The 144,179-nt window shown below is 44.7% G+C and overlaps 1 protein-coding gene across 4 annotated transcripts; it reads right to left on the reverse strand.

Moving 5' to 3' along the window:
* Positions 1 to 31,487: 31,487 nt before the first annotated feature.
* On the reverse strand, positions 31,488 to 95,978 carry ST6GAL2 (ST6 beta-galactoside alpha-2,6-sialyltransferase 2). Of its 4 annotated transcripts, none has more exons than XM_057743271.1 (6): positions 95,641 to 95,978; positions 58,159 to 59,112; positions 50,125 to 50,222; positions 48,228 to 48,329; positions 45,710 to 45,884; positions 31,488 to 35,726 (listed from the first exon to the last, which is right to left on the reverse strand). In XM_057743271.1, exons 2-6 carry the CDS (start codon positions 59,054 to 59,056, stop codon positions 35,590 to 35,592), a joined length of 1,410 nt encoding a protein of 469 aa, XP_057599254.1. In that variant the 5' UTR covers positions 59,057 to 59,112; positions 95,641 to 95,978; the 3' UTR covers positions 31,488 to 35,589. The 4 variants fall into 4 exon arrangements, with proteins under 4 accessions (XP_057599254.1, XP_057599251.1, XP_057599252.1 ...); XM_057743268.1 differs by having other exon boundaries at positions 35,589 to 36,254; XM_057743269.1 differs by lacking the exon at positions 95,641 to 95,978 and adding an exon at positions 95,126 to 95,482 and having other exon boundaries at positions 35,589 to 36,254.
* Positions 95,979 to 144,179: the final 48,201 nt, after the last annotated feature.

A 144,179-nucleotide genomic window follows, 5' to 3' on the forward strand; every position in this document is an offset into this window, starting at 1 on the left:
CAAGGAAGGGAGGGAATATGGGGATATGTGTATAAAAACAGATGTTTGAACCTGGTGTACCCCCCCAAAAAAAATTAAAAAAAAAAATTAGCAGAGAGAGCTAATGACAATCTAGAATGCACTAGGGAAAGGAGTTGTCATTCCTGTAATTGACGCCCATTTCAAAACTTCTTGGAGAAACGACAGATTAGTGGGGACCACGGCATCCGCTCAAAACTGAAAACTGTCCATCTCCCTTCCTCCACCTCCATCCACTGATTCCATCACAGCTGGAAAGGTCCTGAGAAACAGGTAACAAAGACCATGGCCTAGACGTTCTTCAAGTCCACCTGGAAATTTTCCTTCTGGGTAAAAAAGCCCACAGGAAGGACAATAACCTTCTGGTATCCTCTTCCCTCTGCATCTCCACAGGGTTCCAATTGTGTGAAGGTAACTTTTTAGTGGGTTTTTAGATACCTCAGATTTTATTTCGTAACATATAGAAATGTGGTTTCTAAAAATTCATTATCCCTAAGGGATGAAGTTGACGATGTCAGCTGACTTTGATTTTAGGCAACAGTGAGTAGTTCTGCTACCTCAGCTTTTGGGAAAAATCCCTCATACCTGTAAATTCTCTTCTAAAGCGACTATCCTCCACACAAGAATAATTTTTTTATTTTTCATTTTAGGAATAGCATTTCTCACTTAAACTTTCCTTTGCACACTCATTCCTTTTTTTCCCCTCAAAAATCAGAGGGAATAGGACCCTTCCCTTGAAAGAACTTCTAGTCTGTGTGGCTCAAGAACGATGGTGCTCCTGCAGGAGGTCTTATCGGGCTGAGGAATCAAAGGTCAGAATTCGAATATTGGAAAAAGTTCAGCTTATGTTTGCAAAATTGAGTTTGAGATTCTTAAAGCTATTAAATAATATGACAGAAATAACTTTGTATATGTTATGGTTAAAAAGGTCCAGAGTTGTGTGTGGGTGTGTTTTTTGTTTTGTCCTTTGGCTTTTTTTTTTGTTTTTTTTGGTCAAACTGATCTGGTTTTGAATTCCAGTCATTTTGCCAACATCTCAAACATCACATATTTGCTTTCCACACTCATTCTGTTAAATTACTCTGGGATGTAGAGCCAGGTGTCTGTAGGAATTTGAATCTCGGGGAGCAGCTTGGAGGAGCCTTGGTCACTTTGTTAGTAAAAGTCTTTCTCTCCTCTGTTCTTTTTTTCCACTGACTGGACATTAAAATATTGACCTATATTATCAGGTATTTTGAAATAATACCTAAGTGCAGGACTGTGAAACTTGGAGGAAAAAGAAAGGAAGGAAGAAAAGAACACATAACTTCCTATGGTCTATAAATAAGCAAATATGTATCAAGTGAATAATTTTTATTTCCTTCTTGACTGAGGACTCCAACTGGTTCTCTCTGTCATTTAGCGACTTCATTGTCTTCATGACCCCAGGGTTTCTCATGCAGCTCTGCATCATATTAACTCATGGGATCCAAGTTTCTGGCTGTGCTTTTATTAGAAGAACTGGCTCTCTTTTTGAATAGATGTTAGATTGATCCGTCTTTTATGTTGTTGCTTTATGAAGGTGTTAAAGATGCCACTTGAAAAGAATGAACTGGCAAATTGTTTAGTTAAACTGTGCGTGGCAGACTCCTCTTCTTCATGCCCGTTCCAGTTCCCCTGTAAATGCCATCATCCTAAAGAGATTACACTTTAGAGCTGGCAGTGTTTATCCAAAATGACGCAGCAACACGCTGTGGTCCACCTGGAAACATCCCCGCCTCTCCCCCAGCAACGCTCATGGAGAATGCTCAAATGCTTCCATGCACATCCTGGTTTGTCATCTCTTGATGTCCATGTACTAGACGGGAATTTAAGATGCATCTCAACAATGAGGGATACAATCTCTATTCAGGGATCTTAAATATTGTTGCGGGGAAATACAGTATTTAAGAGGCAAACCCCTAAAACTTGACAATTAAGGAATTTTTCAGAATACATAATGACACCTTGGTCTTTTCCTATGGGCATATGGAGACACAGAGATTTTTAATAATGTTGCAACTTTACTGTAAGGATGTGGGTTGAGGAACGTCTTCATTATGTAAGCAAATCTGATAGTTAATCTTAACTGTAGAGAAAAGACCAACATTATGGTCATTAGGGCCTGGGACATTGGAACCAGAAGGCCTTTTCAAGATCTTACAGTCCTGGAGGAGGGTTTTGTCCTTTTTAACCACATACAGGACAGCTGACAAACTCCCGTGTGACACCTTCCCTGAGGAAACCCCAAACTCGTAGCTGTCAATTCACTGTGTAATCAAAACCCTTTACAAAATAAAAGTGATTAGGGGGAATACAATTGTGGGATATTCTTAAAATGCTTCTTACTGATTTTCTTTTTTAGATTTTAAAAAATTGAGCTAAAATTCATGTAAAATCAACCATTTAAAATGTACAATTCTCTGGTATTTGGTAGAGTCGCAATATTTTGAAAGCACCACCTATACCAAGTTTCCAAACATTTTCAACACCCGCCAAAAAACCCCATCAGGCAGTTACTCCCCCTTCCCCCATCCCCGCCCCCTGAGCCTTGACAACCAACAATGTGCTTTCTGTCCCAATGGATTTACCCATTTTGGATATTTTTTCAAAAATGCAATCCTACAATATGTGACATTTTGTGCCTGGTTTCTTCTACTCAGAATAATGTTTTTGAAGTTTTTTTATGAAGTAGCATGTGTCAGCACGTCATTGTTTTAATGGCTGAATAATTTTCCATTTCTGTATATATCATGTTTTCTTTAACCATTTAAATGTTCATGGATTTTGGGTTGTTTTCACCTTTCGACTAGTGTGAATAGTACTTCTGTGAACATTAGCGTACAAGGATTTATCTGAGTATCTTTTTTCATTTCCTTTTGGTGTTTGCCTGAAAGTGGAATTGCTGGGCCTTAGGGTAATTCTGAGATTAACATTTTGAAGAATCATCAAACTCTTGCCACAGCAACTTCACCATTTTACATTCTCACCAGCAATGTATGAGGGTTCTAATCTGATTTCTCCATGTCCTTGCCAACACTTAGTACTTTCTTCTTTCCCTCCCTCCCTTCCTTCTTTCCTTCCTCTTTCTCTCCCTTTGTTTTCATAGCCATTTTAGTATGTGTGAAGTGGTACCTCCCTGTGGTTTTGATTTGCATTTCCCTAGTGACTAGTGATACTGAGCATCCTTTCATGTGCTTGTTGGGCATTTGTGTATCCTTGGAAAGATATTTATTCCAATTCCTTTGCCATTTTCTAATTGGGCTCTTTGTTTTTCCATTGTTGAGCTGTGAGTGTTCTTTATATATTCTGAATACTAAACCCTTATCAGATATTTGCAGATATTTCCCCTCATTCTGTATATTGTCTTTTTCATTTCTTTGCTAATGTCCTTTGATGCACAAAGTTTTTAATTTTGATGAAGTCCAGTTTATCTACTTTTTTCTTGTGTTGTTCACACTTTTGGATTCATATCTAAGAATCCACTGTCAAATCCAACGTCATGAGATTTTACTCCTATGTTTTCTTCTAAGAGTTTTATACTTTTAGCTCTTATATTGAGGTTCTTGACCCATTTCGAGTTAATTTTTGTATACAATGTGAGGTAGCTGTCCAGTTCTATTCTTCTGCTTGTGGATGTCCAGTCCAGTTCCATGGCTGCATTTGTGGGAGAGACTCTTCTCTCTGCACTGGATTGTCTTGGCAGCCTTGTTGAAAATCAGTTGTCAGAGAGGTGAAGGTTTATTTCTGCCTTTTCAATTCTATTCCATTGGTCTTCCTGTCTATCCTTGGCCAGAACCACACTATTCTGATCACTCTAGCTTTATAATAAGCCTTTGAATCAGGAGAGTATGAGACCTCCAGATTTGTTCGTCTTTTTCACAATTGTTTTGGCTTTTCCAGTTTCCTAGTAATTCTGTGTGAGGTTGAGCATTGGCTGTTCCGTTTCTACAAAAAAGGGCTGTGATATTTTAGTAGGCGGCACTGAATCCGTAGATTGCTTTGGGTAGTGTCACCATCTTGGACTTTTTCTTCTGGAACACATTTTTTTCAAGGTGTGAATTATTGAGTTAGTTGAGTTTTTAATTTAGTATTTCTATAAATACAGCCTCGCACTGATGACAAATCTTTATTCTACCAAACAGCCTGTTCAATAACATTGTCAATATGTCAAGTGCATGTAATAAGCTTCATAAAATTACTGCCAACATAAGTTATAGGGAAAAATCAACTTTCTCAAAACCTTCCAATAGAAGCAGAAAATATTAAGTCTTATAAAGTATAATAAAGGCTTAAGTCTTATAAGTATAAGTATAATTTCTGAGCAAATGTTCAGAAATTTTCAAAAGGAGAGAAGAAACAAATCATTTATAAAGATGTCATGGATGTTAATCAAATGTCATTTAAAATCAGCAGGATGATAAATCTGATTCTGAAGCTCTAGAAAAAGTACAAGGAAATCTGTATTTGGGAGGAAAGTACACAACCACACACACTCATATTTGTACATGTACATATGTATAAGTAGTTGTATCTTATTTCCTATTTTACAACAGCCAAAAAATTTCAGCTTTCCATCAGCCTACTCTGAAATTTTGAAGAAAATTGTAATTTATATTTACAATACTAGCTTTAATAAAGTTTCCAACTATTCCATTTAATTTCTCACTTATAAGAACTTTTCTAATGAACATGAAGTCAAATGATGTTATCAAACTATTTCAAATAGTTGTGATTAAAAAAATTGTTGCTAGAAAATTATTTCATCTTTGAAGAGTGCTCTCAGTTACTTGGGGCGCTAGTCAATTCTTGGTTGCAAGAGATAGATACTGGGAATTCCCTGGTGGTCCAGTGGTTAGGACTTGGCACTTCCACTATGGGGGGCATGGGTTTGATCCCTGGTGGGGGGAACTAAGCCTCGTGGCTCAGCCAAAAAAATGAAAAAGAAAAAAAGAAAAAGATAGAAACTGACTTAAGTTCATCAGGAAAGAAAGGATGTTGAGTAGTTAATGGCAACAGTGAGAAGCTGAAGAACCTGTCTTGAGAAGAGTAGGAGGCTGGGCAGCAGACGGAGCCCAGCTCACGGCCACCTGAGCTGTCAGGTCTCCTGTTTCAATGATCTTGCAGACTTTGTGCCACAAAAGCAGGGCTCAGAGTCCAGTGTGAGGACATGCAGTTGGTCAATCCTTGGCTGTGTGCCCATGCTCCCAGTTGCAGGTGGGCTGGTGAGAGGAAGCACCCAGTGTTCCCAGCTTCTGTCTTGGACAGAGGGCTCTGCTTCCCATGAAGACTCATATGGAGGCATTCCTCCCGATGTGGAAGAGTGTGTGAATCAGGGGGAGCACCGCCTTCAAAAAAGTGAGCTCTGTACTGCATCCCACAGTTTTGATGACTCAGCATCCCCGTAAACCTTCCTTCTATCCTCACATGTTTGAAGTAAGAGCCCCCATCTGAAATAATACAGCCTTTCCTGATGTAACTAAGAGCACGGCCCTTCCCGATGGGATCCAATCCAAATCACCATCACTTATTCAACCAACTCCAAGCATCTTGGGAGACACAGTCTTCTGAATCAGTTGTAATGCCCTCGGAATATTCTGCAACTTATGGTCACAGTTTCAACATTAATATCACCAGAATACCCTATATGCAATGCGTGGAAGAAAGAAAGGAAAGAAAAAGGAGACCATTAAAAAATATGAACATATGCATGTCCTGTCAGGGCAGGAAATATGTGCAGAGGTTACACCTCCATCACTCATTATATTTTCTCCAGGGATAACTCAGCTTCTCATTAGCAAAGCATCCCAGCCTCCGTGAACTGGCCTGTGTGCAGGTGTAGCATGGAGTACACGTGGTAACCTAAGAATCGGCATCTTCTGAGTTCCATTCCCCACCCCCACTCCTGCTCCCATGGTGTAAAAGCTGCCTAATGTCTCCTTCACAGCAGGACCAGTGCCCCAGAAAACTCTGCAGCTTCTCCACCCTGTTCATTGTTTTGGTCAAATGACCTGAGAAGCACAAATGGCCAAGTAGTTGGCGACATTGCCATGTCCCCTCTGAAAGCCTTCCTTTCTTGGTTAGGGAAGCCTCCAAACAAGAAAAGCACTGAAGTACACCACCAGAAATAAAAATGTTTCACTGAGTCTGCAGGGGAGGCCAAGTTTTACCTTGACCGTCTTAGGGGCTCCAGCTGGGCCTGAGAATTAAGTTGACAAGAGATGAATAGGAGAAGGGCATGCAGATGCCTACATTCACATGGGAGCCTTCAGAGGCCTCAGTGCTCATATACCAGGTGGAACAAGAGTCCCCGTTGTGGGAAAGTGACTAAAATACATGGAAGCTAAAGGAAAGTAGAAGTGTTTCATCAGAGTTTGTATAGATTTCTCTCGACCTTGACTCCCCTTCTCTGGTGATGGGAATGCTTCTTTCTTCTGGTACTGGGCAGGCATCTTTCACAATGGAGTTTCATCTCTCACCTCCAGGAAAACAGGTGTTGTAAGCACCCTTCTGCACCTGCTGTTTTTCAGGTGCCATTAGCTCAAAATAATCCTCATGTCAAAGTTGTCTATTTTTGAATGGACTATTCTGCCAGCCTTCAGACATTAGCTGTAATCAGGAGATGTGCGCCCTTAGATCTATGTATTTTGGCCAATGGTGAGAAAGCACCACACACTGATGGCTGGTTTAGCACATAAATCACACCCATGGGACAGCATCCCAACCTCGGGTGATGGAGTCAAGACTGAGTCTTTAACATATATCTTACCAATCTTTGTACTGCCTCTATCTGGATGGTAATCACCTGATAAGACCAGCAAATCCCACAGACACAAATGCCTACTGTCTTTTCTTTATAAGATTAATTTATTTGTCAGACTTAATGTAAGATGAAGCAACAGGACAATATATAAGATATTTGTATAACCCTAGGGTAGAGATGCCGAAAGAATCCTGAAAGCAAACTGAAATGCAAAATAAGTAACAATTTCAGTGAAGGAAAATGTCTATGTTTCTGTGGTGGGAGGTGCTCCGAGCCTTGGGAAGCCAGGTGTCCCCAGGGTGTGATAACTGTTGGAATCTCCATTTGGTTAGTGGTCAACTACTATTTCACCTTCCCATGGGGACAGCAAAGAAGGTCCTGTGAAATGGTTTTCGAGTCTGGACGTGGCCTCCCTTCCTGACACTTTGGCCACTCTCTGGGGTCACATTGAGCAAGTGATACCGAGCAGGACCCTCTGGGGCTCCTGGGTACAAAAGCCTTTCTGTGTCCCCCATTTCTTGATGACAGGAAATTAGGCTTCATTCAGCCTCCAGGATCTTCCCTGAGTTCCAACCAGCAGGTTCAAATAGTTACTAATCAGGGAAGGGAGGGGATGTGGACACAAGGGAGGAGCAGTCAGGAAACAGTAGTGCAGCCTTGGGGCAGGGTCCTGGTTCCCCCTCAAGGGATACACATAAGATATCTTTGAGCTGTTTTGCAGAAACAGAAACCCTCACCAGGTGGGAGAAGTTAACTGTATGCTGCCCACAAGCATGTAGACCGCAGACCAGTTGGAACCAGGAGGTTGATGGTGCTGACTCCCACTTACCTCACCACCAACCAATCAGAAGAATGTCCATGAGCTGACCACGCCCTCTTGGAACCATTTCTATAAAACTCCTCACCACCCCCTCCAGGTCGGAACACAGTTTTGAAGGCATTAGCTTGCTGCGGCCCCCTTTAGCCAGCAAAGCAATAAAGCTATTCTTTCCTACTTCACCCAAAACTCTGTCTCTGAGATTTCATTCTGTGTCAGGGTCCAGAGACCCGATTCAGTTTCACAAGCATGGGAGAGGGGGGTGGCTGGAAAAGGGTGCTGACAAACAGCCATCAAGTAGGGTATTACCCCCTGCTGTTTAGCAACGCACAGATGTTCTGACACATGTTCTGTCCCCAGCTCTCCTGCTGGGCTGCTTCTAAAGCTCTGGCTGAGGCACTAGCCAGTGATGAGTCAGTACAGACCTCCTCTCATTCCAGGAAATGTGGGCATGAAACACACAGTGTGAAGTTCTGCTCACTGAGTGAAGTCCCTCTTCACTGTCTGTCAGAGCCGCTGCTGACCAGGCTGCGGTGATGCCCCCAGAGCCATCTAATGGTTGTCCATCATGACTCCCCTTGAGGACATAGTGATGGGGAGAGAATAGGTAGGAGGTGGTGGGACCAGGCACTCAGAGCGGTTCCTCTGGGTTTGCAGACACACCCCATAATTCCCAGGTGGTTACAGGAGGCTCAGGCCACACAGTCCCCTGTTGCATCAGGTAGAAATGCTTCCAAAGGTGAAGAACAGAGTCCATTGGACGGTGACATGAGCACACGGGGCTTTGTTTCTCTCCTAGAGGAAGAAGTTTAAGGCAGGCAGGGCTTAGTCTGGCAGCTCAGTGAGTCAGGGCCAGCGCCCCTGCAATTCTCCTGGCTGTGTCCTTTTGGTTTGTAAATGGCTCCTGGATGGGGATGGGGATGGGGTGTAGGGTGCCTTCCCCCGTGACCTCCACATGTGGAGGAGGGTGTGGAGCCAGAGCAGTGCTGGCTCAGCGTCCTCTTCTCTCCAGGAAGGATGATCTCCACCAGGAGGTTCCCCCCAGAGGCTTCTGCTTGGGTCTCATTGGCTAGAACCGTGACACAGGCCACTGCCCCCCACCTGCAGGTGCAGATGTGGCCAGGAGTTTAGTGACTTTTCCAGCCCCCGTCGTGGCACAGGTGTGGCCTGCTGGTGACAGTGTTCTCGCCGCAGGGGATGACAGGCGCTCAGTCTCCTTAAGGCCCTAGTAACAAACTAGGCTGTGTCTCAGATGGAAAGTCAGGACTAGTGAGAGGACTGGGGCCTCTGTCCTGTCTCCCTGAGGGCTTCTGATGGCCACCCCATCTGCGCCCCTGCTGGCCCTGCCAGTTTGAAGAGGCTGGGTGACCCAGTGCCTGTGCTACAGCCCATCACTTGAAAGCCTATCTCCTCCTCTGGATACCGCTCAGAACTGCAGGTCACTTGGGAAGACCTAAATGAATCAGAGTGGGCTGCTCTGGAACCCTGGAATGTGCTGACCCCCTAGTCCAAATGGGCCGTGTTCTCAGTGCAGCAGCCCTGGGTGTAGCCTCTGCCCTCATGTGGGAGGGTCCCCACACATGGTCCAGAGCACTAGCCTCTCCTGCTGCCGGGGCAGCTCGGGGTGTGCTCACAGCCTTCCTCACATCCCCCCCACCCCCCCGCCCCTCACCGGGCATCCTGTGCTTTTCCAGGTCATTTGGAGAGCCTGCTGCTCCCTGTTCGGCAGGTCTGGACCATAATTTCATTCCTATAATGGGTTCTTGGGTTTCTAAGTTTCCCTCCCTATTCAGTGGGTCCAGGAGCCAACATGGGAATCGCCCCAGGTACTGAGGAGAACTAGTGCAAGTGGACACATCCTCCCGTGGAGCCAGGAGAACAATGACAGGAGGGGCCGGGGCCTATGTCAACAGCCGCAAAGGGAACTCGGGTCCACGGTCCCACAGACCCTTTACCCATGAGCTCATGATGCCCAGCTCTGACCAGAGGACGAGAGTTGCGCTCTAGGGTCCCAGGGATTGGCCATTTTTTCACAACTTTATTCAGACATATTTTACACATCGTATAACTTACCATTTCAAGTTGACAATTTAGTGATTTAGTAAATTTACTAAGCTCTCCAGCCATCGCCATTAATCAGTTTTAGAGCATGTTCATCACTCTAATAAGGCCTTTTTTTTTTTTTAAGCTCTTTATTGGAATATAATTGCTTTGCACTCTTGTGCCAGTTTTTGAGGTACACCAAAGTCAATCAGCTGTATTTATACTTATATCCCCATATCCCCTCCCTCCCACGACTCCCTCCTGCTCTCCTGTCCTGGCCCTCTAAGGCATCACCCATCATCGAGTTGATCTCCCTTTGTTATACAGCAACTTCCCACTAGCTAGCTATCTTACAGTTGGTAGTGTATCTATGTCTATGCTACTCTCTCACTTCATCCCAGCTTCCCCTTCGCACCCCCCCAGCCCCCATAATAAGGCCTCTTGCACACAGGTAAGAGAGAGCTTGCTGTAGTCATGAAAATATCATTAAATAGACGTTGAAAGCATTAAAAATAATTGCATTATATTTCATCTTATAGATGAACGAGATTTATTTATTTGTAATTTATGTAACCATAATTAACATTTAGATTGTTAACATTTTATGATAATATACATAATGATATCATGAATATCACAGTTTGTAAACATTTGTGTGCATTTCTTAGTATATACCTAGGAGACATTTCTAAAAGCAGAATTAGTGAGCGTTGATATTTTAAAGCAGAAAATGATAAAAACTGTTGTAAGTCTGAACGAAGAATGAATGTCGTGGGAGGTCCTTTCTTACTTTGCTGTTGGCAACAGTGTCAGGAGAACAGCTATTTTTGGTGACAGCCAGCATCTGCTGATGGAGGAGGGGCTGTCTTGCCCTCTAGGCCCTAGTGGGAACTCCAGGTGGTTCCAGGAGCTTCTCTCTGTGCAGAAGCCTCTATTGCCAGGAAGTCAATCCCTGAGGGACTGCCTGATAAACTGCACAACCTGACTGTCCCTTAAGTGTTGGAACAAAAAGCCACACAGACGGGCCAAGGTCTGCGCCAGAATGGGCAACCATGACTTCTTTCCCTCACTTTTTTGTGTCTGGCATTCCATTTTTAGAAGACACGGTTTATTCCCTGGGCCCCACTCTCACCTGGGGTGGCATCTTGGGAGAAGTGGGGCTCTGGGGTCAGGAAACGCAGGGTCACTCCTTAGACCTGCCGCCGGCCCAGCACACAGACTCCTCCAGGCTCTTCAGAAACTTGGCTGCTTCCCTCCCTGGAAACCGAGGAGGTGACAGCTGACCCTCGGCACTGACCTGGGAATCAGGGAGCGTTTGGCAGAGGAGGGAACCGAGACGGCCGGCGCCACACGTCCTGTGGCTGGGGCAGGTGGAGCCGCCCTGGGACTTGGTGGGGCTGAGGGGCGTGGGGGGCCATGACCTTAAGATGAAGCTTGAAATCATTCCTTCCCTCCCTCCATCTTAGCCGTCAGGGCCTCCGTTTTCATTTTTTGATTTTTTTTGTTTTCAATTTTTTTACATTGAAGTATAGTTGATTTACAGTGTTGTGTTGATTTCTGCTGTACAGGAAAGTGACTCAGTCATACATATATATTTTTTTTCATATTCTTTTCCATTGTGGTTTATCTCAGGATATTGAGTATAATTCTCTGTGATATGTAGTAGGACATTGTTGTTTACCCATTTTCTATACAATAGTTTTCATCTATTGTATAGAAACTCCCAATCCATCCCTCCCCCACCCCCTCTCCCATGGAAACTACAAGTCTATTTGCTATGTCTGTGAGTCTGTTTCTGTTTCGTAGCTAAGTTCATTTGTGTCATATTTTAGATTCCACATGTAAGCGTTATCATATGATATTTGTCTTTGTCTGGCATACTTCACTTAGTATGATCATCTCTAGGTCCATCCATGTTGCTGCAAATGGCATTATTTTTTTCTTTTCTATGGCTGAATAATACTCATATATATATACTACATCTTCTTTATCCATTCCTCTGTTTTTTTTTTTTTTAAGAACTTTTATTGAGATACAGTTAACATAGTAAACTGCATATATTTAGAGTGTACAATTTGGTATCCCAATCTCCCAATTCATTCCTCCCCAACTCTCTCCATTTTCCCACTTGGTGTCCATATGTTTGTTCTCTACATCTGTGTCTCTATTTCTGCCTTGCAAACCAGTTGATTTGTACCATTTTTCTATATTCCACATCTATGTGTTAATATACGATATTTGTCTTTCTCTGTCTGACTTACTTCACTTAATATGATAATCTCTAGGTCCATCCATGTTGCTGTAAATGGCATTATTTTGTTCTTTTTTATGGCTGAGTAGTATTCCATTGTATATATGTACCACATCTTTTTTATCCATTCATTTGTTGATGGACATTTAGGTTGCTTCCATGTCCTGGCTATTGTAAATAGTGCTGCAATGAACATTGGAGTGCATGTGTCTTTTTTTTTTTTTTTTTTTGGCACACGGGCTTAGCTGCTCCGTGGCATGTGGGATCTTCCTGGAGCAGGGACCGAACCTGTGTCCCCTGCATTGGCAGGCGGATTCTTAACCACTGCACCACCTAGGAAGCCCCATGTGTCTTTTTGAATTATGGTGTTCTCTGGGTATATGCCCAGCAGTGGGATTGCTGGGTCATATGGTAACTCTACTTTTAGTTTTGCAAGGAACCTCCATACTGTTCTCCATAGTGGCTGTATCCATTTACATTCCCACCAACAGTGAAAGAGCATTCCCTTTTCTCCACACCCTCTCCAGCATTTACTGTTTGTCGATTTTCTGATGATGCCCATTCTAAGCAGTGTGAGGTGATACCATTGTAGTTTTGATTTGCATTTCTCTAATAATTAGTGATGCTGAGCAGCTTTTCAAGTGCCTCTTGGCCATCTGTATGTCTTCTTTGGAGAAATGCCTATTTAGGTCTTCTGCCCATTTTTTGAATGGGTTGTTTGTTTTTTTGATATTGAGCTGGATGAACTGTTTATATATTTTGGAGATTAATCCTTTGTTGATTCATTTGCAAATATTTTCTTCCATTCTGAGGGTTGTCTTTTCGTCTTGCTTATAGTTTCTTTTGCTGTGCAGAAGCTTTGAAGTTTCATTAGGTCCCACTTATTTATTTTTGTTTTTATTTCCATTACTCTAGGGGGTGGATCAAAAAAGATCTTGCTGTGATTTATGTCAAAGAGTGTTCTTCCTATGTTTTCCTCTAGGAGTTTTATAGTGTCTGGCCTTACATTTAGGTCTTTAATCCATTTTGAGTTTATTTTTGTGTATGGTGTTAAGGCGTGTTCTAATTTCATTCTTTTACATGTTGCTGTCCAATTTTGCCAGCACCACTTATAGAAGAGGCTGCCTTTTCTCCATTGTATATCCTTGCCTCCTTTGTCATAGATTAGTTGACCATAGTTTATCTCTGGGCTTTCTGTCCTGTTCCATTCATCTATATTTCTGTTTTTGTGCCGGACCGTACTGTCTTGATCACTGTAGCCTTGTGGTATAGCCTGAAGTCAGGAAGCCTGATTCCACCAACTCCGTCTTTGCTTCTCAAGATTGCTTTGGCTATTCGGGGTCTTTTGCGTTTCCATACAAATCGTAAAATTTCTTGTTCTAGTTCTGTGAAAAATGCCATTGGTAATTTGATAGGGATTGCATTGAATCTGTAAATTGCTTTGGGGAGTATAGTCATTTTCACTATGTTGATTCTTCCAATCCAAGAACATGGTATGTCCCTCCATCTGTTTGTGCCTTCTTTGATTTCTTTCATTACTGTCTTATAGTTTGCTGAGTACAGGTCTTTTATATCTATTCCTCAGTTGATGGACATTTAGGTGGTTTCCATGTCTTGGCTATTGTAAATAGTGCTGCTATGAACATAGGGGTGCGTGTATCTCTTAGAATTATGGTTTTCTCTGGGTATATGCCCAGGAGTGGGGTTGCTGGATCATATGGTAGTTCTATTTTTAGTTTTTAAGGAACCTCCATACTGTTCTCCATAGTGGCTGTACCAATTTACATTCCCACCAACAGTGTAGGAGGGCTTGGAGAGAAATGTTCTAAAACATGAGTAGCCAAATTTATCTGAGCTTCTGGTTGTATACTCAGGGATTTGGGTTAAACGTTTGCTGGTGAAGAATTGTAAGACTGTGTTCACCAGCATTGGCTCTGCCCTGACTTAACTGGATGAACTGGGTAACACGACTTGCGTCCGTAGGGAAGCCAGGGTTGGTCCTAAACTGTTGACCCCAAGCGTATGTTTAACCATACAGCAAATTTTGGTGGCAAATTTTGCTCCCTTACAGTAATAATTTATGCCTATATTGAAAATTACAGAATATGAATATAAATTCTTCCAGAAAGTAAATCACATCTGTTTATTAACTTTCCTGAATTCTCAGCATCATCTGTTAATCCCTTAAAAACAGTTCCTGCTTGATAGGAAGGTAATGGCAGCGATAAAAACACACATTACAGCTTCATTAGCAATTGTGTGTTTTGTCTCAAGCCTCTCCTGAAATTCCTCCACTGAATTAGGTGGTAATGACAACCTGAAAAGCATACAGTGTGGAGGCAGGGACCAAAGATTCCCAGGCAAGACATCCGAGCAGATATTCAGTAGGGATTTAAAATGAAATGGGAGAATCAGTGAGACAGAAAACAGCCAGGGAGGCTGTTGCCAGCCTGTAGTTTGTGGCAGCAGCAGCAGGAGTGGGGGCTCAAGGCGTGAGGTCAGAGCTAGGGGGTCTGGGCCAGAGTAATGAGTGGCAGGCGGGGACAGGACACACCAGCCTTCCCAGACCGGGAGTGGGTGTTGGCTGCAGCATGGCGCTGTCTCCTTTCGAGGAGTTGAACCCACTCATCCTTCAGTGCAGCACTATTTACAATAACCAGGACATGGAAGCAATGTAAATGTCCATCAACAGATGTGGCACATATATACAATGGAATATTACTCAGTCGTAAAAAGGAATGAAATTGAGTTATTTGTAGTGAGGTGGATGCACTTAGAGTCTGTCATACAGAGTGAAGTAAGCCAGAAAGAGAAAAACAAATACCACATGCTAATACATATATATGGAATCTAAAAATATGGTACTGATGAACCTAGTGTCAGGGCAAGAATAAAGATGCAGATGTAGAGAGTAGACTTGAGGACACAGTGGGGGAAGGGGAAACTGGGAACAATTGAGAGAGTAGCATTGACATATATACACTACCAAATGTAAAATAGATGGCTAGTGGGAAGCTGCTGCATAGCACAAGGAAATCAGCTCAATGCTTTGTAATGACCTAGAGGGATGGGAGAGGGAGGGTGGGAGGAAGGCTCAAGAGGGAGGGGATATGGGGATTATATATACATATAGTGAGTCATTTTGTTGTATAGCAGGAACTAGTACAACATTGTAAAGCAATTATACTCCAATAAAGATCTGAAGAAAAAAAAAGAAAGGACTACAGGAGGTAGAGTTAACACAGCAGTGACAGTGCTCTTCAGAATTTAAGAACAAAGCATCATATGGTTTTCCTTGTTGCATTATCGTATCTTAAAGTTCAGAAAAGAAACCATCCAGGGTTGGGGTGGGATGAATTGGGAGACTGGGATTGCTGTATATACATTACTGATAAGAAAGAAAATATCAAATTATACACTTTAAATATAAGCAGTTTATTGTATGTCAATTATATCTTGATAAAAGTACTTAAAAATTAAAAAAAAAAAAGAGACTTGCCTAAGGTCAAAAAAAAAAAAAAAAGAAAGAAAAGAAAAGAAACCATCCAGTTGATGTGGCCCCAGTGCACTAAACCCACAGGACATGCATGTTGGCTGCTCAATTATGAGAGAGTTCCAACATCCTTTATTCAACAGCAAACAGTGATTGAATGCTTATCCTGTACCAAGTTTAGAACAATTTTGTTTTTCAAGTTGTTACCCAGAAGGGAGGCAAGAAAGAAAGCAAGGAGAGCAGTTAGAAGGCTCCTGGAATAGTCCTCAGGAGAGAGGACGGTGGCTTAGATCAGTGGGGATAGTCGGGACCTGACAAAGTCGGGAACCTGACAACATTTGCTGATGGGTTTGCACATGCGAGTGGGAGAAAGAGGGCTTTGTTGTCTTAACACTGGACAAACAGAAGAAAGGAGATTGTATTCATTGAGATGGGGAAAAGACTTGAGATCAGTTTCAGATATGTTAACTCTGAGGTCCATTCAGGAAGACGTGTAAGGGGAATTCCCTGGTGGCCCAGTGGTTACAACTCCACACTTTTACTGCCTAGGGCGGGCACGGGTTCAATCCTGGGGTGGGGAACTAAGATCCCACAAGCCAAAGTGTGGACAAAAAAACCCAAAAAACTGGCAGGAGACATGAGCCCAGAATCCAAGTGCTGAAGAATCGGTTTGGGAGTTGCTGGTATTTGGAGAGCATTTCAAACTCTGAGCCTGGCTATGACCCCCTAAAAAGTTACTCAAGTTAGTATCTGAAATATCTGTTGAGTAGATCCAAGAAAAATAAGAGGACATATTAACTTAAGAAAAATCATTATCCGAGGAACAATAAAGACTGAACTTATAACTGGCCTCCTGAGAGAGGTGGGTAGATTTGTAGGAGATTGGAGCTGGCCCATCTCAGTCGGTGATTGTCTAAGTCATGTCTGTGACCTCCAAAGTGTGGCAGAATGCTTCAGCGTCCATTCAGTACCCCACGAATAAGTGAGTGAGTGAATGAATGAATGAGAGCCTGGTGGAAAGGCATCAGGCTTCCTAGAGACAGTAGTGGGCTTCCTGGGGTCCATGACTGTAGCCACTGGCTGTCCCGAGGTCTTCCCCGCTGTCTTCACTGGTTGTTTTCTTGACTGTTCGTGAGCATTTCTTAGCATGTGGACTCCTTGCTTTTCTTACTCATGGAATGAAATCTCCCCCTCCTGTCTGTCTCCTTTGTCTCTGTTAATAGGAATCCATGGATGGGTGCTCCCGAATCACCAGGCTGAGAGAGAGGAGGTGAGAAAGCAGACAAGCCCTAGAGAGCTCAGGGAAAGGCAGTGCTGTCTGGTCTGACTTCTGTCACCTGCTGTTTTGCAGCAGAAGCTCTCGCTGGCAGCAGAGGGCGGGGACACTGAATGAGCTGGGCCAGGTCCACACAACCTCCCGGGAGAAAGGCAAAGAAGCATCCTATTAACTTCAGCACTGGGATCATCTGAATCTCTTTTCTAAGACGTCTTGTCTGCCTCTTGGTTAATTGCTGGAACAAACCATATTTTCTCTGTAAATGAAGCCCCGAGATGCCTTTAATTCAACTGGGCTGCTGCTGCAGAACACTTTTCAGGGGAAGGAGTTTGGGAGTCTTTTATTTGAGAAAACATAAGCTGTCCTGGGGTGTAGCTTTGTCGCTGGTCTCAGAGGACGGCCAAGGCGGCAGCTGCACCCGGGGAGGAGCAACACCACCCCTACAGCCCTGCTCCGAGGGAGAGGTCAGGATGCCATCTCTGCGCAGGTGCGGACCCAGCCACCACTGCCCCTCTTGAAACCCCCTCTTCCCTCTGCATCAGCACCGGGAAATGAGGGCTGTTTGGGGGACTGTTGCCTGGAGTGCTGGTGGGCAGGGCCTCAGCAGCCTGGCTTCACTTACTGGGACACACCTGGCTGGAGCATCTTCTGGGCTCCCCACCAGGCTGGCTCACTGAGTATCACCACCCCAAAGGTCGGTGCTGCTGGTGTAGCCTGACTGTACAGAGAAAGAGACCCAGGGAGCTTGTATGTTTTACCCACTGACATGCTGCTGGTGTTGGAGCAGGTGTGGACCATGCTGCAGGGTCCACACATTAGACCCAGAGTCTGCAGTTTGCATGCAGAATCACTCACATGCTCTCTAATTGGACATTTTGTTGTTCTGTTATTTCCCTGGACTGTAAGCTTCTAGAGGTCAAGGACCCTTGCAGGACACTCACCCTAGGGCTGGGGGAGCCACCTGTGCTAACATGAGCCCCACAGCGGTCACCTGGGCACCCACCCGACCAGGTGCTCCATCCTGTGCTGCGATAGCATCCAACCACACATGGACCATGCTTCCCCATGGAAAGTCCTTAGGTACTGCAATCTCACTCCTCTAGGGAGGGTGTTCCCAAGAGCAGGGACCCCCACTTTCCACCTGCCAGCCTGTGTCTCCTCCTGACCGACTGTAGGGGATAACAGAGCACATCACTCTCCATCACTGCATCCTCTTGCTTTTCCTGGGTTCACGGTATTGACCAGTGTGGGGGTCATGGGAGCGAGAGAACAAGGAAGAGTGTTCTCTTTGTTGACACATTTATTTCTCTCCTGTGAGATCTCTCCTCCGAATGCCCTGGTGCACAGGGCATGCCCAATACTTATTTTGTTTTGTATGAATACTTCACACAAGCACCCATGTACAATCTCTGGTCTCTTCAATGCTGATGGCTATTTTCATCTTCTTTTCTGATATGTTCCCTCTCCATTGTGAGAGAGGAAAACCAGTATTTTATTCACGAATATTTTTGAGTATAGTTTAGAGTAAAATGATCAAAAATGAATTCAAGACTAATGGTCTTAATTGGGACACTTTCATAAACAGCAGTAAATAAAGCCTTCCAGCAAATTTGATAGTCTATCACCTATTGTTATAAACTGTGGCATTTTTTATTGAAGTATAGTCGATTTAGAATGTTGTGTTAACTTCTGCTGTACAGTGAAGTGACTCAGTTTACATATATATATAAATATATATATATTCTTTTTCATATTCTTTTCTATTATGGTTTATTACAGGATATTGAATACAGTTCCCTGTGCAGTACAGTAGGACCTTGCTGTTTATCCATCCTATATGTAATAGTTTGCGTCTGCTAACTCCAAACTCCCACTGCATCCCTCCCCCACTCCCCCTCTCCCTTGGCAACCACCAGTCTGTTCTCTGTGCCTATGAGTCTGTTTCTGTTTCGTAGATCATTTCATTTGTATCATATTTTAGATTTAAACTGACTTTTAATAGACATGCATATATGCAGTTAGTGCCCTTATGAATGTAAAACTTGGTTTTGTGATTTTTATATTACTGAGTCATGGTGATTAATAAAAAGTATGGAAAGCGCACCAAGGACAAATCTATTTTATAACAGAGAGCAAAGCTGCTGGACTTTTCCTCTAGAACTTCTCATGACTGATATGAACAGAATTTTACCGATAAACTAAGCTGAGATCCTAGTTTGTCTTATCTGAAAACTCAGTGCACTGCAATAAGCACTCACCTGCACCTTTCTTGTGCTGGGCACTGGAATGCAGAGTGAACACAACACACACACACACACACACACACACACACACACACACACACACGAATGAAACCTCAGGATGCTTAGACCTTAGACTTTCCAAGATGACTAACAGATTGGGGTTCCATAAAAGAAAAGAGATAACTGTTTGAACATAGCTCTGTTGGAAACACAACCAGGGTAGAAGTATTTATATGCAAATGAAGGAATCAATTTTAATTTCTCTCTCCTCTGCAGCTTTGTAGGAGTTGGGAGATAATTCTGCAGCTGCAAGGATCTTTTCAAGCTTCCTTTAGAAGCATGAAGAAAGAACATCGACACTTTGGGAACATTGATGCTTTGGGAGCATCGACCATTGGACAGACAAGCAGCTCACAGATGCTGGAGGTGGGGACCACAGGTGACTTCAACGACAAGGATTCCCAGGCTCCAGCTCCAGGGGTTGTGATTCTGGAGGTCTAGGAAGGTGGCCCAGGCACCTGTATTATGATATGTATGGCCTGAGACCTGCATTGTGAAAAACACTTTGATTCCAGACCGCTCAATTGACCTTGCCTTGTCTTTGCTCCGTGTCTGGCTCCTGACTCCCCAGGTTCCCTCAGCTTAGTTCTGACTTTCCAAACTGGCTTTCCCTCCCCTGCTCCTTTGAGACTCCTTTTATTTCAACACCTAGATTCCTGAGTCCCTGGGCCGCCAGGGGTTTGCTTTATGTGAAGATGAGCTGTCAGGGGTCCAGTCCAGCTGGCCGGGTCTGGAGGGGATCCTGACACAGTGCTCTTCCCTGAGGGCCCCCCCGGGAGTCACAGGTTCAACTCCTACCCACTCCTTTGCCCAAACCTCTCCCCACCCACCCAGCCTCTGAGCTGGGGGTAAGTCACCCCGCTCGGGTGGGGGGATTCCACCCTCACTTCACTGTTTCATCAACAGAAAAAAAGTGCATACCGTGAGAGTTGGCGAGTTAAATTTTATTTGGGTCCAAATGAGGACTATAGCCTGGGAGACAGCATCTCAGCTCTGAGGAGCTGCTCCAAAGAGGCAGGGGGAAGAGCAGTGTGTGTGTGATTCTGGTGAAGGAGGAATACGTGCAATCCAGCATATAATTTTGCAGGAGGTTCTGCTAGTCTCATGAAGGTTACTGCTAGTTACAAGGAGCAGATGTCACCATGAAGGATTTTAGTGCTTTTCCAGCTACAAGGAGATGCAAGAACTGGGCTCAAAAAATCTTCTCCTGAAAATATCTAACTATCTGAAGGCCTTTCCTGCCAGTTTTTTTTTCCAGAGCACAGAGCACCTATTTCTGATCTCCACCCTGAACTCCTTTCAAGGGGTGTTGCAGGTCTGCGGTCACAGCAGCTCATGATTTAATCCTTGAGGAGGTAGACAGCAAGTGACAACCTTAAGCTGGCAGTGTGAAGGTGTTCACCGCTCAGGATTCAGACCAAGGGGACTTTCACGTGGACACAAGTCCCTTTAGATCATCATAGTAACAGCAGCATTGACCTGATCTGATGGTCTTGCCTGTCAGCCTGGGCTGAGTGTGGGCTGGACGTGACCCCCTTCATCCCCCTTGGGGCCAGGCGAGGAGGCCCGGTTACTGCCCCCGCCTCACAACCCACGGCTTTGAGGCTTTGAGACTCAGGCTTTCACTGCTTTGCCCAGTGTCAGGGAGAAGCTCACTGAAGAAGTGCTTCCAACAGGGCAGTTTTTGGACTGGAGCACAAGGGGGCCATGCAGAGGCAAAGGAGGCCTTCCCGGTATCAGGGGAATTTTAATTATAGTCTCAGAAGTTCAACGGTGGTCAGTGCCCCAGGGAGTCCGAAAAGCATAAGGAGACAGTATGTTATTTAAGGTAATGTTAGTTAGGGTAAGAAAATCAACCCCTCAATGGATAATGGCTGAAAACAACCCAAGTTTATTTCACCCTCATGTTCTGAGTTCTGGGTCCATCCAGGTATTCAGGGACCAGGTGGGGTGAGGCTCTGACACCTTCAACGCTGGTTGTCTCCACCTGGCAGGGAAGAGGAAGGCGTCTGGAGCATCCCCCAGGGAAGGGCTGGGCCAGGCCAGGATGCGGGACCCACCACTCCTGGTCACACTCCATTGGCTGGACCTCAGTGGTGTCGCCCTGCTGAATTGTGAAGGAAACTGGCATGTGTCACCCGGCTGAGCATCCAAAGGCAGGCTGAATGAGTTAATGGGACACTGGCGGTCTCTGTCCCGTCCACCTTTCCACTCCCCAAATACCCACCCATCCCTGTCTCCCTTTCCAGAACAACCTACTCTCCTCTCTAAGGTAGACAATTTAAGTCGATCCCAATCCCGGCTACTGCAGAAGCTTCAAGTTCAAGTTCTCCAGGTATGTGCAGCCATCTTTCAAGGCCTGAATGTAGGTGTAAACATAAAGACAAGCTATTCCCTTCCCTTCTCTCCCGCCTCCACTACACTCACCGCAGCGCTCAAGATAACCAACTGCACACAAATGTCCTGTTTGAAAAGAGGAGGAAGCTGACACGTGCATGGGCCCCTTCGGTGGTGAACCCTTTAGGCCGTGACGCGAGGCCGCTGGGCCCCGCCTGGGCAGAGTTCCCCACTCAGCCCTTCTTTTCTCCTCCCGCCCAGAGCAGCTACCCCGTCCACTGACTCTGGGGTTCTTACTTGGGAGCGTTTTTCTTTTTCTTTTTTCCAGATTCTTCCCTGATTTCGTTATTCATTTTTTAAAAAAACTTTTATTGAGATACAATTGACATACAATAAACTGCATATATTTAAAGTGTATAATTGGATATTTGTTTTCTTATTAGTAATGTATATATGGCAGTCCCACGCTGGGAGGGTTTTTCTTGTTCATTATTTCACATGTTCACAGTGGAGGGAACATTAGGATATGAGACCGAGCAGGGGAGAAAAAGACCCTTTTCCCTCTATTTTCTTATTAACAGTGGCTGGGGGCTGCAAGTGAAACCGACAAAAGCCAGGTGAATGGGAAAATGTTCATTAAGTGTACATACGGAGGCCTTTGCAAAAAAGGTGTGCAGCTGGACTTAGGGTCTTATTTACCATTTTAATGAAGCATGCTAAATTCTGGAGAAGTGACAAGACAAAGGAAAAAGGGTTTGGGCTTTTAGAGGTGGTGAATTGTGGGAAGGTGAATATACAGGGAAAACTAATGGCCAATGAAGATCGTTTTCCATTTTTATTTTATTTTATTTTTTATTTTTTTGGCTGTGAGGCTCTCAGGATCCTAGTTCCCTGACCAGGGATCAAACCGGTGCCCTCCTGCGGTGGAAGCTCGGAGTCCTAAGCCACTGGAGCACCAGAGAAGTCCCAAGGGTCGTTTTAGTAAAGTGTGTTATGCAGACCCAGCTTGGTGCTGACTCTGTCTCCAGAGATGAGGGTAATTCTCCTCCTGGAGGGAACAGGGGAGGGGAAACACCTTCGCAAGTGGAAATTTGTGCCCTGCTTTTAGGAAGGCGGGGTGGGGGCGGGGAAGGTGGGGAGGGCGAGGAGCTTTTCCTGCATTTGCTGCTTCCCAATCGCCTGCAGCCCAAACTATGCTTCTGCCCAAGTGGTGTCCTGGGCTGCTGTGTTCTGATGCTTTTCAATAGGACAGTGAACGTCTATGGCCCACTTCCTGCTTGTGCCTGTTGAGAGGCTGAGGTTGCAGTAGGTCAAAAGTTTTGTGTTCTGTTTTTTGTCTCGCCTCTTCGGCAGGGAAATTCCCCCAAACCTTGGCGGGGTTCCCTCCCATCCCTGTGAGCCCAGGCCATTCCCAGGAGCGCAGGAACATCTAGACTCACCCTTGGGGCTGCATTTCCTTTTCTCCCTGGAGGCTGTGCCTCATTCAGTGTGATGGGAGCCGCCCTGAGGCTCTTTGAACCACTGCCTGTGGGGGCGGCCGCCTCCTTGATCTGATGCTCGCAGAAGGGATGAGCCACTTTATTTACCAAAAAAATGAATCATTACTGTTCAAAGCCTTTTTCAGTCTTTTTTTTTTTTTTTTCTGAAAATTTGGAGCCCACAGGTTATCCACTCTTGTTAACCCTGTGAGACCCTGTGTTTGTGCACATTTTCTGCTCCCTCTTATTTATGCTCGCAAATTGGCCCAACTTTCCTAAATTCCCCTTTCTTGCACCGCAGTGGTAAGCACAGGGAGGGGTGAGCAGACGCACGGTGTCCCAGCTCTGAGCCAGCATGGTCCTCAGGTCTCCGGGCTCTGTAGGGGCTCAGCCTGATTCCCAAGTCACGTCAGGGAGCAAGTTTACCGAATGTTTGTCTTTGCCTCACAGGACCCGTATCCCTGTGGACGCTCTGCTCTTCTCAACTTGATCTTGGCCCTCTCCATCCAGTGGCCAAGGGGGCAGAAGGTGCAGAAGTGTTCATGGGGGCTGTGATGGCCCAGCCGGGATGTGGGCATCACTAGCCACTGCCCCTCACGTTCCCTGGGCCACACTCAGTCCTCACACCACGCACAAGGAAGCTGGGATGTGAAGTCCAGCGGTGCATCAGGGCCCCTGGAAAATTACTCACACCCAGAAGTGTCCACGCACTCCGCTGAAATCTGAGATGTGTTTTGCTCCTTCCAGAATTCTCCCCAGCCCAGCCCCTCCCCAATCCTGTGCATGACCCAGTCCCACTTGCTGGCCTGGGATGTGAGAATGCACCTCAGCTCTGACTCTCAAAGCCCCCAAGGAATCCCCTCTACACACAGCAGAGGGCGGGGCAGCCCCTTCCCTGAGGATACAGCTCCCGACAAGTGAAGATGGCAACTCCAGTTTTAATGTCATGTACAGTAGGCTCCATAAACTACAGTAGGCTCTCGTCAGTTATCTCTTCCATACATAGTATCAACAGTGTATCTATGTCAATCCCAATCTCCCAATTCATCCCACCCCTCTTCCTGCTTGGTTATTCTTATATCCAAAGGAAGCTGGGAGGATTTAACCAAACCTGCATCTGGCTCTGATGTCCCCTCCTTGCATGGGGGTGGTGACAGTGGTCTTGACACATCACTGAGAAATGACTGCAGCACCTCCAGGCTCGCCACCACAACCTGTATTTGACCCATGTTCCTTCCCTCCCCAGATACCCAGCAGGAGCCCCCAGGTGTATAATCTGCTATGATTCGGTGCTGAAACATTTATTGTGCTCAATTAAATGCTTATCAAGAGCAATGGAGGTGCTGGTGGGATGTGCAGGCAGGATCCAACCTTGACATTTTGATTTCTCTCCTTCTGGCCTGGGCTGGGGGAGGGGAGCTTACAGGACGGGGACGGTGACAAAAGGTAGCACTGGGGATTTAAAGAATTCGTGCACCCAAACGTCAAGTTTATCATTCCTTTCCCAGAGAAATTGGGTAGTGGTTTACTCAGCACCCCAGCTTTATTACTGTGTCTCTGTAACATGCAGAAGCGTCTCAGTTAGCTGGTCCCTGGGCCCCCCTCCTGGACCATGGGTGTGGGATGAAGGGGTCAGTGCAGCACGAGCTGCACAGGAATTTGGTTGCTTGTTTAAGCAGCCTTCCTTGTGCCTTTGGGACCTGATGGAGCCCAGGGCCCCAGGTAGCAGTCCCATTTGATGGACAGCAGCCGACTGCCCTGCTTCCTGGCTCAGTGACTTAGGTCAGGGAACACCCAGCTTATCTTGGGTCACGTAGCAGCTCCCAGGCCCAGTACTGAGCTGGGAGCTATGTTTTATAAGGAGAGGAGATGTTAGAAAAAACAGTGTCTATGGATGATAAAGGTCTTAAAAAGGCAAGGTTAAAGATCTGATTACAATTCTTCTTGGCAAAGAAAAAAAAAGGAAATAAAAAGAAAAACAACATGATCTTTTTGCCACATCCTAAGGGATCAGGCACCTGTGATCTCCTATCAGGGCTGCTGAAGACCCCTGGATCTGGTGCTGAGTCTTCACTGACGAGGGTGCCCGTTCACATCTGGCAGCCCCAAGGATAACGAGAGACCGTTTGGAACACCCTGATCAAGTATGCTACCCCCAATCTATTTCCATCCATATTCCTCTGGTTTCACTCAATATAAACCAGCAAAATTCTGCAGGTATTTTAATTTGTATGGCACCTCCTTTGCTATCAGACTTTGTACTTAGAATCGCACAAAATAACCTGCTGGGATTTTGACTGGCATTGCACTGAATCTGTAAGATCAAGTTTAGAAGGATGGACATTTTGACAATATTGAGTCTTCCTATCAAGAAACACACAGCATCTCTCTATTTACGTAGTTCTTTAGTTTCATTCATCAGGGCTTTGTAGTTTTCCCCATATGGATCTTATACATATGTTATTAGATTTATGCCTAAGTATTTTATTTTGGAGAGTGCTAATATAAATAAATGGTAGTGTGCTTTTAATTTCATGTGCCACTTGTTCAGTGCTGGTATATATAGAAAGGTGATAGACTTTTTTTTAATAAATTTATTTCTTTATTATTGGCTGTGATGGGTCTTCATTGTTGCACATGGGCTTTCTCTAGCTGCAGTGAGCAGGGGCTACTCTTCACTGTGGTGCGCTGGCTCCTCATTTTAGTGGCTTCTCTTGTTGTGGAGCACGGGCTTTAGGTGTGAGGGCTTCAGTAGTTGCGGCTGACTGAGTTGTGGCTCACAGGCTCTAGAGAGCAGGTTCAATAGTTGAGGCACACAGGCTTAGTTGCCCCTCGGCGTGTGGGATCTTCCTGGAGCAGGGATTGAACCCATGTCCCCTGCATCGGCAGGCGGATTCTTAACCACTGTGTCACCTAGGAAGTCCTGTAAGGTGATAGACTTTTGTGTATTGACCTTGTACCCTGCAACCTTGCTATCTCCACTTGTTTGCTCCAGGAGTTTTCTGTCTACCCTTTTCGATTTTTTACATGTCACCTATGGACAAGGACAGCTGTATCTCTTCCTTTGCAGTCTGCATACTTTGCATTTCTTTTTCTTGTCTTACTGCACTAACTAAAACTTTCAGTAGGATGTTGAGAAGGAGTGGCAAGAGGGGATATCCTTGCCTTGTTCCTGATCTTCGTGGGAAAACTTGTAGTTTCTCACCATTAAGCATCATGTTAGCTATTGGCTTTATATATATATATATTTTGGCCATGCCATGTGGGATGTGGGATCTTAGCTCTTTGACCAGGAATCCAACCCACATCTCCTACATTGGAAGCACAGATTCTTAACCACTGGACTACCAGGAAAGTCCTTATAGGTATTCTTTAGAGTTGAGAAAGTTCCCCTCTGCTCCCAGTTGCCTGATGCTCTCTTGTTTTGACAAATGGAACGTGGCAGATACTGTGCTGGCTGTGAGCCTTCTTCTCAAGGTCCTGACTCCATCCACAGTTAACCTCCTTGATCTCTGCCTGTTGGTCACCTGTAAGGAAGCCTCTTGTCTCACTGGAGCCCTAGCATCTCCGTAAGACTCAGTCCAGCACCATTGGTCAGACGTGGGAATGAGACGAACCGTCTAGCCTGGGTGATTCCACGGCTGCACATAGCCCGGGAGGCTGCCCGGGAGAAACCAGCAGAAGAACTCCTAAGTGTGAGGATCACCACACGACTCCTGGTTTGAGCCATTACAGCTTGCTCAGCAGTGTCAGATAACTGATACACCAACAGTGCAAACATTCAAAGAGAGCAAAAAGCTGTGAAGAAGAGAAAACAAATAGGAACTGAGCTATCTACAACACTCCCCCGCTTTGCTGCTTTATTCTGTTCAGAGTTTGTGCAGATTCTGACAAGAATCATTGAGAGATGATTAACCTCTTTCTTGGGGCAATAAATTGCAGACCTCCTGATAAAGGTGCAGATCCTCTTCGTGGGAAAAAAGGGAGAGAAACAAGAAAAAAAGTTCCAAAACACACTCACCAGGGCTTTCTTATTTTATGAAAGAGGATTCCTGCCGAGTTTTGTTTAGAGAGCCTTGAAAACAAATCATCACCACAAAGACATAGTTTTATTTTACTTTAAGAATTTAAACAGATGAAACTTCCCTGAAAAAGCAACCATCTTCAATGTGTAGCCTCTGTGAATGCTCTCGTGTATTAATTATTTAGATATATTAGACTGAGGAGATCAAAATATAAAAATAATAACACCGGCAACAATTCATTTCACTAGGTGTCAGGCTCTGTGCTAAATAATTTACACGCACTGTCTAAATTAATCATTGCAATAATTCAGTGAGTAGCTACTGTTGTTACCTCTATTTTGTACACGAGGAAACAGAACTTCAGAGAGACTAAGTAATGTATACAAGGTCATATAGCTAGTGCAGGAGGCAGGCACTGACCTTGCCTTTCTAATCAATAATGTGATCCAGGGTGCCTGCCACAGGTTTGATGGCAGTTGGTGGTGACATTGCTGGGTGCTGGGTGCTGGGTCCTGGATGCTGAGCTAGCCTGTATTGGTACGAATATTTGGGAGGCTCTGATCCCTGTCATACTCAATCACATAAATGAGTAAACACAAAGCAGGACATGGATTTTCTTCTCTGACCAGCTGCACTGTCAAAGCCCATCTCTTTCCACTAGACCACAAGAACTCCTAAATATTTTTAATATTTGCTTTTTGTAATTATATTCATCGATCTTTTAAAAATATGTAAAATGAAGTACAATTAGGATAAGATAATTAAGGTAAGATATAAACCACCCATTTTCCCACCATGCAGAGATAATCACTTGTCCTAATTCTGGCATATTAAAATATTTTAAGTCATATATGTATTTACGTATGACTCATATATGTGCATATATATAAATGTGTAAGTAATATATGTATGTGTGTGTGTACATACATGAGAAAGAGATTATAATTTAGATACAGCTTCCTATCTTATTTGTTTACCTTAACATTATGCCATGAACTTTCTTGTGTCTCATTACTTGTCTTTTTAGCTGTGGTTTTCATGGCTGCGTGGAATTCCCTGAGGCTTTGTACTTGATGGTGTGTCAACAAAGTTGGGTTGTAGCAGAGCCTGGGACATTTCCTTGGAGATACTATGAATTCACGGTGGATGTCCCCATGTTTTCTGCATAGGGCAAGCCCTGGTGTTTATCCTTGAATTCATTTTGTTCCTTAGACAGAAAGGTTGGGTGAAACAATTACAGACTTTGGGTTGAGAGGACCTGAACTCAAACCCTGCTCTGTCGTGATGAGCTTCGTCAAGTCAGAGCCTCCTGGAGCCTCAATTCCCTTGTGTATCAAATGGGGGGTGACGATTCCTCCCAAGGATGTTGTGAGGATTCTTGGGATAACGTTGGCTCAGAATCTGCTACACCCTGAGTGTTTAGTGCAAGCTTCAGCGCTAATTCCTTTTTCTGGATTTCTTTTCCTTGGGGACGGGTGAGGGTGGCTGGTTTTCAGATTCTGATTATTTGTCTTGTAACCACCATTGAGTACAGTGGTCTAGTGGGCCTGGCAGCTCAATGGTGTGTAGCGGCCTCCTTCAAACAGCCAGTAACACAGAAGCATCAGAGCAAAGAGAATAAGGGCTGTGGACCAACTGCCTGGATTAATCTTGCTCCTGCCATGGACCAGCTTTCTAATTTTTAAGTTATTCGGCCTTCCAGTCTCTAGGGACCACAAATGCCCCGTCTATCTAAAATTTCATTTCAACATGTCATCAATATAACAAAATTATTGAGATATTTTACATTCATCTTTTCACGCTACGTCTTAGAAATCCAGGGTGCATTTTACACTTCATGTCTCAGTTCTGATGAGACTCAGCTGTTCAGTATCCTCCTGTGCCCTGGGGCTACTGTGTTCACAGCACGCACTTAAGGTCCCACTAGTTTAATGACAGCATTTTTTGTTTGTAGTGGTTCACAAAAGACAGGTGCAGCTTATGGTGAATGATGTCTCAGATTAGACGAAACATGGTAGTTTTTACCTTGTGTTGGGAAGAGGATTCAAGATAGAAATTTAGTTGTGGAGAAAATGAAGTTACATTTATTTGTTTTTAAACCATTTTAAAAATTGAAGTATAGTTAACTTGCAATGTTGTGTTAGTTTCAGGTGTAGAGCAAAGTGATTCATTTTGTGTGTGTGTGTATATATATATATATATATATATATAATATATATATTCTTTTTCAGATTCTTTGCCATTATAGGGGCATTGAGTATAGTTCCCTGTGCTATACAGTGGGTCCTTGTTGTTTATCTGTTTTATATATAGCAGTGTGTATCTGTTAATCCCAAACTCCTAATTGATCTCTCCCCTCCCCAGGTCACATTTCTTCTACCTACCTGTGATGCAGTCAGTTGACAGCTGTCCAGATTCCCCTGCTTGCCCAATATTCGGGATAAGCTCTGACTCAGCCTCTCTGGTCCCTACAGGGAGGCAGCCTCTGTACCATCTCTGCTGAGCCTTCATCTTCTGGGGCCAAATGTGGCCACCAGGGCCTCTGAATGTCTCCTCCAGGTTTGCCAGTACCCTGCTGGGCTCCTTCAAACAGGCTTAATAGATGAGAATGATCCCCGAGCCCTTCGTGCCAGCACCGTGTTAAAGCAGAGGATGGTCATGCTGCTGTTCTAATCCTCTTCCTCCTCCACCCTTGTGAGTGCCAGCAAGGCAGCCATGACAGGAGAAGATGTATTTTCAAAGTCATTGATTTTTCTATTCCTTTGACTCTTGTGATCATGTCACACTTAGTGTCTCATTTTTCAAGTCTGCTTCTCCAGCACTACACCAGGTAGTTAGGATGGGAGCTGGGAGTGGAGTTTATGGGATGCCAATCCCCTGTGTTGGCTCTCTCTATGCACATCGGACCTAGTCCTTCCACTGGGTTGTGGCAAACACAGAGACTGGCTTCTAATAATAAAATAGAAATTGCACTTGACACATGCAGTTCAGTTAGTGTTCTGGGGATTTAGAGAACTCTGTTAACTCCATAAATTTCAAAGCACAATTTCTCAAAATACTCAAAGTATAATGAATCTCCAGAGCTGAGCCCTTGGAGCATGTAAGGGTTCAGGGTATTTGAGCATCAGAGCAGTACCTCCAGGTGAGAGGCTGCGTTAAAAATCCTGTCACCGAGGACCTACTGTGTAGCACAGGGAACTCTACTCAATACTCTGTAATGACCTACATGGGAAAAGAATCTGGAAAAGAATGTATATACATGTATTTATAACTGATTCACTTTGCTGTATACCTGAAACTAACACAACATTGTAAATCCACTATAATATAAAATCAAAATTAAAAAAAAAAAAAAAAAAGCCTGACATAAGGGATCCAAGCAGGGGCTATGAGTCAGACGGTGACTGCACACCAGGCTCTGTCATTTCCTGGCTGTGGGATTGCAGGCTGATGAATCAACCTCTCTGACCCCAACTTTCCTGCGGCTAATATTATACCTGCCTTACAAGGTGGTTTGTGAGGACCACCTGCCCGCCATCTACCACAAGCCTTGCCTAACTAGTTCTCATATACTGTATTTACAATCAGGGCTCCTCAGACCCTTTCTGTAAAGGACCAGATAATAAATATTAGGCTTGGTGGCTATACAGTCTCTGTTGCACCTATCTGACTTTGAGCAGCTGTGGCCAAGATGTCAACACATGAGCATGACTGCGGCCCAATAAAACTTTATTGACAAAAGCAGGCTGTGGGCCACAGTTTGCAAACCTCTGCTCGGATTGAGGGGTCAGCCGAGGTTTGGATTTTGTGCACCTGGGGTTTGTGAGCACGGTATAGAGAGCCTGGGGCTGTCAGCCTGATGCACCTCCAGCCTGAGGCACGTGTAATCAGTCCCCTTGCTCCTCTGTTTGCTGCCACATCTCCTGTACCCGCACTTCAGTCCCAGGCTGCTGAATCCTGGTATCCTTCCAGGGCCCTACCTCTGGTCTTTCTGAGTCTGGTTTGCATTTTAATTACCTGGAAGCAGGCATCTTTCAGGGAAAGAAAACTGATGGCAAGGCCGAGACGTGGGCTTCGCCTCTGATGCAGCACATCCCTCAGAGAGGGTTCAGGGCCCCTTGCTCCCCAGCTGCTCACATCTGTCTTCACACAGAACCCTGGACGCTTCCCAGAATGGATTCCTTCACATCCTAACCAGAAACAACAAACCTCTGGGAATTTCCTTCTAGGGGCCTAATTAACTGATTTCTTTCCATGTGGCAAGTGTGAAAACACCAAGGCTAATGTGACTTGGTGGTGGGTAAGGCTTCCCTCTAATAACTTATTTATATTCTCTAAGACTAAAAGCCTTGTCACGCTGGCTGAGTCTCCCAAGGCAATAAATTAAAGTGCTGGACCACTAAGTCAACTTTAGTACCTGTTACCCTAAATGTGCCTTTTCTGCTGGATTTGGCCAGGGCCTTTCTCCTGGGCTGGCAGTGAACCCTCTGTTTCTGGCCCAAATGTGTCCATGTTCAGTGTTTGAAGGCCTGCTGGTCTTACTCTTTTTATAATCTTCCAATTAGATCTAGGCTTCGTGCTATTCTTTTTTTCTAGGGGTGGCTTGTTATTTTGTGCAACTTCTACAAATTAAAACAGAGAAACTTCTAGACAAATGAAAACATGTTTTATTTACAAGAAAAAAGTCTGTACACTGTGTACACATAAAAATATACAAAACCAAACTAGAAAATATTCAAGGGTTAAAATGTGTACAAACACTTTGAAAAGGTGACTCCTGGAAAACCTCAAGCCTTAATTCATTTGAAGAGTACACATTTCAATTTTAAAAATTATTATACAAAAAATTCCCAAAGCTGTTAAAAAAGTTCACTGGTTTCCACTGGAAAAACTTCATATGGATTTCATCTAGAGTAAAACAGGATGTGTGGTATCATGAATGTTAGGTTTTAACAGTTCTAGTGCAGTTAATTTGTGTGAAACCTACCAAGGAAGAAGATTATCTTCCATAGAATCAAATAAATGTTTCTTCCCCTAATCTTGCAAAATCCATGAGTTCTAGATCAACTACCCATCAAAGGTCAGAGTTCATTTAGGCTTCTGACAAGGATACAACCTTCAGGTCCTAATTCTACCCTCAGAGCACCTTTTAAATATTTCTGCCCGACTTTTTAATGTAGCCAGAATGTGTGAAATACGAGTACATGGGAAGACTGGATTTTTTTTCTTTGTTTGACAGAAGGACACATAACATTTGGTTACTTCTCTTAAAAAACTGGTGTTTGCATAATTAAAACAAAATTTATTGTAAAGGTTTCAGAAATAAAGTTTGATGAAAGAAGACAATATAAAAGCAACCATGTGTGTAGATACGTATATATACAATTATATAACTATATCTACATGCACACTTTTTATAACAAGAGTAAGAATTATATCAATATCTTTAATTCTTTAAATTCCATTAGCTCAAGTTTGCAGAGAAATTTGCTGGGCTGCTTCTTACTAAAAAGGCTTCATTCACTTAATAAAGCAAGAATCAGAACTTACAATTTATTTCCTTGACAGATAAATACCTTTCATTTACCAATTGTGTAAACAATGCCCGAGAGACAGAAACATGCACAATAATTTCACAATGGACATATCTGGAGTATAAAACACGAGTTTGAACTCAGGTACACTTTTCCCTAAGTGCTGAATTTCTACACATGCAGCTGCCCTCATCAGCTGTGGAACCACTGGTCAAGAGTCCTAAGTGATCAGAAAATGAGAGGTTGACACAGACAATCTGACTGAATATATTCAGACACTATCTGGCCCGTGCATTCAGCCATGTGTTTCTCGATAATCACCCCACCTCTTGGCTCCGTCTCTTCCCACAGCTAAACAGCAATGGGACCAGGTCACTTTGGCCACCAGCCTCAACCACGCACGGTGCCTCACTCTCTAAGAAAAAGGCTGGAGACAGAGCTTTCATCATGTCATTTGTGCACACAAAATTCCTCCATCACCTACCATTACTCACGTGAGCCTGATCCCACTTCACACAGCCGGACAGGACCTAATTTAATTCAGTGGCTGTAAGTGTTCCTGCCCTGAAGGGTCAGCCCACAACATCAGGTATTAATCTGTTCCACCAGCAGGAACCGGCTCATGGTCATGTAACAGAGTGACCTGGGGCAGATTTAAACACTGAATTTCTTTTCCCAATTTGGAAAAGGCTAATGATAATTTCAGCATGGTTTTGTCCAGATGCTATGGCTCCCATGACAGAGGATTACTGGGGAGCCCAGGGTTGATTAAAGGTCTGGCTGCCGGGCCGAGGATTCGAGACATACAGCGAGGGTGGGGCCGAGGTTCCTTAAGCCCTGCATCCGGCAGACGAGGACAGACCCCGGGACTGAAAGATGAACCAAAGCCCCTCGCTGGCCCCGGGGGAGAGGATGCTTACGTGCAACTCCTATCTGCCCACCCGCTGGCCCTGTGCCCAGGTGACACACAGGGCCAGCACTGGCTACCCCGGGGACAGTGAGGATGCTACACCTGTTGGACCTTCTCCTCGTACCTGGGGAAGGGCTGGATACAGGTGAGTGGTCATTCCTGATCAATGTTTGTTTCATTATGACAACAACAAAAGATCAAGTGGTCACCTCGAGACGTAAAGCAATGTGACCTTCCTCAGTCCTGAGAGTGAAGAAAGGGCCACCTAATGGCTTCCGTTTATCAAACGTCCCTTCACAGCAGAGGATGGAGGGTCTGGAAGGGGTGAAGCCTGGAAGAAATGCAGCGTGGCACCATTTCCTGTAATTCCTCCAGGGAAGGGCTGGGTGTTTACTGCAATCCATGGCATTTGAGGGCTTAATCAATGTCTGGGAAAACACTGCCACTTAGGGCCAATTTCACTAATACTAGTAGCAGTCACCACATCAACTAAAACTGCCTAATACTTTTGAGGAGCTAAACAAATTAAACTGTTAAATAGAAAAGTGCCCAGCCCACATTGTGTTAATATGTATATCCCATTTTCTCAATGTTTAGCAGACCTTGGTTCCCAAGGGTCTTTAAGGTCATATTAAATCCAAAACCTTTAATTAAATTTCTTTACGCTCTTCAGTCTTTCTTACAACCTTGGTGAGACTGAAAGTATGTTTTAAAAATACATGTGTCACAATAAAACGTATCAATAGTTATAGATCGTTCCACTGTTTTCTGGGGCTTTTGAACTTGAATATTTACATTGACCTCCCGTAAATTTTCTTCTCCCCATGATCTCATCCCACCAGAGGGAGTTGTACTGGACATAAGGAGGCCGGCAGGGAAATACGGTAGGAAGATTATTACAGAAGCTTCAGTGTTGTGGATCTCTGAAGGCAGAGCCTGCAGGGTCCAGGGATGGACAAGGGTGGCTGGACTGCTCATCCCACATCAGCCACCTCCCAGAGTCCAGAGTCACTGAAATCATTACTCACTAGACACTGGATCGGACCACACTCTTTCAGGAAACCAGGAAGAAAAGTGGCCCGGCCACGTCTGCTCAGACGTAAGCCAATGTGCTGAACAGAATTATCCATCCCCTCAGACAGATCCGGAAGCAAAGCTCTCAAAGTGTACTCTCAGTGGATATTGTCATGATTGAAGCGTTTCAGTGACCCCTACTTCCCTATAACAATGAGCCGTAGGAGATGCTGGGACCCAACCCGATTCTTATGAGTACATCAACCAAACAGAGTAGCTGATTTCTGTCAACTACTCTTGCTCGGGAAAAAAGCAATCCTGGAACAAAAAACCTTCAGCACTAAACTCTCCTGACGTTCACACACTTGCAGAGGAGAATGTATTTAATTAATCTGCTACTGTCGTTGCCAAGAAGTCTTAACTGTACCACTGAGATAGGTTTTGGTTATAGATTGAAACTGCATGTTTAACTAAGGTATTCCAAAATGTTTGTTTCACTACACTTACAGCAAAAAGAAATTTTTTTTTTTCAATGTATCAGTGACAAAAGTTGAGATTACAACAAAACCAACACACTGGGATGATAATCTTCCTTCTTCCTGCCTTTCCCTCCGAAGTATACGTTAATACTTATTTGCCTATTTGTTAAAGAGTGATGCTTTCACACAACTGTATTTAATTATATGGCTTTGTTAGGTGGCTGACGTAGAACAGATCTGTGGAAACAGGGTGGGATTCCTAAACATCTGCCTGTAGGAAGAATTAGTGAAAATCAGTACATCACCGTCAGGATCCCAATAGCTGATATTAACCTGCAAGTAAAACACATGAGAGAGACAGGTGTTCAGCCCCAGAAGCACAGGGCGACAGCCTGAGGCTGGAAGGACTCCTTCCAACCCCATGAGGATGTCCTCATCATCAGTGCCTGTGGTTACAAAGGCTGTGGGGAGAGCTGGAGGGTGCAGAGGCCAGAAAAGCTAGGGCCTGGGACCGTCCTGTCCAGGGCTACCCTGCAGCCCCCAATTCTGTATTACCTGCCCTGGATGTTCCTAGCCAAGCAAGGAAATATTGCAGGAAAACAAAGTGCCTCCTCTGTGCTGCTGTTCTGGGTTGGCTTTTTCTTGGACTGTTCTGGAGGGATGCTTTATGGTTTTAGAAATGTGTCCTGATACACAAAGAACAAAGCCTTCGGGGGTAGCTGGGAGCAGAGATGGGGATGCCATGGCTGGAAACACCTCAAAGGATACACCGGGGATCTGCTGTCACCACGAACACGTCGAGGTGCTAACCCGGATGTTTGTCATCAACTCTAGGCTCTTTCATAACGAGTGCACGTGCAAGTGACACAGTTGATGGGACACGTACTCTCCCTCAGCGTGGGTGCTTCCAGGCACAAACCGTGCCATCGCTCAGGTGTATCCCTGACACCTGCAGCTACAACCAGCTCTAGTAAAGAGAAGACTCACATTTTACAGCTATTTACCCATTTGTTATACCTTTGCTTTTTTTTCCCCTAGGTATCCTTTACAAAAAAAATTTTTTGGCATCTTTCTTGAATTTATTTCTTTGAATTTCATTTCTATATTCAAAGCAGTTGTAAACACTCAATGGCTTAGAAAGGATCCCCTTGGCCACCACGAAGTCATTGCTAGAGACTGAAGGCCACGCCGCATCCAGGGCGCCTTCCAACATCTCTGGGATGCAGAGCCCAGGCGGCCCCTCAGGCGCCCGGTGGGCAGCGCACGGCCCGCAGCCCGGGCAGCACGACCTTGCCCTTGCGGTGCAGGTCGCCCTGGGCGCCCGTGTTGAGCCGCTGTACCAGCAGCTTCTCATAGAGCAGCGGGTGGTAGGCGCCCAGCGTGCAGGCCGCATCGTAGTAGGGTTCGTGGTAGTGGCACAGGTCCGTCTGCCGCACGGACGGGATGTACTCGTACACGTGCACCTCGCCGCACAGACTCATCATCAACAGGATGCCTGGGGAGGAAACCAGAGCCGTGAGCAACTCAGGGAGGGGGTACGTCAGCCCTTGAGGTGGGGCCGGATCCCGTGGTCATGTCTTCCCTGTCTGTCTACGCATCTCTCTGTCCTTCTAACCGTGACATTGGAATTGTCTGTGTGTAGTCTGCCTTTCCCACTAGACAGCAGAGGATTTGAGGGTTAGGGCTGGGCCTCAACCATCTTTCTGTTACTAGTGGTGAGCACAGTATCTGGCAGAGAGCTGGGGACCCTTACTTGTTGAATGACCATGTGACCGGCTTTTCTGCTTTTCTAATGTAAGGTAATTGGGGGGAGGTGTCTTTGAAAGGCTGGGTGGAGGGGCACAATGGTGGCAGGAGATGCCTGTCCTGTGGTCCCTCACTTGATGGCTTCCCTTTGCGGTTCTAACCAGTGAGTGGTGTGTGTGCGTTTGGGGCTGGGGCCATGCTAAGACGTGATGCTATTTAACATTCATTCATCCAGTGGACCACCGGGGGCCCAGGAATCAGACAAGAAAAGACGAAGTGATCACACTTAAGGAGAGGACAGGCGGGACCGGGTCTGCATTCCCCAAGTCAGAATATCGTGTACCACGTTCGACATGCAGGGCCACCTGATTTGCAACAGGAGGATGTGATGTAACAAAGAAATGTATGTTATATTAAAAAAAAAAACTTCTTATAAGATAGTTAAAAGGAAAGAGATGGAGACACAGCGTTCAGATTCATATTAGAATTATTTTTCTCACTGGAACTATCAATATTAAAGTTGCTTTGATTTCCTTATTTTTTTTTTAAACTTTCCAAATAGCTATAAAACTGCATCATCATTGGGCAAACCTAGTTCTGGATCTACACTAAAGAGCCTTCTTTCCCCAGCTCCACCACTGCTTTTGCTAACATTCTTTAAACTTGAAAAATATATATGTGTAGTGTTTTTTATGAAAGGATATCCCTTGTTATGAAAAACCATAAATTCACACAGTTAGCTCCTGTTACGGACAAGGTTTGTCCCCAGAGGACAATCACATTTCTAATTAGTCAACCGTCTTGCATCATGAGAATAAAATCCCAACAACTGGAGAAAGTCCGGCACGAGGGGCCCAGGGAAGCAGCAGGAAGGGTCTGGTTTCGCCTGGGGATCCAGAAAGTTCCCGGGGAGGGGAGGCCTGAACCTGCAGGCACCACCCGGGCTGGGGGAGAAGGGGGGGAGGGGAGGCCGAAATGATGACAGAGAGGACCCTGGGTCCTGTTTAGAAGACATTAGGATGTGCCTTGAGGGCCACGAGGCTGCTGTGGCTGGAAGTAAAGGGTGCTCCTAACAAGAGATGGATTCTTTAGATCAAATTCTCGGAAGTAAAGCTGTTCCCAAGAGCTGCATGGAAACTTCAAGTCCCTGCTCAGTCCCTCTCCTTCCTTCCAGTTCTGCCACTCCCTCCCTCCTCCCCTCCCCCTTCCAGGCGGAGCCAAGAAAGAACTGAGGACCAGCGCCTTCTTCCTTAAATCACCAAATCACCAAGCAGGTGGGCACCAGCCCCAGCATTGCACAGGTGATAAGATCTCTGCCTCCTTTTTTCTTTTCTTAATTATTTTTCAAATTCTTTTCCCATTTAGGTTATTACAGGATATTGAGCAGAGTTCCCTGTACTACATAGTAGGTCCTTGTTGGTTATCCATTTTAAATATAGCAGTGTGTACACATCAATCCCAAACTCCCAATCTATCCCTCCCCCCCACCATTCCCCCCTGGTATCCCTGCTCTTTGAACATTTCTCCTCATCCTCACAAAAATCACCTATGAAGAATTGACATAGTGGATGAGACAGCCATGTGCCTGGAGAATTACTTTCTTTTATTCCCATGACTTTAAACCTCTGATGAGCAAGGACACCTCTGCTGCATGTGTGTCTGGGTGAGAGTCACAGGTCTGCGTCTGTAGAGCCAAGGACGCTTCAGCATTTGCCAATTAGGGCTCACACTGGCCCAAGAGTTGGCTGCCCTCCCTCCCCTGGGCGTGGCGTGTGGCCAGCTGTGTCCAAGGAGCCACATCAAAGCATCCCAGAATCCTTCACGCCTTGGACATCCTCCATCTGTATATTTATTACAACAGTTTTCTTGCAGTGCAGTGAAGAGGCTTCAAGGGTGTCTTTTGTACAAAAGCATCTGATAACCAAGTGTAGAACTGTGTCTAGAAACCACAATCTCATTACTGTCAGCCAGGAACACAGCCTCATCCGCGGGGACTGCAGCCAGTGTGTACCAGCTGCCACCTTTGCAACTCTGGTCTCCAAGTGGATGCCTTTCAGAAGCCAACGTTATACCTGAGAGATGCCATTGTCCCTCCTCAAAAGCAGTTCTCAGCCTTCAGTGTGAAAGAGTGACCTGGTAGCTTATTAAAATTCAGATTCCTGGGCTTGTCCCTGTCCCCAGAGATCTGAGTTCCACTGGTGTATGTTGGGGTCCAGGAAATGGATTTTTTTTTTGGCCTTGCCACGGGGCATGTGGGATCTTAGTTCCCTGACCAGATCAGGGATCAAACCTATGCTGCCTGCATTGGAAGGGTGGAGTTTTAACCACTGGAACACCAGGGAAATCCCAAGGAAACGGAATTTTTAATAAGCATTCCTAAACTACCTGTAGTGAAGGGCCATTCCTATCTATCATGGACCAACACTTTTGTAAAATACCAAGAACAATGAACTACTACTAAAATGATCACATAGTAGGATGCCATGCTATGTTAAATTGCTATAAAACCTTCCAAATGCTTTCAATTTCTACACTGACCTAGTTGCATACTAACAACAAATGCTCCTAGACCAATGCTGGTCTGCTTACCGTGGGGGGACTAGGCTGGTCTCACACACATATTCTTTGAAAAACTCTGCTGTAAGGATCCCCCAGCTGCCTCCTAAGTAGCTGGACATTCTGCATGTCGGACAACTAACCTAAAGTTCAACTGCTACCTACACCCAAGTAAGAAGAAGCTTGGGTGGTTTCTCTAGATGTCCTTGCTATCAACTTGGCCTCAAAGATCTACTAGATACTTGAATCTGGTTATTGTTTCCTAGAGAGTTTTCCAGAGACAATGTTTCCTTTTACTGCTAGTGAACTACTACATTTTAAATCATGTATTTATTAAATAGACAATATAGAATTTGCCATAAGGCTAGGCAAAAAGTTATGGTTTTGCTGTAAGCAAATAAGTACATTTTAGCATTTTCATATATAAATACTTTCTATTTTAAAATGACTTCTAGAGCTTCAGAAATACTGAAACTTGCCGGGTAGTTCATGGCTGTCCAAACTGAAGGCTGACAGAGGTTCAGGAAGTGGGGTCCTTATCCTGAGTTATCTGCATACTTCGTCCTGGTTTTTGCATCTCGTTTTGTGCTCCCACATGAACCTGTGGGTTCCTATAACCATGACCTTGGTCCAGAGCATCCTAAAATTTGTTAGAGCCAAATCTGCTCTAAGCGTTTAAATGACAGCCAGCTGTAGTACTGATATCTGAATTGGTAAGACAGTACCTTCAAAGGGAAGGGAAAATTCATTTACAACTCATTGAATACCTGTAAAAGGTAAACAAGATTTATGAAACCAAAGATGGAGAATATTTTTTATTACTTCAAATTTTTTCAGACAGCATGGTCATTTCATTTGGCATATGTGTACTCTGCTTATTAATTTATTAAGGCCAACATTACACATAAATTTGAGTATAGATTCAGACGCTATCATATAATAAATACTGAAAATCATCATTATTAAATGTGGTTGTATCTGCACGTCATTTTTCCTAAGAGTACTTAGCTGCACATAAATTCCTGCAGATGAAACTTCTTCATGTGTTGCAAAGAGGGCCTAGATGGACCTCAACATCAGGAGGGGTTTAACAGTCCTGGCACAGCTCGAGGTGTATGTATTGGGGGTCAGGGGTGTGGGGAGTAGAGACTGTGGGAGGTAGGTTTGGGACAAGACCAGGAGAGACCAGAACCATCAAGCATGGTTGGAAGCTTCTTCAATTAAGCGCACACATATATTAAACTGGGCACAGTGCTGAAGACTGGGGATTTAGAAAAGGTTTCTTTAAGAAAAAAATAAGTTAAACTAAAGAATGAACCTTTAAATTTAAAAAGAGGTGGCAAGCTCATAACCTACAGTTCTGAGGATGACTTGATGAAAGTGTCTTAACTACTGTATTGAGAACAATGTCTGAGCACTGCCACCAGCACCTCTTCTGACATGCTGTGATGCTGGGCCCCCGCTAGCCTCTCTTTTGACGTGCTGTGGTGCTGGAGCCCTGTCATCTACAAGTGACATCAACACCAACGACAGGTGGTCCTGGGATGTTCCCTGAATTACACTGGCAAGGTACCGGGTCGGGAGTCCCCAGCCGACCCCCGGGTTTGATGATTTGCTAGGAGGACCCACTAGACCCAGCACACAGTCGATGATCTATTACAGGCGTGCTGAGCCTGGCACACACCGACATTCCAGACTCCAGAAGGAAGCACGTGCTGGGCGTGGACCCCACTGCTGCATACGTGTCTGGGCATGTGACCCATGCTATCAGTTAAGAGGGGCCTCCCCAAACCCAGGCTCCCAGATGCCAGCCAAGGGTCAACCCTGCAGGCAGGGGTCCCTCGCCATCAGCAGTCAGGCCTGCCGTGCTGACTCCCTGCTGCACAGATACCATACACGTGTAAACTCACAGTATCACGTTACCTCCTAATCATTTCCCCATGCCAGGCCCACATGGGCAATTCGCATCTGGTTATGCTAAAAATGTTTTTTCTTTCATTTCCTTTCTTAGGACTGCTCAGGATTACCCAAAAAGCAAAGAGAACACAAATCTTCTAATGCTATCTTATTCAGTAAAGAATTTTTTTAAAAACCACTTAAGGAATTTTTATGTTACATAATTTTGTTTATGAACTACCAAAAAGTAACTGCTTTTATCACCAATAAAATTTTACTGCTTTCAGTGTGGGGCCAGGCTTTTTGATAGGAGGATCAATATTCAGACACTTTTTAATGTATTTTTCCAAGCCAATCAAATGGGCGTGCAGCCAGTTCTTAAAAATCCTTGAACATAATTCAATTAATGTTAAGTTTTTTTGACTAGTTTTTACAGATGAGTAGGGATTCATTTGAAGAAAAAAAAGTGCAAAATTTTCTGGGCAATTATGACTCAAGAGGCATTCATTTGCCAAATTACAGGTTTTAAAATATTTTATAATCCAATATAATTATCAAACCAATTAAAAAGCATTTCCACTGGTCTTAAGAAAATGTCACATTATATGATTCAGCATAGCAAGCAGTATGTACATTTATTTATTTGTCCAAAACCTGGATAAAAAGCAAACTTCCACCCATGTTCAGATGATCATTAATTCCAAATAAATGAGCGTCCCTTATAAAGCTCTACTTTGCACATATATAGATGTGTCTGATGTGTGTCAAAGTTTTGCAGAATTTAATCATTTAGCCTTTACCTTAATTGTGATCACACACTAAAATTGTCTTACTTTGCACCCGGCAAAATATTTAAAATAACATCCCAAATTGTTAACAGTGATAGAATTTTCTCCTTGATGTACGTATCCTTTTAACATGGGACAAAATAAGCTATGGACGTAAACAGAACCTAATGCAAGTGACGGGGAAAACACTGACTTTCATCAATTCCAGGTAACACTGAACATAATTCACGTGAGGTAAATTAGAACTTTCTGAGAATATCCAATAAAACACAGCAAAACATGTTCTGAATGAGGGGTGAGGGTAAAAGGCTAAGCGTGTTGAATATACTGCTCTAATGGACATGTAGTAGCTGTTTTGTGGTTTCCCTGTAAATTCATCAAAGATGGAAAACTATGAGAACTGTACTTAAGATTACTGAAGGAGCAAAAATGATATTTTAAGTGGTATTTCTAGAAAACATTTGTAATTAAAAGGTGGTTTGGAAATTTGCATTTCATGTAATAAAATAATTTAAGAAGCATCTACTATATTAAGTAAAATCATACAGTGCATGAAGACTACTTAAAAGCCAATTTTTTAGCTCATTTATATTGTATTATTTGATCAGGATTCACTATTTACAGGGAAATGTAAAAAAACTGTTTCTAATGAACATAATGTGATAGATTTCACACAATCATAAAGATGGATGTTAAGTGGCTTATTAAGTTTGGGTTAATGTGTTATTTTGTGTTAACATCTGAGTTTGGATGATATAGTGGAAATTTAGAACTCCAAATGCAAAATAAAATGGAAAAGAAAGGAAGTTATGACTTGTTTTTAAGTATATTATTCTTATGCACATATTAAATAGGCTGAAATTATAGTGTTTGCATCTGTGAATTCTAGAAACATTACTTATGATACAATCAGTAGAGGTGGGAGGAGGTGTTGGTGGTTTGTACAATAAAAAGCTTGCCGCCTGTAGGCTAGAGCGAGTCCCCTCTCAATGCTGCTGGTCGGGCCTATGCACCAGGCCTGTCTGCCTGAGGGAGCTCAACCCTGAGCCCTGGGTGATGAAGCTGGGCCTCCTACTTGGCTGGAGGCCCTCCTACATCAGATGGCAAAACCTTCTGGCCAGGCTTCAGGACCCCAGGCAAGCTTGCGGACCTTCCACGACAACATCAGTCTGTATGAGGGCTACACAGAAACCATGGGATTCTAAGGAAATGGTTCCCTATCGTTAGCCAAGCCATGGTGCACTCAAAACCACCAAAGCACAAGAGAAAATCTCTAGTATCCAGCTGGGGATGAAACAGGGAAATGTTCTTCACATGCGAACAAGCAGCTCCCAGGGGGCCGAGGGTAAGGGTTCTAACAAGGTGAAAGACTTCTTCCACACGAACGGGTCCTACAGAGCATCTAAATCACCCGGATCCATGCTACTTCCTTCTAATTTTAAAAATACATGTGCAATGCAAGAGGGGTAGGAATCGAGAAGCAGATGGTACACGGACTACATCTCTGATGCACTTACTACTGTAAGGATGTCTTCCTGTGACCCGGAAGGACAAATATGGCCTCTGGTCAGAATTCAAAGACAAAGCAGTAAGTCAGCGCCTCCCAGCAATGATCAGCACCCCATACCCCTCGCTCAGCACTCACATGCCTGGGGATTTATCTTAAGGAAATAGTTTAAAGGAAAGAAAAGTCTCTATGTTCACATACAGAATGAACGATAGGATGTATCAGTACATTGGTGTAGGAATAACTCATCAATATGATTGATCAGAGCAAACGCTGTCTATCACCTGTGTCCCCACCCACAGAGCACAGTGTCCGGTGGGACCTCGATACCTTCTCCACGAGCTCCTTTTCATCCCTTTATGGTCAGCAGGATGTAGCCATGCTGCCCCTCACAACCTTCCCTGTGGTGGAGATGGTCTCTGTCTGCACCCCCAGGACCGTAGCCACGTAGCATGTGGCTTTGAGTGCTTGCAATGGAGCTCATGCACCAAAGAAGAGAAGTTTTCCTCTTATTTAATCCTAATTAACTTAAATTTAAGCAGCCACATGTGGCTTGTAGCTGCCATACTCGACAGGACGCTGTTAGAAAATAACAAGGATTTCGAACTGGCCCAATAAAAAGGTGTTGTTATGATGCCCTTAGGAGCACGAGGACGTGCACAGGAGTAAATGACTCACCCATGGTTGGAAACCCAGTGACATCGAGAAGGAGTCTCGCTCAACCCAGCCCCCACCCCTGCAGTGACCTCCAACTGCAGTCCCCTTTGTCCCAGAAAAAAAGCCACACAGGCAGACAGCAGCCCCTGAAAACTCCAAACGCTCAGCGAATAGCTGTGAAAGGAAGCTGGCCATGCGTGGCAGGATTTCTTTCAACAAAAACAGCCGGGGAAATATTGTTCTCCAGCTTTGACTGTGTCAGTGGAAGCTTTCAAACTGCACGTGAACAGGAAAGGTATCTGACAGCGCCCACTGTGCTGCTAAGCTCTTGCTCTGATCAAATATCGGCCCCAGGAGCTCATGGGGAGGCACCGATGTGAAAAAGGCTCCATCAGAAGCCATGTCTTGTTATGCAGTCCCTGCATCATTCTATCCGGTTACATGTTCTTCTCTAAATCCACAGGATTCCATGAAACTACACGAAAGATACAGGACCTAGGATTTCACAAAGCATCTTGGAAACAAAGCATGCCAAAGGCATGACATAAAATGAGTGGCGGGAGCTACACTTAAGGAAAATAACATGCAGAGTCATAAATTTTGTCCTGAATTCTGCATAAAATATTTCACGTTATTATAATACCTCGAATCTGCTTCAAAACCCACAAGCCTCACTACAGAGACTCCTGCGACCTGCATCCCTCACCAATTAGTGTCACCTCCATAAACCCTCCTGCAGTCATGTGGACCTGCTGTACAGTCCAAGTTAAAGTACAGGGTGTAAAAACACTGACATTAGGGTGGAGAACATTATCAGTGGTTTGTGGACAAAATTACTATCCTTTGGTTCCACTGCAGCTTTCATATTGCCAAGGGGATCTAAGATCTTCCTTAATATTACCCTATTCAGGTAAAATCAAGGAAATAATGGGGCAAGAGGCTGAAACACAGGAAAAAAAAAAAAAAGGAGTAAGACCACAAACTTTGATGATCAAAGCCTGGCTGCAGAAAAATACACTAAGCCAAGCGTGATGCCCTTGTTACACGAGTCCACTCTGAGTTTGGAGCTGGTGGGTCCAGTGGAAGGAGCGGAACATGGCCCTAGAATCCAGCTCCTCAAAGCCCAGACCCAGCAGTAACCTTGCAGCCCCTGGGGTGTGGTCCTGTGGCCACAAACCCCGCCCCACAGCCTGGCCTCAAGGCAGCAACATGCATGCAAGTGTGTGGGGGGTCCCGGGTGGCCCTGGGGTCTCCATCCCTTGAGTCCAGCAGGCCTCTGACCTCTGTGACCCACAGAGAGTCCCCAGGCCTCCGCCCTGAGAAACTGCAGCTTGGATTTCCTGTCGCTGGAACTTGCCGGGAGCCCTAAGCTTCTGTCAAGAGTCAGTTACCATGCGGCCACTGCCTGCAGGCACACGGTCACCAGTCCGGCTGAGCCAGCCTCCCAGCCGTCCCTGCCGAGGGGCCAGACAGGGAAGCAAGGACACCCCATGATGCAGCTGAATACCCACAAGTGACCCAATGGGGCCTGTGGAACAAAGAGGTCACCCAGCCGGGCTCGTGCTGACCCACACCATCACGAGAGAAGATAAAGCAGTTCTCATTTCACATTTCGAAACGTTGGGAGGGTTTGTTACGTGCCCATAGGTAACTGGAACCGTCTTTGTACTCTTTTCAGTTAATCTCTTTCCCCTCTAAAGCCACCTTCTAGTTGCTCTTATTATATAACATGAATGTATATTTATTAAACATGAAGCATCTCACGCTGCCCAATCACCCCGCCTCCTGACACCCACATACCAATGAAGCCCGAGGACGGCGGATTGGGCTGGATCTTCTCCTTCGTGTTCTCCTGAATGACGTCCCAAAGCTGCCAGATAAACTTGGGGTGAAGAATGTAAAACGGCTGGTTTGGGTTTCTCTGGCGATGCTGAACATACGGAGTGAACAGGTTGTAATCTGGCTTCTTGTACCACTAAGAGGGAAAAAATAACACAGTCAAGGACAGGGGACCACGCTGTGAAAAGGAGACTGGGGAGCAGCTGGGTTGGGGGGTATTTAGAGGCCGAGGGGCCAGGCTGGGGGGGTGGTGAGGACCCCCTTCTGCATGGCCTTCCACACGGGATGAAGGGGCGAGTAGGGAGGCGGGGTCTAGCCTGGGACTGGTGGCTTATTCTTTAGTAAAATGAGGGAGAAAGGCTGGGCAGGGTCAGCAGACTTTTCTGGAAAGGGCGGGAGAGTAAACACATCAGGTTTTTAGGGCCATAGGGTCTCTGCTGCAACCGCTAGGCTCCGTCATGTACCTGGAAAGCAGCCACAGAGGGTATAAGATGCATGGGAGTGGCTGTGTTCCAAAACAACTTTATTTACAAAAACGGGGCAAATAAAAAAAGAAGGAAAGAAAAAAGAAAAAAAAAAAGAAAAAACAGAAAAAACCAGAAAGACAAAAATAAAAAAAAATAGAAGAAAAAAGAGAAAAACAAAACCAAAAAGACAGGACCACACTTGGCCCGTGGCTGTAGTTCCGATTACTGTGTTTCAGAAATATGTTTTCCCAATGTAATCTCTAGTGCAGAAAGATGACAGTTATTGCTGAGGTTTGGAGTTTGGTGTGGGAGATGGCTGAGTGGGCACAGGGGACTCTGCAGTGGTGGAAAGATTCTCTTCCTTACTTGTGGTGCTGGATACAGGACTGCATACACTTACTACTACCCATCAAAATGTACACTTACACTGGCTAAACATAAATTATTGTGTGACAAAATGAACAATAGGGTTGATTAAAAAAAAGTCTTCAGAAGTATCTTAGGTGCCACCGAGAAGTGGGATCTGGAGAAGGTGCGTGGGGAGGGGCTTAGCTCGTAGGCTCCTGAGGGTCCCTTTAAACAGACACCTCGGCAAAGACGGGTTGTACTAAGACCCCAAGGAATAGTCCATGGTTGAATAGTCTGTGGCTTTAAAAATGTTGAGAAGGATGGGCCAGATCATCTCTAGTGAATTGTGACCCCAAACCCCAGGGGCAGCTGGAGGGAAGCAGGAGGACTGTGGGCTTGGTGTCTATATCACCCCCTCCAGACTCTCACACAGCAGAATCGGAGCCCAGGCCCTGGAGAGCAGGCCTGTCCCTCTGCCCACATCCATCGGTTAGACAGCTCTGTGCCCTGAGCTGGGCTGCTTCCAACGTAGGAGGTCCAATAGTCAGAGGCTCTCCTGGGTCCACAAACAGCAAGAAAGCTGTCAGAACTTAAAATCACAAAACCTCAGGCTGGAAGGAAGCCTATAACTTCAAACACCCATTTGGTGCTGGTTCTCAATAGATGGTGTGAAGGAGAATCAACCGGAGAGCTTTCTCAAAAACACACATGGAGGCTGGATATGCCCGGATTCCTGGGAACAGGGCTCTGGCAGATACACTGAGCAATGATGCCCCAGGTGAGGCTGACGTGCACTCCTGGCTGAGAACAGTTGTAATCGTGCCAGGTACGTGTCCAGCCTTGGTCTCAGGATGCACCGTGACAGAACGCTCCTTCCAGAGGGACCATCAACCTTGGGCAGCTCTCCTGGGAAGTTACCCCCTGGTGGGGCCTAGATGTGTTCCCACTTTCATCTTAGGAAGCTGGCATCCTCTCTGATCACAGCAGAACAAGTCCACAGACACTGGCACAGCCGACAGCATCACTCACAGGGCTAAATTGTAACCCATCTTCCCAGCCCTCTTTCAGAACAAGTGCACTAGCTCTTCATGCCAGGTTTCACCAAAAGTAGAGAGGCTGTGAATGTAAGTCATTTATATTTTGATGGAATAATCTTGTTTACACTATATCGTGGTTATAAGATTAAAAGATTTGGAGGCAGAAGCCAAAGAGTGGCACACTGAGGAAAAGCCTGTGACAGGTTCCATTTCAATAATAATGAGCTGTGGATTCACAAAGGTTAGCCTTGCTTGCCAAGAGTTTCCCATGTATTTCAAAAGGTCTTGTAACTACTTGGAAGGTGATGTAACCGTCTCGCAATGGAAAAATTGGGAGTTTAAGCAGCCCAACCTCTGGGGTAACTAGGACTTTCTGAACATCTAGACGTTGTATGTTTGTTTTTGTTTTTTAAATCCTCCAGAACAAAAACACTTCAGCATCAGAGGGATGACACTCAGCAAGGATGCTACTGCACCTGGGACTCAGACAGTGTGAACATATATGAATTTAATTCGCACCCACAATCAGTTTCATTCTGCCTGTCAAAGTTTAATACCTGACTTACTCCCATTATTTATTGGTCAAAGTCTGACCCTTGAGGGTAGGGGCACCAAGGAAATACTCACCAGGTTAAGATTTGCAGAATAAGGAGCTGGGTCCCAGGCCACCAAGATGACATCTTTATACAATGAACTGTCAATGAAGTGATGGCTAGGGTTGGTCAGAATCTGCAAATACACAAAAAAATCATTTCAAAGCAAGGGTTTGGGTCTTCAAAATTATATTTTAAAAAGAAGTGAAATTTTAAAAAGGAGTTGGAGCAAGAAAAAAAATGTTCCTCGGATTTTCTGGGGGAGGAAGAGAGGCAGGTTTTACATGCTAAAACACTTAGGAAATGTTTAGAGAAAGGAGGGTTTTCTTTCTAAAGAAAAGAATCAGGGAATTCCCTATGGTTCCAGTGGTTAGGATTCTGGGCTTTCACTGCTGAGGGCCTAGGTTCAATTCCTGCTCAGGGAACTAAGATCCTACAAACCATGCAGTGCAGCCAAAAAAGAAAAAAAAAAAAGAAAAAAAAGAACCAGCACGGGATTCATCTAGAGGCACCAGCTCCTGATGTAACTCCCTGGCTACTTAGGCTCCACCAAAGCTGCTTCTACCACCGCCCACTGGTCATTGGAGAGAGACTTGCAGGCCTAGAAGACCGGGTTCTTTGGGGGCCTCCCGAGCACCAGCCTCAGGACACACAGGGCCCAGAGACCAAAAGACAAGAGTCCGTCCGGTATGACTCTGGGGCCCTCTCTGGTCCTGGGTGGGTCCTTCAATATTACCCGTCAATCATCTTTTTTTTAAAATATACTTTAAAAAGAATTAATTAATTAATTTTTGGCTGCTTTGGGTCCTCCCTGTTGCATGCAGGCCCTCTCTAGGCGGGGGCTGCTCTTCACTGCAGTGCGCAAGTCCCTCATTGCTGGCCTCTCCTGCCGTGGAGCACGGGCTCAGACCGGTGGGCTCGGCAGTTGTGGCTCACGGGCTCCAGAGCACAGGCTCAGTAGTTGTGGCGCACGGGCCCAGCCGCTCCGCAGCATGTGGGATCCTCCTGGACCAGGGATCGAACTCGAGTCCCCCCATATTGGTAGGCAGACTTCCAACCACTGTGCCACCAGGGAAGCCCCAATCACCTTTTTAAAACTATACTTTGGGGAAAAAATAATGCATTGATTTGCTTCTGCTTTAAGATGCAATTTTCCCACAGTTTTTAAGATGCCCTTTTTTCCTCTGCATTTTAATATTTCTGAAGTTAGGGTGTATCTCACAAGTGACGGTATTTTAATTTGCTGGGGCTTATCTCCTCCTCTCTGAAAAGCTGTCATCAGACAGATGAGGAATCTTCAATCAGTGGCGTCTCTGAATTCAGGAAACTGGGGCCTGTTTCTCACCAGTCTGCAGGCTGCGAGCCCAGGGCCCTACACAGAAAGCTAATCTTTTGTTCTGCAAGAAACTCACCGTAAGTTTCTTATCACCTCATTTTTTCTATATAGTTTGAAACTCCAGAAATTGTGGTTTGTTCTGAGAATAATTTTGCTATGAATTTTGGAAAACATTCTTATGAATAACGTACGAGAAAGAGACATTTTCCTGTTTAAAATTTTCAAATGACAAAGTAAAGTTTCTGAGCTGCTCTGCTGACCCTTGAATTCTGTTCCTTTGCTTTTCTCCCCTCCATCCCCACAATGTATTCTGTTTAACTTTCTTTTCCACAGCTCACAAAATGCAATATGCTAAATATATATTTCTACCTCTATCTGATTTTCCCTTTTGATCTCATTTACTTTTTTTTCCTATTCACAGCACACATGAATTTCCATTTCTCTGCATTTTTCCTCACTAATTCTTTATAATTACAAGACCCTTAGAAATAAGCAAGGTCATGGTCACGGATAACTGGGTGATTTCTCTTCATTCACCCAGTTAAGCTATTTATCTATACAATGTACATCTGTGAAAACAGTCCCTCCATCTTACCTGGGAATTAATGATGCGGACGGTGGTTTTATTTCCAACATCCTTCTCATAGCCACGTGTAGGAGCAGAGTTAAATCTCAAAACTGCATCATGGGAATCTGAGGGCACAAAAGTGACAAACTTACTTTTTTTCTCTGCATAAAAATCAGCACAATGTAGGAAAGTATCTTAAAGCAAATCTTTCAATACCTGAAGCTAACTAGACCCCAATAAAGTTCAGATACCCATACACACATTGCTGGGTATATTTTTTTATTTGGAATGAGGTCCTGGCTAGGGGCAAACAAACATGAAAACATATCAATCCATTACAAGTGGTCCTACATCATCTAAGTTATATTTAGATACTCGCTATGTGTTCACAGTCTTTAAAGACATGCTTCATGAAGGAAATTTCAAGACCTATGCATCTAGACTGCTTTTCGGAGTTTAATGTGTTTCTCAGAAACAGGACTGAAAGCAGAGTTAATCAGTGATAGGGAATTTCTATGCGTTTTCTCTAGCTTCAAAAATCCCAGGCATGTTTCTAGTTTAACTTGGAGAAACAACAATGCTTGTTTGTGAGACAGTGAGGAGTGAGATCACGTATCTCTGATTTGTCGAAGAACCTTGTAGGTCCACGATGCATGCCCTGTGCCCGGAGCCCACACCAGCCTCTAAAACAGCCTTCTTCCTGTGCATCTGCTGTGCATTTCTCCGCAAGCCCAAAACTCAGAAGAATTTGGATTCCATTTTTGAGCATCAAAATTACTACACTTCTGGAACACAAAGAATGCATAAAGGGTACCTGGCTATGCCATCCAAAAATCCTGCACCATTCTTTTAGGGGAAATTTTGCAGGAGTCAGCAAGCTATGGCGTATTTTGGTAAAGTCGTATTGTAACACAGACTCACTCCATGTTTATCTGTCATCTGTAACGGCAGAGCTGAGTTGTGACGGAGGCCCTGTGGCTCACACAGCCTAAAATAGTCACTACTTGGCTCTTAAAAAAAAAAAAAAAAGTTGGTTTGCCAGTCTCCAGATTCTAGGTGATCTATGCTTTACATAAATGATGCCAAAAACCCCAAACACTTCTAATTTTCTTTACTTCACAATTGAAGCACAGGTTTGCAATTTGGGGGGTAATGATTTGCCTCATTTATTGTTACTAAATAGTGTTTTGTCATAAAAATTCAAATGATATTTGAGCTAGAAAAATCAGATCACCCAAAGCAGTGGTTCTCACTTTTTGGTTTCCGGATGCCTTTACAATCTTGAAAATTACTGATAACCCAGAGAACTTTTGATTATTTGGATTACAGATTTCAAAATATATGACATTAGTAAGTAAAAAAAGAAAAAATTTAAATGCTTATTTATTAATCTTTAAAATGACACATTTTCATGAGAAATAACTGTTTCAAAAAACAGTGAGAAGACAGGCACTGTTTAAAACGTTTGCAAACCTCTTTAACACCTAGCTTTTTAGAAGAAAGTTGGTTTCATATACGTGCTTCTGCATTCAAACTGCTGCAATATATTGCTTTAGTTGAAGTATACAAAGACTCAGATATATCACTGAAAATGCTGGGAGTATTTTAAGAGTCCTTCCAGATGACTGAGAATATTCTCTTCTGATACTCCATTAAATCCATTAGTTAATCTTGCTCTTCAAATGGATGATTCATAAAAAAACCCCAAAAAACCCAGTCAAAAAATGGGCAGAAGATCTAAATAGACATTTCTCCAAAGAAGACATAGAGATGGCTAACAGACACATGAAGATGCTCAACACTGCTAACAGAGAAACGCGAATCAAAACTACAGTGAGGTACCACTCATACAGGCCAGAATAGCCATCATCAAAAAGTCTCTAAATAATACATGCTGGAGAGAAAAGGGAACCCTCCTGCACTGTTGGTGGGAATGTAAATTGGTAAGGCCACTATGGAAAACAGTATGGAGGTTCCTTAAAAAACTAAAAATAGAGTTGCCATATGACCCAGCAATCCTGCTCCTGGGCAGGTATCTGGAAAGGACAAAAACTCTAATTCGAAAAGATACATGCACCCAATGTTCTTAGCAGCACTATTTACAAAGCCCAGACATGGAATGAACCTAAATGTCCATCAACAGGCGAATGGATAAAGAAGATATGGTATATATACACAATGGAATACAACTCAGTCATAAAAAGAAAGAAATAATGCCATTTGTAGCTACATGGATGGACCTAGAGATTATCCTACTAAGTGACGTGTCAGACAGAAAAAGACAAATATACAATATCACTTATGTGTGGAATCTTAAAAGATGATATGAATGAACTCATTTACAAAACAGAAACAGACTCACTGACGTAGGAAACAAAACTTATAGTTACCAAAGGGGCAAGGGGTGGGGGAGGGATAAATTAGGAGCTTGGGATGAACATAAACACTCCTATATATAAAACAGGTAACCAACAAGGACCAGCTGCGTAGCACAGGGAACTCTACTCAATATCTTGTAATAACCTACAATGGAAAAAAATCTGAAAAAGAATATATATGTATGTATAACTGAATCGCTTTGTTGTACACCAGATACTAACACAACATTGTAAATCAACTACATTTCAATCTAAAAAAAAGGATGATTCATCCGTGTATATTTTGTAGCACTGTGCAATGGTCACCTGGAAACTCTCAGTTCAAGTGATGCAGATCTTTCAAATACTGATGCATTTCATTATAAAGTATCAAATATCATTAATATCACCACGGATCTCATCACTTTTTAAGTTTGGGAAGCTTCCAAGCTTTCATGGTTGAAAGCTTTAATTTTATCACTGGCAACAAACACTCAGTTATTTTCCTAAAAGTGAAGGTTTTTACTTCCTTTTTGAGAAAATATCTGTCAAATGTCCAGGTTTAAACTAAGTATGTCTATCAGTCATCTGTTTCAAGTATAATTGTGTTTCGTGACAAAAACGGCTAGTTCGACTCACAGCTCAATCACATCAGTGCTTTTCCATTGGGGGTTGATTTGCAGAAATGCTTTCATATTATTTCCCATTTGGTCTTAAAAACACATGTACTTCAAAGACTGAAGTTTAATAAAACTAACCATTTTTACTGCTTCATCAAGGACATCCATACGTGGAACTGGCACCCTTTGTTTTTATTGCAAAGCTTGGCAGGAAAACATTCCATGAGTACTATTACAGTTGGGTACCACTGCCTTGATCTGTGCTAAGAAGCAGTTTTATCCACTATTGCTCCTGCATCATCTGTTCTTTAAAAAGACCTCTGAGTACTATGATAAAAATAGTTCTCACCTCATGAATCCCTGAAAGGATCTTGAGGGCACCAAGTGCAAGGCCAGACACTACATGAACTGCTGACCTGGGGCAACCCTCCCACTGGCAGGGAGTGAGGGGGGTGCCCAGACAGTGGGGTGGCCTCCAGGGACCCAGAGGTAACCAGGACAGAACCAGGGCAAGAAGCAGGAGGCTGGAACTCCTGTGCCGGTTCTCCCACCAAACCATGCAACCTTTAGACACAGCCTCTGTCTAGAGGTAAGTTGAACAAACCGAGGATGCCAGGCAGTGGGTGTATTTCTAATTCATTACGCAGAAATTCCAAGTAAATCGTATTACCCCTGGAAAATGTCCCAGCATGTAAAAGCTGGTTTTCTACACTGAGGTGTGTTTCAAGCCTTAAAACGACTTGACAAAGCACAGGGAGCAGAAAGGTAATCTAGCTTCACTCCTTTGGAAGTGGTACGAGGCTGAAGAGTTAAAAGACCAATTTCGTGGAGGACATAGAGAGGTAGGGATGGAGATTGAACCGCCCCCAGCTGTCAGGAAGCAGAATGGACCACGATGGGAGGGGGCGTGTAGGGAGGATGAACTGAGTGAGTTCGTCATGCAGACATGTTTGTAAATGTGCACCTGGCTGTGCCTCTCCCAGACAACCGCCTTCAAAACTAAGCTGTCCATTCACATTTAGGGAGGGAGGAACAGATCAGACAGCCAGCACAGGGGGAAGAAAGCAAAGCGTTGTTTCTGGAGATGGCATTTCTAGGCTAGAGCTCTTTCATGTTGACCTTGAGAGCAGAGCCAGGCTAGGAACATCACTGAGGAAGATGAAAACCCTGCAGAAAGCAGCCAGCCTGAAGGTGCAGCAGCTCAGAATCCACGCCTAGCCCTGGGCACTGCATCCCACCTCCTCCCTCCCTTCCTGAGCTCAGGAATCTGGAAGGGCAGCCAACGCCTCCAGTCTTTGGGGAGTGGCCTGCCAAAGAGATGATTCTCCTCTTTCCTGTGCCCACTGTCCTGGTCTGTCTTGCCTCATTGGGACTCCTGCAATGTGCTTGCTCCCCTGGTGCCTTCCAATCTAGGCTCTGGAGCAATCTTTCCAAGATGAAACAGTCCCATCACTCCTCTGCTTCAAAGATATCAATGCCTTTGCTCCACGAGGCCTGGGCCCAGAGCTAGAGTTTCTGAGACCCAGACTGGGGTTCAAATCTGGCTCTACCCTCTGTCTCTAGGTGCCTTGGTTTCCTTACCCATAAAACAGGAATAATCGTAACTGTCACTTGGCAAAGCAAGGCTTGTTAACGCATAAAAGCACTGAGGATGGGACCTTCCCTGCAGTAAAAACCCTATAAGCAGTATCTATTATTACAATCATTATATGAAGTCTAATTTCTGGGGAGTGACATACAAGAGCATGAGGGGGCTGACTCCCTGCCCACCCATCCAGCTTACCTGGCTCTCCATCCCCAGCCCATAGCGGTCCCCCAGCCCTCATCACCTGCACACCACGCTGTTTCTCATCCATCTGCTCTGCTCGCCTTTGGCCTGGATTCTACTCCTGAGACATCAGCCTTCGCAGTGTGGTGGGATTCCACGATCATTTCTTCCATCTGTCTACACATCTCTGTGTCCTTCTAACCGTGATATTGGAATTGTCTGTTTACAGTCTACCTTTCCCACTAGACAGCAGAGGATTTGAGGGTTAGGGCTGGGCCTCATCCCTCTTTCTGTCACTAGTGGTAAGCACAGTATGTGGTGGAGAGTTGGGGACCCTTGCTTGTTGAATGACTATATGACCTGCTTTCTTGCTTTTTTAAGGTAATAGGACATTCCAAACCCCAAGCTTGCCCCAGGAAGATGCCCCCTCCCTACACAGCCTCCTCCCCACCCTCCCATTTCCCACACGCTTCTCAGAATCTGGGTTTCAAGTAACAGATTCAAGGCAACGACTATTCATTCAGAGCAGACTTCTCTCGTCTGGAGTGTGTTTCCCCAGGATTACTGCTAGTGATCTCGCTGGCAAATGATTATTATTTACAGGAATAGGTGAAAAAAGATCATCTCAAGACTCTAGAAAAGAATGTTCCATGTTTCCAAAACAGTTCAGTTTGCTTTTCAATAACATATTCAAAGTGGAGGTGTTTACAGCTGCTACCCTGTTCTTCTCAAAAACAATAACAAGGTATGACTCAGTCTAACAGAACTGGGGAAACAGGACAGCACTGCCCAGGGAGCGGCCAGTAGAAGGTGCCAGGGGGGCTGCCACAAGCAATCCTGGCACCTCCTTGGTCCCCCGGGGCGGGGGGCGGGGGGGTTGGACAGGGGGCTACCGGCTATTGGCAGGAACTTTTCTAGTTCTGCCCTCATAAGACCACAACCTCGTGCAAGTCTTCTGATCGTCCCTTAGCCAATTCACAAGTAGATGTTTAAGGGCCAAGATGAATAGTACAGCTAAATAGCTAAATAGTACAGCTTGCCCAGTTCCAAGTTTCCTGAAGGACTCTGCTATGTGAATTTGTTCTCATTAAGACAGGAGCTAAGAACTGCGTGTTGATAAGCGTGTGTGCGTTCAGGTGAGTTGAAGGAGAAATGTCAGCACCTGGCAAGCATGAGGGCTGATTCTGAGGGATGCCAGCTTATAAAAACGAGAGACTTTTTGTCTTTACAAGTTGAGTTGTGTTCCATTACATATTCTTAAAATGGTAGATATAAAATTGGATTCAAAGGACCCAAGGAAAAACAATAGAGAATTTTTTAAAATTTTGGAGTGTTTTTCTTCAGGTACCTTCCTAAGATTCTAATCACGAACCTTCGTGTAAGTGCAGATGCTATCAATTAAATCTGGATACTAGAAGCTAACAAAGATATAACTGACATGTCATGTTCCCCAGAAATGTGGAATTCCCAGCATCTTTCACACTCCCTTCCAAATTCTGAGTAGAGGAGAGTTTACAAGACTCTGGTCAGGGATATTTACACTGGAATAAAGAGCGAGGGAATTCTCCCAGACAGGCAAGAGCAATGCAGATGTGCAGCTATGATGCAGCGGGCTTAAAACAAAGCAAAAAAAAAAAAAAACCAAAAAACCCCAAGAGCAAGTCACTGCCTGCTTTAAAGCATGATGCTTAAATTCCTTCTTCCATGATTAATCATCATCCTTGGAAACCAGAGAGAAATGTGGCTTTACTCGGCCCCAGGGGCCTCTGAACCAGGGCTCCTTCCTAATTGGTAGCAGCCGCTCTGCTCGGCTTTGGCTGCAAGCTGATGTGACACACAGACAGTGTGATTCTGAGCCTGCTTAATGTCAGCGTGGGGACACTGGGACCCCAGGCTGCAAGCCCAGACTTGGGCCTCATTTTTTCAGCTTCTTAAAAATTTCACATTCAGCTTCATTCCCAAGAGCCTGTGGGAGGAGGTCCGGGCTGTGCAGCCTGAGGATACGGGCGTCACCCTATTTCAAGACGGCTCTGGAGTATCAGCCACTCTTTGAGGACACGGAACAATAAATGGGTCCGAGGAACAACAACGGTTCCTTTCTATCAAGTGGGCAGTGCCCCCTGAAAGTCATGTCCGGGTGAGCTATGAGCTACCACCATCCATCATGTGAACGTACGAGGGTGTCTTTTTTTACACCTGGTCTTGAGGCTGAGGCTGCATCTGATCCACACTTGTTTTCTTGGTACATAGTATGAAAGCCAGCACAGAGTAGGGGCTACAAGCGTGTTCACTAAATGAGAAAATAAGCCTAAAGGGTCACGGGTGCGGCACTGGGATGGGCTGGGCACAGAGGGGAGACGGGGGCTTTAGACTAGACTGCAGTTTCCCAGGGAAGAAGGGATTCTGCATCCAGATGTGGGAACCCTCCTGAGCTGCCTGCCTGCCAGCTTGCCCCGCAGATTTAGGGCTTCAGGCTGTCACATCAACTCTTACCTGCATTTCCAGCCAGCTTACCTGCCTGCCCTGCAGACCTCAGACTTGCCAGCCCCCACCACGGCAGGGGCAAGGCCTTAAAATAAATCTTTCTCTCTACACACGTATCCCACTGGTCTGTTTTTCTGGAGAGGCCAGACTAACAGAGCAACCACGACAGGGATGTGCTCTAGGGCTCCGGCGTGGATTTAAAGACAGTTTAGAAGGGAAGATGGAAGCCCAGGGTGCAGCTGGTTTTCTGCCATCCTGGAGAAGGTCCCTGGGAGGCAGCTGGGACCCAGAGGCTGGGTGTGTGCCAACCCTGGGAGGTCACGGCTCCCACAGGAACTATGCTCTCACCAGAAGCCAGGCTCTCTGCAGAGCCCAGGGACGGAGATTTAGTCTTTGAACGAGTTAAAATTATCATCATGCAGACTCCTCTTTGGAGCTGACCCCCTAAGGCTCGTCGCCTGGTGGGGGTTCCCCTGTTGTCCTTTCTGCTTCTCGGCTGCCCCCCATAATCCTATCACATTATGGGTTCATCAGGGGTGCGGGCCGGATGGGAACTGTCAGTGCAGAACATGACATCTACAGGAGGTGGATCCTGAGACAGGGGCGGTGAGACGGCCGCGGGCCTCCCGTTCCTGGGTCCCCAGCTCCGGGGAGGATGCCTGTCTCTGCTCTAAGTCTTCCCAAAGGAGACCTCTGCTGGGATCTCACCCAGGCTCATTCTGTCCCAGCGAAGGAAGAAGACCTAAGATTCTCCAGAAACACGGGTACCGGAACGGCCGCCCCGGAGGTGAGGGGGACCCAAGGCATCGGGCGGGTGGCCGCGGAGACCCACCTATCTCCTCGCCCAGGGACGAGTTGAGGATGGCGCCAGCCGACGTGACCACGGCGCAGGTCCTGAGCCCGCGCGGGAGCAGCCGGCCGAGCGGTACTGGGGGGACTAGCGCGCGCCAGCCGAGTGCCGAGAAGGGCGGCTCGGTGCCGTCCAGGGTGCGCACCCGCACGCGGCCCCGCAGCGCGCACAGCAGCTCCGCGCGGCTGCGCCCGGCGGCCCGGCGCCCCCGGAAGCGCACGCCGTGCTTGTTGGCGCGCAGGTAGGCGCCCATGGCCTTCTGCAGGCGCGGGTGCAGCATCCGCGCCGACGCGTCGCCCTTCCAGAGCCGCCGCAAGAGCGCCCGGGACATGGACGAGTACAGCCGCTCCCCGTCCTCGCCCGCCCCGGGCGCTGCGCTCCGGCTCTGCCTCCGGGACCCTCGCTTCGCCCGCCGCTCCCGGACCCGGCGCGCCACTAGAGCCCCCTCCGGGCCCAGGTCTCCGGGGGAGAGGGGCCCCGACGTGCCCGACGTGCCCGGAGCGGCGTCCTCCGCGGGGAAAGCGCTTTGCGATGTTCTCCCCATCTGGGGCGAAAGGAACTCTTCTTCATTTTCAAAGCGGTCTCGGGCCCATGTCCGCAGGTCGCCTGGCCGCGCGTGCAGGGGGCTGGACGGGTGTCCACGGGGCAGCCCTCTGCGAGCGTCCGCGCCCTCGGGCAGGCCCTCCGATGCGCCCATAATGGCCCGCTGCCTCCCCTGCGCCGGCAGCAGCCTCCTGGTCTCCAGGAAGGAGAAGGAGCTGGGCGCGGGCTCGGCAGGGTTGCTGTCGGTGAAGTAGAGGAAGATCACCACGAAGAGAAGCCCCCAAGCAAATATCCCGCAGAGCATCCCTTGTCTCCATTGCTTCAAGTGTGGTTTCATGGCAGGTCCGCGGGGTCAGCACCTTGTGTCCCGAGGCGGCGGGAGGCGGGATGGACCTGAAAAACAGCCGGGTGTCACAGTGAGCCACGTGGGACAGCGGCGGGGGCACCTACCTTCGAGGGTCTTGGGAAGGTTAGATGGGGCGTCAAAACCAGGATCATCCGGAGCTTTGGCTAAATTCAGGGATCATACGCCCCCACTCCCGACATCTGCAGTACAAGGGGTCCTACCACCTCGGCTGAGGGTCTTGAGAGAGGATGTATGTGAGTGTACCTTGGAAAACCTCTGGAGGTACCTCAGTGATGTGTCTGCTTCCCCACCACCAGGGCTGCTTCATCCAGGCCCATCCCAGGAGCTCCTCCCCTGCAGCTGGGATACAGATTCCAATCTGGTGAAGCAGGCAGGAGGGCTCAAGTTCCCCCTCTCTCACCTGTTCATCAGACCAAAGGCTCAAAGCTCTGATACTGCAGAGCAGCACTGCCCAGTGTTTCTATGGGAAACTTCCAGAAGGGCCCTGATGTTCCCCAGTAAGTGATGACTCAGTGACCGAGGCTGCAGGGGAAGGTTATGTTGGGGTGTCTGTAGGCCTCAAAACAGCCCTAGATAATCACCCCCACCCCACCAAGAGCCTCTGATGGAATAAGACGGATGAACGTGAAAATTTTAAACAAGGGAGGAGATGAGGAGAGAGCTTGATTCTAGGTGAGCCTCCAACACGGAAAGGGTGAAGAAGCAGGCCAAGATGAAAGTGCAGGATACAGAGTCAGAAAGAAAGACCCTGTCCTCCCCTCAGTATCCCAGCCCTGTTCATCACTAGTTTGTTACTCGGGCAGCAAGCACAGTACTTGGTATGAAAGAAAACAAGAAAATATCAGTAAGAAATGCACCTAATGTGGTTGATAACAGATCATGAAGCTTATAACAGTCACACTAGCTCTTTTTCCTTTCTCTGTATGAACCAGTCTTCACAAGGGGCCTTTCCTAACAATATGGAGGTTCCTTAAAAAACTAAAAATAGAGTTGCCATATGATCCAGCAATCCCACACTCCTGGGCATATATCCAGATAAAACTATACTTTGAAAAGATACATGCACCCGCTATGTTCATAGCAGAACTATTCACAATAGCCAAGAATGGAAACAGTCTGTTCATCAACAGATGAATGGATAAAGAAGTTGTGGCACATATATACAATGGAATATTACTCACCCATAAAAAAAGAATGAAACAATGCCATTTGCAGCAACATGAATGCAACTAGAGATCATCATACTAAGTGAAGTAAGTCAGGAAGGGACAGACAAATACCATATGATATCACTTATATGTGGAATCTAAAATACAACACAAACGAACATATCTACAAAACAAAAAGACTCACAAATACAGAGAACAGACTGGCGGTTGCCAAGGTGGCGAGGAGTGGGAGGGAAGGATTAGGAGATTAGGAATTTGGGGTTAGCAGGTGCAAACTATTATACACAGGACGGATAAACAACAAGGTCCTACTGTAGAGCACAGGGAACTATATTCAATATCCTGGGATAAACCATAATGGAAAAGAATATGAAAAAGAATATCTATGTATAACTGAGCCACTTTGATCTACAGCAGAAATTAAGCATAATATTGTAAATCAACCATACCTCAATAAAATTTTTTTGAAAAGAAAAATAAAAAAAGAATTGCACCTAAGCTTTGGGAATATAAGCAAAGCCTCAGAAAGGGAAAAACATAGGAATAATAAGTGAGCTGCAGGAGCTTACTGTTGAGCACAGCACCCAGTACAGGCCAGCCCTGAATAAGTACTGGTTGAAAGAATGGGGTGTGTGTGTGTGTGTGTGTGTTGGGGGCGGGAGTTGTGCTTCTGCAGGTGTGCACAGCTGTGTGATTGGTGATGGGGTTGGAAGAATTAGGGAGACCATTTGTGGGGAAACCGGACTGGGAAGCTGCCCCTTTCAGCCCTGGGGCAGGGGGCGTCTGGGGGCCTACTGGGAAGTCTGGGCCACAGGAAGGTCTCTGAGCAAGGGAGGGAAGTGCTGGTGGCAGGGGCTTTCAGGGAAGGAGGGAAGGCTGGCAGGTTGGGGGCAGGGGGCGTGGCTCAGCAGAAAGCAGACACTCAGGAAGCCAGTCTGATGGGAGGAGCTTACGGGGCGGGAGGGGGGTGGCCCTTCCCCCACTCCCACAGGCTGACTGGCCTCCAGGAAATCCCAGAGGCAGGTAAGGAGAGGCCAGTCATGCAAAGATGGGGGGGGGGGCAGTTTACTCAGATAGGAACTGAAATCAAAGTGAGCCATCCCTAGGTCAGTGTAGCAGGGAAGCTACGCACTGTCTCTGGTGGAAAAAAGGATGTCAAAGTGAGAAACCCACACGCCTGTTACAGATGGACAAAGAGAAGTCCTTTGCCCTCTTCCCATGGAGAGGTGAATCTGTGTCTCCCCACCTTAAGCAAGGGGAGGGCTGCGACCAGTTACCAGGCCCAGGTCTGGCAGCTTCCGTGTCCTGCCTTTAAAACACTCATGTTGGAGAAGTAGCCACTGGCAAAGACAGACGTCTCTCTGACCTGAGTCCCCCATCCGGTGAGGAAGCCCAAGCCAGCCGCCTGGAAAGGCCACGTGGACCGAGGTGCCCAGCCAAGCCCGGTCTGTCCAGCTGTCCCAGCCCCTCACTGCCATGGACTCCAGCCCAGTGGAGTGTTCAGGTGACTCCAGCCCTGACCAACCTCTGGCTGCAGCTGCATGTAAGACTCCAGGTGAGAACCCACAGAACCAGGAGTGATCGTGACAGGTCGCTGTTCTAAGCTGCTAAGTCTCAAGCTGATTTTTCACATCAGAAACGATCATTGGAACAGGCTCTGCTAGAAATGGCAGATGAGAATTGCCCAGAATGTCTCCAACAGTCATGCATCCTTGAGACGAGAATCTAGCCTCTCAGGGGGATTATGTGAAAAGCAACATTCATTGATGTGTTTAAGTTGTGGCTTCTTAAAAAGTATTTTCTTTACCTTGTAGTCACGTGAAAGCAAGGCTGTAGATTTCCTTCACAGCCACACCTCAAACCCATGTACAGAACGTTGTCTCACTAGGCCAGAAACACCCATGTCAAGAAATGAATGTACAAGAAATAATGCCAACAGTTAACCTTCTCCGTGCCAGGCCAAGTGCTCACTGAATACTTTTCCTGGAGTATCTCATTTGGTCTTCCCAGCACCCAGTAAGGTAGGAAATACTGCAATGTCTATTTTATAGATGAGGAGGTGGAAGCCCAGAGGGGTTAAGTAACCTGCCCAGAGAGGATAAGTAACTTGCCCAAAGCCACAGAGACAGCAAGCAACAGATAGCAAAGAAAACCCATCTGCTCACACTTTTAACATTAAGTTCTGATTCCATCTGATCATACCAGATGAGGCTGTCTAGTCTAAATACGCCTTCTTAAACTGTCTGTGGGGAAGGAGCACCGCCGCCCCCCGCAAATTGTCGCAGTCTGAATACTTTCATATTTCCGTTCCTGACCGTCTCGGCAATGTCCCCATGCTGGAAAAGCCTCTCAGTGCTCACCACCGAGTCCACAGCTCATCTGGGACAGCCAATGAGCAGCATGCAGGCAGGCACTGCCTGGGGACTACATTTTAAGCAGAATCTGCTAAATGATCTTCCTAAACCTCTCCACTCAGGAGCCAGTGCTTCAAACTGTGATGCCCCAGCCTGGCGATCTAAAAGCTGTTTCCAGGATCTCAACATTTCTATTAGAAATCCCAAAATTACCCTTAATAACAGTTATTCTGCTTCCCCTGGGCTGAGTGCCGTGCAACACAGCCCTGACACCAACTGCCGAAGCTAGCGGGGGGGCCCCCACGGGGAGAGGACTCAGTCCCACCAGACTGCCCCCACTTCAGACACCAGCCTGACGCAGGGTCCCCAGGCCACCTGCACTTCTGACCTTGTGGCTACCAATCTGGGGGGGTGTTCTCACGGCACCCTCAGGTTTGATAATTTGCTACAATGACTCACAGAACTCAGGAAAGCATGAACAAAGGATCACACAGCCTTTTGAGAAGGGGGACATAGAGTTCGAGGTCTGGGTAGGGGGTCGTACCAAGGGCAGAGATTCCATGTCTTCTACCCTTGGTGTCGAGGAATGTCACCCTCTTGGGACATGAATGTGTTCACCAACCACAAAGCTCCACTGAGCCGTGGACCCCAGCGTTTTGCTGGGGTTTCATTAGGTGGACATCACTGATCGAATCGTTGGCCATGTGACTGAATTCATGCTCCAGTCCCCCTCCCATCCCCAGAGGTCAGGCAAAGCCCCACCCTCTCATCACAGGGATGGTCTTTCTGGTGATCGGCCCCCATCCTGGGGGGTCACCAAAAGTCACTTCATTAGCACAACAAAGACACTCTTACAATTCAGGAAATTCCAAGGGTTTTAGAAGTTCCATTCCTATAACTGGGACAAAGACCAAATTGTTATACCACAGCAGGGCTGTAGTAGCTAATTTAAAAGGGAGTCTTAAGCTGCTGCAGAGCACAGGGAGATCAACTCCACGCTTGGTAATGACCTAGAGGGGTGGGATAGGGAAGGTGGGAGGGAGGCTCACGAGGGAGGGGATATGGGGATATATGAATAAATACAGCTGATTCACTTTGTTGTACAGGGGAAACAGGCACAACAGCGTAAAGCAACTATCCTCCAATAAAGATGTGAAGAAAAATAATAAATAAATAAATAATAACAGTCAGCCTTTCTGCTTCCAGCTGGAAATCCTAGTTAGCCTGCGCTGAGAACAGCTCTGAGGCTAGTCCTCACAGATTATTAAAGAATAGAAAACAGAGGCTTCTTATTTCAGCATTCACTTGAGAGAGATTTTTAAATCCCCAAGTCAAAGTGACAGGTGTGCCCAGGGCTGGGGTGCGGGAGGTCTTGACCTGCCGGGGAGGAGCCAGGGGCCAGCGCCTCCCAGGCCAAGTGACCCCCAGCTGCCTGCATTCAGCAGGGTCAGGAGGCCATGGGAACTGGGCTGGGAGGGGATGAGCCACGTCTCAGAGCAGAACTCAGAGCATCACACACACAGCCTGCTTTACAGGGAAATGCCCGGCTCCCTGCTGAAGACTGAAGAAGCCCTTTCCTTCACAGGGGGATAAGAGACATGAAAAGGAGGGAAGTGATGAGAGGCGGTCCTGGGACTCAAAGGGAGGAAAGGAAAAGCCCTGAAGGACAAACGGGGCTGCGAAGGGCCAGGACCCTGGGGGAAATGGGGTTCCCTCCACCCTGCGTGCTGGGAGGTGTAAAGGGCAGGGTCTGTGAGGCCTTATACACTGAGCAAAGAACAGCATCACAGGGGCAGGATGACTTCTCATCAGGTGAGCCTTGCATGCCTGATGCTCGATAATAACAGGAAGGCGTGGGCTCACAGCCTTTGCTCCGGGTGAGGCTTCAACTATTAATAATCCACAGCCTTCCCTGCAGCCTCTGTTGCTGCAAACCTCTACTGCCAATTAAGGGAACATCCTGCAAAATGATGAAATCTCAAGGCAGCGCAAATCCTCTGCTAGCAAAATGCTGCAGGAATAATTACACGTATCATGGCCCAGTCACCAGCATTTTTGCAAAAATCCAGGACACAGAGAGGTGGAGGATGGCGTCAGAATCAGAACCGTGGACCAGTCTTTTCCTTCAAATAACCATTCAGCCAAAGAGGAAGAAATGTTGGGTAAACGTTAGAAAAAAACCATTTTTCCTGCTCGTATAGTACATCTGAAATATTGTAATGATACAGCGCAAACAGGCCGCGTCTGTAACGCTTGCTGCTCCATCCCATCATCAGCAGGGGGACATAAATTGCATCAGGGAGATACAAACAGAGGCCCATCAGGCAAATCACTGATTCTCAGGCAATGATGAAACGGGGCCCCGGGGTCACAGGTTCACGCAGCCCCATTGGGGATGGTGTCAGTGACTGAGGCTGTTGAGGTCCTGCCAGGTCCCTGGGAGGAGGACCGGTGGGGTTAGAAGCATCGTCTGTGCCGTGTGGCTTTCTCTTTTTCCCCATAATGGTTCCAACGTTACCACCTGGCCGAGCTAGGGCATAAATTCCAAGTGGATGCTCTCTGCTTATTTCAACCAAACTTCTCAGTTCCCACCTTTCCCCCTCTTTCTGTCTCCTTTCTAGCCAAGCCTCTAGGAAACCTATATGATAACACACAGACAACGATTAGAGACACAACAAAAAAGTGACCCACTGCTAGGAATCATTTTAATAGTTCTCCCTGCTTCGGAATTCTGGTGCCCACATCTTAGACACTAAGTCTCAAAAAAATGTGTCCCATTTCCACGTGGATGTTCAGAAGAGTACGAAAGAGTATTTAGATGCTCCTCCAAGTCATTCAGAAAGAAATCACATTCTCCAAAAGGCACGATTTATGATAAGCTGTCCAACGAAATTATGAAATGTAAGCACCACCACAGAAAAACACGTACGCTGCAGCTGAGGGTTAATACCTTCTTAAAGGGCATTTAAGGGTTCAAGGGTAAAGAGAAGTTACTTCTGGGCTTTGCCACTTGAATGATGTTCTTCCTACACCCTGAGGTTGACAAGCTTGGTCACTGGTTTTCTTGAATGGAGAGTTTTTTTTTTTTAACACATGTTGATTGATGTGTCTGCTACAACTGCCATCTGGCCAGGTTTTCTCTTGGTCTTAGAAACACTCGTGGCCTTTTTCATGTGTAGTTGTCTCAATGATCTTAAATCTAAGTATTTGTTTTAACACTGAAATAATAATAAAGAAGATTTAGTGTGTGAGCTATAGTGGGGCACTCATGGATCTTAATAGCCTTCAGGAGTCATTTGCTTTCAAGAATCATTTTTCTAAAATTAGCTCTTGTCACATCTCCAAGAAAACACTCAGCCTGCAGAGCACGGGAGGGTGCCGCCCCAGCCTCTTCACCACCTCAAGGGGTCTTTTCACAAAGGACCCAGTTTCTTTTCTTCTTTCACTTTTTATAAATGTAAGGAATCCTCAAGGTCACCAAGGGTCCACTCCCTATAATGCATTCCCTCTCCATCTCAGCCGATTCTTAAGCTAATGCCCAGAACAGAAAGAAAAAGGTCACCGGGTCACACAGAGCTCGGTGGTGGTGGGAGGGTAACCCCTTCTTTGCCTCTCCTGCCCCAGCAGGACTGCAATTCATTCTCTGGAAGGAAGGGCAGCCCCACTGCTGGCGGCTTCTGGCCAGTCTCCTCGTGACCCCACACCCCAGAAAGGATGGAGCAGTCCCCAGTGGGAGGAAGGATGCTGCTAGGGCTAGACGACTCGAGGGAGCTCCCTTGGGCCAGGGCATAAGTTACAGAAAGCAGTGCCAGGCTTCCCCTGAGTTCAAATATTGGATGTTGGAGCAATGTCAGTGCAGAAAAGCATCAGCTACTTGAAGTCATGTGAGCGGCTCCCAGCAAAGGCAATTGGTCAGGTTACATCAGGTCAGGTTGGGTTGGTATTATGAACAGGAGCTGTCAGCACAGTGGACCAGACCAGCATCACTCACTGCTGTCACCAGGTGCCCCCATGGACCAGGCACTGCACCCAGGGCCTCATCTACACTGTCTCATTTTACTTCTTCATTCTCAATTTAATCTTTATAAGAAACTCCTCACAGGCATTATTATTCTCACTCGGCCCTGCATGGTTCCCTTCCTGTACATGGTTCCAAAACCCCATCTTTTTGTATTATATCTCAAAGCTGGGAAAGGTGCCCTAAGTTTAAAATTTTAATGAGACTTTTTTCCTCTCTGCCACAAAGTACCATGCTAAGTCTCAGCCTAGCTCCCTCCATCGATGAGACCACGTGGTCCCCTGACATCCCTCTTTATATTCGCCAGAGACACTGATCCTCCCAGGTGGGCCTCGGAACCGCATCACTCTGTGCTGGCAATCACCAGAGAGAGCTCCGCCTGGCACACCAACTAAGCGGTTTTGCCCACTTGGAAGGGGAGGCCGGCTCCCCAACATTTCCAGAGGCTCCAGGTGTGAAGGCTCACGATCGCAGGGGGTTTGTTATCTCGGTAGGAAGACAAAATGATTCTCTTTTCTCTGCCCCAAGATGGGTAAGTGTACAGAGGAGTGACCAGGATTGAAGTCATCCTGGACTACTTCAAAGAGGAGGGGACCAGGGGTGGACACTGAGGGTCAGAGTGATGTGGGAGGGGTTAGTCACCTCCAGCCAGAGCAGCACCTGAGCCAAGGGTGCCTGGTGTGCAGATGGGCGACCAGGAGTGATGGGATCTCCAGCTGGACAAGGATGTGCCCTCTGGTTGAGGCCACGGGGCGATCTTTCTGGGCCGATTGGTTCAGCAGTCCAAGGCCTGTCCTTGGGTGGCAGGGCAAATGGGAAAGTGTTTAAAAGGCAAAGGCTACACAGGCGAGTGGCTATGGGCAGCTTTTTGCTTTCAGGACTTTCTGCAGGGAGGTGGCAGGTGCTGGCAGGGCAGGGGGAGGCGGGAAGGGTTTTCAGATGCCCGTTACTGGCTGTGCAGAGATGCGCAAGCTGCCTGCCAGCTGGGGTCTCTGGCTGCCTGAATCACACCCATCTGCTCTGGACACAGGGGTCTGTTTGTTTTATGACAATTAGCATTCAAATATTTACACTTTATACCGATAACGTGCCAAGGCTCATGGCTGAAGCTGTAAATTAGCCTCACACTCATGTTGAAGAGTCAAGACGGGAGGCTGCATAGCTGCTGCTGAGATGTAAAGTTTTTCCCCCGATTCCTCAGTTGTAGGTGGGCTTTGTGGTGGAAGTGTAGGTGGCCAGCAGGTGGTTCTTACAAGGAGGCCTCTGTGTCAGCAGGACAGCCCCCCCTTCCTCAGGAAGAGTAGGCTACCCCTCCTCGTCCAAGTGGGATCCAAAGCATCACTGTGGGCCAGCAGGGGGTGGGATGCAGTGACGGTGGGGTGCTGGCACCACCCGGTCCACACTCTGCCTGTTGGACAGTGAGATGGATGACTCTACAGCGTGTGGTTGACCAGAAGGCCCTGGGGTCGGACAGCCTGTTCAGATCTTTCTCGTCACTTGGATAAATCCTTCAAGCCTCGGTTTCTTCATTCAATGTGCATCATACACAGCTGGATCCTCGCTGGTTTACGAGACTTAGCACAGTGCCTGGCTCACAGTGAGGGCTCAAGAAACAGTATTTTTTCAGTTCAGATTTTGGAATTCTGTAAAAGTAAAAAAGTAACACCAAGCCTGGATTTCACTGTATGAGTACTGGTCCCATGTGTATACCCTCCAGGGTTCACCGGTAAGCATCCCTCTCTTTAAATGACCCCAAATAGATGTGCCCTGGTTTAGATAAACACCTGGCCCTGATCAAGCTGACAAGCACTGAGTGACCCCCCCCCCACCCCGTAAACTCCCCTGCCTGGCATTTTGGTCGTAAAAAGTAGACCCATCATGGACTGAATACCTGTCAAGCATCTTGTAATGGCTTCTTCCTGCTCAGAAGTTTATTGTCATTTATGCACCTGTAATTCAACAAACATTTATTAAACCTAAGGTCAGGGTGAATAGATATCACTGGAGGCTTTGCCCTTGGGGAACCGAAACACAATCTTGGGAAAGCATTAGATTCTTGAGTAGCGTATAAGTGAACAAAAAGGACACTGAAGATTCAAAATCTCTTTGCAGTCTGGAATTGGGGTGTCTCACAAGAGCCCAGAGAGGAGAGGGTGCTTCAGAGACCCCCTCTTGGGAGACTTCAAACACCCCAACGTGGCACCTGAATCCCATCAGAAGGAAAGTGTCTTACGTGGGCAAAGCCACCTCTTAAAAAAGCAAGCTCACTGCTCTAGCTCCATCTCCATGGATCAGTGCACGTAAATCTCAGAGAGACGCTGAGGGAAAAACAGGAGCTGCAAAAACAAACACAGCACATCCTACCGATTATGTAAAATCTGATGACGTGATACAAACTGCAGCTAGAAGCTCCTCTAAGGAGGAGGGGAACGGCTTGGGAGAGGGGGGAGGATCTTGAGTCATCGCTCAAAAATGTCCTTTCTCATAAAGACAAGATCGGGAGTAAAATGGCAAAATAGTCACACCTATTCAGTGTGGGTACTGGAAACTCACTATTTTCTCTATTTTACACAGATTTAAAGTACTTATGATTTTAAACATAACAAAAGTTTTCAGCATAAACTTGTCCTGAAAGTTGTAAAAACAAGAACAAGAACTCGTTAATTGTGTTTATATCTGTGTCTCTATTTCCTAACGTCTTTGGGTCATGATTCCTGCTAAGACATCAGCACCAAATATCAATCTAACATTGTACACTGGATGCCAGCTTTGGTTAAAATGTTATGCGACAATGTTATCAGTCTGGAAAACAAAAACTTAAAGTTAAAGTGACTTATGAAAGCACAAAAGAGCTCTGAGTTCACAGTGGGCTGGGAGAAACATTAACTTTTTTTTTTTAGTTTATTTATCTATTTTGTTGGCTGTGTTGTGTCCTTTTTTTTTTTGCTGTGCGTGTGCTTTCTTTAGTTGCGGTGAGTGGGGGCTACTCTTCATTGTGGTGTGCGGGCTCCCCATTGCCGTGGCTTCTCTTGTTGCGGAGCATGGGCTCTAGGCACGTGGGCTTCAGTAGTTGCGGCACATGGGCTCAATAGTTGTGGCTCATGGGCTTAGTTGCTCCGTGGCACGTGGGATCTTCCTGGAGCAGGGATGGAACCCGTGTCCCCTGCATTGGCAGGCGGATTCTTACCCACTGTGCCACCTAGGAAGCCCCGAGAAATATTAATTTTTGTGTCTTAAAAGACATATACACACATATCACAGAGTCAAATAGAAAATCAACTTGAAGACAATATAAAACATGCAACTTCAAAGACAGTTCTCAGTGTGGAGCTTTCAACTCTGCCCTGTGAGCTTCAAAGCCAAGTTCTCCAACCGCAGAGCCCCTGCTGCAAGGGTGTGAGGGGCTGGGATGCATTCAGTGGACACGTGGTTAGGATGTTTTCTCTCCAGCCTGCGTCTCCAGTTTTCAGTTTCAAAACCAGAAAAACATTTCCAGGTTATGAAGTCATTTCCAAAGTTTCTAACTCTGAGGATTGGCCACCCATTATAACATCCTCTAATTGCCACCCACCCCAGGTCACGGCCAGTCACTGGGTCACTGTACCCAGGTCAAGAGCTGAACAATTGTTTTTGTATCTGGTGCATGTATGCACAGGAGCACAGCTGATCTTCCATTACTTCATTCATTCGTAAATTCCCCAGATGTCCAGACACCTGCTGCGTGCCAGATTCCAGGTACAGGATACTGAGCAAATCAAATATAAATCCCCCCTCACTGAGCCTAAAGGGACTTGGGAAAGCCAGACAGCAAGTACACAAGTCTGCCAGGACACTGTGTCCTCACTGATTTTTTTCCACTTTCCCTTTGTCCCTGACTTTCCTGAATTCACAGGGACAAAGGGAAGACCTCCCACACCCAAGGATGACGGTCACAGAGGAACCAGGAGCCCATTACGTTAATTCTTGGCTTTTAAGTTCAAAAGCTGTATTTCAAGGGGTGGGGAAAGGGAGGACAAAAATTTGGAAGTATACTTGCTGAACTGGTTTTCTCTTGCCCAAGGGGAGATAAAAACTATCTCTGGGCTGATGGAAAAGGAGAACGAGGAGAGGCGGGGCGGGGCGGGGATGGGGTGGGGGTGGTTTGAAACAGATGTGTGAGATACTCAAAATACAGCTTCCACTGAATTTGGATAAAGCTGCATTTCTTGAACCCCTGGGGATGTGGACTGAAGACCTGCTACATGAATGCAGGGCTGTGATTGTGCTACGTCCTCGGTCTACGATCCACCCCCCTTCTTTATCTTCACAGCCCTGGCTTCTCCCAGATCTTCAAACCCACATAATCGTCGGTTTGCCTGACGGATCCAGGAATCTTAAACTTTGCACATCCAAACAAAACATCGGTTATTTATTCTTTTTTCTTCCACAAATCTTCCACATCCAGCAAACAGCATTCACCCAGCCATCCAGGTCACAGACTGGTATCATTCTTGCCTCTTCTCTCCACTTACACCCACATATTCAGTCCCAACCATCAGTAGACCCTGACGGCCCCAAACCTAAAATAAAATACATCTGCACTGGCACGACTGTCTTCTCTGCTGCCCACCGTGGTCCTCACCTCCTCTCACCTGTGCTGCTGCAATGACCTTAGAGTGGGGTGCTCTGCTTCCACCCTACCTCCTCCTGCAGATGCTCCAGGAAGCACGTGTGTGTATGTGTGTTTTGAAATTAGTTAATTTACAATGTTGTGTTAGTTTCAGGTGTAAAGCAAAGTGATTCATATATCTATATATCTTTATCTATATCTAAATCTATATTTGTATGAATTGAGTACAGTTCCCTGTGCTATACAGTCGGTCTTTGTTGGTTATCTATTTTGTATATAGTATTGTGTATGTGTTAATTCCAAACTTCTAATTTATCCCTCCCCACATTTCCCCTTTGGTGACCATGTTTGTTTTCTATGTCTATGGGTCTACTTCTGTTTTGTAAATAAGTTCATTTGTATCAGTTTTTTTAGATTCCACATATAAGTGATGTCAAGTGGTATGTGTCTTTCTCTGTCTGACTTCACTCAGTACGATAATCTCTAGGCCCACCCATGTTGCTACAAATGGCAATATTTCCTTCTTTTTTATGTCAATGGACATTTAGATTGCTTCCATGTCTTGGCTATTGTAAGTAAAGCTGCTATGAACACTGGGGTGCATGTATCTTTTCGAATTAGAGTTTTGATCTTTTCCGGGTATATGCCCAGGAGTTGGATTGCTGGGTCATGTGGCAGCTCTATTTTCAGTTTTCTAAGGAACTTGCATACTGTTCTCCATAGTGGCTGCACCAATTTACATTCCCACCAACCGCGTAGGAGCGTTCCCTTTTCTCCACACCCTCTCCAGCATTTACTGTTTGTAGACTTTGTGATGATGCCATTCTAACTGGTGTGAGGTGATGCTTCACTGTAATTTTGATTTGCATTACTCTATTAATTAGTGATGTTGAGCATCTTCTCATGCGCTAGTTGGCCATCTGTGTATCGTCTCTGAAGACAGAGTGGAACTTTTAAATGGCGATTTCATGTAGCTGGTTGCTTTCTCTCAACCCTCCTTTCTTCTTCCCTCTATAAGACATGTGTGGTCTGGACCTCCATTAGGTCCCTGGCGTGCATATCCTGCTTGTCTCTCTGACCTCACTTCCCACCTGCTCTCTGGCCCCTGCTCCCTCCCAGTCCCTGCGGCAATGAACACACTGGGCCCCACGTTCCCAGGGGCCCTTCTTCTGCCTGGAGGCGACCCCCAACCCCCCGCCCCCGCCACCAGGCCCTGCGAAGCCCCCTGGAGCGCTGAGGTCTCAGCTCTGCTCCGAAAGGCCTCCCTGCATCCTCGGATCCTCACTACCCGTCTTGCCTGGCTCTGCCTTCACTGCTGATGCTGGTCACACCTGATCTGTTCCTTTCTTCTCCAAGGGGCCCTGAGCTCTGGGAGGCAGACCTGTCTTTCCTAAATGCTCAGCCACTTGGGGAAGGAGGTGGGGAAGGAAAAGAATGAGGGACTGTGAGAACAGGGCTTTAGGGCATGGCTCAGATGGGGGGCCTGGGGAGGTCATGTGCAGATGTTAGCCCAGGACAGACTGATGATGGGCAGTCAGGTACCTGGCGGCCAGGTGCATTGCAGACAGAACAAGGCAGGGTGGGGAGGAGACTGCATGCTGCAGATTGAAGTCTGGGTAGCATGTGGGTATACCACAGACCTTCCACAAAATTCAAACCACCTGTTTCTTAATCTACACACATACCATGATATGGAAGCACTGGCTTTTATGAACTACACTAAGGAGAACTTGTGAGAAACATTATGCTTTTAATGTCTTTGTCACATTTAATGACATCAGTAAAATGCAGTAGGTTTCAACCTCCCTGTCAGGGCTCAGTAAAAACCTTCTCTCACAGATAGTTTTAGCTAAAACCGAACAACGTACAATTGAGATCTGGGAACTCAGAAGTATGACTTCTGGAAGTTTATTTTGTGACATATGAAACCAGGAAGAAGAGAGAAAAGTGAAAATAATAATATATCTACATCTGACCAGCCCTGACTGATTGCTCAAACGTTTTGCAGGAATTCAGGGGGATGGGGTGCTGGCAGTCCTCACACACTGAAGACACACCCATGCCCAACGCTGGAACCCAGACGCGCCCTGGGGAGGGGGAGGCGGGAGGGGGGAGGGGGGAGGGGCCCGCCCAGCTCAGGAAAGATCAGGGCAGAAGTTCAAGGAGGACCAGAAGAGTGAGACCACAGCCGTCACAAATCACCAGAATCGGAACCGAGTGCCAACCAGGATGACAGGAAAACAGTCCATCAAAGGACAGGGAGGATACTCGCTGAAAACTGTGTGTCTCTGAGGTGACCCCGTGCATCGTATAAATCCTGGCTCGAAATCTATGCCAAACAAGTAATCTGGGAATCTACCCGCCCCAGCCCATCCCAGCTCCTTCTCCTGCTGCTGTAATTTCTCTCTGGCCTGCAAAAGTTTTCTTCCAATTTGTAAGTCGTGGCATATAAGCTGCCCATCCACTCGTGATGGGAATTTATACACACACACACACACACATACACACGCACCCACACAATATACAATCATTTATTATGTGTCCAGACACTGTGCTAGATGGTGGGGATTGAAAGCACAATACAACACAGTCTTATGCTCTGTGATTCTCTAATTTAGTGAGAATAACTGCTAACATTGTCTTCAGGGTAACTGTGTCAGCTAAAAATATTTCATTATTAAATGGAAATGATGTTCATTTTTTCTTCTTTCTTACTCTTACGTAAATATACAAATAGTATTACAATTAGGGTCTCTGTATCTACTTTCCACACTGAGTAAATGAAAGTTCTGTAGCAGAAAAAAAGAAATCACTGCTCCAACATTTATTCACTCATCAAACATCTCTTGTAAGGAGCACTCTGACAAGATTATTAGCAGTCATACCATATTAGTACATGCAGCTTAAACGAGATGCCAGCACCACGGCCCCACGGTAATCAAACAGCTCCAATCTTTGTTGCCTCTCCCGCCAGTATGCGTTTGTTCATTTTATTTCTGCTCTTGGCAAGATTTAAATAAAGGCTTTTTACTTTGCTCTACAAATGTTTGCAGCAGCTATGTTACACTGACTTAACACGGCATTAACTCCAGTACAAATATACACTCCCAGATTGCTTTTTGAAAAAGGAAAATGTTTACGATCTTTAGCACAGAAATACTGAATTCATCGGTCTAAAATTTATTTAAAATGTCAGATGAGTTTGAAGAAAATCTATATCTGGAATTCATTTCTGAACAGTGTATAGTTATTACTTTGAATTCAAAGGAAAAGAATACACCCCAGAATATGTTCTGGCTTTCTCAGAATGTCAAGTTCAAGTTCAGTCATATACAGCTACTGTGGGTCTACTCTGCATTACGGGCTAAAAAGTACTTCTCACTTGGTTGCCCTTCTCATTTTAGTATAAATTTTTGGCCCCCCTTCTACAGCAAAACAAAGTATCAGTTCTAAGTGAAGACAACTGAGAAGCATGGGCTGAGAGGAATGTGATTTTATTATCCTTTACATTTAGTGCTCTACCCAGACACTAAACAGGTGGGTCACATAAGAATGAGTTTCCAGAGGTATGCAGAGCAGAGCAGGTGAGAAAAGTGACTCAACACTAGAGAAAACACATCATTAAACTCTTTTAAACCTAATGAATTTGATGGATAAAATACATTTCTATTTTACCCAACTCCCCAATAAATGAACACAATGATAGAATGTTGAGTTCATTGCTCACAATGTAAACCTGTTGTCTTGGAAAAGCCAAAGAACATGAAATCAGTGCTGATATTTTTTCCCCCCCATCCGGGAGACTTGGGAGCTTTCAAAAAGCTGGCGGGGACCTTACAAAAACTCCAACTTTCTCTTTTTCACAATGAGGTACCCACAGTCCGGGGAAACACAGAGTGTTACCTGTGGCTACAAAGCTGGCTGGAGGCGGACAGAATGAGAACACAGGTCCCCGGGCTCAAGCTCACACCCTCGTTCTGTCGTGTTCTGTCGTTGAGTAATGGAAAGAGACAGAAGTACCTAAAACCCCTAGAAATCTACTCACAACACATTCCTTGTCATCTAATGATACTAAATAGATCGGATCATGGATTTTACTTCCACACTATTATAAAGTTCTGTAACTGAACAGAATGCTGCAGGAATTGAATAGGAGGAACATTAAGAATCAAATTACTACACTGTAAAGTCTGTAGAATCATCCCAATGGAGCTCAAGACATCTTGGGGAGTGCAGGTGGTCCCCGATCAAGGCACGATGGTTCTGAGGATGGTCCCGGAGCAGATGACCGAGGTGGCATTGAGGGCACATGGGCAGGACTCTCAGGGCCTGTGTCCCCAAGGAAAACACACCTGCAAATGGGGAGAAGTGTAGGTCCCCCATGTGCTACAACGGGGGTTGTAGTGCTTCTCAATTAACCTCTGCCACCTCTGTTCTCTCAACTGTAAAATAAGGAGTAATAGCCGCTCTGAACATCACACAAGGTGATTGTGAGCACAGATGGAGACTGGGTGTCAAAGGGACGTTAAGCTGGGAAGAGTGTTATTATTATTGTGTGTGTCCTCTCCTCTTAGTGGTGAAGACCCTGAAGTTAGAACAATATTTCTGTGTGTGGTGTACGTTACGTGCAGTACATTAAAAATGAAATCTCCTGGATTCTGCTCCAGAATTGCTGAACCAAAATCCCAGGGGCAGGGACAATGCGCCTATGTTATAGAAACTTCTCTTTGGAGGTCCACCCTCGGATGGGCTGCGTGAGTGAGTGAAAGCCAAGGGCAGGAGAGAGGACAAGCACTGCCCTCGCCCCTGCTACCACCCCCACCGTACAGTCAGGATGTGGTTTGGCAGGAAGCCCCAAACTACTCACAGATGTCTGTCTGACCACAGTCTCACAATCCCCATCACCTCTACCAGAACCAGCCTCCACTTTGACACCTGCAACCCTGGACCCCACACGCCATGCCCAACTTACACCTAAGTGCCTTTGAAAGGGCTGTTTCCTCTGCAGGAAAACTGGGGCTGTCACCTTTCAAGAACCAGCCTGGGTATCCTTCCCTGGCCACTACTTGTGCTACCCAGCACTGCATCTGTGCCTGCTTCTCCCATAGGCAGAACCAACGGTAGGACTTTCAATGCCCGATGAATGAAAGGAAGAACAGAATGCAATTATACTTACAACAATTTCCCCGTCGCCTTGACCACTCTTGTCGTTGCAAGAACTACTCAGATTTCCATTCTACAAAGGGAAGATGTTAAGGAGCTGAGTCACAAACACCTAAATTCAACTACTTTTCCAACACACATTTCTCACTGTTTAGCTGTATGAACTAGGGCCGGTGATCCAACCAGAAACCAGTTTCCTCCCCTGCAAGTGTGAGGTACCGTCACACAGCTCAGCTGCACGTTCAGAGGATTTTCATTAGATCCTGTACCAATCCGTGCACTGCCAGGCACAGATGCTCCGAGAATGTCCACCCCCTTCTTCCCTTTTCCCATTTTCCACACTTTCTAGTGGGTTCTGGAATGGTCTGCAATAGCCACAGCTTGTAACAAACCTTCCTAAAGGAACTTCCTCTCTAAATTTCATCTCTACTCAATAATGTGCTTATAACAGTTTTAAAACTGGCTCTCAGGGAAGGGGGATGGGGGGAAGGAGACCTGATTTTTAGCATTTGCCCATTTCTGTGGGGTGAATATTTCCACCACGGCCAGTTCCAAACTACTGATATGATGTCACTGAACTCAGAGTTGGGAAGAGACACACAGAAGCTCATCTTGGGTCAGTATTCGAATCACATGGATGCCATAGATGTAAAGGACTCCTGGAGGAGAGAGGACAGAAAATGTGATGAGAGCAAGTGATGAGTTTTGAGAACTGACTACCTTTGTTTTTAATATAATTTAATAATTGGCTCACAAAGTTCTGGAACATTGACAAGGTTGCTGCAGAAACCAGGGTACCTCACCCAGAAAAAGCCGACTGTGCACAGTGTTCACAGCAGGGCACCCTGTTGTTCAGACACCTGGAGGGCTTTCTATATGCAGGACCCTTTAAACAGATGCAGGAAGCACAAGTTCAGACCTTCTACGAGGGTGCAATACGGCTACAAGACAGCAGGTGTGTGTATGGCAGTGACCGGGGCACGTGAGCATCGTTCCTGCTGGCAAAGCCCCGTTGCTCCTCTCTGGCTGCGGGGAAAGGATCTCCAGCTCTACCGGCTGCCAGTACCCAGGTGACAGGACGGTGATGACAAAGCTGCTTTGCTGTCATCCTTCTTCCCATCAGGTCCTGTTATATACAATTACTTACATGTCTTGGCTTTTATTTTAGGTCCAGTCTCCTTGTAAGACGCTACACCATGATGTCCAAGTTTCAGGATCCACTCAGCCTCTGAGGCTCTCACTTTACAGGTGAGGATGCTGAGGTGCAGAGGAGGACATGCGCTCCCACGGGAAAGGGGCAGGGGCCAGAAGCCACGTCTTGTATTTTTATGAAAGCACTTGCTCTTCGAAGCACTGAAGGCACTCCATTTTATTTGCTTGTTTGTACAGACACTGACTCATTTCCCAAGGGCTAATAAGATTTATCCTCCGTGACTTACAGAAACCTTTGTGCAGGCTGCTCAGTTCTGGATGTGACACCAAGTGGCCCTGGCCACCTCTGCACCAGGCTGTCTGGATCTGAAGCCTCGCTTGGCAGCGGAAGGGGTAAAGCTCACCAGGCCCCAAGTGTGCTGCTGTGTCAGCGACAAACAGGGAGTCATTAAACCTAAGAACAACCTATGAATTAGGCACTATTAATGCCTCAATTTTATATGAGGAAACAGAAGTTAAGAATCGATTGGACATCACTAGGGCCGGCTTCACGGGCACATGACTGGTAGTTCCACGGGAACCCACGTACCAAGGGCCAGGCTTGGTTTCCTGCTCCCCTGCCATGTTGTGGAGTTCTTCATCGTTGCGTCTTTGAGTCTGTGTGTTCTAAATGAAGTTGGATGGGAGAATGGGACCCCATCATGTGCTCCAGCAGAACAGATGTGTACCACACACAGGTACCACGTGACCACCAATCCTTGCCACCCCGTCCACATACAGCAGCCGTGATGCCCCAGTGTGCCCACCGTGCACAGCAATTCAGCAAGACTCAGTGACTGCATGGTGACATGTCATCTCTGTAACTAAGTGGGGGGTTCCAGAGCCCCGAGAGGCCAAGCTTCCTTGCTCCAAAAGTGGAAAGAAACGCAATCGACCAAGGGCCCCTATCGTGGCCTTTCTTGCCTCCCTTGGGGTCCCTCAGCCACCCGGTTGTCACGTGGCTGGTAAGTGGTAGAGTCAGCATGCCACTCGGCTTTGGCAGCATCTCCTTCAGTCTCCTGAGAAGGGCTGCAGGGTTCATATAGTTTTGGAAAACGTTTATCATGATCTCACCATTAGTGATCTGCACATCTGACAATTATGTGCATATCCCCTTTGACTTTTTTTTTTAATTTTCTCTGAATCGTTGAAGCTGCATTTTCTCCATTCACTGAGCAAGTTGCCACTCTGACCCACGAACACACAACTGTGTTGCCCAACAGAGAATCAGCAAAGCATCCACTTTCAGAGACAAGGATGGCTGAGGCATTTCTAAAAACTTTACTAAAAACAAACACTTGATGAGTTTCATGTAACCTCAAAGTCCTTCTGCTTCTTCTCCCCGGTACTTCATTACCTGGTCAAGGAGCTGTGTTTCACAGCAGGTGGAATCTCTCTGAGGACAGGATGAGTCCTAGGCTGGTCAGGAAGGGGGAGGGGCTGGATGAGCACATGCTGATAGGCAGACTTTCATTCCTCCTCAAAGGGGGTTTATTTGGGTGAACTCAAATGTGGGGGCGAAGCAGCAGGTAAACATTCTGTGTGCTTGGATCCCACGGAGACTCAAAGTCAAGGAACTTCCACCCCATGACCTCAGCATCTCGAAGACCCCCCAACCACACCCAATGGGCTGTAAGTTACATCAGCCGTAAGTCACACCCTGGGATAAGGTGTTACACTAGAAGCTAAGGAAACAACAAAACAACAACCACCCAAAACCTTTAGGAGGGCAGCTTCAGCAAGGGCAACAATGCATTTGCTGGTCACGCAGCCAACTCCATGTCCTTCGACCACTGCATTGTGGTTGTGTTCTAATAATAATAGCCACAGATGCCACCCCTGGACCAGTAGAGATATGCTGATTGACACATAAAACCACTGCTTATCAAAAAAGACCCAGATGATGGACTCTCATTTTACAGAGGAGGAAACTGAAGCCCAGAATCTGGTTAACTTTTTCCTGTTTTGTTATAACAAGAAATAGAAGAAATCACAGACATACATGTAAAACATAAAACTGTAAAACTCCTAGGACGTAACACGGTAGAAAACCTGGATGACCTTGGGTGTGACAATGACTTTCTAGATACAACACTGGAGGCACGGTCATGGAAGGAATAATTGATAAGCTGGACTTCATTAAAATTAAAAACTCCTGCTCCGTGAAAGCAACGTCAAGCGGATGAGACGACAAGTCACATACTGGGAGAAGAAAACATCTGCAAAAGATGCATCTGATAAAAGACTGCTACTGAAGTTATACAAAGAAGTCTGAAAGCTCAACAATAAGAAAAAATCAATCTGATTAAAAAATGGGCCAAACACCTAAACAGACACCTCACAAGAGAAAATATACAGATGACAAATAAGCCTATGATAAGATACTCCACATCCTGTGTCATCAGGGAGATGCAAATTAAAACAACCATGAGATACCACAGCACACCTACTAGAATAGCCAAAACCCAGACACCAACAATACCAAATACTGTTGAGGATGCGGAGCAACAGGAACTCTCATCACTGCTGGTAGCGACGCAGAATGGTGCAGCCACTTTAGAAGATGCTTTGGCCATTTCCTTCAAAGCTAAACACAGCCTTACCATATGATCCAGCAGTTGCACTCAAAGGAGCTGAAAACTTATGTCCACACAGAAACCTGCACATGGATGTTTATAGCAGCTTTATTCATAATTGCCAAAACTTGGAAGCAACCAAGATATGTCCTTCAGTAGGTGATGGATAAATAAACAGTGGTCCATCCAGACAGTGGATATTATTCATCAATAAAAAGAAATAACCATCAAGCCATGAAAAGCCATGGAGGAACCTTAAATGCACATGATTAAGTGAAAGGAACCGGTCTGAAGAGATTAAGTACCAGGTGATGCTGACTATACAACATTCTAGAAAATGCAAAACTATGGAGACAGTAAAAGATCAGTGGTTGCAGGGGCAGGTGAGTGGGGGGTTAGGGGGATGAATGGGCAGAGCAGGGAGGATTTTTAGGGCAGTGACACTACTGTGTGTGATGCTGTAACGATGGATACATGTCTTTATATGTACAAGCCCAAGTGTACCCAAATGTAAACCATGGATTTGGGACATTATGACGTGTCAGTGTGGGTTCATCAGTTGCAACAAATGTACCATTTGGGGCAGTGCTGATAATGGGGGAGGCTGTGCACGTGTGGGGGTGGGGAGTACATGGAAAATCTCTGTATGTTCTGCTCAGATTTGCTAGGACCCTTAAGCGTCTCTAAAAATCTTTTTAAAAAAGTAGAAAAGAGAGAAGAAAAGAAGATCGATTAACACCCACAAAGCCCCCAAAGTGGAGGCCCTGGATTCAGAGACTTAGTCTGCTGGCTCCAGAGCCTGTGTCTCTCTCAGGGTCCACCCTCTACAGTTTACAAAGGGTTTCCCCATACTGTCCACTCAGTGCCATATGGATTTCAGATTAAATGTCCAATTCTGACCTCTATTACACTGAAAAGAAACTTTTCACAGGTCATAAATTTCTAGCACCTGCCTTAATAAACCAAGTATCTGTGTGCAAGTCCCAATGCAGAGATCAGTGGCTGGAATCCCCCAGCTGCGCCTCCACAGCGCTTGTGTTGACACAGACGTGATGATGTGACGTGTTGAGAAAGAGATGGAGACGGAGGCTGAGGGGAGGTGAGGACCAGAATCCGGGACCAGAAACCTCATCTACTCACCCTCATGGTAGAGTCTGGGGGCTTTGGAGACAAGCACAAGAAGCCAACTTGCTTCTCTTCTTAAAAAGGAAATTTCTAGCCTCAGGTTGTACCTGTTCCCACATGTGTTAATTATGGTCGAAAAGTGTGAATCACGGAGTGAATGGCAGTAAAAACCCTATGAAGGGCAGGATTCTTGAAGGAGCGCCATCCATCCCTTTCCATGACACCTCAGCCATGGGATACAGAGTCGGTGGGTGGAGCTCCACGCCCCATGGCAACAAGCCCCTGTCTGCCCTGAAAGGAGCGTCTTTTATTCAAGAAATATCTTCGGGAGCAGTTTGCGAGCCCTGGGTGACTCAAAGGTGCATTAGATGAGCTTCCGCGTCTAGGAACTGTCGGTGGGGGGTGTTGGAGAGGATTTGGAGGGGGCAGCCAGGATATCCACAGCACAGGACCCCGGTGCACAGGAGACGTGAACAGCGCTGAGGCCGTCCTGCGGAAGGAGCTCTGGTCTGACTCACTAGGATTCTGGGTCTGGATCAGGATTAGGATCAGGATCTGGGTCCGGACCTGGATCAGGATCTGGGTCAGATTCAGGATCTGGTTCTGGGTCAGGATCTGGGTCAGGATATGGACCAGGATCTGGATCTGGGTCTGGGTCTGGACCAGGATCTGGATCTGGATCAGGATTAGAACCAGCGTCTGGGTCTGGTGTGGATCAGGATCTGGGTCTGGATATCGCTCAGGGTCTAGATCTGGATCAGGATCTGGATCAGGATTAGAACCAGCGTCTGGGTCTGGTGTGGATCAGGATCTGGGTCTGGATATCGCTCAGGGTCTAGATGAGGATCAGGATCTGGACTTGGGTCTGGAAGGGCACAGGTCTGCAGGGGTGGCCAGGAGCTGGGGAAGGCGGCTGCATCTCCCACAGCTCCCTGTGCACAGAGCTTCACCCCTTCCACTCAGATACTCCAGGAAATAGCAAACCCAGGCAGCTCTGTTCATTTCTTCCAGCAAGCAGAAAACACATTTCTTCTCATCTTTTCATCTTTTCCTCCAGAAGCCCCCAAACAACAACTGCCCTTTGAACTCAGTGATATGCATTGCTGTCCCAGGGAGCCTGCTGAGATGGGGCCAGAGGGACCCCTCCGCCTGTTTTCTCGGTCGGGGAGGGAGAGGCTGGGTGTACACAGTGCAGACGCCCCTCCCTCTGTCTCCCCTCCCTGGGCAACTTCAGAGCCGTCAGTCAGACTCTTCCAGAAGGCAGAAGAACCCTGGTGAGGGAGAAAGGATTTGTTTGCTTTTAAGTGCTTCTCATTAACTTGACTGATAGCTGAGGCCTTGCTGTCAGCAGTGCAGGGATCTGTGGCTGAAGCTGAAGCCCCCCGAGCTCCGAGGGGACTCCTCTGACACCTGCGCCCCTCCCCTTCCCGACACGCAGCCGTGCTGGACACAGAGGCGCCAGGGAGACAGATGACCTTTATTTACCTGTTTGTCAGTACTGCACAGGGGCCACCTCTGTATGGAGCCATGTCCCCCTTTGCCTGGTGTGACTGACGGGTCTGGGGTGACTGCCACCTGCAACATGGCCAGTGGGGGGGCACGGAGAGCCCCCTACACAGGAAGTCCCCTGGGGGTCAGGGGTGTCACTCAGCCATCACCGCGACAAGGAATCCTCCCAACCACCCCACAGCGAGATTCTCCGCCTTTCATGTGGCAGAGAGCTGAGGGCAGTGTGCACATCACCTCCTCCTTTCCCAGGACAAGGGCTTTCTTTCCAGAAAAAGAACAGACACAGTTATTTTGGTGAGCAAACTGAATGCTTCACAGCAATTCACGAAGAGGGCCTCAGATGCTGAAATTTCCATTTACTTCAGGTATTCCCGAAGAGTAAGCACGGGAAAGGCAGGCCCTCTTGTTCAGCCTCAATTATTCATCACCCGTTTCTCCGAGGCCACAAAATCGTGCAGACTTTGAGGCTCCCTACCGGAGAGTAAACCTTCTCAAGGAGTCTGAAGCAGTTGGAAAAAAGAAAACCAAACAAATAAACAAGCAAAACAGCAAGCCCATTACAAAGGTCTAGGCTGAGTTCACGCTCTCTGCTAAAAGCTTGGGACCCACCAGAAACCAGTTTTAACACCCAATGGGTCTGAGTTCCCAGAAAAGCACAACGTCAGTTGGGTTGCTTTCATCACAGGGCTCGCCCTTCCTGGCTGGCACCAGAATTCCAGAACCCGGTAACAGAATTTTCTAACCACATCTAGTTATCAAAAACCTTGTCCAGGACAACAACATAATTAAAAAGTGCAGAGAAGCCCACCGGTAATGCAAACCTCATTAAGCTGCCACAGCGTGACTCACAAGGAAAATTAGAAGGGCTTGAGGGTGTGCAGAGAGCTAAGGTCCTTAATAAAAATGGAATCCTTTTCACAGATTTTTCACATTTTAATACATTACTGTAAATAACAGTAACACCTGATGCTCTGGGACCCAACCCAAAGAGCTTCCTTTGCCTGGTGTGTGTCTCCAGGACAGACTTCAGTCTGTGTGACTTTGTGGAGACCCCGGGCAGTGGGGGGGGGGGGGCGGTAGGGGGAGAGGGGAGTGTGTCACCGGATGGAACTGCCAGGTGTCACAGCCAGCAGCATGGCTGCTAATAGCCAACACACACGAAGTCATTAAAATCCACTTAACTAGATTATGAAAGCAATTTAAAATTATTTCCTTGGATGAGAGGAAGGCCACACTTAGGTTCCTCTCTCTTCCTTTGCAAGCCATTCCCCTGTATCTTAAGCACATGTAAATGGAACAAGAAAACAGTTTATTCAGATGCCCTATGTATTTTTTTTTTGAAACTCCATGTGCTCTCACGAAATTCCTGCAATGTTCTATGTACCACTGAGAATCATTTGAAGTCCCTAACTTCAACCACTGGTAATGTTTTTAATTTTCATCCTAGTTTGGGTTCAGGGTAAGGGAAAGAGTCCCTTTAATTAACTGACTCACCCGGGCCTGCCCCAAGCTCTCACTTGACCTTTTGGGAGAGAAATGCACAGTGCTTAGCACACAGAGGATGTGAGTCCGGGATGATGCTTTGAAAATACAGCAAGCTCCATATAAACTCTAATGACCCAAATGCAGGCTGACCCTCTGTCCCTGGAAGGTGCCCTCAGCTCGGGTGGCTGTCTCCTGCAGGGAGTGCTGGGAGGTCGCGGTCATGGCCACACCTGACACTCAGGGCCACGTCTGACACACGGGAGGGGAAGCACAGCACAGCACCGTCCCCGGCTTCCCACCGAAGGTGTGTGTTAGCGTCCCCACTTTCCCCACTTGCACCTGGTGGGCCTGAATTCTGGGTCGAGGCACTGCATTTACAACCCTTCATGGACAGCTGATATTTTATACTTTCCCCTAGAGGGAACTTCCCAAATTTTAATAAATATTCACAGATGATTTGTGGGCAGGAAGAAAAAAAAAGCAGCCCAACCACAAACACCCCTGAGCACATCCCTGGGCGCAGCCCTTTCATCACATCAGGTGCTGATAATGTATGTGGCTCTAATTGTTAGAATTTGATACATTTATGAATTCCAGACGAGTGCCTTTATAAACTCTCCCTGGGCAGACCCTACCCCGTTTATTTACTAATTACTGACCAATTATACGTACCTCTCACTTGTGAATGCTTTGTTAAAGGAAGGTACAAAGATGCCCAACCACATTTGTGATAATTATGAAATTATCCACTGCTTTTCTCTGTGAGATTCAGGGAGGTATAAAAATAATACGGTTAGGAATGGTTTAACTTTGACTTCCCAACATAGCTAGTAAATGTGTTTCTCCAACGTGATGAACTGCAGCTCGGAAGATAATGTATGTACAGAATGGCCTACCGGATCCATGGTCCCTTGTCCTGAGAAGGTCCTGTGTACCACTGGATCGCTAGAACCATGGGAGGTATGCACATGGGGATTCAACTTGAAAAAAAAGACCAAAGATTCCCCCCTTCCCTTCTATTTTTCAGAAATTGTGTGTAGGGAGCAGACAGTAGTTCTTCCATTCTGCTGGGATTTTAGCTCCATTCACTTGACATGGATTAAGCACCTGAGCTCGGGCTGTGAAGTGTGCTAAGTGCCCGGGACACATCTTCAGGGCTGCTTGCAAGGACCTTACCATTAAGGGAGGTGAGAGAGGAGTAGACAGTCAGTTACCATACACTCCTGTGCAACACTAAGTGCAACAGCCAAGGGACAGGCTGCAGCATGGAAGGGTGTTCCTCACCGTGTGTGTGTGTGTGTGTGTGTGTGTGTGTGTGCATGCGCGTGACGGAAGCCTTGATGATGGAGCGACAAGAACTAGGGTGGTCATCCTTAGATTCACCCCAATGTGGTCAGAGCCTAAAAGTGGGAGAGTGGACGCCATAAGCTGGGGGCCAGTCCAGAAGCACACGATGTTCAAAACATCCCAGACTGTGTCCTGGAAGCAGTGGGGGCGCCAGGGGTATCTAAGGAGAGGAGAAGGTCAGCGATCGAGCTTTGGGTGTGTCCAGCAGGCATGATGGACAGGGGTGCAGGAGGCGGGCAAGAGGGGACGAGACACCTGTAAAACAACTTCCTAGTTCCTAGGAGCTCCTTCCGCTACTAACAGTGCAGGCTCCCCTCCATCTTTCTGTAAAGAATATGATAAACACTAGAAGCTGAATCCCGAGACACACTTTGCCCTCCAGAAACTGTAAAGGCCACTGTCTCCATCAGGAGGGAGACTGGATAGGCACACAAAGCAGAGTCACATATTTTGAGGCCACTGATGCAGCGCATGCCCAAGGACACCCTGCAGAAAAGCCAGCATTTGCAGAGGCAGCTGCCTTTTCAAGAGGCAGAAGCCCCAGGTCTCTGCACGCCCTGTGGGCTCCGACTGCCCCATGCCACCTGACTCTATCGGCACCTGGCTTTGGGTTTAAGCCAAACTTTTTGGCTTTAGGAAAATCCTGAATTTATACAGTATAATCTGAGTACATCAGCTTTTTATGAAGCCATCTGCCTGTTATCCTTTTTACTTTTAAAATCACATTTCAGTATCTTATTCTCTTCTTTTCTACACATTTGAAGATATCAGTGTACCTTTTCTTTACATCCCTTTGAACTTGAATGTCTGCTGCAGTGGAAACCTCTTTCAAAGTTGGTCCAGGGACTCCAAGTAGAGCCCAGGCCACTTAGAGCCTAGACTGAGGTTTCAGATTTTTCTAGTTCTTAGATTTTTATTTATTATTTCCAAATTGCAACGTAGACTGTCTCTGTGAGGACAAAAAAAATTCTGAAGAATCTATATCAGTTTAATCTTCCATGTCCTGTGGTAATTTCCTCTCTTCCTTCCTTCCTTCTTCCTTTTTCCTCTCCCTTTCTCCCTTCCTTCCTAAGGAACACTGATTTACAGTGTTGTGCCATTCTGCTGCACAGAAAAATGACTCTGTTTTACACATATACACCTTCATTTTTTTAGTATTCTTGTCCATTATGGTTTATCTCAGGAGATCGGATATAGTTCCCTGTGCTGTACGGTAGGAACTTGTTTATCCGTCCCGCTGAAATTTTCTACAAGCCAGTTCTTTAGAAACATCTCCTAAAACAGTCTAATGATATTGTGTAAAATGTTTCATAGAACTACCCATCTATCTATGTCCGCTTGCAATAGTAAGGTATCCAAATCCACAATTCAGAGGCTACAAGTTGCTGAATGAAATTAAATACAGTTTGTAAAGAAAACTTCATTTTAAAGTGTTTTTTCCTCATATAAATGTTACAGATTCACCTTTATTTTTAATTAACTGAAATAAGGTAAAATATATCTTCAAGGTTTGAGGGTAATGCAGTCACTAGCTTTTAGTACATTTTAAAATTTAAGTTTGATCCTGTGGTTGACCTGAATTGAAAGAAAGATCTATAGCATCCAACAAATGGCAAGACCAAGCTCTTATGTTATTCACAATAAAATGCACTTTATACAGCATGGAAGTTTCAATGGTGAACACATGTCAAACTTTCTACTTTAATAGCACAACCGGTATTTCATTCCAGGTTAACTCTGCCTTAACTCCAGAAACAAATACTAAACTGTTAAAATGTTATTTTGTTTAAACTTGAAGTTAAGCAGGTGACACACAACCAATCTATTCTGTTAGAAATCAGGGGAGTGGTTACCTATTGGGTGAAAGTGACCAGAAAGGGGTACAAGGAGGCTTCTGCGATGCTGGTGATACTTGTTTCTTGATCTAGCTGTTTACACAAGTATATCTCGTTGATGAAAAGTCCCAAACTTTACAACTTATGATCTGTGTGTGCACAGCTGGCATTGGCATAGGATTTAATAATTAACTTTTCTATGTAGCAATCCTCTGGTTAGAGACACAGATGAAGGAAACAGGAATAAAACCGAATCCTGGAGAAATGACACAGCTTCCTCCCAACGATATACATGGACACAGGAAGCCCAGGAATGAGGGAGAAAGGCAGAGTTCTGAACTCTCGGGAGGAAAAAGCAAGTGGCAGCTGGAGGTGGGGTCGGGTGGGGATGTCAGGTCTCTATGCAGCTCTTTTCTCTTCCCAAATCCCATTGGACACCACACACTCCTGCTTTGAGGAGCAGCAAGGAAACAGGCATGAGGGCTGGTATCCCAACTCTGGATGTTTGGGCAAATCTGGTCTGGCCTCTCTGCCTGGCAAGGGAATCCTAACCTTGCTTCTCCACATCCTTCCGACATCCCGGGAGGTGGCTGGGGACACTGTTCCCCCTCTATCTTTTGTACCTGAGGTTGAAGAAATTTGATACATGAGCGTACATGAAGCTGACAAGAACAACGTCACGTGAAAGTCAATGTAGTTTTGTGAATTAAAAAAAGTCGAGAAAAGAAAGACACGCTCCACACCTGTTGTGTCCCATGGTGTCACTCCCCCTGCACCCAGAGTTCAACAAAAGAGCGGGGCTTTGAGTGTCTTGGGGTGAACTTTACCATCCGTCCCCCGTTCTCCCCACACAAGCAATGAGGCCGTGACAGTCATGCGTTTTGTCCATCCTACAAACCGCCAGCACCAAGGAAAGGACATTTCATTTTGAGGTACACAGGTGAATGGACGTCCCAAGGCACTTAAGGAAAAGTGTCCTTAGTAAGTACACAGAGTACACAAGGGGAATGTTTACACACCTATTACAACCATCAATCCTGCTCTTACCCACTATTTAAAAATACAGTATAAAGCAAACCAACACACACACACCTGACCTTCCTCCTATAATTCTGTCCTATGTCCACCTCTCCCCACACAGAGAACCTGAATTTTCACTTGAGAGAAAAGAGTATGTGGGCTCATAGAAAATACATGCCCTGGATAGCGAGTTAATCAGTCCATGTATGCCTTTCAGTTGGGCAAGGAATGGCTCTAAGGAACATCCCTCTGGCCAGGCTGCTGGGGTCCAGGCATGCAGGGACCTGGCTGCTGGCTGGAGCCGTCGCCCCGGGCACGTAAGGCTGTCACCCTGCACCTCATGGACACAGTAATTCCCAAACGTGTTGGCCACCGTGCAGGGTCCCTTCATCTATTTCCACATTGTAAACTCACCTCTTATTTTCAGTGTGGTGTGGGTGTGATAAGTTCAAGATAGATAAGTTCAAGATAGATTCATTTTGCCAGGAGAAAACACACACTACGCATCTGATCCCACCCAGAGTGTTCCACGTGAGAACTGGGTTCCACGGATCATCTAGAAACACAGAGGTTCCCTGGTCTAGGATTCCTCTGACTGTCCCTTAAGTGGCATATTAATTAATACAATTTTGAACTCTATGCTTACCAGTCATGAAAATATTGAAAAAAACCCAAGCCAAAAATTAATTCTGCTCTTTTTGTGTATGTATCAAACAGCGATATGTCGGGGGTATTCCTGGGTATACCCAGATTATAACACAGTATTTTTGAATTTTGTGGTGAAAAGTACAAAGTGAGGCCAGTACAGAAATGCTTAGGTGTAACTTACAGAAGCCAGTACACCTTACAGACACATTCCTCCTACTGTCAACTCAATTTCTGAAACTCTCTCTTCTCAAATAGTTAATGAAAGAATCTCTTTAATGGCACTCTCCAAATTCAGTCATTATAAAGTACCAAGCACTGAGTCAGGCAAATTAATTAATTAGCTCAACTCTCCCAGCTACTAACTTTGAACACAGGGCAGAGGAATATAGTTTGTAACCACACCATTGACTCAAAGGGAAAAAACGGCCCTTTGGAAAGTGGAGATTATATGCCTACATACACATTACATACATGTACATATACGTATATATTAACATCAAGCAAACCATGTTGCACTGTCAGCTTCCTATTATTCATAAATTGCTCAAAAAGTACCTTGGGAATTAGAGGGTATAGTATTAAAAAAAAAAAGAAAAAGGAACAAAACAGTTGAGCTTATGGTCTTAATTCTTTTACCTAAAGTCTGAAGTGGTTAGAGAACTTTACAATTCAGGGCAACTTGAAAGAGGTATCTGTTCTCTGGGAGAGAGAAGGACTCACCTCCACTATTTGGCCAACTTCAGGTGGACCTGAAATACCTAAAATGGCCCAACCTCTTTCACAGTAGCCAGCAGCTAACTGATACCAGGACTCCAGTCACCTGGCCCGGGCCCGCCCAACGCCCTGAACACCCTGCTGAAGATGCCGCCCCAGGAGTCAGTCCCCAGGATCAAATACATCCCACAGGCCACTCCGAGTACCTGAAGACTCTGACATTATAAGAACACTCACACTGCACACACACACAGAAATAAGTGTGTTCCCACACACAGTCTACTTATAATAAGCTAAGAGTACAATTTAAACCCTAAACATTTTGGAGATCTTCCTACCCCACTGATAATCTGGAATTCTCCAGAGATCAGTGATATAGGAAAAAGAATGTTCTCTCCATCAGAAGGCCAGGGTTCTAGTCCTGAGTTGGTTTCTCAACAGCTGTGAATTCGAGCCATGAATACTAACGTGTCCCAATTCAAGTTCTCTCTCCTCATCACTGTTGTAAAAACACATCAATGTATGGATGTATTCCTCCTGTGTTGAAGTGTAAGTGTGTGTGAGTGTGTGCAAATGTGTGTGTGTGCTCAAGTGGTCTTGTAAAAGACAGCCCTCTTTTTTTTTTTTTTTTGTATTCAGACTTCTCAGGGGATACAGTTTTCCCAATTGTAAAATATAATTTACATAGTAAGATCCCTCATCTAATAGGAAAAACAAGTTCCTTCATTTAGGCGTGCACCTAGAGTTTCACACCATCGCTGGATTAACTGTATCATTTAGAAAACAAATCCTGTATTAATTGTATATTTTTCTACCCATTTGTGGCCAGAGGTACGAATATAGGTTTTTAACACATAATACACTTATATTTCAAAAAAGTCATCAGTACACTTTCGAGGAAGCTGCTTTTCACATTTATTTCTGAACCATAAAAGCTATTGGATTATCTACGAGATTTACCCTTTCCCAAATTTAATTTAAAGCCAAGTCATTTTAGAAGCCACAATTACCAACATGCAAGAATCTCTACTTGAAAAATTTGTATGATTTGAACATGGAAAACCAATTGTTCTAAATTTAATAAAGCATTTTCCTCTCAGGCTCAAGTCCTAGAAGCAGCCTAGCATAGGACTAAATATATAAATTATAAGCTTCCAAAAACAGAGGCTTCTGATCAAGACATTGCAGGATTTTTCTTTACAGTGTTTTCCCTAATGCGTTAGCCAATACATTTTTAAATGTCCCCGGCGACTACTTTCTAAGCTTGTGCTCTTCACCGACCCAGTAACTCAAAGCACAGGGGTAATTCTTTTGAATCTTAGCTTAAAACTTTCCTTGGGAATGTCACTGCTGTGTCACCTTGTGAGCCTGATTTTCATCCTAATACTGCCCACTTGGATAGTCCAAATGGCAGGGGCCACCTTTAAGCTGCAATTCAAGCTTCTTTCTGCCTCCAGCTTCTAGACCACATGGGCTCCCTGCCTCCCTGCCCACCACCACTGCCCCACCCCCTCGCCTGGACAACCTTCCTGGGCGAGCATGCCCAGCTGAGGCTGGGAGCTCCCAGTCAGTCCTCCTCTGGCCCCATAACGGCTCGAGGAGTCAGTCCCCTTTCTCTGCACAGCAGGATCTCATCTTACTGCTTGGCCTTTGGAGACACACAAACCCAAGTTCAGATCCCAGCTCTGCCACATTCTCACTCTTGAGACAGGCACTTCCTCCTTCTGAGCTCAGTCTCCCCACCTGTAAAATGGGGATAATAACCCACCCCACCCCAGGTTGTGGACACGGTGTCCCTTCATCCAGTGCAGACCTTGAAGAGGTGGCCATGATTATTCTTGGAATCACTGCTCTCCCCAGGGCAACATGGTGTTGGCAGCGATGTCTAGCATGATAACTAAAGGTTAGTTTTTTTTGAGCAGAGGAATCAGCTTTTCGGTATACCAGAATACACAATTATCAATTCTGTGCAATCCCAGCACCAGAGGACACCTTGGAGAGGGTTTAACCTTAGCCTTCATCTTGCAGCCCTGGAAACCACACACCAGTCACTGCCGGACTCGGGTCCAAGAGGTCTCTTTGCTGCTTCACTACCTGAGAAAATCCAGTGCAAAACCGCAACCACAACCCACACACCCTCCTTAGAAACAACTGCCTGGAACTGGGAATTCTTTCCTCGAGAAGACCACAGGGGGCAGCAGAAACCAGGAGGGCCACAGACAGTTCTCTGCAGACAATTCCCTGAGAGTGGGCGGCAGTGCTCTGATGTCACTTCCATCCACAGAGCAATTCCTCCCCAAAGCAGGAGGGACTTGGCACTGTGGGACAGCTGGCAACCTGCATGTGGCCAACAGAAGACAGTAGCCAGACCACTGCTGGGACTCAGCTTTTACCAAGTGGCAAGTCTAGGACAGATGCTAGTGCTGGACCAAACCGCCGGCTTTGGACTGCTCGGGCCACACCTCATACCCTTTACACTAAGGGCAGCACTTCACCCACAGGCCAGGTGGGTTCTAAGCAGTAAGAATTGCAACACTTCCCCATCAGTTCTGAAGGGGGGTTGCGGTTCTTGGAATTTCAGGACAGGAGGGGACTTGGTAATGGTCATAATAAATCCATGTTTCTGCTCATGCCCTGTGTATTTCATCATGTTCACAAATAAATCTCTCAAAAGTAGAAAAATGGCAGATGTAGTAAATCGACAGTCTGATGCTTATAAACTAAGAGTAGCTGGTCGCCTTCTACAGCACACTCAGGGTGTGTGTAGACTTGACACCAACTTGTTAAGAACGTTGAAAACTGCTGTGTAAAGTACTCCTCCACTGTCCTGATTTCAAAATTAGTATCTGATTCTATGTAATTATTTCTCTTACAGTCAGTTGTCAATTTCATCCTAAAGTTCTTTTTAAAGAAGTTTTCAATGCTTAAAATCTCAAAGCTTAACATACACCTACCTTGAAGGCACTATCTTTCACTAAGACATTTAAGCAAGTCAAATAAAGTAGTTCACTTAATAAGTAAAATTTAAGATCACATAATAGAAGGTCCAGGAGGGGAAAAACACTGTACACTTAAAGCGATGTGAATATTAAAACAAAGACTGCCCCAATTATCAATGCATGATATTTTTATTCAAAATTATCGAGTAAGATACCAGATCTGAAAATTAATTAAAAGTTTCTCAAAGGGCAAATATCTCCAAGTTTCTGGAAAGGAACCTGTCATTTGCTTACTGAAGCAGTAGGTACAGAAGTCTAGAAATGAGTTTGTCTTTGAAGGGCAGGCTTGAGCACTTGAGAAATGCTTGGATAAATTGTAGACCCAGAGTATAAAATTTCAGTTAGTATAAGCAATAGATCGGAGACTCACACACTTACATCATCTCAGGAAGAAGAGAATCTCAGAAAAAGAGCTCCAGAAACAAACATCTACAGGAATTTCTCAGCAACCACTTTACCATTTAACCAATCTCACAGGCGCCCACAAATCCTTCCCTAGACCCAAATTCCGTCTTCACCCCTTAGTAAACCTTTTCCCTCTTAATTATTCTCATCAGAGACAGCACAGTTGATTGCCCTTCTCTGCATAATAAATCCATTCACATTTTTTCAAACATTAAGTTATTTCAGCCTTGAATCCTCCAGTTGAAATGTCCTCATTTCTTTATCTTTACTTCCCAGATCGCGTGCACCACATAATACACTCACCAGATGCTGGTCTCCACTCTGAACTCTCTCCCACTCTCTCCCTTTCCTGTCTAAATTGTGGGGCTCAGAACCCCACTAAGAGCTGAGGCTCACACCACAATCTCTACAGAGATTCAGCTCAAAGCTCCAAAACCTTCAACTGCACCAAGCAAAAAAGGTAAAATGCTCCCAGTTTCTATCACTCAGAACAGAAATTGTATCAGGAATTCCAAAATGTTTGAGTGACTTCTTTTTTCACCTAGCTGTAAAATTCAAGGCAATTCACCCATTATCTTAGAACTCTCCCCATTTTGATCACAATATCCATTCCCCACTGTCAAGTTTTCCTGATAAATTAGAGGGAAATGCAAGCCTTCAAGTGTTGTAAAAATTTTGGTTGCCAGTTTCAGAAAAATAACAGGGTAAAAATAAGTTCAGGGCTACACATCATTTTTCCTTTTAAAAGAAAATGTTAACCCCAAGTTTGCAACAACAGCATTTCAATTTTTGAAACTCATTGGTCACTAATTTTATTTCAATATGGCAAAGATTGTTGGCCAAAATGTCAAAAAATGTGAATATCAAGTAACTCGCATGAGGCTTTTAAAATATGCAGAAAGTACTTAAAATGCCTTCCGAGTCCGCCAACAATGTCCTCACCAAGTAGACAGCCCGCCGCGCTGATGATCAGCTGGCCCCTTCACTGTTAGAACGCCAACCGCACGGAAAGCAAATATTTCGACCAAATACGGTTTGTCTCTCCTCAAATTTTCAGCCTGACCACTAAAAATACGTTCACCAACAATCCAGCCAAGCATTACTTTTCTTCCAAAGTGCTTCTTGGATTAAAAAACAGCTTTGAAAGTTCAGCCTGACAAAACAAACATGGTACTAGGAGGAGAGACCTGGAAGGCGATCACAAAAAGTCTCATTTAAATTCCTGGAAAGCACGGCTTCTCCAAACAGCTATTCAGATAGCTTTGGAAGGAGGCATCACTTGCTTCGTTCGAGCCAGGAGTTTAACTTCACTCCGTCCCTCTGCATCGCAAAATCCCGACCAGGTGGATGTTACATTCCGTACCCCAAATGCATCAAACCTCCACTCGGTACACGGTGCAAAGTAAAACAGCTCAAAAGCAGGAGTTTTCCTCGCGCAAGTGGGCAAGAATGAATACCCGAGTACTCAGGATTCTAAAGATCCCCTCAGCCCCTAAACGTCTCAGCTACAGAAAACTAGAAATCAATGAAACACACTTTAAGCTTTAAGAAGCGCAGTTTTGCCTGCGGGTGGGGTTGAGAAAGACAATTAAAGACCTCGATTCCCTTCCAGAGCCAAAATTAAAGATCACTGTTACTGAGCCACCAGGGCACACTGTGTCCTCCTGTACCCAAAGCGCAAGTCTTCCGGTGGGGTCACCTCTCTAAGAATTTCCTGCTTCTCCCTGCAAACCGCCCTCAAAGTTCCCCCCCCCCCCCACAGGTCTGGGTGCGGGTCCCCGAGTTATAACTCGGTGCTGAGCTGAGCCCCGGCTGCGGCGACCCCGCGGCAGACGCCTGGCACCGCCCGACCGCGAGCCCTCGGTCGCCCACCTTCTCCGGACGCCGCGCCTCCCGGCGCCCGACCCCGCGGCGCTGGAGTCGGGGACGAGCGTGTCACATCTTCCTCTCTGGCGGCCGCTCGGGCACGCGCCACGCGCTCCCACAATCGCACCGACTGGAGCGGAGACCCAGGGCGCGGGCGCTAGACGCGCGCGCGGCTCAGCAGCTCCCTCGGCTGCCGCCCGCCTCCGCCAAGCAGCCTCCCGGCGCCGCCCCGGAGCCCAGGCGACCCGCGCTCGCTTCCCGGGCAGCCGGCGGAGTCGCCTCCGGTCCTGATTGCTGGGCGCCGGGCGGCGGCGGCGGGCGCCGGGGTCTCGGCCTCTGGGCCGGCGCGGTGCTGCGCTCAGCCCGCGCCGCGCGCCTCATTGTTCCCGGCGGCGGCTCGGGGCTCCCGGCCCCCTCGCGGAGCCTGCGCCGCGCCCCGCCCCTCGCCCGCGCGCCCCTGTGCCCAGCCTGCCCCTCCGCCTCCGCAGCCTCCTCCGGCCTCCGCTCCCGGCCCAGCTCACCTGGCTGGCGGCCGCCGGCCCGGGGAAGTTACCCGTTCGCTCCCCACGGCCCCGGCCCCGCTGCCCAGCCGGGGCGGCGCAGGGGGTGCACGGCCGAGGGCTCCCCGGCTGCGCGCCGAGCCCGGCTTCTCGGCACCGAGTGATCGCAGACTCTGGCGGCGCAGCGGCCTGAAAAGGCACGCCTGTCCCCACCGCCGCCTCAAGCCAGCCCCGGTCCTCCGGGGGTCACCTGCACAGGCTCCGCCCGACACCGCGCGTGGCACCCGCGGGCACTCGGGCCCCGCCGGCGGCAGGGATGCAGGGATGAGGACGGGCTGTGAGTGGCGGGGAGGGGTCGGGGCGCCGGGCCCCGCGGAAGTGAGTCTTTGTGCACCCCGCTCCGACACACCCTCCCGCGGCGCGGAAGGCCCGGCTACCTGCGCGCGAGGCAGCGCCCGGGAGCCGGCCGGGTGGGACGCAGGGGGGCGAGCGAAGCATCTTCCTGGCCCGCTGTCTCCCTTTGTTCCGCGCTCTGTGCCGGGCTCCGCGCCGCCGCCTGGCCCTCGCTCCCGGGAGCTTCTCCGAGGCGCCCGGGTTCGGGGTTGGAGCGGGAGCGGGCCACCTGTCCCTGGGAATTCCCTAGTGCCCCGTCCGCCTGGCCTCCACGCCGCCTGCGCCCGGCCCGGAGAGGGCCGTCAAAGTTCTCCGGACGGCAGCACCCGGGCTGCTGGCCTGGCGCGCAGAGAACCCGGCGCGGGAGCCGCGGGTGGGGCCGCAGATCAGATGTCCGTCTGCCCGCGTGCGGAATGTCCATTTGTCGCCCCGGCCCTCTTCCCTTCCTAGGGGACCGCAGCCGGTCCCGGGACCGAGACCGCGCAGCCCTTTGTTTGCTGGTAAACACGCGCCTTTGAACTTCAACGCGCTCCCCCAGTGCGCGAAGGTGACGGTGGGCAGTTCACTACTCGGTAGTCCTCCAGCGTACCAAGAAGGCTGTTGGGGCAGCGTGGGGGTGGGGGTGGGGGTGCTCCCAAGTGTAACAAGGTTGAGTTGAGTGACACTATCAGGTAATGCCCATCTCAGAGGGACAGGTTACCCCTGGCCCATCCAGCCCAGGTCCCTACGCGGGCTGACATTTTGGAGACAGAAATCCTTCATTAAATACACTATTTTAAAATTCATATGTACGTTCATTGATGTCATTGAAGATTTTTAGAAGAAAACAGTGAACTAGATACCCAATTCATTCAGTATTTATTGAGTGCCTAGTATGTGCTGGGGACTCTGGGTCGGGCAGTAGACACGGGGAGGGGAGTAGAATCTCTTTCCTACCCTCAGGAAGCTTGCAGAAATTGAAAATGTCACCGGGATTCAACTAAAAGCTACTGGGCAAAATGCATTGCCCTCCATTAAAAGTAGGGGGCCGGGGAGTAAAACAAAAAAAGTGATGGGATTTCCCTGGCGGTCCAGTGGTTAAGACTCCAGCGCTTCCAATGCAGGGGGCATAAGTTCCATCCCTAGTCATGGCACTAAGAATCCCGCATGCCACATGGCAGGCCAAAAGCTTAAAAAAAAAAAAAAAAGTTAAAAAAACTGTGGGCCTAAAAAGCTTTCCCTGTGTTCCCCCAATTATGGTGACAGTTTGAGACACCTGGATTCAGAGGAACTGCATTGAAAGGACAATGTGTCACACGGATTTAGAGAAGAGTGTTTCATAAATGTGGAATAGGAACAATATGGCTACAAAAAAAGTGATTTGATAGAGTCTTGGGGCCAGTGGGGGTGGGGTAATGCAGAAAAATCTGCCCCTGATCCCCCTAGGAACACCAGGCAGGTAGCAAGCTATATGGTCTTGGTTTTCTCTTCTGTGTGATGCACATAATGGTATCTACCTTCAAGGTTCATCGTAAGAGAGAAATCAGGTGTTGAAATGTCTCCCTAGTGCCTGAAATGTGATATTTAATAATTGTGGTAATTAAGAAGTAATAGTGCCATTATTAAAACCCCTTACCCATGAAATAGAAGAATAATTTTTATACTCTTCTTCTCGTGTATATGTATTTAAATGCTGCAGATGTTGTTACTTTGATTACCTTAAGGAAGTTTTAATGAGAAGTTAAATGAGTGGCCAAATAACAATTAACTTTATGCTTGTAGAAAAATTATCTCCTGCGGGCAAATATGCAAATCATTGTAAAATTTTAAGTGGATTGAGTTTATTATTTGTGGTTGAGGTAATCAATGAAGTGGGACTAAATTGACCTAATCTATTGCTTCCTAAGAAGTCAGAAAGCTGGTTGATATACATAAAACTATCAACCGATGATTGTTTCTGTCCGAGTGTATGGTAAATAAAATATTTTGACATCCTTTAATTGCTAAGAGGCACCCCCAGTAGGAACAGATCATTTAATTTTCTTAATAGTCTACAGATTTACGAGGAATTCCCAGGCTCTTCTGGCACTTTAATATTCCTGTCCTTAAAAAAAACAAAAATAAAAAACCCACCTCCTAAAAAAACCCAAAAAACCCAAACAACCCCTCCCCAAAGCCCCCAAAATACCAAAATGCAAAACAAAAAACCCACTGAAAACCAAAACAAACAAAACCCCCCAAAAACCAACAGAATAAACTTATTCCTAAGCATCAGAAACCCGGTTGGTGTTTGCTATCCATTTGCTCCTAAAAACTTGAATTTCCTTTCTGTTTTTAAACTCAGGGTCCACCACTGTCCTTTTTCTTATCCAGTGTTGGCAGATGGTGGGCTGTGTTCACACGGAACATTCCTTCTGTTTTCTGAACCTTGTCTTTGGTTAGCACTCACATCGAGAAGCTCTATGAGTCTCCCAGCTGAGAAGTATCTGGGTTTGGGTAGGAAAGGAGTACATATTTTCTAACTGTACCATTTCTGAATCTGGGGTGTTTGTTTTCACTTAACTACTGTTCATAGGAAATATTTCTCTCCTATTATTATGCCATTCAACTCTCACAATAAACCCGGAAACTGAGGCTGACAGATTTTTTTTTTTTAAGGATTGTTTTCTCTAAGCATCATGTCTTCAGGTTCTGATTTACCTGGGATTGCCATTCTGTAAATGAAATTAGTACCTCAGGGAGGAAAATAACCTACAGACGTGTGCTTCATACTTAGTGAAACAAATTTGTATGTGGGCTGTGCAAAAATGAATTCGGATACTCACTTGTTGGGGGCCCATTAAACAATGCTAAGATCAGGAAGAAACATTTTTTCCCAGCCAACTCATAGGTTTTTTTCTTTTTATTTGTTATTTAGTCTTTAGAAATGTTAATGAGGAGATGACCACTATTAAGAAGAAACGGGGGGGTGGGGTGAAGGGGAAACTGAGACGAAGGGAGAGAGTAGCACAGACATATATATACTACCCACTGTAAAATAGTCAGTGGGAAGTTGTTGTATAACAAAGGGAGCCCAACTCGAGGATGGAAGATGCCTTAGAGGACTGGGGCGGGGAGGGTGGGGGGGACTCGAGGAGGGGGGGAGTCAAGGAAGGGAGGGAATACGGGGATATGTGTATAAAAACAGATGATTGAACCTGGTGTACCCCCCCCCCAAAAAAAAAGAAATTAAATGGTCTCCAAGTTGCGAAGAGATGAAAAAAAAAAAAAAAAAAAAGAAGAAACGGGTTCAGGATTTTGGGTGCATATAGCGGCCAAAATCCTGGACGTGCAGGTGCTAACACCAGCTAACACCTTCGGTATTTTCAGATGTGGAGAAAAAGATCTTTTTTAGCATCAGATGTAAGTAAGATGCGTTCTCAGCATCCGATGTAGATGAGACGACACTGAGATGTGATTGGCTCCCCCCGGGATTGCTGTCAACCTATCTGTACCTCCCCACCCTGGACCACCATCTGGGAAGCAGGGCTGCCTCTGGCGGGGTCAGGGATCACAGCCGCACCTGCAGGACTGAGCTGGGTGAAAATAAGTCAAGCTGTGAAAGAAATTCCCCTTTCCTAAACTTCCCCTTGTAGTCCAGGACCTGAAGTTAAAGGGACAGGTCACAAATCGGAGATCTGATTTCTCCTCCAACCTGTCACCTTTGTGAAGCTGTTTGAACCTTCTGCTGCCTCAGTAACCTTGTCAACAATGCAGAGAAACCCATTTTACAAAAACCTGCAAGACCCTGAGCTCACATCACAAGCTTACAGACATTCACAAGGGCACAACACTTCGCAGTTTATGTAAAGGCTTCTGCCCCCTCAGCTCTGAATTAGGAGGTGAAGCCATGAGGGAATTAAAGCCCACCTAGAGGTGGCCCTGCCACTTCTGAATTGTGTGACAATAATGATATCTAACACTGAATTTGTTTACACATCTTTATTGGAATATAATGGCTTTACAATGTTGTGCTAGTTTCTGCTGTACAACAAAGTACATCAGCTGTATTTATACGTATATCCCCATATCTCCTCCCTCTTGAGTCTCCCTCTCACCCTCTCTCTCTCACCTCTCTGGGTCATCACAAAGGACCGAGCTGATCTCCCTGTGTTATGCAGCAGCTTCCCACTAGCTATCTATTTTACAGTTGGTGATGTATATATGTCAATGCTACTCTCTCACTGTGTCCCGATTTCCCCTTCCCGTCCCCCCCCGCCGTGTCCTCTAGTCTATTCTCTACATCTGCATCTTTATTCCTGCTCTGCCACTAGGTTCACCAGTACCATTTTTGTAGATTCCATACATATATATGTATTAGCATACAGTACTTGTTTTTCTCTTTCTGACTTGCTTCACTCTGTATGACAGTCTCTAGGTCCATCCATCTCACTACAAATAACTCAACTTCATTCCCTTTTATGGCTGAGTAATATTCCACTGTATATATGTACCACATCTTCTTTATCCATTCACCTTTCGATGGACGTTTAGGTTGTTTCCATGTCCTGGCTATTGTAAATAGTGCTGCAATAAACATTGTAATGCTAATATTTTAAGGCCTGCATTCTAAGTCCTTTATAAATATTAACTCATTTAATACTCATAACAGGGTTTTTTTTAACCTACGTTATTTTGGAATAATTTCAGACTTAAAGAAAAATTGGATAAGTAATACCTTCCCCCAGATCCCCCAAGGCTGGCACTTGGCTAGGTTTGCTTTATCTTCCTCTACTTTGTTTTGTCCAGAACTGTTGGAGGGCAAGTAGCCTTGTCCTGCCCTTTCCCCCCTAAATACAGATATCCCCAACTTTTCCTTAGTTCACTTTAAGCCACATTGCTTTTAGAAAAAGCACCTAAGTACCTGTTTTTGCTAAAAGAAAGAAATCCTAAGAGGATTTTTCACTTTTACGAAAAAAGGAGAAAAGTGAAAGTTGTGTCCAGCATGTGTTTTGCACGAGTGGCCCTGTTGAGCTCCTTGCAGGAACCACACTCAGCTTCTCGGCATCCAGCCCCCAGCGCTGTAAACCGCTTCTGTGAGCATCTGTTTTTTTTCCCCGTTTATTTTGTGCACCTCATAGCAAGACTTGTCCTAAGGTAACTCCTTTGCTTTACACTGTTTTGGCTTACGAAACTTCCTTGGGAGTGCTCTACTTTCATATAGCCTGGGGGGGAACCTGTACTTTATTTTACTTTCGTAATAACAGGGACATTCTCTTACATAACAAGGGAAAAAATATTGTTATACTATGACCTAATCTCGGACTTTATTCACATTTCACCAATGGTCCTGCAAATGTCCTTTATAGCAAATAATAATAGTAAACGATAAGTCCCAGGACCCAATCCAGAATCATCTGCTATATTTATTTTGGCCTCTTTAATCGGGAACAGAGTTTTCTTAACCTTAACGTTTTTTGCAGAGTTCAGACTATTTCTTGTGCTAAGTACCCTCCAATAAGGCTTGTCGTTTCCTCACAATCAAATTCAGATTAGCTTCAGATTATGCTTTTCTCCTTTTTTTTTTTTTTTCTGGCCAGAGATACCCCAGTATTTTGTCCTTCTCAGAGCACCATTTCAAAATTATGTGTTGCGTTCATTTGTTCCAATATTATGAGCTTCACTTTTATTACTTGGTTAAGTGGCGTCTGCCAGGTTTCTCCACAGTGAAGTACTGTTCCTTCCTTTATAATTAAAAGTAATTTGTGCGGAGATACTTGGAGACTATGTAAACATTCCGCTTCTCCTCAAACTTTTGCTGGTTTAAGCCTCTGATTGTGATTCTTGCCTGCAAGGACGATGATCTCCTAGTTCCATTCTCCCTTTACACGAAGTGGTGGCATTTTGCCACAAGGAAGAGCTTTTTTTCATTTCCCCCATTTCTTGATTTCATAACAAGCTTCTGATGCCAGTGCTTTTTGTCTCCCTCTTTTGAAAGAGGAAACTGAAAGTTCACAGACAGAGAGCGGACTATCCTGGGTCCCACATCCAGTGATGGAAGCAACTTGGGCAAGATAAATAGCTCAGAATCCATTTCTTCATCTGTAAAATGAGGATAATCATCCTGAGGGCTGTTCAGTGTGACCTCAAAGTGCCCCCCCAATTGTTCAGTAAATGGCTGTTAGCAGGGTGGGGTGTGCCCAGCTGTAGATAAGAAAATCCGGTTGTAGAGGGTGAGAGGGCTGCTTGTTACAGAGGCGCCTTCTGACCCTGAGTCCTCTCCTTCAGCCAGTTGGTTAAGCGCCAGCTCTCTCCCAGGTTCAGTTCTGGACCTGCAGATACAGATGTCAATGACAGAACAGGTGCTTCTATTTTTTCCACATAAGACTGAATCTCTAAACCCATGACAGCAGACCACGTATGACAATAAAGCCCTGCCCCACTGTCTGCAAAAGCCAGACCAGGAAGCAAAGCACAGCCTGTGTACAGTCAGGCCCCAAACAGTCAGGGCTTAATAACAGCCAGCTTCCCAAAGGTTTGCCTCCACTTCCGACGTACACCATCCTGGAAAGCCAAATGCGCTCCCCTAACCAACCACGTAGGATGCCCTGTTTCTAGTTAGCCCCTGGCTTTGGGATAAATTACATCCCCCTAACATTCATATGTTGAACCCTAACACCCTGTACCTCCGATGTGACCGTGTTATGAGATAGGGCCTTTCAAGAGGTGATTGAGTTACAATGAGGTCATTAGGGTGGGTGCTAATTTAGTATGACTGGTGTCCTTATAAGAAGAGATTAGGACACAGAGAGACCCCAGGGATACCCTCTCATGGAGAAAAGACCACATGAGGACACCGCTAGGAGATGGCCGCCAGCCAGGCAAGGAGAGAGGCCCTGGAAGGAACCAAGTGTGCCGACGCCGTGATCTTGGGCTTCCATACCCTGGAATGTGGAAGAATATCTACCCATCGCATGGTACTTCTCTATGGCAACTCTCGCAAACACCCACATGCAGCCTCCTCAGGCCAGCAGCCTCCAATCAGATCATCCCAGAAACTTTCCCCTTTTTTCCACTATCAGGCTTTTCCACTCCTCTGCCTGCATTTGAGTCTCTGTCCAAACCAAGCGATGGTGGCTGACTCCTTTGCTATTTCCAGCTCTGAATAAACAGCCTTCGCTGGCTCTCATTTGGGTGGTCTTCATTTATTTCCACGTAGGGAGGGGAAAGACCCATCATAAAGCTGCCAGAGGACACGTAATTCCTTCCCCAAACCTTAGAAGGATGTGGAGATGGACTGAAAACTAGTCAAGACGTTTCCTTTTTAAAAATAGTCCTCAGAGAATATAACGGCCCATATGTGATGTTTCTTTGATTACCTTTTCAAAGACCTCTCCTAACAAGCAAGCAATATCGTTAATTAAAACCTACCTCCACTGCTGGGTAATTTTTCCATTGATTAGCTCTGCAATTTGTTATCTGTCTTTCACAAAACACTCATCATTTTAGGGTGAAACAGGCTGTATTGCACACAATTACAACCGAGTTAAAAACAGCATTCCATTTCAGAAGTCTAAATCCTACAGCAATTTAAATTTTTTTCAGCCAGTGATAGAAATGGCACAAAATAGCTTTAGTTATAGAAACTAATGGGTAATAATTGCCCTAATTTAAGAGATGGCAGAAGCATGAATGCGAAGTGGGAACTTTGGACTATTTTTTTTAAACCCTATCAGTTTTTTCAAAGAAGTACTAAGTTGTCTGATACTTCTCTTGTTCAACTCAAGCTATTCTTCTCAACATATTTCTAGGTCTCTTTTAACACAGTTTAAAATCAATACTTGCATCTATATTCATCAAAGGTATTGGCCTGTAGTTTTCTTTTTCGGTAATGTCTTTGTCTGGTTTTGGTATCTGGGTGATGGTGGCTTCGTAGAATGTCTTTGGGAGTATGAAAAAGAATATGAAAAAGAATGTATATAGATGGATAACTGAATCACTTTGCTGTACAGCAGAAATTAATACAACATTGTAAATCAACTACACTTCAATAAAATAAAGTTAAAAAAATCAATCCTTGCTTCCCAAGAGAATTTTCATGGCTAGAACGGACGGTAGGTTATATATTAAATAGCACATGCATTTAGATAGCCTTACAATTCTTAATTTGAGTAGGAACGAGTCAAAAAGAATTGCCAAGGTAAACCGTACTACATTACATACAAGAAATATATTTTAAATTTTTGAGTGACTTATCTGAGGGGAACCAATTACCCTGTGACATGAAAAAATATTAGGGGGACAGAGGGATCTCTTTTGCTTTTTAGTTAGCTATACCTTATTATGGCAGCATTGATGAGATACTTGTTCTTCTGAAAAGGTTAGCACTCTAAACATTTTACTTTCTTTTTCTTTCTAGTTTACATGGGTTGTAGGGGATGTTCCTGATGTGTTGAATCACTGAGAAATGATAAAAGGAAAAGTACCTACACGCTCATTTTACTTTTTTTGGGAATGATAACATCCACTTATGAGCCCTCTTGGAGGAAGAGTTCAGAGAAATCAGCATCCTGAGTGGTGGTCATGTAGCAAGTTGTCTTCCATGGACACCTTCCTGCACCGACAGCAGCAGACCCTGAATGTGTCTCAGGGCCCGGGGGCCTCAAGACCCTCTCAAAAAGGGTTCCCAAGGTCAAAACTATCTTCATAACAATGTTAGCAACTATGTTCCTTTTTGACCCTCATTCTCTTGTGAATATACATACGGTGGAGTTTTCCAGAGGCAGTGTGAGTGATTCTGTGGCAGATTGATTGCAGAAGCAGCTGTGAAGATGCACCTATATTTTAAGCCGGACATTAAAGCAATTTGCAAAAATTAAAGCAAAGTGACTCTTCTTCCTAGTTTTCATTTTGTTTTGTCTTGGGAAACAGTTAATTTTCACAAAAATGTGTGACTTACGAGAACAGGTGATAGCTTATTATTATTATTGTTTTTAAATGAATTCAGTGTTTTAAAAATGCCTCAGTTTTAATTTTGGGGCATATGCAACAGATATAACCCACATAAATAAATATGGTTGAAATGTATAGATAATTCATATAAATAAAAGCTCTTTGGGATCTTCAGTAATTTTTTTTTAAAATTTTTATTGGAGTATAGTTGCTTTACAATGTTGTGTTAGTTTCTAGCGTACAGCAAAGTGAATCAGCTGTACGTATACACATATCTCCTCCTTTTTGGATTTCCTTCCCATTTAGGTCACCATAGAGCACTGAGTAGAATAGTTTTTAAGAACAGAAAGAAGCCCTGAGATGACAAGGTTGGAGAATTCCTGTGCTGGAGGGTTGAAGCCTGTTTGCCCATGAAAATATTCTCAGATGCGAGACTCTCTGGCTGGTGGACAGTAGCCTGAGCTCCACCCGTCTGTCTTCTGTTTCACATCCCCCAGTAAGTGTTACAGACCCTCCATCGCCCCTCCAGGCTGGCCGGGCCTGGCCATCCTCCTGTGTCCCCTCCCCAACACCCCTCCCTGACTCCCTGTGCCTCTGCCTGGTGTCTGCTCTCCCCCCACTCCAGCCCCTTTCTTCTCATCCTTCACATTTCAACTTAGAGACAACTTACCGACACCCGAGGCCCGGCTAAGTCTTTTAAAAATATAACTTCATGGCACATGTGCTTTTCTTTTGTCACACGTAACAAAACTGTAATTACGTTGAATAAATGTTAATGCCGGGACCTGTTGTAGGTGCTGGGAAGGATCACAGGAGGCGCCCCAGTCCTTGGGGAGCTACCGTCCTGGTGCAGGGTGGGGAGAAGACAGACCGTAAGCAGGTAAATACACACATTATATAGCGTGTCCGGTGATGACAAGAGCCACGGGGGCAAATAAAGCAGGGAAGGAAGAGAGGAAATACTGGGAGTGGTGCTGTCTTGAAAAGGCTGATCAGGCAAAGCCTCGTGAGACAGTGAAGGAGCAAAACATGCAAAACCCAGTGGGAGCAGGACCAGGACCAGGAGGAGAGGGAACTGCAAATCGCAATAACAACAAATACAATATGGACATGGATACTTTACCACGTGCTTTCTTGTGGCATCCGTATATGCACTTTGTCTGTATGTGGACATTGCGTACACCTGCGGTTTGAATCAGCAGAAGCAGGGACACATCTGTAGCATTCAGTGCTCCGTAAACCTGTTAGATGGATGCCGCGTGCATGGCTGACTCTGCCTCCCCTCCCGCACCTCTCCACCCCCGCCACCCAAATTCAGTCCTGCACGACATGGCTTCACTGTCATCAACAGCTTGTCCTCTTTCTCCAGAAACTTCCTGTGATCTCTCTGGGTCCTGTCCCTCAACACATCCATGGATGCAGACTCCTCACTTGGGGCTGGTTCGGAGCCTCCAGCCAGCATCCTCAGGACAGCAGCAGCGCCCATAAGATGACATCGTCTCCCCTGCCGGCCGCGCACCCCCAGCCCCCCACCCCACCCCCGCCCCCCGCCATGACGCACCACGACCTCTTCCCCAGGCCTGCCCCAGGCCCGCACCTGCCTGCTGGGCCTCTAGATCTCCTCCTGCTTATGAGTCAGTCATCATCCTTGTCTTAGTCACTCTGGGGTTACCATCATAACAATACCATAGACTGGATGGCTTAAACAACAGAAATTTATTTCTCATGGTTCTGGAGTTCAAGATCAAGGTGACGGCTAACTCAGTTCCTGGTGGGAGTAACTTCTTGGCTTGTAGATGCTGCCTTCTTGCTGCATCCTCACAGGCTGGAGAGAGGAAGCCCTGGTCTCTTCTTATCAGGACACTCATCCCATCAGGGGCTCCACCCTCATGACCTTATCTACCCCTAAATTCCTCCCAAAGACTCGGCCTCCAAACAGCATCGCAATGGGGGTTGGGGCTTCAGTATACAGATTTTGGGGGGACACATTCAGTCCATAGCAATCCTCCCATAAACATGTATTTATTTATATAATTATGCATGCATTTATTTGTATACATATATTTATGTATTTGTATACATTAAATATATACTATTCATGTCTATTATGTCTCTATTATACACAAATATATTTAAACTTATCTATATGCATAGATATATCTGTATATCACAAAAACATTTGTATACAGATTTGCCAACCTGCCTTTCCCTCTTTAAGACCATCTTTGTTTCTCTAATGTCTTCAGAATAAAAGCTAAGCACTTTTAAAGTGGTGTTCAAAGTCTTTATCTGCTAATTCAAACCTCATTTCCCAGCCTCTTTTCTGCAAAAAAAAACCAAAAAAAAAAGGAAATGCAATTTTTTCCATATTGGGAAAATAATAAAATCATTTCTTTATTAAATAAAATATTCAATTTCACCATGTCTTTATTCTTTCCCTAATTAGACCCATGATTCTCAAACTGTGTGGAGGTGAACCGGATGCCACAGAGGCTGCAGGATAGTTTAAAATTTCAAGGGAAACACAGTGATACTTGATGTCTGTGGGATAATGTGTTTTGACAGCCTTAAACATTAGATCGTGCTACTCTGTTACCGACATATCATAAGTCTTTGAAATTGTGGTTCTGGAAGTTGTTGTGATTAAAAGTAAGTATTATGTGAAAACCAAAGTGGAATCAGAAGTGGAGACAGCCATGTTCCATCTGATCCCAAGCTTGGGAAGCTGTGCAGTGCCCAACAGGCACACACATTATAAAGTAACTTCGGATATTGAGGAATGGAGTAAAAGTATTTTCCCTTTCAATTCATAGGTGTTGTTTCTCGAATAGCTATAGTGGATTCTCATTATTTGCAGTAGTAATATTGTCGAATGTTCCCATGAACCGTTTATTAGCAATGCTGAATCACACCTCCAGATGAGACACAAGATTGCTTCCCACAAATTCGTGACCACACCATTTTCATGACCTGATCTATTCATAACCCTTTAAATTTGTGTTTCCATTTAAAGACATCTTGTTTAATGTATATTGTTGACCCATTAACATTGAACCAGAGCTGAGTGCACCAGGACACATGCCTGAAGGAAGCAGTGTCTCACACATGTGTTTTTAGTTTTCAAAAGTTTGCCTATAATGTGTCTTAGCATGTGTTTCTTTGGTTTTATGCTGTTTGAAGATTATTCATTTCTTGATCAGTTGGTTTACACATTTTGGCAAGTTTAGGAAGTGTTCAGTCCTTATTTCTTTTTTTATTTCCATCCTCTTTTTGATCTCCTGGGATTCCAATGACATACATGTTAGACCTTTTGTTATCATCCCACACGTCCCTGGGACTCTATTCAGGTTTTTTCCATCTATTTTCTCTCTGTGTTGTTTTGATTTGGTAATTTTTATTCTTCCACCTTCAAGTTCACTGATCCTTTCTTATTTCCTCTCCACTCTGTTGTTGATCCCACCACTGAGCTTTTTAGTTTGGTTATTGAACTTCTTACTTCTAAACTTTTTACTTGATTCTTCTTTGTATCTTCTACATCTTTTCTGAGATTTTCTGTTTTTAAAATTTGTTTTGAGTTTTTTGTACTTGGTCAGTGGAGCATTTTATGATGTCTGCTTTAACTCCTTGTCAGAGAATTCTAACATCTGTGTTATCTTGGTGTTGATGCCTATTGATTGTCTTTTCTCATTTAGTTTGAGATATTCCTGATGTTTTGCATGACAAGTAAGTTTTTTGATTAAAACTGGATATTTTGGGCATTATATGATTTGGGATCTTATTTAAGTCTTGTGTTTCGGTAGGGCTCCTCCGACACCACTCCAGTGGGGGTAAGGGGATGTCACCTTGTGACTTCTAGGCGGTGGTGAAAGTCTAGATTCTCCACGTGGCCTCCTTGGGGGAGGGGGGTGGGTGGGCAGGGTAGGCCTCCTTGAATTTCTGGGTGGGGGTGGGGTTTAGTCCCCCTAGGACTCTGCTGTTACCACCTTGGCACCTGGCATACTGTTCTTTCTTGGTGTATTACAAATAATAGGCCTAAAAGTATTTCTCTGTCAGCAATCAACTCATAAGCAGAGAGAGAAACTATGTACTTAGACCAGATAACTATTGTGGCTGATTCTTTCTTGAGAGAATAAGACAGTGCTATAAACAGAGAGAGCCTTTGTGAGCACAGAGCCAGCAGCCATTAGGCAGAGGAGAGGCTCTGCTTACAGATAACTTTGCCAACTGTTTTAGTTTGGTTTCCCCGGAAGCAGACCTTGAGACAAGCACAAGTCTTTTTTGGAGGTAGTCCTAGGAAACATCAGTAGGAGGGGGCTTGGGGAAGGAAGGCCTGTGAGCAGAGGCAGCCAATAAAAAGTACGCTGTAAAGAAGATACCCAGCGTGGGCACCCAGAGCTCAGTCTTTCAGGGGGTTTTGTGGGCACTAGCATAGTACACTCAGCTCAGAGCTTGGTGGAGCCAGCGGGTTTAGGCATTAGTTCCTGCCTGTGTCTGTTCAAAGGCTGCATGGGGAGTGGATGTGGGTGGGAGGGGTGTTAATTCCTTGATGCTGCCTAACTGACTCCAGCTGCCAGAGGAAGTCCCCCAGGCACAGGGATGAACCGGTTGCAGCCAGAAGTCAGCCTGCTGTGCTGCCAAGGCCAGGTCTGATGGGATCTGAGCAGAGCACTGACAGCATCAGCACCACCAGCCAAGCAGGTACCTAGAAGATACCTAAATGCTGCACTGGCACATTTTGGCACAATCTGAAATATCCAATGGAAAAAAAAAAAATGCCTCTTTTAGCTGGGGCCCTCCCTCCATGATTTTTTCTTCTGTATTTGTTGCATGAATAAGGCTCAGGAGGGTGCTTATCTTCCCTGGGTCTTGTTCCAGCACATCCACTGCTCTTCGTGAGAACTTTCCCTGTTCCCATCTTCTTCAAGGACAGGTCCCAATATTCTCAAGTGACCCCAGGTCTCCTCTTTCTAAGGCAGCTTCAGACAAAGTCACGATGAGATGCTACCACTCCAGGCTGAGAGGGGAGGGAACATGTGTCTAAGAGCAATTCCAGGCACCAGAGATGCTGAGAATGGCTGCCCACTGCCAAGTAAGAGGGGAACACCAGTAATTATGAATGAGTCCCTTCCCACAGCTGTTCCAGAACCTGTCTCCTTCTGGCGTTGGCTGAAGGACAAGCAACACCCCTCTGAAGATCTGATTCAACAGGGAAGCCATGTGAATGAGTAAATTAACACTGGACCTGGTGTTCTAACACAGATCCCTGGGAGGCGGAGGTCCTTCCTTTTCTGAGCCATTGAATGCTTTGGCGGGGGGTGGGGGGGTGGGGTGCGGGGGGAATAATTTAATACCTCGGCTCTTGATCTGTCAAGAGAGTGGAAATAATTTTGAGCTGCCACACCAGGGCATTGTAAGAATCAATTGAAAATATAATTGTTTAATTTTCCCTATAATCAATAGGATGCTTTCCTTGCTGGGAACCATGTGAACGCTCTGCAAGAGGGAAGTACCATTTCTGCTCCTTGGTTGCTGGAAGCCTTAGAAAAATGTAAAAATATGAAGAAGCCAATTTAAATATATGGAGGAGACACTGTCTCATATTTCCTAATAGATAATAGCAATTTTACCCTTTCTCCTTGCTTTATCTTGGCCTGTAATGTAAGCACATGAAAACCAAACAGTGAAAATACTTTTAAATGCCTTAAGTGCATCTGTTAAAATACTCACATGGTTAGAAACTCCACATAAGAAATCTGAAATTCTATTTGAAGATAAAGATTCCCTCTGAAATGCTCTTCCTCAGCCAATTCTAGTGGCAGTCAAAAATGACATTGCTTTTGACTTAAGAAATGGGATTCAAAGCCAGCCTGGGAAATCAGGCCAAGACTTTGCCAAAACCTGGCTTAGCCTGAAAGAAAATATTTTTGGATAAGCACCAAGCATTTTGTTGGATATTCTTTTAATGTCAAACCAAGAATTAATATAAATAAGAAGTTGTTTTTAGGTGTATATCTCCTATAGCCAAAATTTTGAATGATTCTGCAAACTATGCTTTTTTTTTTTTTTTTTTTTTTAGCATTTATATTAGTTTCCTAGGGCAGCTGTAACCAATGACAGTAAACGTGGTGACTTACAACAATAGAAATGTATTTTTAAACATAGTTCTTTACTCACATTGCTTTTGTTGTCTAATTGGTTATGGCGAGCTGGAATTCTACTTTCTCCAGGTCAATGAGCTCCTGTTTCCAAGCTTTACATGAACTGTTAAAAGTGAGGTTGAGGTAAATACTTGAAAGACATTTGCAGGAAAGATAGATAGTTATGGTGTTAAAATGAAATATGGTTTTCTCTAAAAGGTCAAACCAGAAGGTCTCATCCTTAGAATGAAGAAACTTGTATAAATGTAGTACAGGATAAAAATAGTAAATACGAGAGCACTACATTTAAAAATGTTTTAGTGGGACCTGCTATATACCCCAGGGAACTCTACTCAATACTCTGTAATAACCTATATAGGAAAAGAATCTGAAAAAAAGATACATGTATAGGTATAACTGAATCACTTTCCTGTACACCTGAAACTAACACAACATTGTAGATCAACTATACTCCACTATAAAATAAAAACTTAAAAAAAATGTTTTAGCTGCCGAGATCCTGGTGAATAAAGTAGTGGAATCCCTCTCTTCTCTGCATTTTTCTGTGTCCTTCTCAATGTATTCACTATTGCTCATAACTAATAACTAAGCAGCGGGATTATGACTCCCGAGATGTATGAAAACAGGGAGCAGAGGAAGAGAAAGCTGAAAATGTTTATGGTCATCAGATGGTTTGTATTTGTATTTCTGAATAGGGGCCACGAGAAAACCAAGAGCAACAGGGCGCAAGGCTCTGTCTGAGAGCAATGCACATCCCATAAAAAGTAGTTATTCTTAATAGCCACGTGTTGAGTGGATGGTAGGGATCCCTGGACAGAACACCTTAGACTGTGATGCTGCCGACTTTCAGAGACCCAGGGGACATGTTCCACACTGTCATCCTCTCCAGGACCACCACCTCCACGTGGATAGAGGTACGTCAATTGGGTAAGTAGGTCTCTGAATCTCAGTCACTTCATCTAGTAAATGGGACTGATTTCATAGGTTGCCATAGGACTAAATGCATAGATGTAAACATAAAGTGCTTAAGACAGTTCTTGGTATACAGCAATCACTAATAAGTCATAGCTGCTCTTAGCAGGAGCATCAGTAGTATCATAGCAGCAGTACCGATAACATGCCGCTGGTGTTTTTGTGGCTTAAATGAGGTGACGTATATGAATTACAGGTCCTCTACCTGGTGGAGTGAATCCTCAGAGACAACAGCTGTCAGTCTGTCTTCGGTGGTATGTCCTACTCCATCTCCTGTCTTCTTGCTGGAGGACAGGCCAAGTCCTGGGGCGCTCTCCCCACCACTGTCCCATTTCTCTCTAACTCTGCACCATTCTGTCACAGAAGACACTCTGACTTTTTAAAATAATTTTATTGAAGTGTAGCTGATTTACAGTGTTGTGTTAATTTCTGCTGTGCAGCAAAATGATTCAGTTACACATATGTGTATATTCTTTTTCATATTCTTTTCCATTATGGTTTATCCCAGGATATTGAATGTAATTCCCTGTGCTCTACAGTAGGACCTTGTTGTTTATTCATTCTATATATAATAGTTTGCATCTGCTAACTCCATTCTCCCAATCCTTCCCTCCCCCGAATCCCTCCTTCCTTGGCAACCACAAGTCTGTTCTCTGTGTCTGTGAGTCTCTTTCTGTTTCGTAGATAAGTTCTTTTGAAGACACTCTGACTTTTATGTAAGAAACACAAGGCAGTTTTCAGAGAATTTTAGCTGTGAAGAGGGATCCACTCATCAGAAGGTTGTGTTTGATGTTTCCAAAGACCAGAGTGTCTCACTTGATGACAATTCAATGACAGGTAATTTGCTAGATTCTTCTTTCTCAGTTTCCATCCAGGTGTTTGGCTCTGCTCCACAAGGAGAGTGTCTGAATGTTGCTCCCTTGTCAGTGTTGAAAGCTATTTGCGATTATACTTGAAATCAAGTCACAAAAATGTATTCTTCTGTAGCTCTTCCTCTCAGTACACAATCATGTGAGTGTTCTTGAAGACTTTGTGTTTTACAAAACAAAGCTCTGCAGTCATCCGGGTGATAACTTACATCACGTGAATCGCGAGTCCCAGGCAAGGCTGATCCCCTGCATTCTAATCTTATCTCCAACATACCAGAGAGTTATCGTTTGTCATACCCTTTTCCAGCTTCCTCTGTGTCCATTTGAGCCATGATACGAGGTTATGGAGAAAGAAAAATGAGGTGAGAAAAACGCTAAAGTAAAAAAAAAAAAAGACTAGAAATGAGATGGTGGCCTTGAAACTTAGAATGTGTGTCCACAAAATGGTAAAAGACCAAGGAGAATGATTTTTTTCCCTCTCACGCGCAAGGCTGTCTGTCTTCATTTGGAACAGGGAGGCAAAATCATGGTTAAACGGTAAATGCAAATGTCATGCTTGCTGACTTCATTTAGCCTCGCTGCATTTATTAAAGCTTATATTTAACATCTTGCCTATCCAAAATATAACATATGGACACGTGGGTGAGAGTGCTATAAGAACCTTTGCTTGTGTAGTCTTTGATTGCAAAGGCTTCAAAATAACCTGAATGTTAAATTGCTATTTAAAAAAATGACTTTTTAAAACCTTTGTAAGAGGAGAGGAAAAACACCATAGCCAAGAATTTCTTCAAGTCTCCAGGACAGGCTAACAGGGCCAGGAGACCTCTTGAGAGCCAGTGGTAGCAGGAGAGGGGGCAGATTCTGAGATGCCCCAGCACAGGAGGGGGTCTCAGGGGCAGTGGTAGAGTCAGTGCAAAGAATTCCCAAGGAAGCCTGAGAGCTTTGCTGCCTTTGAACTCTAACAAGGAATTTGTTCAAGCCATTGGGGGGTGTGTGTGTGTGTGTGTGTGTGTGTGTGTGTGTGTGTTTAAAACTGGAGAAACAAACAACCTCTTTATTAGCATCTCAGATGGAAAACCTCCATTGGGAATCTAGCCATTGTTTCTACATTACCTCTAAAAAGTTTGCATCTTTTGAAAGGAGACAGCTAATGAGTTTAGGTCAAAATCCACTGGAGAACAAATGAACTTTTATCATCTTTTTAGCTCATGTTTTGAGCCAGTTATATGACAGGCTGTGTGTGTGTGAGAGAGATTTTGTTTCCTGAAATCTTCACGCTTCTTTTTGATGAAACCTGTATAAAGGAAGACTGTGGCCAGGAAGAAGAGATAAGAAGGTCTGCCAGAAATAGACGACATAGCAAGTTGTATGAATGTTACAGATCAACATTCCATTTTAAAAGTTCAATCTCATCTTAGTGAGAACGTGAAAACTAGAACATTTATACACCTTTAAAATGTTTAAATATTAGTAACCTGTTTTAATCATAGAAAAACTATATTCTCTACTTTTGAAATAGCTAGAACCGTTTTAACACAAAGATGTCTTTCTTTACAAACGTGCAATTGGTTGCATTTTGCTTAGATCATGAATGTAATTTCCATGCAGTTGTTAATCCAACCTGTTTAATTCCATCATACAGGGTTTCTTCTCATCTTTGGGTGACAGATTTCGAGAGCTAAAAGGACTTCAAACATCATATTGTGAATGGAGGCTAAGGTTGTTTGGTCACTGCAAGTCATTGTTGTAACTACACACAGCCTTCCCCCACTACCCGCCCAGGACACCAACTCTAGTCTCTGGAACTAAGCACTGGGCTGCTGCATGTGGGCAAACCTGGACTTGACATTGTCTTTTCCTCCCTGGAGCCTTGTGTTCTCAAATAAGACAGTCTGCAAGCTTACATCACTGTTTCTTTAGGTGTAAAACAGAAATGATAATGCCTACTTTGTAGCACTCTTTGAGCACTGAGAGAGATGGTCCCAGCAAATGATCCCTCTGTGAATCGTGTTGCCATGGAGACTGAGGACTGAGGTACCTTCCACTTCTCCCTGGGCAGGCTCTTCACCCAGCCTCCACTTTCCTCTTACCTAACCAATGTGGAAGTTAGAGCTTTCTTCCTTTGTGAATGCAGGCACATCGCTTTTGAGATTGGTTCAGAGATGGAGCCTTGGGCTGCTATGAAGTATTGTTGGATTTTTTGGACGTTTCTAATGCTCATTTCCCTTTGAGGTGTTGATATTCTATGTCAAAGGTAGGTCCATGGCAGTCTCAAAATCCAGCCTTCTGCCTGTTTTTGTGAAGGAAGTGGTATTAACACAGTCATCTCATTTGTATTCTGTTGTCTAGGGCTGCTCTGACTGACAAGGGTAGAGTTGAGTAGTTGCCCCAGAGACTCTGTATCCTGCAAATGTAAAACTGACCATCTGTCCCTTTAAGGAAAATGTTGTGACCCCTGGTATGTTAAACACACTATTGCTATCTGGGCCAGGTCATTGCTGACTCGTATAGGTCTTTCTCAGGTGAGAGTTGACAGCCTAGGAAACATTCAACATCAAGCCTTACTATGAGCCAGCTCCTATGCTATGTACCAGGGATTTGAAAGTTTAAAAAACTCCAATTCTTGCCCTAGGGTCTTTCTAGTTGGGTGGTAGACACATAAGAAAACAGGCAGCTGCACACATTACGGAAAGAGCCGTGATGTAGGAAGTCACAGGTGCTTCAGGAGGACTTGTGACAGTGGTTCTCCCTGAAGGCTACTTTAGTGGTCAGTCCAGCTGTGCTGTTACTACAGTAGTGAGTGGTCCAGAAATGCATATCTATGCTCTGGCCCTTGGAAAATAACCCCTGCTTGAGGGAGCTGACATTAGCTCATGAAACCCTAGCAAAACCAGGACAGTAGTTACTCAACTATGCATCAGACAGAACATGGAGTTTAAGGTCATGGGCTATCTATCGTAGGCTCTGCGGGTGATGCCAAAGGCAGGCAGAGAGCTCAGTGTGCTTAAAAGATCTGGACCAGCTTCAAGGAAGAGGCAGGATATGGATCAGATCTGACACTCAGATATCTCAGTTTTCACCTCTCATTGTGGATTTATTACTTACTCATCTCTTGGTCAAATTTTTTTGATAGCCAGAGCTTGGAAGAAACAGAGGCAGCACTGTATATAGCAAATATCAACTTTACAAATAATTTCCTAAGATAGGTTCTTTCATGATTACCTGATATGTCTATTTTGTTATGATTGTTTCCATAGGGGACATTTCCTGACCTTGACTTTGACACTGAGTAACTTACAATGTCCTTTGCGAAGGACAAAAATGTACTAATTAAGTCTCTGCTTGCCCTATGAATAACCTCTCTGATTTTATAGGTATTTATTGTCTTAACTCCTAAGCGTTTTTTTTTTTCTTGTGGTAATAAACAAAGGTCACTGAATGAAAACAAACAGAGGCTATTTATTTATGGCTGGGAGTTAGGCACCATCACTTGCATTTTGGCAGAGACTCAAGACTAAAAGGCAGAGAGAAGAGTGGGGAAGATTTACGGTGGAATAAAATGCAGGCCTTGGGTGCTCTGATAGAAGCTGTGGGCCATACATATAACGTTTTTTTTTTTTTTTTAATTTTAAAGTCTTTATTGAATTTGTTACAATATTGCTTCTGTTTTATGTTTTGGTTTTTTTGGCCAGGAGGTAGATGAGATCTTAGCTCCCTGAACAGGGATCGAACCAGCACCCCCTGCATTGGAAGGTGAAGTCTTAACCACTAGATTGCCAGGGGAGTCCCTATGATATTTCCTTTATCAGTTCATCCATCGGTGAGCACTTTCCACATTATATCTTGGCTATGTTAAGTAATGCAATGGATTTGGGGGTGTGGATACCTCTTCAAATTAACGATTTCATTTCCTTTGAAATAGTTCCATTTCCTCCTTCCATATACCCAGTAGTTGATTATTACCAGATCATATGGGAATTTTATTTTTGATGTTTTTAAGGAACTTCCATACTACTTTGCATAGCGGCTGAACCAATTTATATTCCCACCAAGAGCACACAAGGGCTTCCTTTTCTCCACATCCTCAACATTTGTTGTGTTGGCTTTAATTTCATTTAATTTTAGTTTAGTTTAATTTGTGTTAGTTGAATGTTGTTTAATTTATGTTAGTTTAGTTTAGTTTGTCTCTGTAACATAAGGAGTTTATATTGACTCCTCATCCTTATTTTGGATTTAATAGCTAAGAACCTGCGGTCTAAATAGAGTGTGTGTGTGTGTGTTTTTCTTTAACACTGTAAATAGCAAAATAATCATGAACCATGCTTACTGCTTCTTCAAGGGGAATATCTCCACTCCTGGTGCTTTTTGAGAAAATGTCCCTCATCCATTTTTGTGCAGTGGGAAGGCATGCTTCTTGGGCCCCAACTGAGTGGGGGAGCACTTCCTCTAAATTTGAGTGGGTCTAGATGTTTTTAGTGGCTTATGCCAAAGCTTGCTGGACTAATCTGAATCGATGTCTTGGGAATTGAAGCTGAGAGATATGGAGAAATACAGGTAGCTGGAGTTGGGCTATGAAACTAATAGGATGCTTCAAGAAAGGCCATGAGATAGACTGTGAGCCTGGAGGAAGGTGATATTCTGAGAAACAAAATTATGACTAATCAGCGCCGTGGTGGAGAGACAGTGTTTGGGTGGAAGAGGAGGAAAACCAGCTGTCAGAGGGAAGGACGTGTCATAAACTCGAACAGGAGCAGAAGTACAGAGGAGACAGTGCAGGCAAAGTGGAGAAAAACTCAGACTCTTGAGGATATATAATTTCCTAGAATCTTTGAGACTTTATATTGTATATTATATACAAAAATATGTATTTAGTATCTGACTCCTTTATAAGAATGCAAGTGGATGAGGTCAAAGTCTTTGAATTGCTACTGTATCCAAAAGGCCTGGCAGAGAGCAGATGTCAGATAAAGGTACGTCCAGTTAGTAAAAAAGTTTTATAATTTTATGATTCTATACAAGTCATTTTTATTGGTTTAGAGCTTGTTCTGTTCTACAGAGCAGATCTTAGGCAAGTGTGGATGAACGTATTTTGCTCTGCAATTTACAAATCATTTATAAAAATAATAGATAAGATGGAGTCCAGTTCCATTGTTTAATGAGCCCAATACTTAGCTTTTTTCATCCACAAAATCCATTTCTAGTAAGTTGCTTGAGTTTGAGGAAATGTAAAACATTATACAAGGATACATATTAAGTTGCCTTCCCGTAAGTTTCCTCTTAATGGATTAGCCCAAGTCGTTCCCAAAATAAATAATTTTAGATTAAATGCTGAGAATAAAAGATGTAATCATAAAATAACACTGGAAAAATCCACTAATGATAACAAGAGCGTATGAACCTATACATCATATGATAGTTTCTAAAAAATTAGATTCTTTTTAAAAAATTATTTTATCATAGTATATTTGTGCATTAATTTCTGCTGTACAGCAAAAACTAAATTCTATGTTAAATAAAATTGAGGACAGAAGTACAAATCAGAGCATGAATATTAATAAAACATAAAACCACAGCTAAGAAGCAACTCAGATTCTGTTCATGTGTACTTATGTGCAGATGCATAGTTACAAAATCTGCATCATCTCATCTAAAAAGTTGCAGAGAGTGCATCAGTCAGGATAGGTTAGATTGTGCTACATTACAAGCAACCCCACATCTCACTGGCTTACCATATCATGGTTTATTTCTCACCACACTTGTTTCTGACATGGTCACCAGATTTGTCACATTCACTCACATATTCACCCTGGCAGACTTTGATTTCAAAAGCTTGTGTGATTCCCGAGGTGGATGGGAGATGGCATTGTGATTCATGCACTTGCTTTTAAAGCTTCTGTCCAGAAGTGATACTTATTCCACTTGCATTTCATGACCAAAGTAAGTAACACGTCCACACCCAGTTTCAAAGGGCGAGGGAAGAACAATCCTACCTTGTTGTTATAAGGTGAAGAACCAGAATATTTCTAAACAGCACTAATGGTTGCAACAAAGCATATTCTTATTTTGGCTCTGAGAGAAACTCTGTAAACAGGGTGGAATGGTTAGCTGAAGGAGTCCCTGATTACTCCCCATTCCCTTTCTGATACCCCTCTTCTCTTCAGGATAAAAAAATCCCAGGCAAATGCACTATAGGTTCCAAGATTGTTCTATTTGTACCCTTGGATCATTTATTTATTTCATAGCTTCCTTGATTGCATATTGAGTTAAAGTGCTTTTTTTCTGATTGGGAAAGAAATAATGTTAGAAGAAGTCAGGAAAAGACCAAGAGTGACAAAAAACAGAAAAGAAAATACTATGGAAAACAGTATGGAGCTTCCTTAAAAAACTAAAAATGGAACTACCGTATGACCCAGCCTTCCCACTCCTGGGCATATACCCTGAGAAAACCATAATCCAAAAAGAAACATGTACCACAATGTTCATTGCAGCACTATTTACCAGGACATGGAAGCAACCTAAATGCCCATCAACAGATGAATGGATAAAGAAGATGTGACATATATATACAATGGAATGTTATTCAGCTGTAAAAAGGAATGAAATTGAGTTATTTGTGGTGAGGTAAATGGACCTAGAGTTTGTCATTCAGAGCAAAGTAAGCCAGAAAGGGAAAAACAAATACCATATGCTAACTCATATATATGGAATCTAAAATAAATGGTACTGATGAACCCAGTGGCAGGGCAAGAAGAAAGATGCAGATGTAGAGAACGGACTTGAGGACACGGGGTGGAGGGCAAAGGGGAAGCTGGGAGGAAGTGAGAGAGTAACACTGACATATATACACTACCAAATGTAAAATAGATAGCTAGTGGGAAGCTGCTGCATAACACAGGGAGATCAACTCGATGATGGGTGTTGACTTAGAGGGGTGGGCTAGGGAAGGTGGGAAGGAGTCATGGGAGGGAGGGGATGTGGGGATATATGTATAAATACAGCTGATTCACTTCATTGTACAGCAAAAACTGGCACAACAGTATAAAGCAATTAAATTCCAATAAAGAGATTAAGGAAAAAAAAAGAAAAGAAAAGAAAATAGAAGAGACATAAAATGTTGACCTTGACTTAATCTTATCAATAATTACTTTAAATATAAATGATAAAAACACTCCAGTTAAAAGGCTGAGATTTTCAGACTGGATACAAAAGCAGAGCTGACTCTGCTACTTATAAGAGAAAGCAGATAGAGCAGGAATCAATGAAAACAGACAGGCAAATGACAAAGACAATTAGCAAACTCAAATGTTGCTTCTTTGGAACCCACCTTAGCGACCTTGGCAGGCCTAAATTCCATGTTTGTCTTTTAGGCTTATGGTGTTGCTGAAAGCTTTACCAGCTTCTCTGCCTCCCAGCACCTACCCACTGACCAGCTTCTCATACTTTTGCCACGAGCCATGAATCAAAACATATTTTGAGAAGAAGAGCTAAGCACAGACAGGTAAGTGCACTTTAAGAACTTACCTTCTCTCCAAAATCTGGCCACTCAATATTGTCTCAGCCACTCCCCAATTCCTTCAGATGGATTTTAAGATCAATTTTAATCCAGATCTTGTAGGTAGTAGAAACAATGGTTTACTACAAGCCACTCCATCATAACCAGAAGTGGAAATTCTCTGTAAATGATTATTGGTTATTATTACTCATGGATTTGCCCTCGAAAGTACTGTCCATCCTCTACATATACCTGTTGAGTTATTTGTAATAGAAATGGTAGTAGTAGAAGCGTTTGAAATTTAATTGTTTTAGATCTCTAATTCATTGCTTAAGATATGTTAAAACTTAAATTTACAGCTATAGCTGTAAGAATACAACCATCTCATATGCCAAAGAATGCCTGTTACATTACAAGCAACATAACCACAGGTTGTAGGAATTGCCAGAAGTCTTATAGTGGGAACTTGGAATGGTTGGCATAAATAATTCATATTTCTGTCACTCAGACAGTGAATATTAATCTATCCAAATGTCTGTCTGGAAGAACTGCTTAACTTTCAGCAAAATATGATTCAAGTCAGACAAAAAATTAAGCTATACATTTAATCATAGGAAATTCAGACAAAACTGCAATGTTATCGGGTATGTTTCAAATTTATGCCGTTGATCCAAAAGTGCTAAATTAGTCAAAAAAAAAAAAAAGTATAGATTTTGTCAGACAATGTGCCACCATAATCTTATCTATGGCTAGTGATGGCCAAAAGTCTTCTAGAATAATCTTTCACTTCTGAAAGTAGGAAACCTTTTGTAGTAACAGAAGGAAAGTATAACTAATTAGTATGTGGTATGCATGCTATTTTTGTTTAGTCAAAAAATAAACACAAAACCCAAACATATGCACATTTTTTTTCCTCCAGAAGCCTGTTATTAAATTGATGATGCAGCTTCTATTTGAGAATGTCAGAGAATCAAGGAAATAGCAATCGTCTATGTTAGAGTAAGGAAGCACAGACTCTTCTCATAGTTTTTATTTTCCAATATTTTATCTATAATCATTTTCTTCTAAACTCATTTCCCTGTTTTCTGATCTGTCGACTTCACTGACTGAGGGGCTTTCTTTGGTGCCTTAGCAGAGAGCTTTTTGGTAGTTAACAGCCAATATTTCTCTTGCTGGTGTTGTGACTAAATCTTTCAGAAATTCATTTTTGTGCTTTTAGATGCAAATTCAATTCTGTGGGAGAGAAAACATTTGGAAAAATCTTGCCCCTTGCTTTGTGATTTGCATACTGGCATGACTCATGTTCTGAATTTTGGATGCTGGCCGACCACAGCTCACATGATGTGCTCCGAACATTTCATAAACAAAATGGATGCCTTTTACCTCTGGGGTGTCATTGAGATTTTCAATATATCCAATTAACTTTTATCTTTGAAGCCAAAATTACAAGAAGCAGAATTTCACATTAGATACTAGGTCTGGGTTACTTGAAAATATTTAGAGATTATTTAGGAAGATAAATTTTGTGTGATAATGCTCTTTCTAGATGTGGCTGAAGTTAGCACCCTGTAACAATTTCTAAATTACATGCATATCTTGAAGAGGTTTTGAGCAGAGACTTTAAAAAAATTAATTTTATTTAAGTATAGTTGATTTATAATTCTGTGTTAATTTCTGCTGTATGGCAAAGTGATTCAGTTATATACATTTATACATTCTTTTTCATATTCTTTTCCATTATGGTTTATCCCAAGATATTGACTGTAGTTCCCTGTGCTACCCAGTAGGACCTTGTTATGTATCCATCCTATATATACTAGTTTGCATTGAGCAGAGACTTTTTTTTTTTTTTTTTTTGGCACACGGGCTTAGTTGCTCCGTGGCATGTGGGATCTTCCTGGAGCTGGCATCGAACCCGTGACCTCTGCATTGGCAGGTGGATTCTTAACCACTGTGCTATCCAGGAAGCCCTGAGCAGAGACTTTTTAATAGTACACTATGGGACAGTTAATTAAACTCAATCAATGCATGTCACCACTGACATGATACTGACAGGTGGGCAATCTTTAGGGGAATGTTACATTCCCCATTGTTTCCTCAGGTCATGTTGGATATCTCATCTACATAAAGACCTCATCTCCTCCTTTGGGGATGTCAGGTCAGCACCACCCCATGCATCGTGCCATTTTACTTATATCTGAATATCTGAATATTAGCAGACAAATGCAGGGGAGAATTAGGTCCTCAGAACATCAAGATGAACATTTCTGAGTGAAGGAGAAAGTCAGCCTCATCCTCTCAGAGCGAGTGACTGACCAGGCAGCTTACTTGAAGGTAAGACTTCCAGAAGCATGTTCTAGACAGTGTGTCAGAGGATCTGTCAGACTTGCCTGTCTCCAGGGAGCTGGGCCCATTGTTTCTGGTCCAGCCATAAAACCATGTGATTTGTCATCATTCTTCAAGGATTTTTTCAGTGAAAGGAGGTGCTTTTAGTAAGTACTCTGAGACCAAAGACTCAAACAGGGACAACATCTGGGGAACCAGGACAGACGGACAAGCTAAGTCTGCACAAGGGTGGTGACTCCTGCCTGCCCACCTGCAGCTGTCCTCATGGCTGGCCTGTCTACTCTGAGGTGTAAGAATCGTGGTCTCAGGTTCAAGTGTGAGAAAGTAACACCAGTGGGGGAAAGCTGTGATTGAGGGGGCCTGGGAGCCAGTGCACTGTCTTTTCCTTCCTCCTACGTGTAGGAAGAGGGAGCCTCCAAGACAGTAGTGTATGAGTGGACAGTGGGGTGAGCTTGCTGTGGAGCCGGACAGATCCGCTGTGTACTCCGCTGGCCTCTCCTCTGCCTTCGCCTTCTTTCTCTCACTCCTGATCCCCGAGATCTCACTTTCTAACAAAGCAGTACCATGTAAGCTCTCTGAGGAACCAGGCTAGGGGAATTCGGAACACTCGCATCCATAAAAGACATGCTTAGTCTTGTCTTAGAGGAATCCATTGAATGCATTTCAGCTAGTTCCCTGGGAAAAGCTACTAGCTGGCGGCAGCAGGCAGCTATAAAAACCAGAGGCCAGGGTCTTCAGAATATAGAATTTTTATGAGACCAAACTTATCGATACAGTGATTTGTGGGTGAATATTTGCAACAGCAGAGCCCAGTGTCAGCAGATCCTCAAAAGGGCTCACGAGAGTGAAGTTTGAGGATGAGTGGCTCTCACCCTGAGGAAAAAATTGTGAAAAACAATTATGGGAATGAGATGACACAATGAAAAGAAAAGCAGAGGAGGTGGACTGTGTGCGGAACTGCACAGAAACAGCAAACTTGCAGCAGCAGTTGAGTGTGGAGGCTGAGGATTAGAGCATGTGCTTTGCGGAAACACATCTGTTTCACCCCTACTCAGTCCTGCAAGCAACTGGCTTCAAATGTGCACTCACCTCACAAGCGTGATGGAAAAAGAAGTAGGAACTTTCTGTACAGCATCTGTACAAGGATGCTACGAAAGACAGAAAAGACAGTGAAGACTAGCAACAGAGGAAGGGGATTCCTCAGAAAATCATTGCTTTGAGAGAGATGAAAATTATAAAAATTAAAATTTTCATTAATTTAAAATAAATTCTTTTTTAAAAAGGTATACAATGAAGCAGAAACCAAGCACTCCTGTGAAAGATGAAGGACAGCTGGGGGAGAGTAAACACAGGCTGACAGAACTCAGGATAGATATATGATGAAACAGTAAATCATCACCAAAATGAGGATGGAAGTGGAGAGAGTCTAAGGGCAAATAAACACTAAAAAAAATGAGGCGACATGAAGAGTAGAAATGAGAAAACTCAAAAGAAAACAGGAGAAAAAGTGCTAAAAACATTACAGGACACAGGTGTGCAAGAAACTAGCCTTAAAAACTTTAAACGCAGTATTTTGACTATATACCTCAGACTGAAGATAAAAATGGTATATACATATGGAATCCTAATCAGTGGCTGTGTTTTTCATGGTCATTTTGCTTACTAATTCTGAAGCTACTTCTGAGTATTTTAAGATTGAGAAAATAAGTAAATATCTTGAGGATACTTAGCCTCAACTTTCTCCTCTTCTGTTGGATGGCTGAGTTATAGGTACAGAGAGGGTGGAGATTAAAATGAACCCCACTGTGTGCAGAGAAATTGGAGGTATCTGTGTAATCTCATGACTGTGCACATGCACACGCACATGTACACACACACAAACACACACACACGTGTGACTCCATCCATAGAGTCCCCAGCTTTCTCAGCACCAGGAGCACCCACATCTTGAGCTCTGAAAACCATCCTCTAATAAGATGGCTTGAAAAAAATGGCTTCCTTGGAGAAACAGCTGCTTCTAGGGTTGTGGAGAGGAAAGTACAAGATGAGGAGTAGAGCATCTTTTTGTGCTCGGAGTAAGAAAGGAACCAAAGAATGGAGCCATCTGAAAAGGCCTCGTGAGCCAACTTACAAAAACATTACCCCCTGGTCCATTCTGAGACCATTTGAGCATCAAAATAAATAGCAATAGAAATTATTGGGGCTTCCCTGGTGACGCAGTGGTTAAGAATCCGCCTGCCAATGCAAGGGACACGGGTTTGATCCCTGGTCCAGGAAGATCCCACATACTGTGGAGCAACTAAGCCTGTGTGCCGCAACTATTGAGTCTGCGCTCTAGAGCCCTTGAGCCACAACTACTGAAGCCTGGGCACCTAGAGCCTATGCTCCGCAACAGGAGAAGCCACCCCAATGAGAAGCCCGTGCACTGCAATGAAGAGTAGTCCCTGCTTGCCACAACTAGAGAAAGTCCACGCACAGCAATGAAGACCCAACGCAGCCAAAAAAAAAAAAAAACAAAAAAACAAAAACAAAAAACCCCAGAAAAAATATTAAAAAAAAAGAAATTATTATCCATTGAATAAACTGAGAATCAAACAACCCCTGAATGAATGAATGAGAAGGAAACACTCCTCCTTTCTGCAGAAAACCAACAAAGAAAAGAAGGGCAGGCATGGGGGAGGGCAGGAAACAAAGGTAAATCCTACAACAGAAACAGAGTAGGGATTTCCTAGGTGGCGCAGTGATTGAGAACCCACTTGCCAGTGCAGGGGACACTGGTTCGATCCCTGCTCCAGGCAGATCCCATGTGCTGCGGAGCAACAAAGCCCATGTGCCATAACTATTGAGCCCACGTGCCGCAACTACTGAAGCCTGTGTGCCTAGAGCCCATGCTCCGCAACAAGAGAAGCCACCAAAATGAGCCTTCACACCACAACGAAGAGCAGCCCCCACTCTCCACAACTAGAGAAATCCCGTGTGCAACAATGAAGACCCAATGCAACCTATATATATATATATATATATATATATATATATAAAGAGAAACAGAGTAAAAGCGACCCTAAAATTGCAGGGGTTTAGTTTAATCAAATTAAATTGAATAAAGATTTATTACTCATTCATGTTATTCATCCATCTTTGAGCAGAGTGGACAATTTGCAATTTCTAGGTAAATCTGAAACTATTCTAAAATTTTTTAAAGTTTATATAAAAAAAAAATCCAAACCCCATATTCTCCCCCGAATTGCTGCCTTCTCTGAAGTGGGTGGGGAGCCCATGGTCTGGGGATGACGTCTCCCTCGGGACAGACCCTGACCCTTGTTTTACTCACCCCCCCCCCCCCTTAGTCAGCAGGAGATGCAAAGGCACAAGGATTAGGCCATTGCTGTGTATTGTTGCTGTTCCCAGATCCCAAGGCCTTTCCGGAAGTCCCTGGGGGTCTAATCCTTTAGTCCTGACCGGCTGCCAAGCCTGCCAGGCCTCCAGCCTCCTCTAACTCTGATCACTCAGCTCCTGGCCTTTGCTTTCACCTCATTCCTGCTTCTCACCATTTGATTTATTTCTGAACAAGGATCAAAACTCTGGAAGGAAACTTGAACCGTAGAGTCAAATCCTTTTGAGTTGTATAAAAAATGAAACAGAGCCAGAGAAACGGAGGGCTCACTGCTAACCTTGACCTTGGGGGAGACTGTGCTCCAGCCCACCCCCTGCAGGCCTGGATGTCAAGGTTGGTCTTGGCCCTTCTCGACCGGCTGGACACTCCTGACAGCAGCTCTATTTTAGATTCCATGTCACATGTGTTGTTCATACACACAAAACCACAAGTGTGCATGTGTGTTCGTGTGAAGTTTGATTCTGAAATCAATGCAGATCTTGCTCGTCTTTTATACATAATGTTTTCCCCGGAGAGGGAAAATGAAAGGGAAAACATGACCAGGAGTAGAGGAACACCTATGGGCTAAAAAGACATACTTCTAGTTCTTGAACATTCTAAACTACTTTTTCAAATCTCCTGGAGTAAATGTAAGACAAAAATCTCTACCAGGTTTCTTTCTCCTCGGCCGCCAAACCTCCTAAAACTCCTTTTCAGAAGAAAAGATTGTCTGTGTTTGATTCCTTAGTTAATGCAGCAGAATGTAAAAAGATAGAATTAATTTTGACTTTTAAGCCTTGGCCTATATCTGCCTTGGAAGCAGAGGTTGCATTTTTCTTTGTGGAAATGAGCTTGAGAAGATCGTGTATTTGAATGACATGGTGACCATGTTAAGTTCTTATCTGGATGACATGGTGAGGTGTGCTGAAGTATTTCCAAGGAAGCAATCTGAACCCAGAGCTGTGCTTTGGGTAAGATGTTGTAGGCTCTCGAGACAATGTATTTACTCTAGAGCTTCTGCAATTATCCCAATGTAACTCCAACAACAATAATAAAAATGGGGACACTTCTGAAAATATGCTCCTGGTACAGAGGCATGGGATTTTTGCCTCTTCTGACCAGTCATATATTTGAAAATATGCATGCTGGCAATGTGTTATTTTTTCCTTTCAAAAAATGATTTTAGACCTTTTAGACTGAAAAAAAAAAAAAGATGAAATCAATTAGCCCCTCACTGAAATGGTTCCACCAAATCTCATGGTGGGTTTCAGAAATGGAAAAAAAATATATGGGATTTGAACCTGTTGTACACAAAAAGTTACGGTGACTTTTGAAAATACTATTTCTCAATGCTTTTCAGTGCTCAGAGGTGATCATGTTTGATGTTTATTCTAATCCCATCAAAGCAACACGATGGGTATATCATCCCTCACATTTCAAGGAAAAACACATTTGTGCCTCCTAACTGATTATTGTCCTGCTAGATTTTCAGTTTTGAGAAGAAGTGACTTTGAAAATTGTAACTATTTCCTAGAATGGACTACGTTCAAGTAGATCCAGATCATCTTTTTGATGGAAACGATAGATCAAATACTTCACCAGGATGAGAATGAACAGTGTCATTACAAGAACAGCATGGATGAACAGTTGATTTAAATGAGCCAGATGCAGAGCACAGTGTGTGAGTCCGTTTGTGCAAAGCTCAGCAACTGGCAGAGCTAATTTGTGGGGTCAGGTTCTGGTTGCCATTGGCGGATGGTGACAGGGAGGTCCCTCTGTGTTCTTCTTCTGTCATATTCTGTGTCTTCTTCTAGGTGCTGGTGACACAGTTGCGTTATTTTGGTGAGAATTTATTGAGCTGATTACACTTAGGATTTGGGTACATCCCTCTATCTGAGTATAACATGCTTCAATGAAAAGGCTGTGAATATAATCAGTCTGATGGTCTTTGCCTCAAAATATATAACTTTTAGCCTAAGGTTTTTAGTAAAGCAAATCCACATTCAATCAAAGAAACATTTTAATTATAAACCCACTAAAATGTTTGCCTGGATTTTAAGATTATTCTTTCAGACATCAGCTGTGGGTTACACGATTATCAGGGTCTTCTCTAGGCAGGGATCTGAGAAAGCCACTTGCTCCAAATTCCAGTAATTCTAAGCATCTCTCTACATTTTTAAAATGTTGTGTGTCAAAACCGTTTTAGATGTATTGAAGTCAAGGGTGTTTTGCATAAAACTCAGAGAACTGAATCTTGGTTGCCTGGAAATGCTACTGTAGTATGGGCTTTATTCATTTCTATTTCAAACAAAGTGAAATTGCTTGCAGATACAGCATTTTCTTAAGGGAATGAGGCAAGTATGTACAGCAAATGAAGGCTGAAAGCATCCCACGGTGTTTTTACTATGCTGATTTCTAAAACCCTTCCAACTCCTGGTATTAAATTCACCTCGGAAAGAACTTCCTGTGATCCAGGGACACTATACTTTTTCACTAATTCTGTCCAACCTTCCTGAAAGCAAATAAGCTGAGCTGCCCAAAGAATGGGGGTTTTGACTTGGCATGTGAATAAAACGAGTATTAGCACAAATGGTTATTTAGGATAAAAATAGTTCAGATTGTCGATCCTTTCAGTTTTTAAAGAAAAGCTTTAAAATTGATCTTGAAACATAGCATTTAGTGTCATTCCACAGTGTGCACGTTTTAGCAGCTTTGAAAATGCTTAGTGGATAGCCTGGAAGCTCTTATCACTGTAGACCACTGCACATTCAAAAATCTGTCCATCATCTGGTGGTTGCTATAGCAACAGCCTAGTTCTAGCTGGAGAGAACGAATCCCTTGTGCTGGCTCACATGGGACTCTGAGCTTGCTTTCCCCTTCCCGTCCAGCTACAAACCATCATTTCTAGTATGTGTGGGGGTGAGTAACATGGTATCAAGAAACGCGATTCTGGTGGCTTAATGGAGGGCACGTCCTTGTCGCTGACTCTCGTTTGTTTGGTTCCAAGTTAGTACCAATGCCTTATCAGGTGGATGCCTTGTAATTGCTTCAGATGCCTTGGTTTTTGATCAAGATTCTATATTAAAACAAGCAGTTTTACATAATTTGAACATAATTTTCGCCGTTTCCCTGCTGCTGGAAATCTTGTTACCATCTCCTGGTTGTCATCAGGCCCTGTCATGCCTGGAGGGGGGTTTTGATGCTACCAGTGGAAATTCCCTCTAATGTTCTCCAGATGGGATGGGGTGACGGTGGTTTCCAGGCCGGAAGCTTGCTCTGAGTGGTTGGGAAGAGGCCCTCTTTGGCATGTCTGATACTGGCCCGCTGTCCTCCCATGTTTCAACATGTGGATTTAATTCTGAGTCAGAACACTGCAAGGATGTCTGTCTAGGGTCCTGAGTAAGAGCTCAGGGTCAGATACTTAAATAAACCCAACAGGCATTGCAAGTTTCTCTTTAGATCTACACAGCTTCTTGCCTTTAAGTGCTTTCAAAATATCCATTAAGGAGCAAAAACAATAGAAATGTATCTTTATCTGATGGATCTATGAGTTGTGATATTTTTATCTCCTATTCCATTTTCTACAACCATGACATATTAATTTAATAACATAAAATAATTATACCTTATTATTTAAATCACCCTCATTTTTAGACTCTTCATCTTGAAATAATTTTAAGTTTACAAAAATGTTGCCAAACTAGAACAAAGAGTTCTTGACTTCCTCCATCAAACCTCTCAAATATTAATGTTTTCTATAACCACAGTACAATTACTAAAAGCTCACTTATTAATTTGAATTCTACAATAAGGAGGAGATTTTCTTCCCCCTCGTTGCCCCCCCCCCGACCTCATACCTATCATCTATCTCTATCACCTATCTATCTATCTATCTATCTATCTATATCTATCTATCTATCTATCTATCTATCTATCTATCTATCTATCATCTCTCTTTCTATCTATATCTATCTATTATCTATCATCTACCTATCTATCACCTATCTATCTATCTATCATCTATAGCATCTATCTTCATGCCAGTATGGACTCTCAGATGTTCCATTTGAAGCACTACTTCTGCATGTAATGCTTATGAAATTAAGAATAAAAATAATTATGTGCAAAATGAAAATTAAAAAAAAAATTAAGAGATATTTAGAGTTCATCTTGACCACTTCCTGCCTCAGTCCCTGGAATTCAACCGCTAAAAAGACCTGGTTTCTTTTATTGGAGAATCGTATTTGGAAAACAAAATCAGAGTGTTAGGTGAATTTTACTTTATTTATTTTAATCTCAGAAAGTTTTATGAGTTCATACTTTTCTTGTTGTTAATAGAAATTATGCTTTAGAATCAGAATTTATTTAAAAACTGTATTTCCAATAGAGAATGTCAAATTTTTTGAAAAAATGCTTACTACTTCTTTTCTGATTACAAAAGTAATATATGTGTACTGGGGGAAATTTTTTACATGGAGAAAGGTAAAAATTCTCATTTTCAAGTGCTAATAACAGTTAATATTTAAAATTTTGTTTCCTTTGGATTTTTATACATTAAAATAAATAAGAAGCCATACTGTACATAATGCTATAACCTACATTTTTTTGTTTTTTTAGGCTGTGCTGCACAGCCTGTGGGATCTTAGTTCCCAGACCAGGTATCGAACCCAGGCCCCCTGCAGTGGAAACGCTGAGTCCTAACCACTGAACCGCCAGGGAATTTCCAATATAACCGACTTTTAAAAACTTAATATAATTTTAAACATTTTACCATGTTATTAAAAATTCTCCTAAAACATTCTTTTAATGAGTGTTTAATATTGCATTGTATAACTCTATTTCTTGAAAATTTATGATGTTTTCCATTTTTTAATCTTATATATAATCTGACAACAAATATTCTTATACATAAATCTTTAAGCTAATCTCTGTTTTCTGAGATTACATTTTAAAATAAAAATATTTATTTTCTTATTTTTCCATACACTAATTTATAAGTAGAATGTTTTAATAACTTTTAAGTTAGGGAAGGGAGGTTTCCAGAATGCTATATAAATTAGTTACACTTCTCAGTAGGCTGTCAAACTCAGAACCTAATTAGTCATACATCTCTAGCTTGTGCTTACCAGGATACTATATATATCTGCTATAGCTATAGTAGATATATACACTATACACTAGTAGATATACATAGTGTATATATCTGCTATAGCTCAGTAGATACATACAGTGAATTCTCTCAGTACTGACCCAAGTTGAATTGCCATCTTATCTAAAACTGTTCTTATAGTATAACTTAGTAAAATATGGTGTAGGTACTATATATGTTGTCCCTTTTTTATTTATTAAAATATGTATTATTGGGAGGAAAGCATCTTAAGAGGTTTTTATAATGACACATTCGATGTTCTGTGAAATGGGATACATGCAATTGTTAATAGCTGATGAAACTCAGTCATCATGCACCTAAATCTATTTACAGACCACTGGGCTTCAAATATCACCAAGGCAACCAAGTGCTGGAGGTCGCAGGTCTCAGGTCACAGGTGCAGACGCTGTCTCCCTGCACATGTTGGAGCAAGTTGGGGTGCTCCCCTGGTGACGAGGCTCCCTTGGAGCTTGGGATTCTCTTCCTGGGCTCCAAGGGGCGCAGGGCACTTCTGAAGCTGATGAGATCCCTGAAAGTGTATGTAAATTTGGGGAGGTTCCCTGTGCCTGGTAGTGGGGAGAGGAGCACGTCAGATTCTCAGCACTAGTGTGACTCCAAACTGGTGAAGAACCGCAGTTTCTAAAAATAAGATCATGAGGGGCGATTTTAGGTAAAGGGTTCTCACTACATTTTTTACCTACAGTGAAAATATTTTCTTATCTTCTGAACCATACATAGGAGCACAGGCAGACATATGGTTTAACCAAGGTACAGAGTATTTGCTTTATTTGTCATAATTGAGGCTCTCTGGAAAAATCTTGGACAAAGGGCGGGGGTGAGGTTTCTAATAGACCCCCTTCTCTTTTCCAGTCTCTGTACGTGATGCCCTAGAACCCCAGTCCCCAGATCCCGAGCTTCGGAGCTTCCAGGTCAAAACAGAAACAAGATCCTGGCTTCTGTCCTCCAGGCATTTGTAGGTCGGGGGTAGAAACAGCCACACCTTCTCAATAACAGGTTTGGAGCAGATACTTCTGAAAGGAAAAGACCTGCCAGAAGGCCTTTCCTTCTTTACATGATATGTCAGCTTCGATTTATATACAATTTATTGAGGTACAGTTGATTTACGGTATTATATTAGTGTCAGTAGATTCACTACTTTTATAAACTATACTCCATTTAAAGTTATGATAAAATATTTTCTATATTCCTTGTTCTGTACAATATATCCTTGTAGCTTATTTATTTCATCCATAGTAGTTTCTACTTGCTTAATTAATTTATAGTAAAATATTTAAAAAGTTACATATTTTAACCTACTGATGATTAATAATAGTCAGATTTCATATTTGAAAACTAAATTTCAAAATTTCTTTCTAGTATTTCTGTTGAAGTCACCCCTTTTAGGATCCTAAGTGCTGGAAATAAGTGATTTTAAAGAATCTGGGATTTGCACAGGGGTGTTTGGTGCACCCCAGGCTTGTAGTGGTGTAGACAGTCTGCCTGGCGGTGGCTGGAGCATGTCACATGATGGGCTGTGGGGGACAGGGGGACAAGCTGAACAAACTTCAGGTGAGTCCTGATGGGAGCTCAGCGAGTGTTGGTACGTGAGTGAAAAGATGCAGCAGACGGAGTTGAGGATTCCTGCAGAGAGGGACACGCAGCGGTCAATTCTGTTGGCCCAGAGGTGGCCGTGCTCTTTGCAGGTTGAGGGTCTCGGTCCCCATGGCTGGGAAAGCAGAGCCGGCCAAAGAGGACGAGAGCTGAGTCCTGCTCTGCTGTCTGTCCTTCTGAATAGACACAAGAAGGGGAGACTGCATACCCTGAAAACTTCTCATCACCTGTAATCAGCTCCTGGCGAGGAGGGTCACATCAGAGCCAGAAAATCAGTCCCTGAGCCTGACCCCACCGGCTCCTCCGCAGAGATCCAGGGAGGGCAACTTCAAAGGTGATGGATTTATGAGAACAGGGACCCACCTAGCAGTAGGGAGCCCTGGCCTGGGCAAGGGAGGTTTCAGGGAGGACATGGGTCACTTGACTCATAAATACTCCTTGTCTGGGTGTGTAGGTAACCGTGGGGTGCTGCTGGCCTCTGTCACAGGCAGTGGACGCAGTGGCCTGCCCCACAACACCTGCCAGCCCGGTCCTGCTGCCTGTGGTGTTGGCTGCCAGCAGCTCTTAGCTCAGTCTCCCCTGGATTGGCCTCAGGGAAGAAGCCACCTCACATCACCTCCAGTGATGCCCATGGGAACAGTCCCCGGGTCTGGCCTGCTGTTGGTGACCTGAAAGGCCTTGGCCTCCACTGGACCAACCCAGGGCGATCTGAGCCCAGGCATCCTGTGGGGTCTCTTTTTTGTCTGTCTCAGGTCAACCTCTCCCTCTGCGCATTGCTACTCCACCGGGCCTTCACAGGCTGTTCCTAGGTGTCCTCCCCCTAGGACTGCATCTGCCCATCGCAAAGCTGGTCCCGAGGGAGCCCAAGGGCAGCAGGGGGCTCTGGGATCTGACTGTCGAAAAAGAGGGCTGCCACTGCCTGTGATGCTGGTGCACTTAGCTTTACCACGAAGGTGGCTGTTCTCATCTCCAGGTTTTCTCCAAAGGCGGGGGTCTGAAACAGGGCTGGTTTTGTGCTCTGTGGGCTGTGTGCTGCCTTGGAGGCCCCGCAGAGCGTGACTCTGGCTTGAAGCCTAGAGTGAAGGGGGGTGGGGTTTGTGGAGTCGCCTCACCCAGGTGTTGATGAGGGGCTGTTCCCTCCACCCCCTGCTTCCCGGCCCCTCTAACTTCCCTTCAAGGGCAAAGCGGGTCTGGCCGATTGAGAACAGTCACTATCATTGAAAAGCAGGAGGTGGCCATTCGGAGCCATGTGCACAAAATACCAAAGGAATGGAGGGGCTGGGCAGAGTCCTGGGTGGCATCTGCTACAGCTGTTTACTAGCTCTGCACCTCAGGAGTCTGGGATGAAACATGCTTTTCCTCTGAGGATTTTCTTGAACTTGAGGACATTCTCTGAATACTGAGCAACTGAAGAGTTCTTTGTTTTGTGTTTGTTCCCTGTGCTGACTGCTTGTTACAGCTGCAAATTTGATTGCCTAATGAGCAGGTAAGTGCAGGTCCTGGTCAGGACTTCACCCAGAACCTCCCTCTGTGGAATCTCTCCTGGGTGGAAAGTCTGGCAGGATTCTGTCAACTGCGAACACGGAGTCACAAATGAGAGAAGCTTCTAGTTAACTTCCATTGAAACATGCTTAGCACCATGTCACAGTCTTGACTTTCCTTGCAACGCTGTCAAGAACACAACTGGTGATAAAGGATGTTGGGAAAACTGGCCCGCCACGTGCATAAAAAAGAAACTGGACCACTCTCTTAAACCACACATAAGAACAAACTCAAACTGGATTAACGACTTGACTGTAAGACCTGAAACCATAAAACTCCTGGAAGCACACATAGGTGGTAAGCTCCTTGACATTAGTCTTAGTGATGCTTTTTTAGGATTTGACTCCAAAGGCAAGGGAAACAAAAGCAAAAATAAACAAGTGGGATGACATCAAACTGAAAAGTTTCTACACAGCAAAGGAAACCATCAACAAGATGAAAAGGCTGCGTACTGAATGGGAGAAGATATTTGCAAATCGTATATCTGATAAGGAATTAATGTCCAAAATACATGAAGAACTCATACAGACTAATATCAAAAAAATCAACCAATCAGATTAAAAAATGTGCAGAGAATTACACCCAAAACTGCCATAACATTGTATGTCAACTATACTTCAAAGAAAATGGGCAGAAGAATTGAATAGACATTTTTCCAAAGAGGAAATGCAGATGGCCAACAGGCACTTGAAAAGATACTCGACATTGTTAATCATCAGGGAAATACAAATCAGAACCACAATGAGATACACCCCATTACTGTCAGAATGGCTGTCATCAAAAAGGTCACAAATAGCAAGTGTTGGTGAGGATGTGAAGAAAAGGGGACCCTTGTACACTGTTGGTGGGAATGTAAATTGGTGCAGTCACTGTGGAAATAGTATAAAGGCTCAAAACATTGAAAATAGAATTACCCTATGATCCAGCAACTTTACTCCTGGGTAGAGGAAAATAAAACACTAATTCAGAAGGATATCTGCACCCTCCTGTTGATTGCAGCATTATCTACAATAACCAAGATATGGAAGTAACATGTGTCCATTGATAGACAAATGGATACAGAAGATGTGGTGTACATACAATGGAATACTACTCAGCCATGAAAAAGAATGAAATTTTGCCATTTGAGACAGTATGGATGGACCTTGACAGTATTATGCTAAGCGAAATAAATCAAGCAGAGAAAGACAAATAACATATAATTCCACTTATAGGGGAATCTAAAAAAGGAAACAGATGAACAGACAAAACAAAACCAAACCTAGAGTCACAGATACAGAGAAGAGATTGGTGGTTGGCAGAGGGAAGGGGTTGTGGGGTGGGTAAAGTGGGTGAAGGGGGTCAAGAAGTACAAACATATAAAATAAATAAGTCCTGGGGATGTAAACTACAGCATGAGAAATATAATCAACAATATTGTATTAACTTTGTATGGTAACAGATGGGAAACTAGACTTTTTGTAGTGATCATTTTGCAATATATAAAAATATCGAATCACTATGACATATACCTGAAACTAATGTAATATTCAATGGCAATTACACCTCAATTAAAAAAAGAACACTGCTGGTATTTTCAGCTTTTATGGGTAATCTATCATCAGGTAACCATTTTGTACAAAATGTGCCAAAACTTGTTTCATGGCTCTAGGAATAGTGAAATGATGTATGTGGAAGACAGATTAATTAATACAATTTGCTACTGGGGTCAGTAATTTAGCAATAAATTGCACCTTTCTTTCTAAAGGCAATGGTCAGTCATCTCTCTGAAGAAGTGTTATTTTCTTCCTTGGTCAGTAAACGGCCATTATATGAATTAGGTTCTATACAGATAGAATATAGGGATAATTATAGCCAGTGTATATTTTCCCCAAGTCAAGATATCTGAAGCATGAGAGAGAGAGAGAGAAGAAGAAGAAGGAGGAGGAGGAGGAGGAGGAGGAGGAGGAGGAGGAAGAAAAGGAGGAGGAGAAGGAAAAGAAGGAGAAGAAGAAGAGGAAGAGGAAGAAGAAGAAATCTGGTAGCTGTGTGCATTTAAGTGGGGGTAATTTGGGCTTTACTTTCAAAGAAAAGGAAGCCATGGGAAAAATCACCTATGGCTCTAATTTTTTCTGTGAACTAGTAGGACCCATATATTTCTTTCCCACTAAGGAAAGATTTTAGTGAAGTAAGTTACAGTTTCTTTTCATTAACTTAAGGATGCCATTATAAACCTTGTCTTAGCTACCTTTTTGGACTATTGCTGCTAAAACATTCAGGAATTTCTGTTTTCTGGTTTGATCCCTAGAGTCTACAGCTGTCGGAACACACCCCGACAGCTACAAGCCCATTTCCTACACAAGGGGCAGGGAAGAGAATAAGGGCATCTGAGCAGAATACTCACAGGAAGAAAATGTAATATTGGCAAAGTTTCATAAATTTATTAATTCGGTGACTATTTATTGAATTCCTACCATATGCCAGACTGTGCTGATCACAGGGATGGGCAAGAATGAATGGGAGGGACTTCCCTGGTAGCACAGTGGTTAAGAATCCGCCTGCCAATGCAGGCGACACTGGTTCAATCCCTGGCCCGGGAAGATCCCACATGCCGCGGAGCAACTAAGCCCCTGCACCACAGCTACAGAGCCTGCACTCTGGAGCCTGAGAGCCACGACTACTGAGCCCATGTGCCACAACTACTGAAGCCTGTGCACCTAGAGCCCGTGCTCCACAACAAGAGAAGCCACCACAGTGAGAAGCCTGCATACTGCAATGAAGAGTAGCCCCCACCCACCGCAAATAGAGAAAGCCTGTGCGCACCAATGAAGACCCAATGCAGCCAATAAATAAATAAATTAATTAAAAAAAAAGAATGAATGGGAGACAGGCACTGCCTGCAATTTTAAGGAGACGGTAAATAAATGAACAAGTCCAATTCCCTCTATACTTAGGGGTTTAACTATATTCAGAGGGTAATGAGGAGCCTGTGAAAGCTTTGGAGTTTGGGAAAGTTTCCTGGAGGAAGTGCTTCCAGAGCTGAGTTTTAAAAGAGGGGAAAGAGCTTTGAGGGCTGCCTGGTGGAGGAAGCAGCTTGTGGAAAGCCTGGTTGATACAGGTTATTATAAAAAGGAATATGTGCACTTTGAACATTTTAGTTTACATTAAAACATGTAGGTGTACTTATGTTTGTCCAATTTTTAAAATAAAGAGCTAATGCCTTTTCTTACTTAAAAACTGTTTCACATTTTCTTTCTTGCATGAGCTATACCCTTAACACATCTTCTGAATTCTTGTTTCTTTCTTTCAAGTGGAATGAGAAATCGAATCACTTAGAAACATCCTTCTTGAGAACATTTCTAGAGACTTCATACCCTTTTCAATCTTCTTCTATGGTTTATCCAAATAAGAGAGCAATTATTTCCAGAAACTCACCTCTATCACCTCTTTGCAAAGCATTCAATTTAGTTTTCATAGTTTCTTTTTTGTCTTCCGGGTTTACTGGCTAGTATAGTTTTCAATTAGTTTACATCATGGCAGTGAGAATAAGTGCCCGTGTCAACAGTTCTGGGAAGAGCTGTCTCCAGATAAGCACTAACACAATTAGAGAAACACAATTTTGTGGGTCTGCCCGTGAGTATCCTGCCTGCAGCAAGCAGGCAGCCTGTTGATGGAAGGATGAAAAGTGTCACTAGTTAATCGACCCCAATCAGCTAAGTGAAGGAATTCGGGGACTTCTGAGTGAAACTCAAAATGGTAAAAGTAGAAGTTTCAATGATTGTGCAAATCGATGTGAAAGAACTAGGTAGGGAGCATACAAATCCCCTCATCTGCACAGATGCTTGCATTTAATCCTGTCAGCCATTGATAAATGTCTCACACCGCCCAGGAAGTAGAATAAATGGAGACGTGCATGGAGGAAGTTTATTGGAGGTAATTGAAGTTTATGGAGGATCAACTCTTAGTTCCAGCTGATCCAGGGGAGCTCTGGAGCTGGGATGGCCTTCAGGGCTGTCCTGCCTTCACAATAAAGTGCCATCTCTATACCTACCAGTCATTGGATGCAAGCTGCCTTCATGTACAGGAAATCACCTTTTACGGTAAAATAAACACATCTGGTCTTTCTCCTCAGTTCCTGGCACTGAGCTCCAAACCCTTGGAATTTCCCAAGTGATAGGACCGACCATCTTTCTTTTGATAGGGAGGTAATTCATAGCAGTCCCTGGTCGGGGCTGGTCCCCTCAAAAGACCAACCATGTTATTTTGAGGAGGGGAGGGGCACTGGAGACTGAGTTCAGTCACGTGGGCAATGATTACATCAGTTTTGGACAATAAAGTCTCTGGACCCTGAGGCAAGGCTCAGTGGAGCTTCCTGGGTGATGAACACAGTGATGCGCTAAGAGGGTGACTCGTCTGGATGCCAAGAGAAGAGGGTGTGGGAGATATGTGCACCCTATCCTCACTTGACTTACCCTGTACATCTCATCTCTTCATTTGGCTCTCCCTGGTCTGATCCTTTATCATCAAACTATAATTGTCAGTACAGCACTTATAATGAGTTCTCTGAGTTTTTCTAGTGAGTTATTGAAACTGACTGGGTTCTGGGAGCCCCTGGGTTTGATCAGAAGTGCAGGTGGTCCCCAAGACTTTGCAGCAAGGGCAGTTTTCATCTGCACCAGCAAACATGCCTCGTGTGGCACAGGCTGCAGCGGGAGTCATTTCTTGGCTGAGTCTGTGGTCATCTTCTAGGGTCTGTCTGGATTTTTAGGGGCTAACTGGCAATTTAATGGGGTTATGTTGAGGACCGGCATTGGTACATCCAATGCAGTTTTAAGGGTACTACTAATCTGTGTAATTCCCCCAGGATGCAAAGCTGTCTTTGACTGACTGTGTTGGCAAGGCAGGTGGGGCGTGGGTATGCAGAGACAATCATTTGGCTTTCCCCACTGTGATAGCTAGTACCTCCCATGCCAAGGAATCAATACTTGAGTCTTGCCAACTCTCACATATGTCCTTTATAATTATCACTTAGGGGCAGGGGAGATGACCACTGGGTGGGTCATGGGCTCACTGGATCTACTATAAGCAGATCTGAGCCAGGATCGATTTATTACTTGGTCCTCATAGACGCCTCCTCTAACCATGGTGATGCTTTTGGTCTCTGAGTATCTTACCAACTCAGCTGCTGTACTGCAGTCATTGAAGTATTCAGGTATTTCCTTTCCCCAGCATATGATTACTCAAGGAAAGGGCCATGTGTCCTTCTAGAAGAAAGCTGGAGAGATCATTCGTGAACGCATTTGCCATTGTATTGCAGGGTTTTCACCCTCCTAGGGATCTGGCCTCTCCTTAAGTCTGTGGAATTTGGGTCTGAACACTTGGGTCCAGAAACTGGAAAAGTGACAGTGACGTTTTACTGGGGCAACTCTCCTCCATCCTCTGATCACCCATCTTTGCTTTATCTGGATTGTACAGACTGCACATTTCCCTTTCTGTCTCTCCATCTGTCTTATTTCTAAGTAAGACGTTCTATTATCTACAGCTTTTTGGCCGCTGTCATCACCTTGTATTTATTATGAAAACTGTCCCCTCTTGCTTCTGATGTTTACACACGGCACCTACCTCTATTATTTTGGGATTTTAATCATCCTTAGTGCTATCAGGGAACCCAGAACCATGACATCACCTCCTACCATCAGCCTGGTCTGTAGAGCACAATCATCTCTGAGCATCTCTACTGGTGTGCTTTTTATTGCTTTGGTAAATGGCACTTTCCAACAGAATCTCGGCTGCTAGCTGGTTTTCTGGCCTTGTGTGGTGTGTTCCCCCTAGGACGTCTACTTCTCCGAGCCTTGGTGCCCTATCCCACTGTCCTGGTCCTGGTGTGACCACTTCATGCACTCCGGCCACTGCTTTCTCCAGGGTTCTAAAAACCAGTCAAACATGGCGTTAGCTCTGTTTTCCGGGGTCTTTGTCAGGATACTAAATCCTGTCTCATGGAAGAGTACTTCCATGTGAATAAATTTTTATACAACTTTTCTGCCTCTCTTGACTCAAATCTGCAAAATATAGTCCCGTATATCACCTTCTGCTGGTTCGTGTGGCTTCTCTGGACAATAGTACTTTGCTCTCTTAGTAAGCCTAGCATCTTTCTGGGAACTTCACATTATGACTTAGCCTGAGTTATTGGTTTGTGTCCAGGAGAGGATGTAAGGGTAGGTCCTAAAGTAGGTATGTGCTGTCTTGAATACAGAGACGTGCTTACCATCTTCAAGCAAGAGAGGAGAATCCTAGCCTTCAACAGGGAAGAGTAGCTACTTGAGCAGGGCCAGAGATTCCAGAGGGATTAGCATGCCAAATTTTCAAGTGCATGAGCCTGGATACTCCCACCCTGTGTTTCAGGGCCCCTCTCCTTTCAGAGGGCCCTGACCTTGACAGAAAAGACTTTCTGGGGTTGAGAATTCAACCTCCTCTGAAGCTCTGCTGATCTGTCCTGGATTTGATCCTAAGCGTTTTCTGTCCTTCAGCTGCAGAAGCTGAGAGTCTCTCTGTACTATGACAAGGAAGCCCTCTGACTCTTGGACTTACCAGCTTATGGTTTCCTTCAATGTGTTAATCACACTCCAGAATTGCTACCTGATTCCATTAATCCTTCATTTCTACTTTCCTGAAATTTCTCTGTGATATGTCCCACTCCAGTGCACTTCTTTCCATTGGTGTCCCATCCCAATTCTCTACCGGAGAAAGTTAATCTCACTGCTGCAGGATGCCTGGGCTATGCATGCTCCCCCTTCCACCACTGATAGGGTTTTCATAGCCAGCTGAGCTGGGTAATCTCCTCCTGAAACCCCATTTCAGAGTTAGTTTCCTGGCACCAAGTGCAGGTGCAAATGCCAAGACGGTTGTGTGTGTGTGTGTGTGTGTGTGTCTGTGTGTGTTCATCTAACCATTTTTCTCACAATGGAGTAGTGTTTCAACTTTCTGCCGCTGTGATGGAAGTAAATGTGATTTTGTTGTTACCGCTTTGTTTCGCATCCCTGTAGTTACTAAAAGAATTAGCTCATAGAGGGTCTTCCCACAGCCTGGTCTGGGGCATGGGTGCCCGTGTAACCCCTCACCCAGCTCTGAGTTTCTGGTGAGCATTTGCATTGAACAGCTCTAGCTGTGCCCAGGGAATATGCCGCTCTGGGATGAAAGGACATCAAATACTATACTTCTTGAGTCCTATGTATCTGTGCACTTAGAGCCACACTCTTATGGAGTGAACTATGTCTGCCCCTCCCTCCAGTTTCACATGTTCAAGTCCTAACCCGCAACCTATACTCTACAATACAACCTTATTTGGAGATAAGCTCTTTACTGAGTAATCAACTTAAAATGTATCCATTAACCCCAAAATAATGTGAAAAAGCAGTCTACCAAATGGGAGAAAATGTTTGCAAATCTTACATCTGATAAGGGTTTAGTATCCAAAACATATAAAGAACTCATACAAATTAACAACAAAACCCCAAACAATCCAATCATTTTGTTTTTTAAATTATTTTTATTTTTTTACATTATTTTTTATTTTATTTTTTAATTTTTGGCTGTGTCAGGTCTTAGTTGCAGCACATAGGATCTTCGTTGAAGCATGGAGGATCTTTAGTTGAGGCACTTGGGTTCAATAATTGTGGTGCACGGGCTTAGTTGCCCTGTGGCATGTGGAATCTTTGCTCCCCGACCAGGGATCGAACCTGCACCCCCTGCACTGGAAGGCGAAGTCCTAGCCACTGGGCCTCCAGGGACGTCCCAAGATCTTAAAATTCTTATCACAAGATGTAACTGTGTGTGAAAAACAAAAGCTAAACCAAAAAGTGAATATTCAACCTATTCTCACATGAGTCCAAACACAAATGATTGGAAAATATTTTCTCACCAGGGGACAACTGTTTGACATCCCCAAACCACAGCTGGTTTTATCACCACATATATAGAAAAGATTTTGTAGCTATATATGGTGATGAATGTTAACTAGACTGAATTGTGGAGATCATTTCACAACATATACAATCTTTTTTTATTTTATTGAAATATAATTCATTTACAGTGTTGTGTTAATTTCTGATATATAGCAAAGTGATTCAGTTATCCATATACATACATTCTTTCTCATATTCTTTTCCATTGTGGTTTATCACAAGATACTGAATATAGTTTCCTGTGCTCTACAGTAGGACCCTGTTGTTTATCCATTCACACAATATATATAAATGTTGAATCATTATGTTGTACACCTGAAACTAAGGTAGTGTTATGTGTCACTTCTTTCTCCATTAATAAAAAGTGAGTCCATTGGGGTGGACCCTAATCCAATATTACAATAGTCCTTATAAAAAGAGGAAATTTGGTCACAGAGACATGCACAGAGGAAAGACAATGTGAACATACATAAGGAGAAGATGGCCATCTATACACAGAGGAAGTCCTCCCTTCATGGCCCTTAGAAGGAACTTGATCACTTGACCTTGAAACCTCCAGAACTGCGAGTCAGTTACTTTCCGTTTGTCTTTTTGTTTTTTTTTAATTGGAGTATAGTTGATTTACAATGTTGTGTTAGTTTCAGGTGTACAACAAAGTGATTCAGTTATACACACATATATACCTATTTTTTTTCAGATTCTTTTCTTTTATAGGTTATTACAAACTATTGAGCATAGTTCCCTGTGCTATACAGTGGGTCCTAATTGGTTATCTATTTTATATATAGTAGTGTGCATAGGTTAATCCCAATCTCCTAATTTCTGTTGTTTATGCCACCCAGTCTGTGGCCCTTTGTTCCGGCAGCCCTAGCTGACTATTGCACACACATCTCAGAATCTGCTGTGTCCCATCCATCTTTCTGCCCTGCACAGTTGTCTTCTGGAAGGACAGGGACAAGCCTGTTCCCTGCCCCATTAGGAATGGCCCGGTGAGATGGGCCACCCCATCCTCTCTCCCACACCATGGCCTCAGTGGACATGCTCAGGACCGCTCAGAGCCTGCCCCCTGGACGTGCAGAACGGTGTGGGCCCTCGACCACACTCCCAGGGCTCCTAGACTGAGGGGTCACGGACTGTGGGGTCTCGGGGTCCTCACAGTCCTGCAGAGAGAGCCTGTCAGAAGAAAGAGGAAACGCAGAGAAAGCAGAGCTGGGAAAGTGTGGCTTCTGAGTCGTGGAAGAGAAAGTTTGTTTGGGAGTTTTTTCCATTTGATGTTAACACCAGAAAGGCTGTCTTCCTGCCGCTGGTCCTGTGGGCTACGCCTATCACTCCTTGACTGCAGAGTTCTCCACGAGGACTGCCAGGCCTAGATCTTGGACTTCTCAGCACACATTTTATGCCTTTTCTGTGTATCCTTCAGCATTTTCATGGAGAGAAGGAAAAGGCTGCGCCAGGGATGACTTCTCAGAAGCCATTTTAAACCTGCTGTCACAGGCTCGGTCTTGAAACAGGAAAGACTTTTAACTAAAACCACACAATTACCTTCCCTCTTTTCTTTTGCAATGATTAGTGAGAATTTGAAAAACCTCCCCTTGCTCTCATAGGTCTCTATTGAAAAAGTGTTGCCAATGGCGAACATAATAGTCCTAATCATATGAGAGCATTTTAACCACACAAAAGTGTGCTGAGGATTAGTAAGTACATAAAGAATCTGCTCATGGGTGTGCGTATACAGAAATAATTACATACATCCACTCAGTTCCTGGAAACCACTTCCTCCCTATTCTTTATCCCTTAATCTATCT

Source organism: Hippopotamus amphibius, chromosome 7 (assembly GCF_030028045.1).
Source record: "Hippopotamus amphibius kiboko isolate mHipAmp2 chromosome 7, mHipAmp2.hap2, whole genome shotgun sequence".
NCBI lineage: Eukaryota > Metazoa > Chordata > Mammalia > Artiodactyla > Hippopotamidae > Hippopotamus > Hippopotamus amphibius.

Bases quoted from the DNA above. Each gene is read 5' to 3' on its own strand.
- ST6GAL2 (XM_057743268.1), bottom strand. From the start codon at position 59,056: ATGAAACCACACTTGAAGCAATGGAGACAAGGGATGCTCTGCGGGATA. The intron at 50,223-58,158 runs GTGGGTCTCCGC...TTGTGCCCTCAG, and splicing joins GTCCCTGGGCGAGGAGATAG to ATTCCCATGATGCAGTTTTG. The intron at 45,885-48,227 runs GTGAGTATTTCC...TTTCCCTCTTAG, and splicing joins ATTCTGCAAATCTTAACCTG to TGGTACAAGAAGCCAGATTA.